This window comes from Cyprinus carpio, chromosome A14 (assembly GCF_018340385.1).
Source record: "Cyprinus carpio isolate SPL01 chromosome A14, ASM1834038v1, whole genome shotgun sequence".
NCBI classification, from domain to species: Eukaryota; Metazoa; Chordata; class Actinopteri; order Cypriniformes; family Cyprinidae; genus Cyprinus; species Cyprinus carpio.
Window position 1 is genome coordinate 9,888,025 of NC_056585.1, and position 144,179 is coordinate 10,032,203.

The 144,179-nt window shown below is 38.6% G+C and overlaps 15 protein-coding genes and 7 pseudogenes across 16 annotated transcripts in view; all 22 read left to right on the plus strand.

Moving 5' to 3' along the window:
* The first annotated feature begins 1,531 nt into the window (after positions 1–1,531).
* On the plus strand, positions 1,532–9,033 carry LOC109111519 (protocadherin beta-15-like). Of its 2 annotated transcripts, XM_042770579.1 has the most exons (5): positions 1,532–4,214; positions 4,308–4,421; positions 6,139–6,197; positions 6,610–6,728; positions 7,892–9,033. In XM_042770579.1, the coding sequence occupies exons 1-5, from the start codon at positions 1,902–1,904 to the stop codon at positions 8,221–8,223; spliced, it is 2,937 nt and encodes a 978-aa protein (XP_042626513.1). In that variant the 5' UTR covers positions 1,532–1,901; the 3' UTR covers positions 8,224–9,033. The 2 variants fall into 2 exon arrangements, with proteins under 2 accessions (XP_042626513.1, XP_018980019.1); XM_019124474.2 differs by having other exon boundaries at positions 1,533–4,421.
* Positions 9,034–13,710: 4,677 nt separating this feature from the next.
* Positions 13,711–35,905, plus strand: LOC109053603 (annotated as a pseudogene).
* LOC109053602 (protocadherin alpha-C2-like) lies at positions 16,506–24,071 on the plus strand. The gene is made up of 2 exons (XM_042770590.1): positions 16,506–19,435; positions 22,422–24,071. The coding sequence occupies exons 1-2, from the start codon at positions 17,027–17,029 to the stop codon at positions 22,437–22,439; spliced, it is 2,427 nt and encodes an 808-aa protein (XP_042626524.1). The 5' UTR covers positions 16,506–17,026; the 3' UTR covers positions 22,440–24,071.
* Positions 35,906–40,319: 4,414 nt separating the features above from the next.
* pcdh2aa1 (protocadherin 2 alpha a 1) lies at positions 40,320–43,329 on the plus strand. The gene has a single exon (XM_042770589.1). The coding sequence runs from the start codon at positions 40,440–40,442 to the stop codon at positions 42,924–42,926; it is 2,487 nt and encodes an 828-aa protein (XP_042626523.1). The 5' UTR covers positions 40,320–40,439; the 3' UTR covers positions 42,927–43,329.
* Positions 43,330–44,949: 1,620 nt separating this feature from the next.
* LOC109101851 (protocadherin gamma-C3-like) lies at positions 44,950–47,614 on the plus strand. Its single transcript, XM_042770595.1, has one exon. It carries the CDS (start codon positions 45,144–45,146, stop codon positions 47,571–47,573), a length of 2,430 nt encoding a protein of 809 aa, XP_042626529.1. The 5' UTR covers positions 44,950–45,143; the 3' UTR covers positions 47,574–47,614.
* A 490-nt stretch (positions 47,615–48,104) lies between these two features.
* LOC109044895 (protocadherin alpha-8-like) lies at positions 48,105–51,309 on the plus strand. The gene has a single exon (XM_042770604.1). The coding sequence runs from the start codon at positions 48,723–48,725 to the stop codon at positions 51,087–51,089; it is 2,367 nt and encodes a 788-aa protein (XP_042626538.1). The 5' UTR covers positions 48,105–48,722; the 3' UTR covers positions 51,090–51,309.
* A 215-nt stretch (positions 51,310–51,524) lies between these two features.
* On the plus strand, positions 51,525–54,276 carry LOC109113510 (protocadherin alpha-2-like). The gene has a single exon (XM_019126317.2). The coding sequence runs from the start codon at positions 51,886–51,888 to the stop codon at positions 54,259–54,261; it is 2,376 nt and encodes a 791-aa protein (XP_018981862.2). The 5' UTR covers positions 51,525–51,885; the 3' UTR covers positions 54,262–54,276.
* A 165-nt stretch (positions 54,277–54,441) lies between these two features.
* LOC109044893 lies at positions 54,442–57,767 on the plus strand (annotated as a pseudogene).
* Positions 57,768–57,940: 173 nt separating this feature from the next.
* LOC109101870 (protocadherin gamma-A5-like) lies at positions 57,941–60,524 on the plus strand. The gene has a single exon (XM_042770598.1). The coding sequence runs from the start codon at positions 58,051–58,053 to the stop codon at positions 60,436–60,438; it is 2,388 nt and encodes a 795-aa protein (XP_042626532.1). The 5' UTR covers positions 57,941–58,050; the 3' UTR covers positions 60,439–60,524.
* Positions 60,525–61,122: 598 nt separating this feature from the next.
* On the plus strand, positions 61,123–63,706 carry LOC109113508 (protocadherin gamma-A11-like). The gene has a single exon (XM_042770601.1). The coding sequence runs from the start codon at positions 61,316–61,318 to the stop codon at positions 63,689–63,691; it is 2,376 nt and encodes a 791-aa protein (XP_042626535.1). The 5' UTR covers positions 61,123–61,315; the 3' UTR covers positions 63,692–63,706.
* Positions 63,707–64,189: 483 nt separating this feature from the next.
* On the plus strand, positions 64,190–66,952 carry LOC122147566 (annotated as a pseudogene).
* Positions 66,953–81,033: 14,081 nt separating this feature from the next.
* On the plus strand, positions 81,034–83,872 carry LOC109044892 (protocadherin alpha-8-like). Its single transcript, XM_042770600.1, has one exon. The coding sequence runs from the start codon at positions 81,208–81,210 to the stop codon at positions 83,587–83,589; it is 2,382 nt and encodes a 793-aa protein (XP_042626534.1). The 5' UTR covers positions 81,034–81,207; the 3' UTR covers positions 83,590–83,872.
* A 116-nt stretch (positions 83,873–83,988) lies between these two features.
* On the plus strand, positions 83,989–86,715 carry LOC109101867 (annotated as a pseudogene).
* A 328-nt stretch (positions 86,716–87,043) lies between these two features.
* On the plus strand, positions 87,044–90,525 carry LOC109101523 (protocadherin alpha-3-like). Its single transcript, XM_019114885.2, has one exon. The coding sequence runs from the start codon at positions 87,206–87,208 to the stop codon at positions 89,579–89,581; it is 2,376 nt and encodes a 791-aa protein (XP_018970430.2). The 5' UTR covers positions 87,044–87,205; the 3' UTR covers positions 89,582–90,525.
* A 76-nt stretch (positions 90,526–90,601) lies between these two features.
* Positions 90,602–94,209, plus strand: LOC109113507 (protocadherin beta-15-like). The gene has a single exon (XM_042770586.1). The coding sequence runs from the start codon at positions 91,304–91,306 to the stop codon at positions 93,866–93,868; it is 2,565 nt and encodes an 854-aa protein (XP_042626520.1). The 5' UTR covers positions 90,602–91,303; the 3' UTR covers positions 93,869–94,209.
* Positions 94,210–101,669: 7,460 nt separating this feature from the next.
* Positions 101,670–114,442, plus strand: LOC109101849 (protocadherin gamma-A11-like). The gene is made up of 2 exons (XM_042770603.1): positions 101,670–104,090; positions 113,838–114,442. Exons 1-2 carry the CDS (start codon positions 101,748–101,750, stop codon positions 113,859–113,861), a joined length of 2,367 nt encoding a protein of 788 aa, XP_042626537.1. The 5' UTR covers positions 101,670–101,747; the 3' UTR covers positions 113,862–114,442.
* A 10,430-nt stretch (positions 114,443–124,872) lies between these two features.
* On the plus strand, positions 124,873–127,672 carry LOC109101884 (annotated as a pseudogene).
* Positions 127,673–129,227: 1,555 nt separating this feature from the next.
* LOC109101900 lies at positions 129,228–132,178 on the plus strand (annotated as a pseudogene).
* A 46-nt stretch (positions 132,179–132,224) lies between these two features.
* On the plus strand, positions 132,225–138,973 carry LOC109101899 (protocadherin alpha-3-like). The gene is made up of 2 exons (XM_042770599.1): positions 132,225–135,080; positions 138,828–138,973. The coding sequence occupies exons 1-2, from the start codon at positions 132,711–132,713 to the stop codon at positions 138,837–138,839; spliced, it is 2,382 nt and encodes a 793-aa protein (XP_042626533.1). The 5' UTR covers positions 132,225–132,710; the 3' UTR covers positions 138,840–138,973.
* On the plus strand, positions 135,398–138,973 carry LOC122147564 (annotated as a pseudogene).
* Positions 138,974–139,829: 856 nt separating this feature from the next.
* On the plus strand, positions 139,830–142,487 carry LOC109101878 (protocadherin alpha-3-like). Its single transcript, XM_042770606.1, has one exon. It carries the CDS (start codon positions 139,850–139,852, stop codon positions 142,229–142,231), a length of 2,382 nt encoding a protein of 793 aa, XP_042626540.1. The 5' UTR covers positions 139,830–139,849; the 3' UTR covers positions 142,232–142,487.
* A 119-nt stretch (positions 142,488–142,606) lies between these two features.
* The window catches only part of LOC109101897 (protocadherin alpha-8-like), a 6,276-nt gene continuing 4,703 nt past the window's right edge, over positions 142,607–144,179 (plus strand). The window contains exon 1 of the mRNA XM_042770592.1: positions 142,607–144,179. This exon is cut by the window's right edge and continues 1,166 nt beyond it. Within this exon, the coding sequence (XP_042626526.1) occupies positions 142,937–144,179 (1,243 nt within the window). The 5' untranslated portion in view covers positions 142,607–142,936.

Sequence of the window (144,179 nt, forward strand, 5' to 3'; positions counted from 1 at the left end):
TTAAAATATCTAACTGGCAGCCTATTATACGCTTCATTTATCAGTAATTTATTTATAGACTAAATACTAGACTAGTAGACTGAATGGGTGAAATCTCACAACAGTGTTTATGAGTCTGTTAGCATCCTTTTCAGTCCCCGTGTTTTTATTCTCTGTAGGCCTATGTAAGGCCATCTCTTACTCTCTCGTCACTTGTTTTCCTCTCTCTCTCTTTTCTTACTGAAGTATTCAATATAGACAGTCAGGGGCTTTGCAAGGTTACCGCGACTGAGTTTAAATGGAGCTTGTGGTGAAAGTAATGGCACTCTTGCGCCCCGTGGACAATAAGCCGGCGGCTGAAAAGGGGCTTCAGGGCTCGTGTAATGCATGTTAATATAACGGGCACCGTGAAATGCGCCGGGGATTATTTATCCAAAAACATTTGTATTCTTCTGTTGAAAAAACGGCTGATCCCGGATAGCCGAGCACTAATCCGTCTCTCCGTTAATTAAAAAGAAGTCGAGAGCGGAGGAACTCCTGTTCTTTTTTCAAATGTAATCATTTCTGCTAGAGCTTTACCATCTGCTGGAGGTTAAGTCTGACAGCAGATTGTATTCTGCGGTTATTTGAACCAGGGTGGAGGATTTCACCTCCCTGTAGAGATAAGATGGGTCAGAGGAGACCGAAATGTCACAAAACTTAAGGGTGGTTGCTGAAAAAAAAAAAAAGATTTAAGTGGTTTGGTCTCAGCTAGTTTATTATGGCCTGGTCAAGGTGGTGTTCACCTAGTCTAGTCTAGTCTGACAAACCTGATGGTCACGTAAGACCAGCAATCACCTTACGCTAAGGTGATTTTATTTGTCTCTCTATTTCTCTTCTTCCCTCATCCCTCAAAGATGTGCCTATAGTAAACTGCGGAATTCAAGAATGTCTGTGTTAAGGTGTAGGCCTGGTATGAGGGGGAGATAGGCTTACATCAGACAGACACAGAGAAACAAAAACACATACAAAGAAACAGAAATGAACCTTCTTAAGTAGAACCTTCCTCTAAGGATGCTCGTGGGGAGCGCGACTGATAAGGATTATCCATGAACATTAAGATTAGATTTGGGCGAACACGTGTCACTCTTTTTGAAGACACGATTCGGATTTGTCCCATTAAAACAATAACTTCCACAATCCATAATCTTATAAGTCACTGGATCTGTTTTGTTGCAATACCATATCGAAAATATGTATGTATAGCTGCTGCTTAAAAGAACTTACAAGACTATCTGGTCAAGTATCCTAACCGTGTTTTTTAAGAAATCATAAAAAGGTCGGGAATGTAAAGTTGCATTGCCATATCAGAAATGACGTATTAATTCGTTGATTAATTGTCTCACTTATTTCAGGGTGATTACGCGCACCCGGTAGATCTCGAGTTAAACGTGCTAGTACAGTGATTATGCTCCGTGCTCTGAAGTCGCCGTGCGCCAATACGTTCCTCCCCGCCACACACACACACACACACACACACACACACACACAAACACACACACACACACACACACACACACACACACACACACACACACACGCACGCACACACGCACGCACGCACATCACCTCCCTCTTTCGTCTCACACACTTCTCAAAGCATCTGACACACTGGAATATCAAAGCGCTCGCCGCTCCTGCTCACACACTGCCTGCGCTTCGCGCAAAGCGCACAACCCAATAGAGTCTCCAAGTTTGCAGCGAATTTCCACTCTGTTGTAAATCGACACATGCACTTTTTAAATTATTTTTATTTCACTTTGGATAACAATGCGAGCGTGTATTGTGTACTTAAATAGTTTTCCAAAAACGGTTTGAATCTTTCACAACTGAACATGAGTGTCCTCTGTGAAAGCAGCTGAAAATATCAGATTTTTAGGAAGATGGACCGGAGGCTTCCGAGGAGGCGATGGACGTTGGCAGGGCAGGTTGTGTGTCTGCTCCTGTGTGCGTGCGCACTGGACCGGGTTTTGGCGCAGATTCGCTATTCAGTTCCCGAGGAGTTGGAGCACGGGGCTTTCGTTGGAAATATAGCAGAGGACTTGGGCTTGGACGTGGCCAAACTGTCTTCACGGAGATTCCGGATTGTATCCGGGGCTAAAAAACAATATTTAGAAGTGAATTTGGAGAACGGAATTCTGTTTGTGAACGAGAAGATCGACCGCGAGGAGCTGTGTGAACAAAGTCCCGGTTGTTTCTTGCACTTGCAGGTGGTCATTGAGAACCCTTTGGAACTGTACCGGGTAGAAGTGGAGATCTTGGACGTGAATGATAACGCTCCCAGTTTCCCGTGGAGCGAGTTTAATCTGGAGATTACAGAGTCTGCTGCGCCGGGCTCCCGGTTTCCGCTGGAGAGCGCGCAGGATCTGGATGTGGGCTCCAACTCTCTCCGCTCGTACTTACTGAGCGCCAATCAACATTTCGTGCTGGATATTCAGACGCGAAACGACGGCAGCAAGTTTGCAGAACTCGTTCTGCAATCGCCGTTGGACCGAGAGCAGCAGAAGACACATGAGATGGTGCTCACGGCCGTGGACGGTGGCTCCCCATTGCGCTCGGGCACGGCACAGATCAAGGTAACTGTACTGGACGCGAATGACAACGTGCCGGTGTTCGACCGCTCCGTATACCGGGTCAGCTTGGTGGAGAACGCGCCTAGAGGCACGCTTGTGCTCAAACTGAACGCCACGGACCTGGATGAAGGCGCAAACGGCGAGATCACCTATTCGTTCAGCGGGCATGCACCTCTGAAGGTACGCGAGCTGTTCAGCGTCGATTCTCACTCGGGTGAGATCCGGGTGAAGGGAATTGTGGACTACGAGAAGGCCAGCGTGTACGAGCTCTACGTGCAGGCGAAAGACAAGGGTCCCTCAGCCGTGGCCGTGCATTGTAAAGTGCTGGTCGATATTCTGGACGTGAACGACAATGCGCCCGAGGTCATATTAACCTCTGTGTCAACACCTGTTCAGGAGGACGCGCCTCCGGGCACGGTGATAGCTGTGGTCAGTGTAATGGACCGTGACTCCGGAGAGAACGGAGCTGTGGATTGCCAGATCCCCGGAAATGTGCCGTTCCAGTTGCACTCCTCTTTTAAAAACTATTACACACTCGTGACCAGCGAGTTTCTCGACAGAGAGTCTGTCTCGGAGTACAACATAACCCTCACGGCGCGAGATCTTGGCTCGCCTCCGCTTTCCACCAGGAAGACGATTCTGGTTCAAGTGTCTGACATTAACGACAACCCGCCGCGCTTCATTCAGCCCTCATACACTGTATATGTGACCGAGAATAACGCCCCGGGGGCTTCCATTTGCTCGGTGACCGCATTTGATCCGGACTCTAATCAGAACGCGTATTTGTCCTACTCCATCCTGGAGGGTCAGATCCAGGGCATGCCGGTGTCCACTTATGTCTCAATCAATTCTGATAACGGCAACATCTACGCGCTGCGCTCTTTCGATTACGAGCAGCTCCGGAACTTTCAGATCCGCATCCAGGCGCAGGACGCCGGTTTCCCGCCACTCAGCAGCAATGTGACCGTCAGTGTGTTCGTTTTGGATCAGAATGACAACGCGCCGGTCATCCTGTCACCACTGTCCAGAAACGGCACTGTTGCTACTGAAATGGTGCCCAGGTCGGTTGACGCTGGGTACCTTGTGGCTAAAATCACGGCGCTTGACGCGGACGCGGGGCAAAACTCTCGCCTGTCATATCAGATGCTGCAGGCGACGGATCCCGGGCTGTTCAGCGTGGCTTTATACACCGGGGAGATCAGGACGATCCGCCGCTTTGTAGACAAAGATGCCATCAGACAAAGACTCGTCATACTTGTCAAGGACAACGGGCAGCCGCCGCTCTCGGCCACCGTGTCTATCATTCTGTCAGTGGTGGACAGCGTGCCGGAGTCGCTGTCCAAATTCGGTGACCTCTCGCTCAGCCCCCAGCCCCCGTCTAACCTCGCGCTCTATTTAATCGTGTCACTGAGCACCGTCTCGCTCATCTTCCTCGTGGCCATCATCGTCTTGGCGGCCGTGAAATGCTACAAAGACCGTGACTCCCTCGGCGGTTACGCGCTCTCCTCGCTCGGTACCGCTTGCTGCAGCTTTGAACCGGAGCCGCCCGCCGATGTATTCAAAAAGTCTAATCTAAACCTGAAGATCTCCACCGGCGCCAAAGTGCCCACGAACTGCGTGGAGGTAAACAGCAATCCTGCAAATCTCTCTCAAGCGTATTGCTACAAAGTGTGTTTGACGCCCGAATCTTCAAAGAGCGACTTCATGTTTCTCAAGCCTTGCAGTCCCGGCACACCGAGAAATAACACGGCGAAAGGAGCTGATAACCTGGTGCTGAGCTCACAGAGCCGCTGCTCGTCCGTGAACAATGGTGCGACTACACCGAACGAGGTAAAACAGCATTCATCTTCAGTCTTAAACATTAACTTGCTCGTTGAGTTTGTCAGGTGATCTTTATTTTTGAGTCACTTTCGTGAAGTGTGAAATATGTTGGTGAATGAGATGAATTGGCTATCAATTATAAATGCACAAAAGAAAAACTGGAGGGCGCTAATTATTTGACAACAAATATTTAATACCTCTGAAGTCAATCAATGACCTTGATTGAGAGTGAACGACCGTCTCATGACGGCGGTATTTTCCAGAGCAACCGAGGACAATGTACTTCTTTTAGCACTCTATCCAGGTCTTCCGTTGTTTTATGTGCTATCTCTCTCTCTCTGTCTTTCTATCTATTAATCTCTCTAAAATGTTGCAAAACCTTAAAGAACATTAAACGTTTTTTTATGCTTCTTTGTTGTTAATGCGGTCAGCTTAAAATATTAACGTGGTCTGTCTCTAACCTTCAACAGGAGAAGCTTTTTAGTGCTCTTCTATTGCATTTAGGCACAGACATTCTTTGTCAAAGGGCACGCGCGCACACACACACAAGCTAATTATCCAGTACACAATGGCACACGGGCGCGGGCTGGTTTCTTCCATAATGGGGCTGGGGAAACGAAAGCATTATAGGGAGCGAGCTGGAGCCAATGGAGACGTGTCGTGCCTGTAGATTCTGCCACTTTGCCCTCATAGAACAAGAACTGGAGAGCGAGGGAGAAACTGTGTGTATGTGTGTGTGTGTGTGTGTGTGTGTGTGTGTGTGTCCTGTTAATATCCACTAGGTGGAAACGTCAGGCTGTAAAATGTAAACGTGCTCGCTTCCGTTATTATTAATTTGTCAGGGTGACCTGTTAGAGAGCCAGGTGTGACCTTGCCTTGGGTAAGTGAACTTCTTATAGCTTGTGAAGAATAAATTCGTCCACTGAGGGAACTGAAACCTGCAATGTCCATAGAATATGTGGCCTTTAGGTCTCATATAGAATATTCATGAAAAATGATGCCCTTAAGGGCATAAAAAAAAAAAAAAAACTCAAACAGGTGTAGAACTCCTGCGTGCAGTCAGAGCTACTTACAGGATTTCTTCTGGGAATATATTAAAGATGGAAAATTCTGTATAAATTCACCAGAGCTGCAGCTGAGAATGCAAACGCACGGGAGTTTCTAAAATAAAGCGAGACATTAAATTAAAGTCGTTGGTCAGTTAAATGCGTATTCGAAATTAGTTTCCTGCCCGCTGCAGTTTTCTTTTGAAGATTAAAATCGTATGTCGGTGTTCTCATTTTCTACGGATGGTATTTTGAAGAAAGGTTTTAATAATAAGCTTACATGGCGCTCTCCTTATGAAAGTCTCTAAGCGAATTAATAGAGCGTGGAATTCATGCTTTCACTCGTTCTTTGACATGGAATAAATAACACCCCCATTCTCCTCCTCCTCCACCCCCGCCGCATCTCTGAGGATGAAAGAGAAGACCGTGACACCAGTCATTGCTCAAGGCACCACAGCTCGGAAAGAAATGACGTGCGTTTCACACTTTTGGCCACAAGGAGGCATACAAGATTCCTTTAATGCCTGAGTAATATATTTCAGAGTGTCTGTGGACATCTGTAGCAATTCTATACACTGAAGAGTTTCGGAAAAGATATATAAACATTTATCTTACATATGTGTTATAATCAGTTATTTATTTTAAGATCTCATTTGTTTTTATTGTTCTGTGTATTGCAGTTAAAACAAGCAAACACTGACTGGGCCCTCACCAAAAATCAAACCTCCTCTCTGAAAAGGTAAAACACAGGTTTACTTGTCTCTGAATGGGCATACACTATAAACTTTGTGTATTTAGTTAATAGTAACACAATATATGACAAACTGTTGTACGACTGAGAAAATCTAAGTATTTCTGTAGCTCAAACAATTGCACATGGTGCTAACAGTGCCCTGGTCATGTGTTAAATTTCATATGCATAAATGTAAACACTAGAAGTCAAACTCTTAAAAAAATAACTTTTACATTTTAGGGGGGAAAAAGTATTAAAAACATATGAATTGTATTTTTGAAGACAACGTCAGATGTTCCCAAAGTGAAGTTTTGTCATTTAGAGCTGGCAGGCAATGATCTCTCATGCATGACATCTGGAGTATCAAGATATCTACTTACATCTCAGATTGGCCTAATTTTCCATCATCTGTTTGCAGTTGTAACTCTATCAACATGGATGGCACTCTGATGCAAAAGGCCATGCAGGCAGAACCAGAGAATTATATGGGTCAAATAGCTGCTGGACAGTACTGGACCTGGGGAACCCGCTCGAGAGGTACAGCTATACTTGTAATTATCTGACATATTTCATATTTTAAGTGAAATATGATATTCAACAAGGAAAAAGTGTTGGAGTTGTTAAAGGCATTGCTGCCATGAAGGCCTAAAAAAGTAAAAACCAGCACATGGCCATATCTCCTTGCCTTATCATGCTGGAAATGTGGTTGTTTTTTGGTTGTCATGTTGAATTCATTTTTACAGCCCAAACGCGTAAAATTTCAGAAATTAAAAAACACAGGTGATATTAATCCCTACTACAGAAAATTTACAATTTTCAATATAGAATTTATGTTCAGATTCAAGGTTCAAACTTTGAATGTATTTAATTTCTGTGCAATAGTGAGGAAAATATTACTCTGTCCTCTGTGGGTAAATGAGACATTACTTGAAGAGACTTTCATGATTTGTTTGGCAACATAAATTATTCACATTAGTACTTCCAGTGTGATCCAGTGTAGAGTCAAAAGTCTGAAATTAAGATTTTATAATAATGTTTTTCAAAGTAGACTTTTATGCTCACTAAACTGCATATATTTGATCAAAAATACAGTAAAAACAGTAATATTGTGAAATATTATTAACATTTAAAATAACTATTTTCTATTTAAATATATTTGAAAATGTAATTTATTTCTGTGATCAAAGCTGAATTTTCAGCATCATTACACCAGTCTTTAATGTCACATAATCCATCAGAAATCATTCCAATATGCTAATTTGTTGCTCAAGAAACATTTCTGATCATCATTAATGTTGAAAACAGTTGTTCTGGTTCACATTTTATGTGGAAACCATGATACATACCATTCAAAAGTTGGGGTAAGCATAAATATATATATATATATATATATATATATATATATATATATATATATATATATATATATATATATATATATATATATATATTAAATATTAGAATAATTTTTGATGGATCACGTAACACTGATTACTGGAATAATGATGCTGAAAATTCAGTTTTGCAACACATTAATAAACAACATTTTAAAATGTATTGCAATACAAATTAGTTATCATAAATTGTAATATCATTTCACAATATTACTGTTTTTACTGTATTATGATCAAATAAATGCAGCATCGGTGAGCAGAAAATACTTTTTTTCCTTAAAAACATACTTTTTGTAACACTTTCAGAGTACCGGATGCATTCTCCAGCAGGTAGCATTTCTCAGAGGGCCTGGACTCCTCATTACACACCCCAACACAACCCCACACCCCACCTGCAGCAGCAGCAGCCCACGGCACAGGTCCGCCCGGACCCTCCGCCGGACTACCAGCACAACGTCTACATCCCCGGCACACCATCCGGCTTCTGCACCCTGCGCCCCAGCTACCGCAGTGAGCTAAACGTTCACAACTCATTCTCCACCTTCGGCAAGAAACGTAGGTTCATCTCTCCCAGCAGCTACGACCCGCGTGACGACACGGGGACAGAGGTCATCAACAATGACTTATATAACGAATAAAATAAGACAAAAGGACCTAGCTGTGATGATGAACAAAAAGAGTGACTTATTACCAAAGCATTATAATGTAGTCTCAGCCTCAGATGGACGGACACAATCCATTCATTGCCCATCTGATGCATATTGCACATGCAATGCAACTTCCGTTGATTTAGGGAAGAAAATTGTTTTAAAATAATATAAGGTTGACATGCTTCAAATCTTTGAAAGTTATACAGGAGCGGAACTATATATCCCACTTTGTTTTCTGTCTGTGAATTTGTTTAGCAGGACAGAAATTCCTCTCACAAAGTCTAAAAATAAACCTCCCCTGTTTTCCTGCAACCATTTTGCAGAGATTTTAAGAGTGCAACAGTGCCTAACCATTTTCTCAGTGGACTTGTTTCCAGAAGTGTTTTTCCCATTCACTTTTTCCCATAAGGATTAAAGTCTTCATTAAAAAGTTTTAAGCCATAAACAGTTATGAATTTTATCACAACCTTACAGACTTGATTTGAAGCCAAAAAGTATTGAAGATTACTAGATTGAACTTAATAACTTTAATGAAAAATTATAAAACAAAAATCCCATAAAGTGTTTAGAATAAAAATCAAGTTAAAAATGATAGAGAAGCTATTGATTTAAAGATGTTCAATTTATAATTAAATTTCTCTGCATAATTATGGGTTTTTCATAGTGCTTTCATATCAATTAATTGCGATTAAGTGCATCCAAAATAAGTTTGTTTACATAATGTAGTTGTGTGCACTGTGTATATTTATATGTATACTGTATATAAATACACACACATACATGTATATATTTAATAAATATTTACACACACACACACACACACACACACACACACATATATATATATATATATAACACATATTTCTTACATGTATGTGTATTTATATATACATATCAATATACACAGTACACACATGTATTATGTAAACAATATATGTTTACATACAATAACCTTTTAATTGATTTGACACCACTAGTTTAACATTAAAGTTAAACACAAATACTTCAAGTAAAAGTTGAAATAATGAAAACTGACAGCTTCAAGAAAAGCATATACCATCAGTTAACAAGCTTGTAACACTAACTGATAAACCTTTAAAAACAGACCTATTGTGAGTTATAAGTCACTTCCCCTGTGGAGATAATAAATGGAGCTTTTACTTCCAGAACCCGACTGTTGCACTCTATTTCAGATAAACCCTCACCTAAATGGCATGTAAAAAGTGTTTTGTTGCTTTACATGTCAGTCAGGCAGAATGAGCAGCAAACCAGTTTTATGCTGCAAGTCTGAGATCACTTGTCACCAAAACCTTAATGATGTCACAGTGCCATTATGCTATGATGGTTCTGTCTGTCACCGCTCTGTGCTCACACTCACTCGAACATGCACTTTTCACTCACATTGTGTGTGTGTCTGTGGTACATCATTCAGACCTGCTCGTAGGACACACTGTCTGTCCTGTCATTGGAGTCTATTGTACTTAACTACGGAGCCTCTTTTCCTCGGGATAGGAGAGTCTGACTGTTTTAAAAGAACTTGGATAAGTTAAAGGGAGAGTCGAGATCTTATGATCCCAATGAAACTTGCTTGTCCTGTTATTTGAGGGACTGAATAACTCTTAATCTGTATTATTATTATTATTATTATTATTATTATTATTATTTGTAATTGCATCTGCTTGGTTAGTTTGACCACGCCAGGCCTAAAGGTCAAAGGTCATTACCAATAGAGCAGCAGTGAGGAGCCTGAGATTTAATACAATACTGAATATCATTATTATTTTTATATTATTTTCCTATACTGTTGTTACTTTGACAATCATTTCAGCCAAAATGTGATTATTACCCATCTTTTGCACACAGTGTGAGCATATAAATCAATACAGTGGTCATGATGTGAAATAATTATGGGCCAGGAGAAGGTGGATGCTCACCAAATGAATCTAATTAATTCATTATGATAACTCATGTAGAAATGACTGGATCCACATGCATTTAGACACGCATTACTGCCTCATACAAGAGAACAGGATGTGAAAATCCATTAATTCCAAATGTGTACATAAAAAATATGAGAATTAAATATTTTTTTCTGCAATAAAACTGTGGTGTTGTGATTAATATTTTTATAGGGGATAACTTGAGGGCATGAATCCTACAAGACCTACAAGATTGCTTACTGAATACTGTGCAATATACACTGTACACTGCTTACTACTTACTACTAAAAATAGTAAGACAGTATGCAATTTAAATCAATAAATGTTTCAAATGGTAAGTATTGATTTTCTGCATTGTTATCACATGAAGTCTCATGGGAGTGGCATCCAGATATTCTGGAAATATATTGTTTTGCTGTTTAATTCAGTTTTGCAGCCTGAGAAAAATTATAGATGTTAAAAATCACAGGTTACTAAAATAAGCTATTTTCAATATGTCATCTGTGTTCAGTTTCACGATCCAAACTTTGAATCAGTTTTATTTCTGTGCAGTAGTAGGAATATATTACTTTTGTGTTCAACCTTTTCAGTTTGTGGGTAAAAGTAGGTCTGTGGTTTACATTACTTGAAGAGACTTTACTGTTTTATTTTTTAAAGCATACAACATAAATTATGCACAGTCAAATCTCAGGTGTGAACTCAGGAAATTCCCCATGGTTCAAAAATGCCAAATCTCTTCAGGTTTTAGGACTAAAAATGGAACAATTAATTCTCAGTTCTTTACATAGTTGCATGAAAAGACATTTCTAAGCACAAAGAAAAGAAAATCACCCAGGCCACTCACACAGGAGTAAACATATGCTAACATATGCTAATGAGCTTCCTTTTTCCTCCCACAGAGAATAGACTTGGTTCATTAACTAAACAAACACAAAACTCCATCATCTAAATATCATTTTAGTTATAGACGGGGAAACAGACGGACCCGTGGGGGGAATCAGGCTCCCCCTGAAAATGCCACACCTGGACACACCTGGACTCTCCCGCGCTCTCTCCATTTTATTTTCCCAGAGAAATTAGTTCAGAATGTCAATAGATGAGTATCGCCCAGTTGAGAGGGGTAATTAGGTTTGCCGTGTGTCCTTTCAGATTACAAACGTTAATGAAGAAACGGTCTCCATGGCGCTAACACACTTCTCTAAATCGAAGTTCATCTCTCTGAGGGCCCGTGGACCGGAGGTGAGGAGATGAGCAATTTAGACATGTCCCTCTCTAGACTACAGATCAGAAATTAGAGGAGCTCCGCTTTTGCAGCACAGAGTCACATTCAAACAATGACATCCTTTTGAGAAGTAGGAACAATCTGCGCAAAGAAAACTTCAAAACTTCACTCATGAATATTAATTAGGTGACTAGACAGTAGTCCTAGCTGATTGGTTAAACGATAGACTGTGCTAAGCATATGGTATATTTGCCCATATATTGTAAATGTTTATTACTATTTTTTTTTATTAACAATTATAATTAATTTGTTATGTGTAGTTTAACTTGAAGGTGAATTTTGCAATTTTCTTGAATGCTAAATAACTGTATGTTGAAGCTGGAGCAAGACATGATTAAATCTAGAATGTTTAGGAGTCTAATGCTTATATTGGTCAACACAAATTTTATTGGTTATTACTATTGGCCTTGCCTTAAAGGTTAAAAAACAACTTAACTATAAAGATGAAGTGGAAATATTTAATATCTGTATTTGTGTTTTACCCTGTTTAGGCCTTCACCTTTGACTTCTATCAAGTAAGCGCTTCTACACGTTGACCTTCACCTTGTCTTAGACAGAATGTTCTGGCTCTAGCTGTTTCATATGACAATACCAGTCTGAACTCCCTCTCTTTGTTCATCCTGTGTGGTTCCAAACCAGTAGCAGAGGTGCTCTGTCTGATATTATGCATCATAGTCTGCCATTACACATGCTGTTGTGTTGGAGTTTTAGTGTTGCATTAAGAAGTTTATTGGACAGTGATATGTTTTTACCCCCTTAAATATATGCATTGTAGATTAGTATTTACTCTGACTTGTCATAAAAACTCTGATATTTCACTCTTCTACATCTTTGTCTCTGAAAATATTTGTCTTTTTGCAAATGAAAATGAATTTATAATGATAATATGAATTGTTATTAAATAACAAATGTGCATATAAATCGTGTGTGTATGTATATATACACATACTGCACACACAATATACAAATACATTTAGGTAAATATAAATACAAACAGAGTGGGGTCAGAACAGGTGCATTTTCGCAAGTGGTCTCCAACTTTTTAGAAAATAACTTCAGAAAAGAAAGTTTCAGTATTAGCCATAAATCTGTTCTTTAATTTTATTTGTTGTTACTTCGAACATTCCATTTTCAAGAAACGTTATCCAAGAAAATGCAAAGCTGCAGTTTGGGAAATCAGTCTCAGAAAACACCACTAGAGGTCGCCTGCATCACATGTCAACAGGCACAAGGAGCAAAATTACAGTTGCTGGCACATTTCATTAACATGTGAAACAAGATACAAACAAACAAATAAATAAATAAATCCACCACCCATGTTAATTTAAATTTGTGGTCATATTTCTGTGCAGTGACATTTTATTTTAAAGAGACACAATGGCATTTTTTAACAATGCAGATTTTATTATTATTATTATTATTATTATTATTATTATTATTTGCAGAGGGAAACGGAAGTGCCAGAGAGAGAGAGAGAAAAAAACAAAACAAAAAAAAAACAATCATATTATTACAATATTTTAATTCCTAATGCAGATCTCTGTTCCATGTGTAAAATCTTCAAGGAATCATGAATTCATCTGACTGCCATCCATTCCTGGAAGAGAAAGAAAAGAGAATGGGTTAAAGTAGCCAAAGTTCACAGAAAGAGAGGTAAGTCCGAAAATTCTGTAAAGATTACAACATGGGATACTGTGGACATGGGCAGACAGCTGTTATATTCTCTCAGCCTTTGTACTTAGCAGAAGTTAATTTAGCAAATGCTAAAGGCACTTAGGATTCTGCAACATAATTATGTTGCTTTCTTTTGGCAAAAAAGTATTTTGTGTATTTCAGTTTAAATTAATTGTTTACTGCAAGTATGACTGTCTTAGTCACTGTCTGAAGCCAGGCCTTCCAATCAGCTATCAAATCCGTTACATTTACATTGACATGCACTAATGATCAGAAATAAAATAAAATAGTATCTCTGTAAAATGATCTGGTAGTCTGTGCAGTACCTTTGTTGCATGAAATCTGATGTCATTGTAATGATGTAGCATCCCTGTCAAAAAAAAAAATATATATATATAAACATTAAATAAAATAATAATAAAAAAGTAACAAATGCCAAGTATGCAAAGCTTTTCATAAGATGTTATGCAGTGACACGATAATGGAAAATAAAGTGTTGCACACATCGCCTTCAGATATGCACGCACACACAGAGGGAGAGACAGAGAAATTCATTGATCTACGTTTAATACAGACAAAAAGGCTGAGATAATTTTCGCTCATGAAAGACATAAAACTATAAAACAAGACAATATCTTCAGTTCATTTCTTTAATCCGGTAAATATACAGTTTTTGTTTCTGTCTCAGCGCGTCGCTGTTGTCCAGTAAATGACACACAGGCTTCATTTAAAAGGACGTTGTCATATACCAGAGGCTTGGTGGTCCTGAGAACAACATCCTTTTCAGGAGGAACGTTTTTAAATCATTACAGGGATATTTTACAAGGGAGATTTGAACACAAGGGATATTTCAAGAAGCAACAGGACTTGTAGGCTAACTCCATCTGACTGATCTTTTCTTAGTGATTTTGTGTCTTCTGCTGGAATTGATGATGAAGCCAGTTGAACGGTGGGTTGCGTTTTTCTTTGTATTTTGGGTAACGTGGGAAACAGCTTTGTCTGTGACGCGTTATTCCATACCGGAGGAGATGGAGCGCGGATCCGTTGTTGCAAATCTAGCCGCTGATTTAGGGCTGGATGTTACAGGACTAGCACAGAGAGAGGTAAAACTTGATATTTTCCATAACAACAAATATCTTGATATTAATAAAATCACTGGTGAGCTATTTATTGTTGAGAAAATGGATAGGGACAAACCACGACAATCTGTTTTCTAAAATTAGACTTAATAATTGAAAGCCCATTGCGCATTTTCAATATTGAATTGGGCATCACAGACATTAACGATAATGCTCCTCATTTCCGGCGAGATAAAATTGAATTGGATGTCTCAGAGTCCGCAACACCGGGAGAAAGATTTTCTTTGCCCAATGCTTTTGACCCAGACGTTGGTGCCAATACAGTCAAGACCTATAAATTAAGTGAAAGTGAACATTTCACTGTTGATATACATTCTGGTAGTGATGGTACAAAATATGTCGATTTGGTTCTCATGAAGGCTTTAGACAGGGAGGAGAAGGCTGTTCATAATCTGATACTCACTGCAATTGATGGCGGCGTCCCTGCGCGCTCTGGCACGGCTAATATTATTGTGCGCGTCCAAGATACAAATGACAACGCCCCTCAGTTTGATCAAGCAGTTTATTCTCTGAATATGAGCGAAAATTCTCCAGCTGGCACTGTTGTTATTAAATTAGAGGCTACGGATGCTGATGAAGGCCCAAACGCAGATCTTACATACTCATTTACACTTTACACTTCTGAGAAAACGCAGGAGATGTTTTCGATTGATTCAAAAACTGGCGAAATTGCAGTTAAGGGCACCATTGATTATGAAGATATGAAAATATTTGAGATGTTCGTTGAAGCTAAAGACAATGGTCCGGTTCCACTCTCCGGTCAATGCAGAGTGACTGTGTATGTTAAGGATATGAACGATAACTATCCCGAGATAACCATAAAATCTCTTAAGAACACAGTGGATGAAAACGTCCCAGTCGGCTCTGTTATAGCTCTAGTGGGTGTTAGTGACAGAGACACGGGGAATAACGGTAAGGTAAATCTGACAATGAACAAGTCCTTGCCGTTTCTTTTAAACAAAACCTCTGACTACCTCTATGAGTTATTGGTGTCAGAACCGTTAGATCGTGAAATTGTCCCAGAATATGAGATCACGTTGGTTGTGACGGATGAAGGAAGTCCTACCTTATCTGATAACGAGACTATAAGTGTCCAATTGCTAGATGTCAACGATAACTCACCTCAGTTCCCACAGACTTTCTACACGATACCTGTTATGGAGAATAACGCGCCTGGAGCTTTACTGAGCTCTTTAACTGCTATAGATCCAGATCTCCATGAAAATCAGTATCTAGTTTATTTTATTATAGAGAAGGAAATAGTGAATACCTCCATGTCCATGCTGTTCTCTATTAACCCAGAGAACGGGAATCTTTACGCGCTAAAGACGTTTGACTATGAGATAGAGAAGGAGTTTCTTTTCCACATCGAGGCCAGAGACTCTGGTGTTCCTCCGCTCAGCAGTAACGTGACCGTTCACATTATTATCATGGATCAGAACGACAACACGCCTCTTATAGTGTCTCCATGGCGCGCGCACGGCTCGGTGGTGGAGGAAAAGATCCCGAGATCCACCGATAAAGGAACTCTGATAGCCAAAGTCATCGCCATAGACTCTGATTCAGTGCACAACTCTCGAATCACGTACCAGTTTCTCCACAACACTGATGCCACATTATTCAGCTTAGATCAATATAACGGAGAGATCCGGACCATGAGAATGTTCAGTTACAGAGACTCGCGCCATCAGCAGCTGGTTGTGATCGCCAAGGACAACGGAGATCCCGCGCTCTCTGCTACAGTCACCATCAAGCTGTCCACGGTGGAGACCGCCCTTAAAACCTATGCTGACATGACTGAGGTGCCTTTGGGATATGATATCTTCTCCGATTTAAACCTGTATCTGGTGATCGGACTGGGCTCTGTTTCATTTCTTTTACTCATCACTATTTTGGTCACCATCGTGCTGAAGTGTCAGAAAACGAAGCCAAGCAAAGCGGCTCCTCCGAGCAGGAACAGTGTGATCAGCGAGAGGAACTCGACCATCGCGGATTCCACTCTGGTCTCCAACGATGCCTACTGGTACAGTTTATTTCTAGCAGAGACGAGGAAAGGAAAGCTGGTGGTCAGACAGCCTGTGCCAAAGGGAGCGAGATACATCGTGTCCAGTATACCGAGGAGCACAGGACTGACCGAGACCAGCGAATCAGCTGCATCTACTCTACAGGTAAGAAACGCATCCTTATGAACCCTAATGCAAATTATGTATCATTCTTTATGTTTATGGTCTATTTTTTTTTATTATTTTTTTTTTTTTTTGCATCTACACTACAGGTAAGATCACATTTTATAGTCTAAATTTTTGTTATATTGTGCACATGTATTTTGACTTATGAAGCACCCAATTTGAGGTAAGAATATTTCAATAATGGTACTATTATTTTTTAGGCTATGTAAAAATAATAATAATAAAAAAGTTTAATAATAAATTGAGTGTTCGTGCATATTGTAACATAACGTGCGCAAGTTTTACGGCACCTCAATGTGTGTGCGCCAAGTGGCGCTGTAGTCTCACAAATTGTACATCAATTCGAGCTTAATTTCAACGTCATTATCACAGATGGCCATTTTGCAATGAACCCTTATTTTCTGCGTCTCTGGCTTTAGACAAAAGATTGCGGTTTACGTCGAGGAAACTTTTCATCTTTTATCCCTTCACTAACAGTTTTTTCTGCATCTCATTTTGGAATAATATCCAATGCTTTGTTGCTCCACGAACTGCTTTGTCCTTGCATCATAAGCATTTGATCAGACAATGGATTCTGATTTGAAAACCCGGTCATGGAGAAGGTATGTCGCGCTGATTTTACTTGTATCAGTATTTTATCAATCGGCTCTGGCTGTTACTCACTATTCTATTCCAGAGGAGATGGAAGTTGGATCTGTCGTGGCAAATTTGGCCAATGATTTGGGACTTGATGTACAGACTTTGATTAAACGAAACGTCCGATTAGATGTTATTGCTAACAAGAAATACCTCGCCATAAACAAAGACAGGGGGGAGCTGTACATTCAAGAGAAGATTGATCGTGAACATCTTTGTCCTCTTAAAACGACTATGACTTGCTTTCTAAAACTGGAAGTTACTGTTGAGAATCCTGTGCGAATATTTTATATAGAACTGGAAATCACGGACATAAACGATAATAATCCTCATTTTAGACGAGACACAATCAATTTAGATATCACTGAATCTACATCTGCGGGTGAGCGATTTTCTGTCAGTAATGCAGTGGATTCTGATGTCGGTTCCAACTCGGTTAAAACTTATTATCTGAGCCAGAACGAACACTTTGATATTGAAATTCAGTCTGGGAGGGACGGCTCCAAATTTGCTGATTTAATTTTAAAAAAGGCACTAGATCGTGAAACTGAAGCAGTTCATAATCTGATACTGACAGCAGTGGATGGCGGAGTCCCTCCGCGTTCAGGAACGGCCAGCATCGTCGTTCGCGTGTTGGATGCAAATGACAACGCCCCTAAATTTGATCAGGAGAGCTACACCATCAGTTTAACTGAAAACGCACCCATAGGCAGCCTGGTTGTTAAATTAAATGCAACAGATCTAGATGAGGCTTCTAATGCCGACCTTGTGTATTCATTTAGTCTGTATACATCGGAGAAGACACAGAAAGCTTTCAGCTTAAATCCTGATAGTGGTGAAATTAGAGTGAAGGAGATGGTTAATTATGAAGACTTTAAAATTTACAATATGGAGGTTATAGCATCAGATAAAGGAACTCATCCATTATCCGGCCAATGTAAATTATCCATTACAATTACAGACATGAATGACAATCATCCTGAAATTTCAATTAAGTCATTCTCAAGTCCAGTGAAAGAGGATGTACCTGTAAATACTGTAATTGCAGTTGTTAGTGTGAGTGATAAAGACTCAGGAGAAAATGGACAGGTTGATATTCATATTTCTGATGATTTACCTTTTGCTATCAAAGAATCGTCAGATAATTATTATGAATTATTAGTTTCAGAACCGTTAGACCGTGAAAAGGTTCCAGAATATGACATCACTATTACCGTGACTGACAGGGGTAACCCACCGTTATCTGATAATGAAACTATAACTTTAGAGCTATTGGACGTTAACGACAATGTTCCTCAGTTCCCACAGACTTTCTACACGATACCTGTTATGGAGAATAACGCGCCTGGAGCTTTACTGAGCTCTTTAACTGCTATAGATCCAGATCTCCATGAAAATCAGTATCTAGTCTATTTTATAATAGAAAAGGAAATAGTGAACACCTCCATGTCCATGCTGTTCTCTATTAACCCAGAGAACGGGAATCTTTACGCGCTAAAGACGTTTGACTATGAGATAGAGAAGGAGTTCCTTTTCCACATCGAGGCCAGAGACTCTGGTGTTCCTCCGCTCAGCAGTAACGTGACCGTTCACATTATTATCATTGATCAGAACGACAACACGCCTCTTATAGTGTCTCCATGGCGCGCGCACGGCTCGGTGGTGGAGGAAAAGATCCAGAGATCCACCGATAAAGGAACTCTGATAGCCAAAGTCATCGCCATAGACTCTGATTCAGTGCACAACTCTCGAATCATGTACCAGTTTCTCCACAACACTGATGCCACATTATTCAGCTTAGATCAATATAACGGAGAGATCCGGACCATGAGAATGTTCAGTTACAGAGACTCGCGCCACCAGCAGCTGGTTGTGATCGCCAAGGACAACGGAGAGCCCCCGCTCTCTGCTACAGTCACCATCAAACTGTCCACGGTGGAGACCGCCCTTAAAACCTATGCTGACATGACTGAGGTGCCTTTGGGATATGACATCTTCTCCGATTTAAACCTGTATCTGGTGATCGGACTGGGCTCTGTTTCATTTCTTTTACTCATCACTATTTTGGTCACCATCGTGCTGAAGTGTCAGAAAACGAAGCCAAGCAAAGCGGCTCCTCCGAGCAGGAACAGTGTGATCAGCGAGAGGAACTCGACCATCGCGGACTCCACTCTGGTCTCCAACGATGCCTACTGGTACAGTTTATTTCTAGCAGAGACGAGGAAAGGAAAGCTGGTGGTCAGACAGCCTGTGCCAAAGGGAGCGAGATACATCGTGTCCAGTATACCGAGGAGCACAGGACTGACCGAGACCAGCGAATCAGCTGCATCTACACTACAGGTAAGACAATCCAAATCAATTATCAAAGAAAGATTTACATAACGTTTCACGTACAATTTCCTTCCAGATTGTAAGAGAAGATGTGGTGCATGCGCGTACCCAATATAGCATACTCAGTGTTTCTCAGGTTAGGTTGAGAAAATTTTATATTTTTTCATCTCATATTTTAATTACTTTAATTTCTTTTCAATTATCATTTTTCCATATATTTTTTAAACAACTTATGTTTTTTTCTTTCCACTTGTTATTTTGAGGCTCTTAATCTATTAGCACATATTTCCTTTGCATCGAGTAAAAAATAAATAAATAAATAAATAAATAAATAAAAAGTAAAATAGAAGAAAACCTATTCCATGCGAGGCTGTTCTCTTCTTATTGTGTATGTTCAGACTAAACTCACTGAGCGTCGCTGTTCTCTAAGAAAACGCTTTTGGTCATAATCACAAACAACCATGACAGATTTCCTATAGGAGGAAAGCGCACAAAGAGCGCGCCATGACAAGAGCTTCGCTTTGTGCCCTATTCGTTTCTCAACCAATTTCATGATCTCGAGGAATACAAACATCTCAAACGTTGCAGAATGGAAGGATACGTGAAGTCACAGTTCTGGAGGTATGTAACCGTCCTCATGTTTTTCTTCGCTATTTTGGACACAGTGTCCTCTTTTACGCACTATTCTATTCCAGAGGAAATGGAGGAAGGCTCTGTTGTTGCTAATTTGGCGTCAGATTTGGGACTGGATGAGAAAACACTGAGCAGACGAAACATGCGGCTAGATATTATATCTAACAAAAAATATCTGGATGTCAATAAAGAGACAGGAGAGCTCTATATATTAGAAAAGATGGATCGTGAATATCTTTGTTTATCTAAAACGGCGACAACATGTTTTATAAAAATGGAAGTGATACTGGAGAACCCTGTGCGCATATTTAACTTTGAAATTGAAATTGTAGACATAAATGATAATGCTCCCCAGTTTCGGAGAGATACCATCCACCTGGATATATCAGAATCTACAGCAGCCGGGGAGAGGTTCTCACTTAGTAATGCGGTGGATCCTGATATTGGCTCAAATTCGATTAAAACGTATTATTTGAGTGAGAGCGAACATTTTGACATTGAAATACAAACAGGAAGGGACGGTTCAAAATTTGCTGATTTAATTCTTAAAATGCCTTTAGACAGAGAAAAACAAGCTTCACATAATCTGATACTCACTGCTGTGGATGGAGGAGTCCCTGCACGCTCTGGAACTGCAAGCATTATTGTGCGCGTTCTGGACACGAATGACAACGCCCCTCAATTCGATAAGGACAGTTATAATATAAATCTAACAGAAAACGCACCCATTGGAAGCCTTGTAGTGAAATTAAACGCCACAGATAAAGATGAAGGCTCCAATTCAGATATGCTTTATTCTTACAGTTTGTATACCTCAGAGAAAACACAGCAGACATTCAGCCTGAATCCTGACAGCGGAGAAATCAGAGTAAAAGAAATGATTAACTACGAGGATTTCAGGATCTATGATATGGAAATTATAGCAACAGATAAAGGGGTTAATAGTCTCTCAGGAAAATGCAAAGTAAAAATTTTAATCACAGATATAAATGACAATCATCCTGAAATTTCCATAAAATCATTCTCAAGTCCAGTGAAAGAGGATATACCTCTACATACTGTAATTGCAGTTGTTAGTGTGAGTGATAAAGACTCAGGAGAAAATGGACAGGCAGATATTCAAATTTCTGATGATTTACCTTTTGCTCTCAAAGAATCGTCTGATAATTATTATGAATTATTAGTTTCAGAACCGTTAGACCGTGAAAAGGTTCCAGAATACGATATCACTATTACCGTGACTGACAGGGGTAACCCACCGTTATCTGATAATGAAACTATAACTTTAGAGCTACTGGACGTTAACGACAATATTCCTCAGTTCCCACAGACTTTCTACACGATACCTGTTATGGAGAATAACGCGCCTGGAGCTTTACTGAGCTCTTTAACTGCTATAGATCCAGATCTCCATGAAAATCAGTATCTAGTCTATTTTATAATAGAAACGGAAATAGTGAACACCTCCATGTCCATGCTGTTCTCTATTAACCCAGAGAACGGGAATCTTTACGCGCTAAAGACGTTTGACTATGAGATAGAGAAGGAGTTCCTTTTCCACATCGAGGCCAGAGACTCTGGTGTTCCTCCGCTCAGCAGTAACGTGACCGTTCACATTATTATCATGGATCAGAACGACAACACGCCTCTTATAGTGTCTCCATGGCGCGCGCACGGCTCGGTGGTGGAGGAAAAGATCCAGAGATCCACCGATAAAGGAACTCTGATAGCCAAAGTCATCGCCTTAGACTCAGATTCAGTGCACAACTCTCGAATTACGTACCAGTTTCTCCACAACACTGACGCCACATTATTCAGCTTAGATCAATATAACGGAGAGATCCGGACCATGAGAATGTTCAGTTACAGAGACTCGCGCCACCAGCAGCTGGTTGTGATCGCCAAGGACAACGGAGAGCCCGCGCTCTCTGCTACAGTCACCATCAAACTGTCCACGGTGGAGACCGCCCTTAAAACGTATGCTGACATGACTGAGGTGCCTTTGGGATATGACATCTTCTCCGATTTAAACCTGTATCTGGTGATCGGACTGGGCTCTGTTTCATTTCTTTTACTCATCACTATTTTGGTCACCATCGTGCTGAAGTGTCAGAAAACGAAGCCAAGCAAAGCGGCTCCTCCGAGCAGGAACAGTGTGATCAGCGAGAGGAACTCGACCATTGCGGACTCCACTCTGGTCTCCAACGATGCCTACTGGTACAGTTTATTTCTAGCAGAGACGAGGAAAGGAAAGCTGGTGGTCAGACAGCCTGTGCCAAAGGGATCGAGATACATCGTGTCCAGTATACCGAGGAGCACAGGACTGACCGAGACCAGCGAATCAGCTGCATCTACACTACAGGTAAGCACTGCCACATAGTGAATTGAAAAAATAAACAAATAAAAAAATAATGGTCAAACATAAGATATGGATGTTTTTTGTTTTTCCCGGTGATGTAAAATGCCCTTTTAAGTTAACTTTGCACATGCGCATTTGCTTTTATTTTGATAGCACTTGACAATTAATCTGCTGAAAATGTAGATAAGAAGATAAGAAATATTATGCATCACTTTTACACAATGCAGTGTAGCTACTTATTTTCAGAGATAATTTAGCTGCTTTTTAAACTTTAAACGTATCTAAATCAGGAGACTGTTACTTGTTTAATTACCTGTTACGTAATGCGTTTTTATTGGCACAGTTTTGAAAATCACCTGGTGCATTTGTCATTTGCTTTTGTTTGCATATAGTATATGAAAAGCCTCATTATAATTTTTATTATTATTATTATTTTTTTTTTTTTATTAAAACCTTAACCAACGTAAAAAAAAAAATATTTTAAAATACTTTTATTATTTTAGTCTGTAAGCTGCACTCCTCGCTCCTGTGCGCACAGAGTCGCTGTCCACCAAGGAAATACTTTTCTAGTCATTCTGCCATCGTCGCCATTATCGCCTCTTCATCTGCGGGCAACATTGCAGTCTTTCTTTCAGGCAGGACCATTCGTTCTTTCATATATTGGTCCAGTTGTATTTTCTTGCATTGCGCGAATTATTTTCTTGAACCATATCCACGGTTTGGAACTCTTTTGACCTGGTTTCTGTGTGCACTTTCAGGAAAATCGAAACAATGGAACCTAAAGCACAGCTATGGTTAAGGTACGTCTCGATCCTCGTAATCCTTGCTGCTGTGTTTCAGACAGCAGCTGCTGTTACTCACTACACAATTCCTGAGGAAATGGACGAAGGGTCTGTGGTTGCAAATTTGGTGTCTGATTTGGGATTGGATTTCAAAAGTCTTAGTAAACGTAAAATACGGTTGGATGTCGTCGCTAATAAAAAATATCTTGACGTTAACAAAGATACTGGGGAGATGTACATTTTAGAAAAGATTGACAGAGAAAATCTGTGCACGTCAAAGTCAGTTACAACATGCGTTCTTAAAGTGGATGCCACATTAGAGAATCCTATTCGAATGTTTAATATTGAACTTGAAATAATGGACATAAATGATAATGCGCCAAGTTTTCGTCGAAATACAATGCATTTAGACATATCAGAGGCAACAGCATCAGGGGAGAGGTTTTCCCTCACAAATGCTGTAGACCCTGATACAGGTTCAAATTCCGTGAAGACATACTATCTCAGTGAAAGCGACCATTTTAGTATTGAGATTCAGACTGGACGAGACGGATCTAAGTTTGCTGACTTAATACTGAAAACGTCATTAGACAGAGAAAAACAAGCTTCACATAATCTGATACTCACTGCTGTGGATGGCGGAGTCCCTGCGCGCTCTGGAACAGCTAGCATTATTGTGCGCGTTCTGGACACTAATGACAACGCCCCTCAATTCTATAAAGACAGTTACACTATAAATCTAACGGAAAACGCACCTATTGGTAGCCTTGTATTGAAATTAAACGCCACAGATAAAGATGAAGGAACGAATTCCGATATATTTTACTCTTTTAGTCTATATACCTCAGAAAAAACGCAGGAGACATTCAGTCTTAATATAAAATCCCTAAAATTCATAAATCAAAGTAAAAAATATAAATAATAATGAAAAAAACAGGATATATGATATGGAAATCATAGCAACAGATAAAGGGTCTAATAGTCTTTCTGGGAAGTGTAAAGTAAAGATTTTAGTCATAGATATGAATGACAATCATCCTGAAATTTCCATAAAATCATTCTCAAGTCCAGTGAAAGAGGATGTACCTGTAAATACTGTAATTGCAGTTGTTAGTGTGAGTGATAAAGACTCAGGAGAAAATGGACAGGTTGATGTTCATATTTCTGATGATTTACCTTTTGCGCTCAAAGAATCGTCGGATAATTATTATGAATTATTAGTTTCAGAACCGTTAGACCGTGAAAAGGTTTCAGAATACGACATCACTATTACCGTGACTGACAGGGGTAACCCACCGTTATCTGATAATGAAACTATAACTTTAGAGCTACTGGACGTTAACGACAATGTTCCTCAGTTCCCACAGACATTCTACACGATACCTGTTATGGAGAATAACGCGCCTGGAGCTTTACTGAGCTCTTTAACTGCTATAGATCCAGATCTCCATGAAAATCAGTATCTAGTCTATTTTATAATAGAAAAGGAAATAGTGAACACCTCCATGTCCATGCTGTTCTCTATTAACCCAGAGAACGGGAATCTTTACGCACTAAAGACGTTTGACTATGAGATAGAGAAGGAGTTTCTTTTCCACATCGAGGCCAGAGACTCTGGTGTTCCTCCGCTCAGCAGTAACGTGACCGTTCACATTATTATCATGGATCAGAACGACAACACGCCGCTTATTGTGTCTCCATGGCGCGCGCACGGCTCGGTGGTGGAGGAAAAGATCCAGAGATCCACCGATAAAGGAACTCTGATAGCCAAAGTCATTGCCATAGACTCTGATTCAGTGCACAACTCTCGAATCACGTACCAGTTTCTCCACAACACTGACGCCACATTATTCAGCTTAGATCAATACAACGGAGAGATCCGGACCATGAGAATGTTCAGTTACAGAGACTCGCGCCACCAGCAGCTGGTTGTGATCGCCAAGGACAACGGAGAGCCCGCGCTCTCTACTACAGTCACCATCAAACTGTCCACGGTGGAGACCGCCCTTAAAACCTATGCTGACATGACTGAGGTGCCTTTGGAATATGATATCTTCTCCGATTTAAACCTGTATCTGGTGATCGGTCTGGGCTCTGTTTCATTTCTTTTACTCATCACTATTTTGGTCACCATCGTGCTGAAGTGTCAGAAAACGAAGCCCAGCAAAGCGGCTCCTCCGAGCAGGAACAGTGTGATCAGCGAGAGGAACTCGACCATCGCGGATTCCACTCTGGTCTCCAACGATGCCTACTGGTACAGTTTATTTCTAGCAGAGACGAGGAAAGGAAAGCTGGTGGTCAGACAGCCAGTGCCAAAGGGAGCGAGATACATCGTGTCCAGTATACCGAGGAGCACAGGACTGACCGAGACCAGCGACTCAGCTGCATCCACACTACAGGTAAAACAATCCAAATCATTAATCAAGGAGAGATTCACGTGATGGTTCACGCACAATTTCCTTCCAGAGTGTTAAATAAGAGGTGGTTCATGGGCTTGGTATACCTTACTATGTTTCGCAGGCTAAGAAAATACAAGATAGTTTTTCCCTCTCATATTTGAATTTCTTCTCAGTTATCCTTATGTTTATAAAGTATGTTCTTGTATTTTGCATTTGTTATTTTAAGGCTATTTTTCTATCATCACTTTTTGCCTTGGCATCGAGTAGAACAGAAAAAAAGCAACATATAACTCGGGAAATAGAAAAATACTTATTGTAAGCAAGAATGTTCTCTTCTTATTGTGTATGTTCAGACCAAACTCACTGAGCGTCGCTGTTCTCTAAGAAAACGCTTTTTGACTTAATCACAATCACCATGACAGATTTCTTATAGGAGCAAAGCGCACAAAGAGCGCGCCATGACAAGAGCTTTGCTGTGTGTGCCATTAGCTTCTCAACCAATTTCAGGATCGCGAGGAATACAAACATCTCAAACAGAATGAAGGGACTCGTGAAGTCACAGTTCTGGAGGTATGTAACGTTCCTTCTGCTTTTCTCTGCTATTTTGGACAAAGCGTTCGCTGTTACACACTATTCCATCCCAGAAGAAATGGAGGAAGGCTCTGTTGTCGCTAATTTGGCATCCGATTTGGGACTGGATGTGAAAACACTCCGCAGCAGACAAATGCGACTCGATATAAGATCTAACAAAAAATATCTGGATGTCAACAAAGAAACAGGAGAGCTCTATATATTAGAAAAGATAGATAGAGAATTTCTTTGTTCATCTAAAACGGCGACATGTTTTATAAAAATGGAAGTAACACTCGAGAACCCTGTGCGAATGTTTAACATTGAAATTGAAATTGTAGATATCAACGATAATGCTCCCCGGTTTTGGAGGGATACGATCCGTCTGGATATATCAGAATCAACAGCAGCCGGGGAGAGGTTCTCACTTAGTAATGCAGTGGATCCTGATATTGGCTCGAATTCGATAAAAACGTATTACTTGACTCAGAGCGAACATTTTGACATTGAAATACAAACAGGAAGGGACGGTTCAAAATTTGCTGATTTAATTCTGAAAAAGCTTTTAGACAGAGAAAAACAAGCCTCACATAATCTGATACTCACTGCTGTGGATGGCGGAGTCCCCGCGCGCTCTGGAACAGCTAGCATTATTGTGCGAGTTCTGGACACGAATGACAACGCCCCTCAATTCGATAAGGACAGTTACAATATAAATCTAACAGAAAACGCACCTATTGGTAGCCTTGTAGTGAAATTAAACGCCACAGATAAAGATGAAGGAACGAATTCAGATATCCTTTATTCTTACAGTTTGTATACCTCAGAGAAAACACAGCAGACATTCAGTCTGAATCCTGACAATGGAGAAATCAAAGTAAAAGAAATGATTAATTATGAAGATTTCAGGATATATGATATGGAAATCATAGCAACAGATAAAGGGTCTGATAGCCTCTCTGGAAAGTGTAAAGTTAAGATTTTAGTCACAGATATGAATGACAATCATCCTGAAGTTTCCATAAAATCATTCTCAAGTCCAGTTAAAGAGGATGTACATGTAAATACTGTAATTGCAGTTGTTAGTGTGAGTGATAAAGACTCAGGAGAAAATGGACAGGTAGATATTCATATTTCTGATGATTTACCTTTTGCTCTCAAAGAATCGTCTGATAATTATTATGAATTATTAGTTTCAGAACCGTTAGACCGTGAAAAGGTTCCAGAATACGATATCACTATTACCGTGACTGACAGGGGTAACCCACCGTTATCTGATAATGAAACTATAACTTTAGAGCTACTGGACGTTAACGACAATGTTCCTCAGTTCCCACAGTCTTTCTACACGATACCTGTTATGGAGAATAACGCGCCTGGAGCTTTACTGAGCTCTTTAACTGCTATAGATCCAGATCTCCATGAAAATCAGTATCTAGTCTATTTTATAATAGAAAAGGAAATAGTGAACACCTCCATGTCCATGCTGTTCTCTATTAACCCAGAGAACGGGAATCTTTACGCGCTAAAGACTTTTGACTATGAGATAGAGAAGGAGTTTCTTTTCCACATCGAGGCCAGAGACTCTGGTGTTCCTCCGCTCAGCAGTAACGTGACCGTTCACATTATTATCATGGACCAGAACGACAACACGCCGCTTATAGTGTCTCCATGGCGCGCGCACGGCTCGGTGGTGGAGGAAAAGATCCCGAGATCCACCGATAAAGGAACTCTGATAGCCAAAGTCATCGCCTTAGACTCAGATTCAGTGCACAACTCTCGAATCACGTACCAGTTTCTCCACAACACTGACGCCACATTATTCAGCTTAGATCAATACAACGGAGAGATCCGGACCATGAGAATGTTCAGTTACAGAGACTCGCGCCACCAGCAGCTGGTTGTGATCGCCAAGGACAACGGAGATCCCGCGCTCTCTGCTACAGTCACCATCAAACTGTCCACGGTGGAGACGGCCCTTAAAACCTATGCTGACATGACTGAGGTGCCTTTGGAATATGATATCTTCTCCGATTTAAACCTGTATCTGGTGATCGGACTTGGCTCTGTTTCATTTCTTTTACTCATCACTATTTTGGTCACCATCGTGCTGAAGTGTCAGAAAACGAAGCCAAGCAAAGCGGCTCCTCCGAGCAGGAACAGTGTGATCAGCGAGAGGAACTCGACCATCGCGGACTCCACTCTGGTCTCCAACGATGCCTACTGGTACAGTTTATTTCTAGCAGAGACGAGGAAAGGAAAGCTGGTGGTCAGACAGCCTGTGCCAAAGGGAGCGAGATACATCGTGTCCAGTATACCGAGGAGCACAGGACTGACCGAGACCAGCGACTCAGCTGCATCTACACTACAGGTAAGAAACGCATCCTTATGAACCCTAATGCAAATTATGTATCATTCTTTATGTTTATGGTTTATTTATTTATTTATTTTAGTTCAGCGTATTTTGAGCATTCGTAATTTTCTTTAATCTTCGTTTGCAGTCTAATAAAAACAATAATAACAACAAAGCAGTTATCTTAAAATAAGCATTTTTTGCAGCTAAAAACACAATCATACAGGATGTACAAACTTGGCGCCATGTGTCGCTGTTCACCAACAAAAACCCATGTTAAGTGGTACATTTTTCAGCCGCCATGACGTGCATTTCATTTTAGTCTTGAGGGAGGTGATCCTGTTCTAGTTCGTGCTGTGTGCAGAATACGATTCAAGTTTGTGGTCAGTTGAGTCTATTGCCTGAAAATAATCAGCAGTTCACTCTCGTGACGTCTCGTAATTTTATGGAATTGTAGCTGTCTGTTAACACACCCATTCACTATGAAGAGATGCACTGCTGTGATAGCTGATGGTAAGAGGTACGTGTTCATCTTTCTTCTGTTCCCTGCGATCTTTGGCATTACGTCTGCCATCACACATTACTCTATTCCTGAAGAAATGGTAGCTGGATCCGTTGTGGCTAATCTAGCCACAGATTTGGGGTTAGACTTAAAAGCTTTAACCAAACGACGAATACGATTAGATGTCATTAGTAACAGAAAATACTTGGACATTAACAAAGAAACCGGAGATCTTTATGTAGCGGAGAAAATAGATCGAGAATATCTGTGCAACTTCAAGACATCGTCCTGTTTTTTAAAGATGGATGTGACAGTCGATAACCCTGAGAGAATATTTAATATTGAGCTTGAAATACTGGATATCAATGACAATGCACCGCACTTCAGGAGGGACACAATGCACCTTGATATTTCTGAATCTACCCCAGTTGGCGAACGATTCTCTCTGAATAACGCTGTAGATCCAGACTTTGGCTCAAATTCCATCAAAACGTACTATCTAACTGATAGCGAGCATTTTGATATTGACACACAGTCTGGAAGGGACGGGTCGAAATTTACAAATTTAGTCTTAAAAAAGCCATTAGACCGCGAGAAACAAGCAACGCATAACATGATACTCACTGCTGTAGATGGAGGAGTCCCCGCGCGTTCTGGAACTGCGAGTATTATTGTGCGCGTGTTAGATGTGAATGACAACGCCCCAAAATTTGATAAAGACAGTTATACCATTAACCTTACAGAAAACTCTCCGATTGGAAGTCTTGTATTGAAATTAAACGCATCAGACTTAGACGAGGGTTCAAATTCAGATATAGTGTATGCATTTAGCCTGTATACCTCTGAAAAAACACAACAAACATTTAGTTTAAATCCTGAAAATGGTGAAATTAGAATCAAAGAAATTATTAGCTATGAGGATTTTAAGATTTATGATATGGAGGTCATTGCTACTGATAAGGGGGCAAATCCTTTATCTAGACAATGTAAACTGACTATATTGATAAATGATATGAATGACAATCATCCTGAAATTTCTATAAAATCATTCTCAAGTCCAGTGAAAGAGAATGTACCTGTTAATACAGTAATCGCAGTTGTTAGTGTAAGTGATAAAGACTCGGGAGAAAATGGACAGGTAGATATTCATATTTCTGACAATTTACCCTTTGCGCTCAAAGAATCATCTGATAATTATTATGAATTATTAATTTCAGAACCGTTAGACCGTGAAAAGGTTCCAGAATATGACATCACTATTACCGTGACTGACAGGGGTAACCCACCGTTATCTGATAATGAAACTATAACTTTAGAGCTACTGGACGTTAACGACAATGTTCCTCAGTTCCCACAGACTTTCTACACGATACCTGTTATGGAGAATAACGCGCCTGGAGCTTTACTGAGCTCTTTAACTGCTATAGATCCAGATCTACATGAAAATCAGTATTTAGTTTATTTTATAATAGAAAAGGAAATAGTGAACACCTCTATGTCCATGCTGTTCTCTATTAACCCAGAGAACGGGAATCTTTACGCGCTAAAGACTTTTGACTATGAGATAGAGAAGGAGTTTCTTTTCCACATCGAGGCCAGAGACTCTGGTGTTCCTCCGCTCAGCAGTAACGTGACCGTTCACATTATTATCATGGATCAGAACGACAACACGCCGCTTATAGTGTCTCCATGGCGCGCGCACGGCTCGGTGGTGGAGGAAAAGAACCCGAGATCCACCGATAAAGGAACTCTGATAGCCAAAGTAATCGCCATAGACTCTGATTCAGTGCACAACTCTCGAATCACGTACCAGTTTCTCCACAACACTGACGCCACATTATTCAGCTTGGATCAATATAACGGAGAGATCCGGACCATGAGAATGTTCAGTTACAGAGACTCGCGCCACCAGCAGCTGGTTGTGATCGCCAAGGACAACGGAGATCCCGCGCTCTCTGCTACAGTCACCATCAAACTGTCCACGGTGGAGACCGCCCTTAAAACCTATGCTGACATGACTGAGGTGCCTTTGGAATATGATATCTTCTCCGATTTAAACCTGTATCTGGTGATCGGACTGGGCTCTGTTTCATTTCTTTTACTCATCACTATTTTGGTCACCATCGTGCTGAAGTGTCAGAAAACAAAGCCCAGCAAAGCGGCTCCTCCGAGCAGGAACAGTGTGATCAGCGAGAGGAACTCGACCATCGCGGACTCCACTCTGGTCTCCAACGATGCCTACTGGTACAGTTTATTTCTAGCAGAGACGAGGAAAGGAAAGCTGGTGGTCAGACAGCCTGTGCCAAAGGGAGCGAGATACATCGTGTCCAGTATACCGAGGAGCACAGGACCGACCGAAACCAGCGACTCAGCTCCATCTACTCTACAGGTAGGCTTACATACCGTCAACAGGTGAACTAGTTCTTCAAAGAAGCCAGGCAACGGTATACAGTTTGACTTTTCAGCCTTTAGCCAAACACTTTATAATCCCACACTATTCTCTGAGATGCTTATTTTCAGCTCCTGCCTTTCAAGTACACATTCACATCATCCATCTTGTGAAGTTATGCTGAAGTTGAAACTAAGCACATCTTCTATTGTACCACATCTTCTATTATACTTTATATATATTATATTTGTGTATATATAAAAATTCTGCCTTAGAAAAAACCACTACTCGAATCAATCCAGTACTCTTCTTTTTATTTACAAACAGTTAAACTTCATTTTCTTGTCTTAAAATTTCACATACACATATTTGTATATTTATATGAAAATATCTACGCTTATATTCGTTCAGACAAAATTACAGAAGTGAACATTGCCTTCTTGCAAATGTTTGTGTTTTTGCTGTGTTTATTCTGATTCTGCAATCCTACAGCCCCATATATTTTACCTGCTGTACAAATACTCTCAGCTTCCTTCTAACTGAGCTGCTGCCACAGAGAAAGATAAAATATAAATTTGTGCTTGTGTGTGTGTGTGTGTCTCTCAGAGCTTGTGTGTGTGTGTATGAAATATAAATTTGTGCAAGTGTGTTGTGACCTGTTGCTTCTCTCTCAGAGCTTGCTGACATACTTTTTGACCTTCTGTTGCAATTTCAGTTGTAGTTCTGATATTCACAAATGTTGTGATAAATTTGTCCTTAAATCTCTTTATATTATTATATTATATTATATTATATTATATTATATTATATTATATTATATTATATTATATTATATTATATTATATGTTTGTGTCATGTTCCAAGGTGTTTTTTTTTTATTTATTTTTTTACAATTTTTACACACACAGACACACACACACACACACACACACACACACACACACACACACACACACACACACACACAAAAGCAAACTACAGTGGCCCCAATAATATTTGGATAGTTAAATCACACATTGGCCATTGCTACTTCTCTGTAAAATGAATCATGGGTCTTGTAATTTTCATTAAAAAAAATTAAGGTGATAATTAAAAATAGTATGTATATTTTATTAAAGAAACTGTGGTTCAGTGTTGTATATAAATTATTGAGAACTTTTAGCTAATAAAACCAAGAGGTTATGTTTTCCTCATATTTTTTAAGGAAACTGAAGCAGTTTTGAGGCTTGAATTAAGAAACTGATTAAACTTAAAAAAGAAAATTAAGGAAAGAAGGCTACCTATTTATTTTAAGGGAATTAGCTCAATTTTGCAGTTTTATTTTGGCTTTGATTGTTACAGTAGTTCCCAGCATGCTTTGCATTTGGCTGGATATAGAGAGTAAATATTGAAATTAAGTGCTACTTTGTGTGTTTTTGAGTAAAGGGAAACATCGAATAATGTTTAATGTTCAGTTATGTTTGACATTTGAAAGAGATTCTGTTAATTTGAAGTTTCTGTTGTTAGCATTGTGCAGAAGAGTAGAACTTATGGTTATGGATAACTGCATGTACTAACACTGTGAGGCATGATGCTTTGTTCAATCAGCAGTAGCTCTGCTAAGGCTACTGCAATAAAGCTTTTCCCTACTTGAGCTATTAGGCTGTATACAGTATTTTAACTGTACAAAATATCTTGAAGACAAATACAAACAGGCTTTACTCGAAATCACAGACATTTGAGAATCAACTTAAAACAAATAAGCACATTTCTTTAATAATATCAAATTCATTGTGACATATATTAAATAATTTAGGAGATTTTACATTATATACTCAAAAATATTAAATTAAAAAATCAGGTCTTAAAAACTACTCTAAAATATTATGTGTAATATTGTTACAAATAAAGTCTTATTTTTTTATATTTTAAAGTGTGGCTTAAGTATCCAAAAACGTTTGGGTCCACTGTGTTTCTTGGCATTGGCATAAATCAATTGCGGTAACACTTCACAAGCAACATGTATTTTTTCTTTTCTTTTTTTTTTTATATATATTTTCCATAAATGTATTAAATAAGGATAAACAATGTTTTCTTTACTGAACATGATAAATTTGAATTTAAGCACTTGACATTTTTAAATATGCATCAAGTTTTGCTTATTTGTATGATTATGATATATATATATTTCTGTAGCATTTCTTTAACTTGTTCTCTTTTGTTAGAGAGTGTTACCTGAAGGACACGTAAGTTATTTGAATGACAAAATTAGAATGTTTTTAATTTTTCCTATTATTTTTTTTTCATGTAAACGATGCATTTTAATCTGTCTCTGCTCTCATTCTCTCATTCTTAGTGCTTCTTAGTGAATTGCATAATGTAGTTTGTTTTTCTTCATTTGTTATGCTTTAACATTTCTCACATTGTATCTCAGGTTACCTGGAGTCCCCGATAATTCAGACAACAAGGAGAGGACAGCAAAACATTTTCTTGATTTGATTTGTTCATGCACCGTAGATCTTTTACACAATGCTTAGTAAAAATCAATGTGGATTGAGGTTTTGTTGACAGAAAAGTGTTCAGTGAAATTTATCAAAATGATTGTGCTAAAAGCTACATATTGAAATGTATGTTTCTGTTTTTGTTTCCGTTTTAAAGTACTCAAAATGATCGAGGTCCCTTCTCCCACTGGAGGTATGCAGCCCTGACTTCACCATTCTCTCGATTTCTGGAGCTCCTGATCCCAGGGCCCATTGACCTTTGCTGAAATATATGTGACTCTGTGTGTTTCTCTTTGTGGTTGGTGATTTTTGTCATTGGAGTTTGCCTTGTCCTGTTGTAGGAGGAGCCAAGCAAACAAGTGCAACTGAATTCAAATCAGTTTTATTCAGTTTAGATGCAGATAAATGCTTCAACAGGTCAACATCAACACTCATTTTGACATTTCACTTGGTCTTCTGAGCTTTTTAGATGTACAGGCTGCTAGATTGAAACTCTGCAGTATTTATGAACACAATGTGTGCATTTCTTTCCCCACTTGTGGAACTCAAAACTGAAACCCGCAGTTTTTTTTTTTTTTCTTCTTCACTACAAATTATGTTATGCAGCCTCACAAAACCCAACTTTATTAGGCACCTGTGACCAGCAGAAATGCTAATGATAACTCTGATTTTCTGTGGTTTGATTGACAGTGGCTGGGGGTGAAAATGTTGCTCATATGTAAAATGCATTCCTTAATCGGTTAAAGAAAGTTCACCCAGAAGTAAAAATGGATAATTTACTCACCTTCATGTCTTTCCAAATTTGAATGGTTTTCTTTGTTTTTCGTGGAAGAATGTTTATGCTGCTCTTTTTTATACAATGAAAGTGACAAGGAATGGAAGATGTCAAGTTCCAAAAAAAAAAAAATATATATTAAAAACCAACTGATTCTCATCTTTAAATTTTCTTGACACTATCTGTTTTCATTCACTTTCATAATTTGAAAAAAAAAAGCATCCAGGATATTTTTTCTTTTTGTGTTCTACAGACGAAAAAGTCAGGTTTGAAATGACAGACGGGTTAGTAAATGGCAGAATTACATTCCTTTAAACACTGATTAGGAAGAGTGTTTTTAGCAAATATGGCTCTAGTGCATGATGTGGGTTTTAATGATATATGTACTGATTGTTCATCTACTAAACATCATTATGAGATCCTCAGCCTGTTTGTTGGATGGTTTGTCTACTTGTGTGTTTGAATGGATGGTGAATTGACTGGTGAATTCCAATTTCACATACTGGTTCTGTTGATTTTTTCTTCACAAATGAATCAGAATGATGCAAAACGAATTACAACCACCCAGTTTCCAGCTCGCTGCCCTTCCATCACCCCACCACCCTCACCTTATATCTGAGCATGGTTCTCATTGATCAACCCACCCCTCCGTCACCTGTCAATCAAACCAAGGTTCCACCTTCTGTTTTGCCTGAAGCCTTTAAGTGACAGGCCTTGGTTGCATGAGATGTGTTCAGATTCTGGCCTATCACTAAGTGAATAATGTTTGAAGTCTAGGCTCTTATGTCCAGTTTTTCTTTCTCGTTGACAGGCGTCCACCACCACCAGCAGCAGTTCCAACTGAGGATCCTCCCAACTGTATTGCCGGAGCAACATATGAAAAACATTCCATCAACCTGCATGTCTGTCCATCAGTATCCATCATATTCACCTGCACCATCCTACAGAGATGAAACCAACCCTGGGTGATGCCTGCATATTCATGTCAGTGTTCGGAGAGTTTGCCCTCACTTTCCCTAACAAGCTCATTGTTGATCTGACCAGAGGAATAACAAAGATCTTTTGCCTATGATACTAAGAGACACTCTTACACCTGACCGGTCAGGATTGGACTTGGACTGGATCTATGAGCACGCACACACACACACACACACACACACACACACACACACACACACACACACACACACACACACACACACACACACACACACACACACACACACACACACACAAATTCATATCTTCAAACAGCACAGCTCATGTCTTTATCAAAGAAACTTTTCTGCAAATCCAGTATGCTTATGTTTGCATGGTAAAAGCTCCATGTTAGATCTTCGTTATATTTAGTGACTGGTAAAGACATTGGGGTGAGAAATTATTAACAGAATATTCTCACATGAACTGACGTGGACACTGAATTGCAAAAAAAAAAAAAAAATCCAATTCTTAATCAGTGGTTTTGTCTTATTTTCCATTAAAATTATCTAAATATGCTTGCAATAAGATTAATTTACCACATAAGCAAACATTGTGTAAACCTCACTAAAATCTGAAAATCAAGTCACTCAGTCATGCTCTGAAAAGCAGTAATATCTTATGCATTTTGTTACTCATAAATACATCTGGTTTCAAGCATGTTTATATATTTTTACTGGAAAATATAGAGATACTAATGACAAATGGGATTTTTTTGCAATGTGAATGATATTAAACAAGCACCAAGAGGATTAAATGTTTCAGCCATGTTGACAGATGGAGTGCGGAGCTTTTGTTAGACTGAATTTGGACATTGAAAGCTTCTCTTTCCCTGCAACAGATGTATAAAGGTTTTCTCATGTGTTTTCCTGGATCTCATAAAGACTTCTATCAGAATAATGCAAGTGTTATCCAGTGTATTCAGAAGAGGTCACAGAAAATTCGATAGTCTTTGCTCTTCTCTGTAGGTGTTGTATTATGTCTGTGTTACTGTTTATGTCTGCATTTTTGAGTTTCAGTATGTAAAGAATCAAGTTAAATCTACGCACTGATCTGACACAGAAAGAGTGGAGAATTGTTGTAGTTCTGTGGTGACTGGTGACATTCATGAATGCACAAATGCAGACACAGCACAGTGATGTCATAATTTGGACATTTGATAGTCACAGTGGTTTCTAAGTATTTAGGAGATTCATTAAGTAGCCACTTCCTGATGCCCAAGATTTCTGTTTCAGATAAAAACCCACTGACTTCTAAGTGACTTCTAAGACTGTTGAAGAGTGAGTTCCTTCTTTTCGTCCTTTATATAAACACCACACTATTTCAGAGATAAAGACCATCAGACTTCACTTAATCTTTGAAATAAGGCCAAATGTAAAGAGCACTCAAGGTGGTGGGTGACTTTTACTTGCTTTAAAACAAGAAAAGATGAGAACTGCTAATGTTTACGTATCAACTGTATAATTATCTGATATTATGAAATGTGTTTAATATTCATGGAAAAGACAGTTAAGCCAAGTGAAAATACACTGTGTTGTGCATTAAAACGCACTAGCCATTTTTTTTTTCTGGTGTTAAAATTATGTATTAATATTAATGCATTAATATAAACTTTCATATTGCTGCTTTTTTGCTGATATTTTGTATTTGCAGGCTATATCAGTTGTGCAGTATATGGACATCAATATTTTATTTCAGTAAACAATATGGTATTGTTTTTCTAATAGTTTGCAGGCTTTCTGAAATGTCATTTATTCTTAGCTTCCTGAGGGTATGGCAGTTTTCCCAGGCAGGTCAAAAGGTCAGGGTGTCATGGGGTCATTTCAGTGACTGGAATGCACAGCATGTGTGTCTTGTCAAAGCAATGCACTATTACAAAATACATTTGCCCAATTCTCATTAGATTTTCTGTTTTGGAGGAACAAATGCTGGATGTTTACATGTGCTATTTTAAACAGGAAGTAATCATTTCAAGGCTCTAAACTATCCGTCTCAGAGGATTGGCTAATGTTCAGACATGAGCAGTGTTGTAAAATAACATTATTTGAGACAATCAAAAAGAAAAAAGAGATACATTTTAGTAGAATGACAAAACAGTAAGGTGTTTTTCTGTGATTTAATGACTGTCAGTGTGAACAGCTATAAGTAGGTCGCTCGTCTCTCACTGACTACAAATCATTTACCCAAAAGCCTCATTTTGTGGTATAAAAATGGACTACCTATATACAGCACTGCCCTGTCTTATGCCCTGTAGACCCATATATTTCTTCTTCATTTCCCCTTCTGTCTATTAAGTTTAATCTAGTCTTGCAAATGTGTTTTTCTAATTCATTTTCTACCACCATTTGTGCTCTAAAGCAGACAAACTGCCTTCCTAAAGCTGAACATATCCATGATCTGCCTCTGAGAAACTCACCAGACCCTCTTTGATCATGCTTATCTGCTGATATATTTGTACTGCATATTTACAATAGATAAAATCTTCATTTAAAAAAACGTGATTTCTGTCATTGTCCATGTAATCCAGAATTTCATAAAATGTGGGACATTGCATTAGTAATATGTTTTTAGCTTTTAAATGACTTCTCAGTATGTGAGTAGCAATCCGCCTGTAGCCCATTTGAACACATGCACTGGAGTAAAAAACTAAAAACATGTTGTTTGTACAGTATACCAATATGATTATATTATAATCATGGAAAAGAAAGACACCATGTTTATGATCATGACTTATCTGACTTCTGATCATCAGTGATAGAATCAAAGTGACCTATTGTGAAAACTTTGTTTGCATGTTTTTGATCTGTATGGGGAGGTAGGTGAGTGTGCTTTTGTTTGGGTGGGTAAAGATGAGGTCATCACTGCAGATGATGTATTAAAGATAACCAGACAGATCACATTTCATATCAGCATTTTCATTTAGATGTAACCACACTTGGATTATCATCACAAACCCTTTTTTTCTGTTAATTCTGACAAATGGTAAATAGAAATAATAAAGCATTAACCACTGCCCTGACTGGCTTATTGCCTGGTTCTGATTCTGTGATGTGGGTCAGAACAAATAGAATATATGTATGTATATATATATATATATATATATATATATATATATATATATATATATATATATATATATATATATATATATATATATATATATATATATATATATATAATAACCATCCTTTGCTTCTCTTTTCCTCCTGACCCAGATTTCTTTCTGCCTGCCTTACAGCACACACAGAGAGACTGCAGCACCATTAAAAACTGCTGCAACACACACACACACACACACACACACACACACACACACACACAGTTTTCATTTGTCATATGCATTTATCCTCAGCATTTTATCATGAAGGTCCACACACACACAAGGATTTCTATTGCCAGGCCTGAAACCACAATTCAGCTAACTGTGTCACCATAAAAACAACCATGCTTTCTTGAAAAACTGCAGAGAAAAAGGCCTCAGTCTGAGAAATCCAGCTGACTGCTGTTTTCTAGGCAACGGGAGCCTGTCTCTATAGCGACAGAGTAAAAGATAGATAGTGGAACGTGGGTTAAAGAGGAGAGGATCATTTTACAAGGAATGATAAAAAATTTCAGATGTTAAAATAATTAATAATAATAATAAAAAAAAAAAAACTACAGTGTTGTTACTGAGATTTCTTTCGTGAGCGATGAGTTTATTTGGTCTTCCTTATGGTTTTCCCAAATCCATCCCCTTCACTCACGCTTTCCTCAGGAGACCAATATTCAGCACCACGGACAGCGACCCGCCTAGCCAAATGTCCGTTGCCACGGTAACGGACAGCGGGCGGGGAGGGGGTGCATAATGCTGCAGCCTGTGCACAGACGTGAGGCTCAACACTCTAGATCCGGGGATCTCTTATAGCTGTACAGTATTATGTTAAACAAACACACTGTATAACGCAGAAATGTATAATAATCTATGACTGCCTTTTTATGATAGGAGAAATACTGATGAACATGTGTGATTTATATGTATATTTGATCTCCACTACACAGAGTAGGCCCTACGTCCATAAAAAAAGAGCATGTGATGTGAATCAATTCGCTCTGCCCTCTGGTGTCTTTTGTCTGATATGTGGTTTGGATTTCACAAACCAGTGCAGACATGGGAAAGCTCATACGTAAGCAGCTGCAGTGGGAGGGAGCACAGAACAAAAGATACGGGTGGGGCCGAGTTTGTCACGTGATCTGTGTAACTGAACCACAAGGTGTCACTGTTCACCATGCAGTTAGACACTAGAACACTGCATACTTACAAATTTAGGCTCATTTATTCTTTTAAAGATTAACTGATGATTTAAATGCGATTTCAAGAAAGGAAAAATAATAAAAAAGTTTTTTTTTTTAAAGAGTTATTTCGTTCTCTTTTAGTACATTCGGTGTTGTAATGCCTCAATTTATATATTTATAATTTATAATTGTAAACTGTATAATATTATTTGATGATGATGATGATAATAATAATAATAATAATAATAATAATAATTATTATTATTATTATTATTATTGATGTTGTTTTGTTGTTGTTGTTGGTGGTGGTGGTGGTGATTAACATCACTAGAAGATGCACTGTGGAGGAAATTGTGCAGTCTGCAAAATCGCTGTGAGTGGCGCTACAATACCATCATCACTAACAGTCTTGTTGAGCAGGTTCACTTCGTGGGCAGACGTGTCAGACGTCGCTCTGGCTTTGAACAATGAACAACCACGACGATTTTAGATCTGTCTGTTAATTTGGAATTTGGAATAGCATGAATGAGTTGACCATTTGCTTAAAACTATTTTCAGTGGTGTTCAGGGGAAGCATGGCAAGCGAAAATAAAATAATACGGATGAGCAAGATTTTTTATATGATATGTCTGCTGTTCAATTCCGGAAAAAATGCTACCCAGATAAACTATTCCCTTCGAGAAGAATCAAAAACTGGAGTCATTGTGGGGAACATTTCAAAGGATTTAGGGATTGAACCGGCTTTAATGGAAAACAGAAATCTACGTATCGTTGCGGGGACAAAGCAAGAGCTCTTTCGGGTAAATCATGAAGACGGCGCTTTGTCTGTGAACCAGAGGATAGACAGAGAAGAGCTGTGCGCTAAAACCAACCCATGTCTTATTCATCTCAAAGCAGTGATAGAAAATCCACTCGAAATGCACCAGATATCAGTTGACATTATCGATGTCAATGATAATCCACCGAGCTTTTTGGACGAAAACCATAAATTGGAAATACTTGAATCTGCAATGACAGGGGCACGATTTCAGTTAGAAACAGCGCACGACCCGGATATAGGCTCAAACAACTTGCAATCATATAAACTGAGCCAAAATCTTTATTTTCGTTTAGAAACGGAAGACATGGGAGACGAAGGTAAGATTCCTGTTCTCATTTTACAAAAACCTCTTGACAGAGAGAAAATCGCAAGACATAACCTAACATTAACTGCGACGGACGGTGGCAAGCCACAGAAATCAACTACTGTAAATATTACTATTGTTGTGTCCGACATCAATGATAATGCCCCAATTTGTGATAAGCAAAAATACACTGTAACAGTAAAAGAAAATGCCCCTGAAGGTACATTTCTGCTGCGCGTTAATGCTTCAGATTCAGATGAAGGACTAAACGGAGAAATTGAATACTCTTTACGGAACAAGTTCAGGAACGGAGCATCTGAGGTTTTTGATTTAGATAGTTTGACGGGGGAATTAAAGATAAAAGGTGGGCTAAATTTTGAGGAAAGGCAGGTTTATGAGCTAAAGATACTGGCTGCGGATAAGGGGACCGTATCTTTGTCTTCACAGTGTAATGTGCTTGTAAATGTTGAGGATGTCAACGACAACCGGCCTGAGATTGACGTCACTTCAGTGTCAAGCCACATTTCTGAAGATGCGCCTCCTGGGACTGTCGTAGCTTTGATGGGGGTTACAGACCTGGATTCAGGTATGCACGGAAAGATAGTTTGCTCTCTGCCTAAGGATATTCCTTTTGACCTCAAGCCGTCGCCTGATGGAAACTTTTATTCTTTGGTAACTAAAGAATACATTGACAAAGAATCTAAATCGTCTTATACTATCACTATAACAGCCAAAGATTTAGGAACGCCGTCGTTAACATCAACAAGATCAATTCACGTCGATGTCACGGATGTTAACGACAACAGTCCCACATTTGCTCAAAGCCCATATACATTCTACGTGGCTGAAAACAACAAACCAGGAATTGCCGTTTTCTCATTAAGTGCAGTTGATATAGATGAAGGTGAAAACGCGCGTGTATCTTATTCAATTGATCGAATGAATTCAGACCAAAGCATGACATCTTTCCTGAGTATTAATGAGGCGAATGGTACCGTTTACTCACTGAAGAGCTTTGATTTTGAGTCTTTAAAAACATTTCAATTCTTTGTTGTGGCCAAAGACTCTGGAACTCCATCTCTGAGCAGTAACGTGACAGTGAACGTGTTTATTCTGGATCAGAACGACAACGTTCCAGTGATCTTATATCCAGTCAGCGCTAACGGTTCTGCTGAGGGTGTGGAAGAGATTCCCCGTAATGTGAACGCAGGTCATTTGGTGACTAAAGTCAGAGCCTATGACGCAGATATAGGATACAACGGCTGGTTATTATTTTCACTGCAGGAAGTTAGTGACCACAGTCTCTTTAGTTTGGACCGCTATACAGGACAGATAAGGACCCTTCGCTCATTCACAGAAACAGACGAGGCCCAGCAAAAACTGCTCATACTGGTCAAAGACAATGGGAACGTTTCACTGTCAGCAACAGCGACTGTGATTGTCAAAGTTGTGGAACCCAAAGAGGCGTTTGCAGCTTCTGATGTGAAAAACGCAGTAAAAGACGAGGAGGAAAACAACGTGACATTTTATTTGATCATCACTTTGGGCTCGGTTTCAGTGCTTTTTGTCATCAGCATCATCGTGTTGATTGTAATGCAGTGCTCTAAATCGACAGACTATTCGTCCAAGTATTTACAGGACACAAATTACGACGGAACTCTGTGTCACAGCATCCAGTATAGATCTGGAGACAAACGGTACATGTTAGTTGGACCCAGAATGAGTATCGGCTCTACTATAGTCCCGGGCAGTAATGGAAATACTCTAGTGATCCCAGATCGCAGGAGGACAGATTCTGGAGAGGTAAGATGCATCTTCAATAATTCTATTTTTATAAGTTTGCACGTGTTTGTACGCCCTTCGAAGAGCTGTCCTTGGTGCTGAACTTCGAATCTTGGTGCTGAACTTCGAATCTTGGTGCTGAACTTCGAAACTTCGAAGCATTCTCACGAACTGCTTCCCTGGTGATAACGTTTCATTTCACAATATAACTAGTTTTTTTCTTTTCTTTTCCCTCTCAAGAACATAAACTGCTATTTTAGCAGTGATGGAAAACGTACACAATTTTCCTAAGTGAAAGTACGGATACCACACCAATATATTACTGAATGTTATGGAATGTTATAACTTTACGTTATGGTACTGAATTAGTTTTAATCGTTTAACCACTACATCATCCCGTCTCCATTGGCAACACGCACCATTTGTGTTGATTGCAAGTGGGCAAGCTTATATGAGCGTGCATTAAGAAATGCATTAAGAAAGTGATATCAAAAGGACCAAGCCCCGGGCTGCGTTTCCCAAAAGCTTCGTAACCCTAAGAAGTTCGTAAAAACGATCGTACGACTGATCTTAATTTTACGGTCTGTTCCCAAAAGCATCGTAACTAAAGTAGAAAATCATTGCAGATCTACAAGTGCTCTGGAATAATCGTAAAGCCCTAAATGCATCATAAGAAGACCGATTTATGCGGTCAAGGATTTGATTGTACTTTATTGTACATTTTATTACTCGTTTTTGTTGTTGTTTTAAATGAATTTATAAATGAAAAATAATTTTAAAAAGCAGAAAAATAAAAACACACATCTACATTAAATGACTGAAAAAAATAATAATAAAATAAATAATGTAGAAAATATAATTTGTAAATGACCTGTTGACTTGCACGACAACCAGCAACCTATTGGACCCGGAAATAACGTCTCTCTCCCTCTCTCTCTCTCTCTCTCTCTCTCTCTCTCTCTCTCTCTCTATGGTTTAAGTAAAGTATAATATTATACGTATAATGCAATATAATATAATACAAATATTATATTATATTATATTATATTATATATATTATATTATATTATATTATATTATATTATATTATATCCGAGTTGTCTTGAACACAGCATTAGGTTAACATTTGAAACAATAACGAACTATCGCAAAATCGCCGGGTTTCCCGATAACGATTGATTTTAGAGCTTAAGAACGTTTTCTACGAGTACTTTTACGAACGTTCGTTATTGTTTCACGTGCGTTTCCCAAAAATGCACTCAACACAATCGCAAGTAGCTGTGCTTTAAGTGCTACTTAGTAGTCGCTATCCGTTTGTCAAGTGCTGAAATGTCACCTTATAGAATAGCTCATACTGTAATTGTAGTAGCCTACTACACGCTCATTTATTGAAATGTAAACCTAATGCTGCGTTCCAGACATTTCGAATATAATATAATATAATATAATATAATATAATATAATATAATATAATAGTTATAAGTATATCTGTAGAGACTTTATTTCCAGGCCCAAGATGGCTGCACGCCAGTAAGTCATTGACAGTTTATTTAATTATTTTTTCCCTATTATTCCCAGTCTTTGAAGCATATTTCCTACATTACTTATTTTATTCATTTTTTGTTCAGTCATTTAATTTAGATGTGTATTTGTATTTTTTGTTTTAGTTTTCTGCCCTTTTTAATTATTTCATTTATAAATTCAAATTTAACAATAATCACATTAATAAAGCACTTTAAATTGAGTTAAAGGTGTAATCTGCCGATTGTCCTGCAGGTGACCGCATAAATCTGTCTTCTTATGATGCACTTAGGGCTCTACGATTACTCCAGAGCACTCGTAGATCTACGATGATTTTCAGCTGCTACTTAAGTTACGATGCTTTTGGGAAACCGTAATATTAAGATCAGTCGTACGATCGTTTTTACGATCTTCTTAGACTTGCGAAGCTTTTGGGAAACGCAGCCCTGATTAGTTGTATGATGCTTTGCTTTAAAGCTAGTACAAGTCTGATACATGCATTGGCAGGTGGATTCTCATGTTTCCTATAACTGAAACTCTTTATTATCGTCTATGTTCGCAGTTAGACTCAAGGTGTCAGTATTATACAAGGAAACCTTTTGAAATGCAGTCCCTCCTCTTCGAGACGTCACACCGTTGTTCCTTTACACAAAAAGCGCAGATTGTTGTTGTTGAAACATACCTTGTTGTCTGCGTGGAATATGGTGAATTATTAAAACAAACAAAAAAAACTAGACAGGAGATTTCGCTCATGAAGAAATAACAACAACAATTTGTTTTCTGATAAGCGTTTGAATCATGATGGAACACGAAGGACAAAGGAGCAGATGGGATTGCTGGTGGATCGCTTTGTGTTTCTCTTTTCTACTGTACTTCGAAGAGCATGTTTCAGCTCAGATAAGATACTCTATTCCAGAGGAGGTAAAAGACGGAACGGTCGTTGGAAATATTGCGAAGGATTTGGGCCTAGATGTCGGTACTTTAGCGGAGAGGCGGCTCCGTATTGTATCTGGATCCAATGACGATTTTTTTCAGGTAAATCAGAACGGCGTCTTGCACGTTCATAAGAAAATCGACCGAGAGGCGCTGTGTGATAGTCATAGCGCATGCGTCATAAATATTAAGATTGTTGTAGAAAATCCCCTTGAAATACATTATATTGCAGTGGAGGTGACCGATGTAAATGACAATTCGCCCAGTTTTAGTGAACACGAGAAACGATTGGAGATTTCAGAATCGACTGCTCAAGGGACGCGTTTTCAGCTTAAGGCCGCGCGTGACCCGGATGCAGGGGTAAATTCTGTTCGTATATACAAATTAACCCAAAATGAACACTTTGATCTAGAAGTCAGAGATCAGGGAGAAGACAAACTGCCATTTTTAGTTTTACAAAAGTCACTTGACCGCGAGATCAATGACGAATATAATTTAGTTTTAACGGCTGTAGATGGAGGAAATCCACAAAGATCAGGAACTCTAAATGTTACAGTTGTTGTTCTTGATAACAATGACAACAGACCTGTTTTTAGCCAAGATATATATTCAACAAACTTGGAAGAAAATATACAGGTTGGAACGCTAGTCATACAGGTCCAAGCAAGTGATGCAGATCATGGCTCAAACGGAGAGGTTACCTATGCTTTTGGCAGCGATCAGAACCCAAAGGTTTATGAATTATTTAGTTTGGATAAACTGACTGGTGACATTCATGTGAAAGGCGATGTAGATTTTGAGGACAAATCTATTTACAAACTTGATGTTCAAGCGTCTGATAATGGCCAGCCCCCTATGAAGACAGATTGTAGAGTTGTCATCAAAATTTTAGACACAAACGATAACACACCTGAGATCGATGTAACATCACTGTCGAAAATGGTGTCTGAAGATTCCAAGCCTGGTACTGTAATCTCACTCATAAGTGTTACTGACAGAGACACTGGTGTTAATGGAAAAGTCGTGTGCGCTCTCTCAGAAAACGTTCCATTTGAATTAAAATCATCAGTTCAAGAAAACATGTACTCGTTAGTGACTAAAGGGAGCCTGGACCGTGAAATTGTATCCCATTATGATATTACAATAACAGCGAGCGACTTGGGTCAGCCTCCACTGTCCTCATATAAAACTCTGAGCGTGCAGGTGTCAGATGTTAACGACAACCCACCTGAATTTAGTTTAAATCCCATCGAATTATATATGACTGAAAACAACGCTGCAGGCGCGCCCATTCTCACGCTGAGTGCTTTTGACAAAGACCTAAATGAAAACTCTGTGATTTCATATCAGATTATTAAAGGGAATGGGACACAAAGTGACATGACATCTTTTCTAAATATTAATTCTGAGACAGGCGCAATTTATGCACTTAAAAGTTTTGATTTTGAGACTGTCAAAACCTTTCAATTTTACGCGCTCGCTTCAGACTCTGGAACTCCATCTCTCAGCAGTAACGTGACAGTGAAAGTGTTTATTCTGGATCAGAACGACAACGTTCCGGTGATCTTATATCCAATCAGCGCTAACGGTTCTGCTGAAGGGTTGGAAGAGATTCCCCGTAATGTGAACGCAGGTCATTTGGTGACTAAAGTCAGAGCCTATGACGCAGATATAGGATACAACGGCTGGTTATTATTTTCACTGCAGGAAGTTAGTGACCACAGTCTCTTTGGTTTGGACCGCTATACAGGACAGATAAGGACCCTTCGCTCATTCACAGAAACAGACGAGGCCCAGCAAAAACTGCTCATACTGGTCAAAGACAATGGGAACGTTTCATTCTCAGCAACAGCGGCTGTGATTATCAAAGTTGTGGAGCCCAAAGAGGCTTTTGCAACTTCTGATGTGAAAAACACAGTAAAAGATGAGGAGGAAAACAACTTGACATTTTATTTGATCATCACTTTGGGTTCGGTTTCAGTGCTTTTTGTTATCAGCATCATCGTGTTGATTGTAATGCAGTGCTCTAAATCGACAGACTATTCGTCCAAGTATTTACAGGACACAAATTACGACGGAACTCTGTGTCACAGCATCCAGTACAGATCTGGAGACAAACGGTACATGTTAGTTGGACCCAGAATGAGTATCGGCTCTACTATAGTCCCGGGCAGTAATGGAAATACTCTAGTGATACCAGATCGCAGAAGGAGAGATTCTGGAGTGGTAAGAGCTGTTTTGTTATTTTTGCACTTGAGATTAACATGTTTTATTTATTTATTTTTTATTTTTTGACATGCTCCTTCTTCCTTACTCTTGTTGTCATTTCATGCTTTTTTTGGCATTCATTGTTATAAAATATTGGGCTAATGTCAAGGTAGATTTGAGAGTCAAAAGGTCTCATTGTGCCGTTTTGCTTGTGGAGCGCGCTTATTACTCTTTAAATCTGACCTCATATAGATACAAATTAGGGATATTTGTATCTACCCCCCCCCCCCCCCCAGTTCATTTTAATAGATGCATGTATTGTGTGATCAAAATGTCATGATCATTTTTTTCTGATAAATATGTGCTATTAGAAATATCAGACTCAGCTTTTGGTTAAGACATTAAGTTGCAAGAAAAACAGGATCCTGTTTGACTTGTAAACTGAGCGAAACCGATTATTTTGAAGTTGAGATTTGGGATTTTTTAAATTATTAATTTAGCCTTACTGTCGTATTTTTATTTTAACACATTGTTATAATTGTATTATTTGTCTGTTTCCTTCCATATCAGAGATTTGCATATGAGAGGTTCAAACTGTTTTCGAAAAAAAAAAAAAAGAAGAAGAAGACAATACGGGTTTATTTGTTATTCTAACCCGATCTCATGAAAGCGCATTTAAATGGCACGGTTTTCTGTTTCTATTTGGCGTACTTTAATCAGAAATGGACTTTGGCGTGCATATGATACGCAGTGGTTAGAGGTGTGGGGAAGGTGCGTATTATATGTGCCAAAATGCGTATCATATGCCAACAATGTGCGTATCATATGATGTCAAAAACTGCGTATTCTATGCACGTCAAAGTAAGTTTGCGTATAAATAGCACGCAAAACACAAATAAAATTCGTGCTATTGATACGCATTTTCATGAGACCAGGCCCGGTATTTCAGACAGTGCGGTTTTGCTTATCTGTGACATTCTTAACAAACCTCATGGTGTCATTGTTGTACAGGGAAAGCATATGTTCACCCTGCCCCCATATCTAGATTGCATTTGGCTTTTTGTTCAGCGTAAAGGGAAGATGATGTTTGTTTGAAGACGACCAAAGACAGAACTGCTTAACGGTGGATGCTGCAGCTTTTTCGTGCGTCACCTTTGTTTGTTTGTTCAAGATGAATGCATAAGTATAATCTGACCAGGTAGCGGCATTTGCTTCTGGGTTTCGCTGTCGTTCGCAATGGAAGCTGGAGGACAAAGGCGCAAAGGGGAGTGCTGGAGGACGGTTCTCTGTTTACTTCTGTGCTTTGGGCAGCAGATTTCAGCTCAGATAAGATACTCTGTTCCAGAGGAGGTAAAAGAGGGATCTGTTGTAGGAAATATCGCCAAGGATTTGGCACTTGATGTCAGTACTTTGATGGACAGACGGTTCCGTATTGTGTCTGGATCAGATGAAGCGCTTTTCGTGGTAAATCAAAACAATGGCGTTTTATATGTCCAAAGAAAAATTGACAGAGAGGCGCTGTGTGATAGTATTGGAGCGTGCTTGATAAACCTAAAATTAGTGGTGGAAAATCCACTTGAGATCCATTATATTGTCGTTGAGATAATTGATGTAAATGATCATTCCCCTACATTTACAGAAAAAGAAAAGCGATTAGAAATTTCCGAAAACACTCTTCAGGGAACTCGTTTTCAGCTGCAAGCTGCGAGTGACCCTGATAGTGTTGTGAATTCTGTGCGTTTGTACAAATTAAGTCAAAACGAGCATTTTGATTTAGAGATAAGGGACAGGGGAGAAGACAAATTGCCATTTCTGGTTTTACAAAAGCCCCTTGACCGTGAGAAAGATGCTGAGCACAATTTATTTTTAACAGCAATAGATGGTGGCAATCCGCAAAGATCAGGAACATTGAATATAACAATACTTGTTCTCGATGTAAATGACAACCGCCCTGTATTTAGTCAAGATGTTTACTCTACAACACTGCATGAAAACGTGCAAATTGGAACTTTAGTAATGAAAATTCTGGCAAGTGATTCTGATGACGGTCCAAATGGTGAAGTGTCTTACACTTTTGGAGGGGACAACAAGCAGAATATGTTTCAGATTTTTACCCTGGATAGATTAACAGGAGTAATCCATGTAATAGGAGAGGTCGACTTTGAAAAGACCAATGTTTATAAGTTGGATATACAGGCATCTGACAATGGGCAGCCGCCTTTGACTACAGACTGTAGAGTAATTATAAAAATACTAGACATAAATGATAATGAGCCGACCATAGAGGTGACATCTCTATCGAAGATCGTGTCTGAAGACTCCAAGCCTGGTACTGTAATCTCACTCATTAGTGTTACTGACAGAGACACTGGTGTGAACGGGAAAAGTGTGTGCGCTCTGTCAGAAAATGTTCCATTTGAATTAAAACCATCAGTTCAGGAAAACATGTACTCGTTAGTAACTAAAGGGAACCTGGACCGTGAAATTGTATCACATTATGACATTACAATAACAGCGGGCGACTTGGGTCAGCCTCCACTGTCCTCATATAAAACTCTGAGCGTGCAGGTGTCAGATGTTAATGACAACCCACCTGAATTTAGTTTAAATCCCATCGAATTATATATGACTGAAAACAACGCTGCAGGCGCGCCCATTCTCACGCTGAGTGCTTTTGACAAAGACTTAAATGAAAACTCTGTGATTTCATATCAGATTATTAAAGGGAATGGGACACAAAGTGATATGACATCTTTTCTAAATATTAATTCTGAGACAGGTGTAATATATGCACTTAAAACTTTTGATTTTGAGACTGTCAAAACCTTTCAATTTTACGCGCTCGCTACAGACTCTGGAACTCCATCTCTCAGCAGTAACGTGACAGTGAATGTGTTTATTCTGGATCAGAACGACAATGTTCCAGTGATCTTATATCCAGTCAGCGCTAACGGTTCTGCTGAGGTGGAAGAGATTCCCCGTAATGTGAACGCAGGCCATTTGGTGACTAAAGTCAGAGCCTATGACGCAGATATAGGATACAATGGCTGGTTATTATTTTCACTGCAGGAAGTTAGTGACCACAGTCTCTTTAGTTTGGACCGCTATACAGGACAGATAAGGACCCTTCGCTCATTCACAGAAACAGACGAGACCCAGCATAAACTGCTCATACTGGTCAAAGACAATGGGAACGTTTCACTCTCAGCAACAGCGACTGTGATTGTCAAAGTTGTGGAGCCCAAAGAGGCTTTTGCAGCTTCTGATGTAACAACCGCAGTTAAAGACGAGGAGGAAAATGTGACATTTTATTTGATCATCACTTTGGGCTCGGTTTCAGTGCTTTTTGTAATCAGCATCATCGTGTTGATTGTAATGCAGTGCTCTAAATCGACAGACTATTCGTCCAAGTATTTACAAGATACAAATTACGACGGGACTCTGTGTCACAGCATCCAGTACAGATCTGGAGACAAACGGTACATGTTAGTTGGACCCAGAATGAGTATCGGCTCTACTATAGTCCCGGGCAGTAATGGAAATACTCTAGTCATCCCAGATCGCAGGAGGAGAGATTCTGGAGAGGTAAGAATGGTTTATTAAATCCAATTGCAGTGTTTGGTTTGGATTTATAATTTATATTTGAATGTATACTATTTTATTGGCTTGCTGCTTCGTTTTTAGCGTTTGTTGTCTTTTCATGCTCCCATTTGTTTTAGCATGGCTGTTCATTGTTATAATGTCTAGACTTAAAAGATTAGGCTGTTTTTTGTTGCTCACGTCATGGTGGATTTCAGAGTTAAATTGAACCAATACAGAGATCATACATATTATTTTTTACATTTTTACATTTACAAGAAGAAGAACAGTTCTGTAGGACCATATTATATGTGGTCCTACAGAACTCTTCTTCTTCTTCTTCTTTATTGTTGGATTAAAATGTAAAATCTTGAAATAAGATTATTCTCTCAAACTTTCTCTTATGACACCCTGAGTGAAGTACGTATCTATATTTTGTGAAATGAGATGGTTTCGTTTGTAAAACAATCCTTTCTACTTTAACTGCCATGCATTGACCACTGAAAAAAGAATATATTTTCTTGATGTAGCTGTTTTTGTCAAAAACAAATCCACTCCACATGGTGTCAGTGTTACTCTAGGGCACTGTTCTGTTGCAAGCCCTACCCCATCGTGCGTCATCTTTAATGAGAAACAGAACACTGTTTTGTGCAGAGCAGCGGAGCAGTGAAGCCGTGTGTTTGAAGCAGTAGCGACTAATGATTCCATCGTACTACCTTTTTCAATCATGTACCTGATATCAGAAATACCAAAAGGAAAAGGCAGTGTTTCACGAGAAGAAAATCTATAACCTGAAGTTATCTTATTATCTTTATTTGCGATGGATGTCGGAGGACAATGGAGCAGACTGCCATGCCGGTGGATTACTCTTTCTTTGCTGTTGTGCGTCGGGAATCTGGTTAGTGCACAAGTAAAATACAATGTCCCAGAGGAAGTAAAAGTAGGATCTGTTGTTGGAAATATTGCAAAGGATTTAAGCCTTGATGTCAGTAATTTGGCACATCGTCGGTTTCGTATTGTTTCTGGACCTGATGACGCGCTTTTCCGGGTAAATCACAACAATGGGGAACTGTATGTCAATAAGAGAATAGACAGGGAGAAGCTGTGCGATGGAAACGCAGTTTGTTCGATAAGTTTGAAATGCGTTATTGAAGACCCCTTAGAGGTGCATTACATAGAAGTTGAAATTACAGATGTAAACGATAATCCACCAATTTTCCCGAGATCTGAACAGCAATTTGAAATAGCCGAGCATACGCTTTTGGGAACACGTTTCCAAGTACAAACTGCCAGAGATCCTGATCTGGGAATTAATACGGTTCGACACTATAAATTAAGTCAGAATGAGCTGTTTGATATCGACATTCGGGAAAGGCATGACACAAAAATACCATTTTTAGTTTTAAAGAAAGCGCTGGATAGAGAAAGGCAAGGCAAACATGGACTCATTCTGACAGCCATAGATGGTGGAAACCCACCAAAATCAGGGACTCTTAACATCACTGTTATTGTTCTGGATACAAATGACAATCGGCCCGTCTTCAGCCGCGACTCATATACTGCAACAATCCTGGAAAATGCAGCCCCGGGCACTGTCGTAATTAAAATAAACGCAACTGATTTAGATGATGGAATGAACGGTGAAATCGATTTCTCTTTAGGCGAAAATTTAGAAGGAAAAATACACGACCTGTTTACGCTTGACAAGAGCACAGGTGAATTACAAGTTAAAGGGAAAATAGACTTTGAGGAAACGGATGTCTTTAAATTAGATGTGCAGGCATCTGATAAAGGACAGCCTCCTCTGATAGCTGAAGCAGAACTTAGCATTAAAGTCACAGATGTTAATGATAACTCCCCTGAAATTGAGATAACATCTCTTTCTAACATTATATCTGAAAATGTGAATCCTGGAACGGCCATAGCCTTAATCAGCGTATCAGACAAGGACTCGGGTGTCAATGGCAGAGTAATTTGTACATTACCTGAAAATATGCCATTTGAGCTGAAATCATCATTTAAAGAGAATATTTATTCATTAGTGACAAAGGGGCGTTTAGATAGAGAAGTTACGTCAAGGTATGAAATCACTGTAACAGCCACTGACTTAGGAAAGCCACCTTTGTCTTCTTTTAAAATATTATATATACAGGTGTCTGATGTAAATGATAACGCACCAGAGTTTCTCCAGAATTCATATGAGCTTTATTTATCTGAAAACAATGTCGCTGGTGCTTCTATATTCTCTGTTACTGCATTTGACAGAGATTTAAACGAAAATGCTCTAATAGCATATAACCTAAATCAAGGTGATTTGACATCTTTTCTTAACATCAATTCAGAAACGGGGATCATTTATGCGCTGAAAAGTTTTGATTTTGAAACCACCAAAACCTTTCATTTCCAAGTTTTTGCCTCAGACTCTGGAACTCCATCTCTGAGCAGTAACGTGACAGTGAACGTGTTTATTCTGGATCAGAACGACAACGTTCCAGTGATCTTATATCCAGTCAGCGCTAACGGTTCTGCTGAGGGTGTGGAAGAGATTCCCCGTAATGTGAATGCAGGTCATTTGGTGACTAAAGTCAGAGCCTATGACGCAGATATAGGATACAACGGCTGGTTATTATTTTCACTGCAGGAAGTTTGTGACCACAGTCTCTTTAGTTTGGACCGCTATACAGGACAGATAAGGACCCTTCGCTCATTCACAGAAACAGACGAGGCCCAGCATAAACTGCTCATACTGGTCAAAGACAATGGGAACGTTTCACTCTCAGCAACAGCGACTGTGATTGTCAAAGTTGTGGAGCCAAAAGAGGCTTTTGCAGCTTCTGATGTGAAAAACACAGTAAAAGACGAGGAGGAAAACAACCTGACATTTTATTTGATCATCACTTTGGGCTCGGTTTCAGTGCTTTTTGTCATCAGCATCATCGTGTTGATTGTAATGCAGTGCTCTAAATCGACAGACTGTTCGTCCAAGTATTTACAGGATACAAATAACGACGGGACTCTGTGTCACAGCATCCAGTACAGATCTGGAGACAAACGGTATATGTCAGTTGGACCCAGAATGAGTATCGGCTCTACTATAGTCCCGGGCAGTAATGGAAATACTCTAGTGATACCAGATCGCAGGAGGAGAGATTCTGGAGAGGTAAGAATAGTTTTAAACTTTCTTAGGCTTTCGTAGGTATTTTAGAGGATTTTATTTTGTATTTATATTGGCATTCATATCAATGTCATTAATTAGTTAGCCTGTCTGCACACACATCCACAAAAAAAACTTTAATAAATATCTTACTTACTATTAACTTTTAATTTTTTGTATTATTTTTTTTTAATTTTTTTTTTTTTTTTTAACAATTGCATTTTAAACAAGTCCTGGTGTCAAAATCACACTCTGTGTGTTGCATAGTCTATGTGTGCATGTGTTTTTTTGTTTGTTTTTTAATATATTTTATGTTATTTGTCTTTGAGACAAGAGCTGTCTGTTGCAACATGAAACGTGCAAATATATTTTTGCCGAATAATAAAACGTTTCCCCCCCCAATTTGAACCATAAAACATATTTTAATAAAGTTTAAGGTTTCTGGAGATTCACAGATATTGTAAACGGTAACGCTGGAGGTGGCTTGAAAGGTCCAATGGTCCACTCGGTGTCAGTGTTGCTTTAATTTTTGTTTTCCGGTTTTAAGTCCAGCCCAGGATGATGACGCGTAAGCTTGTATTGTCCTCCTTATCCTGGATGGTACGATCAGAAATGGAGTTTAAGTATGCGATCTGTTCTCCGTGTGTTTTCAGTTAAATTGTATTGTATTACGCAGATAGATTGTACATTGTTGTTTGTAATCGCCGAGGAAATATTTCTGGCAGTCTCACAGTAATCGTTCTGTCATGGAAGCCGGAGGACAAAGGCGAAAATGGGCGTATTGGTGGATTGCTTTGTGTTTCTTCTTGCTTCTGTGTTTTGGACAGCAAGTTTCAGCGCAGATAAGATATTCTATTCCAGAAGAATTGAAAGAAGGATCCGTGGTAGGACAGATTGCTAAGGATCTTGGCCTTGATGTCAGCACTTTAATAAACAGGAGATTCCGTATTGTGTCTGGATCAAATGACGCTCTTTTTGAGGTAAATCAAAACAATGGCGTCTTATATGTTCATAAGAAAATTGACCGAGAGGAGCTATGTGATGGAAATGACGCATGCTTGATTAATCTGAAAATGGTGGTCGAAGATCCCTTGGAAATTCACTATGTTGGAGTGGAGGTAACTGATGTTAATGATAATTCACCCACATTTACAGAAGAGGAGCAGCATTTTGAGATTGCGGAACACACACCCACAGGGATGCGTTTCCAAATACAGGCAGCACGAGATGCTGATACGACTGTGAATAATGTCCAGTCGTATAAACTGAGTCATAATGAGCATTTCGAAGTTGAGACTAAGGACAGACATGACGAAAAAATACCGCTTTTAGTTTTAAAGAAAGCACTTGACCGTGAAAACGGCGCAGAACATAGATTAATACTAACCGCAATTGATGGTGGAAATCCACCACGATCAGGAAATCTTAACATAATTGTTACTGTTCTTGACGTTAATGATAACCGTCCTGTGTTCAGTCAAGACTCATATTCTGTAATGGTAAAAGAAAATGCTGCTATCGGTACGGTTTTGGTAAAACTTAATGCAACTGACTTGGACGAAGGTTTAAATGGTGTTGTAGAATACGCCTTTGGAAGAAACCTGAAGCGTAAAGTGCAAAATCTGTTTATACTCGATAGTGCAACAGGAGAAATTCAGATTAAAGGTGTGCTGGACTTTGAGGAAACAGAAGTGTACAAGTTAGACGTACAAGCATCTGATAAAGGCCAACCACCCTTAGCAGCAGAATCCGTCGTTATGATTAAAGTAGCAGATATAAATGATAACGCTCCTGAAATAGACCTCACGTCTCTTTCAAATATAGTTTCAGAGGATTCTAAACCTGGGACTGTAATTTCATTGATTAGCATCAGTGACAAAGACTCCGGTATAAATGGAAAGATAATTCTAAGTGTTTCTGATAATGTTCCTTTTGAGCTGAAACCATCAGTTCAAGAGAATATTTATTCCCTTGTAACTAAAGGAAAATTAGATCGAGAACTTGTGTCCCATTATGACATAACAATAAAAGTCACTGATTTAGGACAACCTCCATTATCTTCTTTTAAATCTCTGAGCGTTCAGGTATCAGATGTTAACGATAACAGTCCTGAATTTTCTCAAGATCCGCTTGAATTGTACTTAGTAGAAAATAACGCACCTGGTGCCTCCGTAATGTCTGTGAGCGCATTCGATAAAGATGTAAATGAAAATGCAATGATTACTTATTATATTATTAGAGGGGGCGCTGCACAAAATGATATGTCCTCTTTCTTGAACATTAACTCTGAAACGGGTGTTGTTTACGCCTTAAAAAGCTTTGATTTTGAAGTAGTAAGAAAGTTTCAGTTCCAAGTTGTTGCAAAGGATTCAGGGACTCCACCTATATCCAGTCAACGCTGAACGTGTTTATTCTGGATCAGAACGATAACGTTCCAGTGATATTATATCCAGTCAACGCTAACGGTTCTGCTGAGGGTGTGGAAGAGATTCCCCGTAATGTGAACGGAGGTCATTTGGGTGACTAAAGTCAGAGCCTATGACGCAGATATAGGATACAACGGCTGGTTATTATTTTCACTGCAGGAAGTTAGTGACCACAGTCTCTTTAGTTTGGACCGCGCTATACAGGGACAGATAAGGACCCTTCGCTCATTCACAGAAACAGACGAGGCCCAGCATAAACTGCTCTCATACTGGTCAAAGACAATGGGAACGTTTTCACTCTCAGCAACAGCGACTGTGATTATCAAAGTTCTGGAGCCCAAAAGAGGCTTTTGCAGCTTCTGATGTGAAAAAACGTAGTAAAAGACGAGGGAGGGATGCCAAAACAACGTGACATTTATTTGATCATAACGTTGGGCTCGGTTTCAGTGCTTTTTGTCATCAGCATCGTCGTTTTTATTGTAATGCAGTGCTCTAAATCGACAAACTATTCGTCCAAGTTTTCACAGGATACAAATTACGACGGGACTCTGTGTCACAGCATCCAGTACAGATCTGGAGACAAACGGTACATGTTAGTTGGACCCAGAATGAGTATCGGCTCTACTATAGTCCCGGGCAGTAATGGAAATACTCTAGTGATACCTGATCGCAGGAGGAGAGATTCTGGAGAGGTAAGATTGGCGATTATTTTTTTCTTTGTATGAAATTACTTACTCGTACAGCTTCACAGACAGCCGACTAAATATGTTTGTCATAAAACTGATGAGCTAACTGCAAGTTAAGAATTTCTGACAATTGTTTTGCTTTGCAAAAAAAGTACAATGTGTATGCTTTACCAGGTTTGCTGTTGTTCCGAGTAGTGACATCGTAGAGGGAGCTGTCCGCTGCGCTGGTGCTGAAATTAGTTGCGATTTTCTCAAGAATGGGCTGGATTTTTAGTGAATTAAACGTGGTTTAATTGTGCTCTCGCACACATCTGCACGAGTTGTTTGGGTTATATCTATGCACTTTATAAAATGATGTAGCACGTAGGTAAGGGGGAGACACTGAATTCTGATCATTCATTTTAATAATTTTACGTGGTTTTATACATTGTATGTGTGCTTCATGAAAAGCTTTTGAGGATTTGTCTTACTGTAGACCACTCGATGTCAGTATTGCTCCAGTATTTGTGTGGCAGATTAAGTCCTGCCCTTGATGATGCGAAAACGGGCTGTATTGTTCCTCACATTCGCGAGCTAATGAACAGTACCAACGGTAACAGGCTATGCTGAATGTATTAACAATGGATCAGTTTTGCTTCGCATTATGTATCTAACATTATATTGTGTCATTTAATCATCCAGAATATACTGATCATTGGAATAACGTTGCGGTGAACACAATGGAAGCCAGAGGACAAAGGCGTGGATGGGAGCGCTGGTGGATTTTTCTGTGTTTCTCTTTGCTTGTGTGCTTTGGACAGCAGGTTTCAGCGCAGATTAGATATTCTGTTCCAGAAGAGGTGAAAGTGGGATCTGTCGTCGGAAATTGTGCTAAGGATTTGGGTCTTGATGTCAGTACATTGGCGGACAGACGGTTTCGTATTGTGTCTGGATCTAATGACGCTCTTTTTCAGGTAAATCAGAACAATGGCATCTTGTATGTGGATAAGCACATTGACAGGGAAGAGGTGTGTGATGGAAATAGCGCCTGCTTGATTAATTTGAAAATAGTTGTCGAAAAACCTCTCGAAGTCCGTTATGTGGAGGTTGAAATCACAGATGTAAATGATCACTCTCCTTCTTTCCACGATAAAGACTTCTATCTAGAGATTTGGGAAAACACTGTAACTGGAACAAGATTTGAACTTCAAACTGCTCGAGATCTGGATGTGGGAGTTAATTCAGTCCGACATTACCAGATGAGTAAGAATGCGCATTTTGATTTGGAAATTAAAGATAGTGTATACGGAGATAAAACACCTTTCTTAATATTACAGAAACCATTAGACAGGGAATTCACTGAAATACACAGGTTGCTTCTAACAGCAGTGGATGGCGGAAATCCACCAAAATCGGGCACTCTTAATATCACTGTCTTTGCTCTGGACGTAAATGATAACCGACCCATATGCAATAGCGATACCTTAACGATAACATTGCGTGAAAATGCAATTGTTGACACTGTAGTGATGATTATAAATGCAAGTGATGCGGATAGTGGTCTAAATGGTGAAGTAGAATATACATACGGTAGAAACATGAAACCAAAAATACATGAAATATTTCAATTAGATCGGACAACTGGTGAAATACGAGTTAGAGGCTTAATTGACTTTGAAGAAAATGAAGTCTACAGTTTGATGATAAGGGCATCAGACAAAGGGATTCCTCCTTCTAACACGGATTGTCATCTCATCATTAAAGTTGAAGATGTAAATGACAATAAACCAGAAATACAAGTAACATCTCTTTTAAATGTTGTTCCGGAGGACGCCAAAATTGGAACTGTTATTTCTCTCATAAGTGTAAGTGATAAAGATTCTGGGATCAATGGAAAAGTTGTGTGTAGCCTATCTGACAATGTGCCATTTGAGTTAAAACCGTCTGTTCAAGATAACATGTATTCTCTTGAAACAAAAGAACGCTTAGACCGAGAGTTAGTGTCCGAATACAATATCAAAATAACAGCAACAGATTTAGGTAACCCTTCTTTGTCAGCATATAAAACTATGTTTGTAAAGGTGTCAGATGTAAATGATAATATCCCAGAATTTTCGTCAAATCCTCTAGAGCTTTATTTAACTGAAAATAACCCTCTAGGCGCTTCTATATTTTATGTCAGCGCATCAGACAGAGATATTAATGAAAATGCTGCCATAACTTATCATATTATTAGAGGTGGTGGGATACAGAACGATATGGCATCTGCAATGAATATAAACTCTGATACTGGTGTTATTCACGCGCTAAAGAGCTTTGACTTTGAAACTGTTAAAACGTTCCAGTTCCATGTTGTCGCTACAGACTCTGGAACTCCATCTCTCAGCAGTAACGTGACAGTAAATGTGTTTATTCTGGATCAGAACGACAACGTTCCAGTGATATTATATCCAGTCAGCGCTAACGGTTCTGCTGAGGGTGTGGAAGAGATTCCCCGTAATGTGAACGGAGGTCATTTGGTGACTAAAGTCAGAGCCTATGACGCAGATATAGGATACAACGGCTGGTTATTATTTTCACTGCAGGAAGTTAGTGACCACAGTCTCTTTAGTTTGGACCGCTATACAGGACAGATAAGGACCCTTCGCTCATTCACAGAGACAGACGAGGCCCAGCATAAACTGCTCATACTGGTCAAAGACAATGGGAACGTTTCACTCTCAGCAACAGCAACTGTTATTGTCAAAGTTGTGGAGCCCACGGAGGCTTTTGCAGCTTCTGATGTGAAAAACGCAGTAAAAGATGAGGAGGAAAACAACGTGACATTTTATTTGATCATCACTTTGGGCTCGGTTTCAGTGCTTTTTGTCATCAGCATCATCATCTTGATTGTAATGCAGTGCTCTAAATCGACAGACTGTTCGTCCAAGTATTTAAAGGACACAAATTACGACGGAACTCTGTGTCACAGCATGCAGTACAGATCTGGAGACAAACGGTACATGTTAGTTGGACCCAGAATGAGTATCGGCTCTACTATAGTCCCGGGCAGTAATGGAAATACTCTAGTCATACCAGATCGCAGGAGGAGAGATTCTGGAGAGGTAAGAATAGCAGGTTCATACTAATTACAGTTACCGTTTTGCTTTGCTATTGTTATACATTATAGTTTTAATTTATGCAATATGTTATGCCTTTAACTAGCCATGATTTCACAGCACACAATCTTGTTTAGTAGCTTACTCTGTTTGACAGATTTTATTGTCGGTTCGTATTGTAAGTAACCGCAGATTGCAGTGAGCTGTCCATTCTTCTGGTGCTGATTTTCTTTTTTTTTTTCTTTCTTTCTTTCTACTTTTTTTTTGATTTTATAAAGTCATAAATAATGACAGTGGTTGCAAATTACTGTAAATATATACGTAATTTTTGCTTTTTTCAGATGTTTATTTCATACTGTTTATTTTATTTTATTTTAAGGGCATTCTTTCAAAATCAGACATTTTTGTCTTCGCTTTATGAGTACTTTAAATGTATTTATGTCCATGATCCCTTTAATTTGCTACATTTTCAGTTATAGTGATATGCAATTTATTAATGGTATTTTCACTTGCAAAAGTGACTTTTGTAATGGGTTCGACAGGGGATGTAACACTTTACACTGCACGATACAGAGTTGTTAAATCCTTCAGAATTATTCATCATATTTAAGAGATTAGTTGTTTGAAATGAACGGTAGACCGCTCGGTGTCAGTATTGCTCTATGTTATGATGAAGAGATTATGCCCTGCCCTAGATCGTGACATGCGCAGTGTTGCATTGTTCTGTACATTTCAGGAGCCACTGTGAGCCGAAAAAAAATATACTGCTTACGGTGGGCTAACGATGCGACCTAAGACATAATTTGAACTATTTCCTGATTTCTGGTACTACACGGTTTATCCTGTTGATAATAACTACGGATAATACATGTCTGGTTCTGGAATACTTTTGTTTTAATTGCTCGCCATGGGTAAGGATGGACAAAGGCGCAGATGGGGATACAGCTGGATTGCTTTGTGCTTGATGATGCATTGTGAAAAGCCTGTTTCAGCACAGATCAGATATTCTATTCCGGAGGAGGTAAAAGAGGGATCACAAGTGGGAAATATTGCTAAAGATCTCGGTCTTGATATCAGTTCGTTAGAGCACAGACGATTTCGTATTGTTTCTGGATCTAAGGACAGCTTTTTCCAGGTAAATCAGAACAATGGCATCTTGTACGTTCATAAGAAAATCGACCGAGAGGAGATTTGTAATGGAAATGGCGCATGTTTGCTAAACTTAAAGATTGCAGTTGAAAATCCACTCGAAGTTCACTATGTTGAGGTTGAAATAACAGATGTTAATGATCACTTCCCTTCCTTCCACGAAAAAGACGTTCACGTAGAAATTGCAGAAAATACTGTAAAAGGCGCTCGCTTCGATCTTCCAACCGCAAGAGATTTAGATGCTGGCGTTAACTCTGTTCGATCTTATCGCCTCGGACAAAATGATCATTTTGAGTTAGAGGTAAGAGACAGCGAAGACGGTGATAAAAGTCCTTTTCTGCTTTTGCAAAAACCCTTAGACAGGGAACGTCAAGAGAAACACGTCTTAAAATTTACTGCCATCGATGGTGGAAATCCGCCAAAATCAGGGTCTTTAAATATAACTGTCTCGGTCCTCGATGTTAACGACAACCGTCCAGTATGCAACAGAGACACATACACTATTTCTTTAAAAGAAAACGAATCTCCCGGTTTTACTGTAACATTTGTTAATGCAACTGACCCAGATGAGGGCGTTAATGGAGAAGTTGAATATACTTACGGTAGAAACGTGCAGCGAAAAGTATATGATATTTTTGATCTGGACAAGGTAACAGGTGAAATACGTGTCAAAGGTAACATTGATTTTGAAGAGAACGAAATTTATAGCTTAAACATTAAAGCATCAGATAAGGGACGCCCTCCAATGAACACTGACTGCAGAGTTGTTATTAAGATTATTGATGTCAATGATAATGAACCTGAGATTGAAGTCACGTCGCTGTCTAATATTGTTTCTGAAGACTCAAATCCAGGGACAGTCATTTCTCTTATTAGCATAACAGACAAAGATTCGGGGATTAATGGTAAAGTTGTTTGCAGCTTGTCAAATAATGTACCGTTTGAGTTGAAACCATATGTTCAGCAGAACATGTATTCTCTAGTAACCAAAGAGAGTTTGGACCGGGAGGTTGCGTCCCATTATGACATCACAGTAACAGCTACTGATTTAGGCAACCCAGCTCTTTCAGCTTCAAAATCTCTGAGCATAGAGGTGTCCGATGTCAATGATAATACACCGCAATTTCCCCACAGCCCTATTGAGGTTTACCTGTTTGAAAATAATCCACCTGGACAGTCCATATTTTCTGTGATCGCCACTGACAAAGACAAAAATGAAAATGCTCATATTACGTATCATATTATAAGAGGAGATCAGGCACAAAGCGATATGACCTCATTCCTTAACATCAATTCTGAAACAGGCGTAATTAGTGCTCTCAAACGTTTTGACTTTGAAACTGTTAAAATGTTCCAGTTTCATGTTGTCGCTACAGACTCTGGAACTCCATCTCTCAGTAGTAACGTGACAGTGAACGTGTTTATTCTGGATCAGAACGACAACGTTCCAGTGATCTTATATCCAGTCAGCGCTAACGGGTCTGCTGAAGGTGTGGAAGAGATTCCTCGTAATGTGAACGCAGGTCATTTGGTGACTAAAGTCAGAGCCTATGACGCAGATATAGGATACAACGGCTGGTTATTATTTTCACTGCAGGAAGTTAGTGACCACAGTCTCTTTGGTTTGGACCGCTATACAGGACAGATAAGGACCCTTCGCTCATTCACAGAAACAGACGAGACCCAGCATAAACTGCTCATACTGGTCAAAGACAATGGGAACGTTTCACTCTCAGCAACAGCGACTGTGATTGTCAAAGTTGTGGAGCCCAAAGAGGCTTTTGCAGCTTCTGATGTGAAAAACGTAGTAAAAGATGAGGAGGAAAACAACGTGACATTTTATTTGATCATCACTTTGGGCTCGGTTTCAGTGCTTTTTGTCATCAGCATCATCGTGTTGACTGTAATGCAGTGCTCTAAATCGACAGACTATTCTTCCAAGTATTTACAAGATACAAATTACGACGGGACTCTGTGTCACAGCATCCAGTACAGATCTGGAGACAAACGGTACATGTTAGTTGGACCCAGAATGAGTATCGGCTCTACTATAGTCCCGGGCAGTAATGGAAATACTCTAGTGATCCCAGATCGCAGGAGGAGAGATTCTGGAGAGGTAAGACTGGCTGACTGATTCTAATAAATCGTGTTGGTTTGTTGTTTTTATATGTTAGAATTACCTGTTTGGTACTTTATTGGACCGCTTTGATCGTCTGAACGTATTGTAAGCAACCACAGATCACATGGAGCTGTTCACTGTTTTGGTGCTGAAATTAGATTCCGGTCATTGAGGTTAGGTTTAATTGTTTATTAAGGCGCGATTTCTGTGAAGCTTAAAATACTAAAATTATTATTTTGGATGTCATAAAACATTTTGAAAACAGTTTTTTTAAAAACAGTGTCAGTCCCCAAGATTAATAAAGGTTGTAAACAAAATCTACTTAATGTAGATTTATATCTGAACATATTGTAGAGTTTATACCTTCAGTATTTTTACGACTTAGTTATGCTTTTAAAAAGTTAAGTATTTTAATCCACTTGGTGTCGGTGTTGCTCCAGCATTTGTCCAGAATATTGAGTCCTGCTCCTGATGATGACGCAAATAGGGCGGGATGTTTTTTTTTTTTTTTTTTTTTTTTTTACACACACTGGAAAGACTCAGGATACATGAACAATACGCTGTACTGCCGGTAGTTAAAAACTGATTTCATATTTGCTCATTTTCTCATGGTGTGCTTGCCATAAACATCCGACTACGACCTCTAATACTCGAGGATATATACATTTGTTCCTAGAGAAACTGTTTGCTAATCGCTCGTGATGGAAGCCGGAGGACAAAGACGCAGATGGGAGTGCTGCTGGATTGCTTTGTGTATTTCTTTTATTCTTGGACTTGGGCAGCAAGTTTCAGCTCAGATAAGATATTCAATTCCAGAAGAAGTGAAAGAAGGAACAGCTTTGGGAAATATTGCTAAGGATTTGGGTCTTGAAGTAAGTAGCTTGGTGGACAGGCAGTTTCGAATCGTTTCTGGATCTAAGGAGGACCTGTTTCAGATAAATCAAGAAAATGGCGTTTTGTACGTCCATAAGAAAATCGACAGAGAGTCTGTGTGTGCTGGCAGCGGTGTTTGCATGGTAAATTTAAAAACCGTTATTGAAAATCCTCTCGAGATACATTATGTGGAGGTAGAAATATCAGATATAAACGATCATTCTCCTAGTTTTCCTGAAAAAGAGCAGCTCCTGAGAATTTATGAAAATACACTGCCTGGCGCTATTTATCAGTTACAGGCGGCTAGTGATCCCGATTCTGGAACGAATTCGGTCCGGTCCTATAAATTAAGTCCTAATGATCATTTTGAAATTCGATTTAGAGAGAGTGATGAGGATAAAGTACCATTTTTAGTCCTGAAGAAGGCTGTTGATAGGGAGATTACAACTACATACAAGCTGCTTTTAACAGCAGTTGACGGAGGGAATCCTCCGAAATCTGGCATTCTTAACATTACTATTACTATTCTAGATATAAATGACAATCACCCTGTATTTAGTCGAGAGACATATTCTGTCACATTACAGGAGAACTGTATTACTGGTACTGTGGTTATCCGTGTAAATGCAACTGATATGGATGAGGGCCCAAACAGTGAAATTGAATACAGTTTTGCAACGTTAAATAGCAAAGTGAATGAGGTTTTTGAGCTCGATCAGGCCACCGGTGAAATACGTGTAAAGGGGGAAGTGGATTTTGAAGATGCAGAGTTTATAAACTCGATATTCAGGCATCAGATAAGGGACATCCACCTATGTCTGGAAACTGTAGAGTTATTATTAAGATTATTGATGTGAATGACAACCGGCCAGAGATTGAGATTACATCACTTTATAAGAACATCCCTGAAGATTCTAAGCCTGGAACGGTCATTTCTCTCATCAGCGTGACTGATAAAGACGCAGGGATCAATGGTAAAGTGATTTGTCAGTTAAACAAAAATATTCCCTTTGAACTTAAGCCTTCTTTCAAAGAAAATATGTATTCCTTAGTGACCAAAGATCGGTTAGATAGAGAAACGAGTTCACAGTACGACATTACAATAACAGCCTCAGATTTAGGACAGCCGTCTTTGACTGCATCAACCACTCTAAGCATTCAGATTTCTGATGTGAATGATAATGCTCCGGAATTTGTAATAAATCCTTTAGACCTCTACTTAATGGAAAATAATGCAGCCGGTTCGTCCATCATTTCTGTAAGCGCCTTTGATAGAGACACTGCTGAAAATGCCGTGATATTGTATCATATAATTAGAGGTGATGGAACACATAATGATTTTTCATCTTTTTTGAATATAAATTCCGAGACAGGTGTTGTTTATTCGTTACAGAGATTTGACTATGAAACTTCTAAAATGTTCCAGTTCCATGTTCTCGCTACAGACTCTGGAACTCCATCTCTGAGCAGTAACGTGACAGTGAACGTGTTTATTCTGGATCAGAACGACAACGTTCCAGTGATCTTATATCCAGTCAGTGCTAACGGTTCTGCTGAGGGTGTGGAAGAGATTCCCCGTAATGTGAACGCAGGTCATTTGGTGACTAAAGTCAGAGCCTATGACGCAGATATAGGATACAACGGCTGGTTATTATTTTCCCTACAGGAAGTTAGTGACCACAGTCTCTTTGGTTTGGACCGCTATACAGGACAGATAAGGACCCTTCGCTCATTCACAGAAACAGACGACGCCCAGCATAAACTGCTCATACTGGTCAAAGACAATGGGAACATTTCACTCTCAGCAACAGCGACTGTGATTGTCAAAGTTGTGGAGCCCAAAGAGGCTTTTGCAGCTTCTGATATGAAGAACGCAGTAAAAGATGAGGAGGAAAACAACGTGACATTTTATTTGATCATCACTTTGGGCTCGGTTTCAGTGCTTTTTGTCATCAGCATCATTGTGCTTATTGTAATGCAGTGGTCTAAATCGACAGACAATTCGTCCAAGTATTTACAAGATGCAAATTACGACGGGACTCTGTGTCACAGCATCCAGTACAGATCTGGAGACAAACGGTACATGTTAGTTGGACCAAGAATGAGTATCGGCTCTACTATAGTCCCGGGCAGTAATGGAAATACTCTAGTGATCCCAGATCGCAGGAGGATAGATTCTGGAGAGGTAAGAATAACAGATTAATTGCAATTACAGCTATCGTTTTGCTTTGACATTTTTATACTTTGTATGCAGTATGTTATGCCTCTACATAGTAACGATCTCACAGCACAAAATCTTGTTCAGTAGCCTACTTTGTTTGACAACTTTTATCGTCTGATCGTACACATCCTAAGCGTGCAGGCAGTTGGTCACTGCGTCGGTGAATTTTTTTTATCTCTTTATTTATTTATTTAATCGCATTTCGTAATTAAGAAATAAAATAAAACTGTCAATGGTCAAAAATGACTGAAACCATGCAATCATAAATCCCATAATTTCTAGATGTCTTTTCTCTCTCTCTCTCAGATGCAATCACGCATTTTTGTCTTTGCTTTATAAATATTTTAAATGTATTTATGTGCATGATTCGATTGAGCGGGATATATATATATATATATATTAATACAGAATTTTTGTTTAGTAATAATATATATATAGATATATATATATATATATATATATATATAATATATATATATATATTTTTTTTTTTTTTTTTTTTTTTTTTTTTTTTTTTTTTTTCATGCTATTGTGCTATTCAATTTTATAATAGGATATTCACATTACGTGACTTTTGTAATGAGTTCGACATGAAATGGTACAGAGTTGCTAAATCCTCCAGAATTATTTATAATATTTAACAGAATAGTTGTTTGAAATTAACAGTAGACCGCTCGGTGTCAGTATTGCTCTATGTTATGATGAAGAGATTATGCCCTGCCCTAGATGGTGACATGCGCAGTGTTGCATTGTTCTGTACATTTCAGGAGCCACTGTGAGCCGAAGAAAATTAAAGTGCTTACGGTGGGCTGACGATGCGACCTAAGACATAATTTGAACTATTTCCTGATTTCTGGTACTACACGGTTCATCCTGTTGATAATAACTACGGATAATACATGTCTGGTTCTGGAATACTTTTGTTTTAATTGCTCGCCATGGGTAAGGATGGACAAAGGCGCAGATGATAAAACAGCATTACTTCTTTCTTCATGATGAATCATTAACAAACAGCCTCATCAAACACAAAACATACAATCCATTACGAAGTAAAAAAAAGAGGGATCACAAGTGGGAAAAATTGCTAAAGATCTCGGTCTTGATATCAGTTCGTTAGAGCACAGACGATTCCGTATTGTTTCTGGATCTAATGACAGCTTTTTCCAGGTAAATCAGAACAATGGCATCTTGTACGTTCATAAGAAAATCGACCGAGAGGAGATTTGTGATGGCAATGGCGCATGTTTGCTAAACTTAAAGATTGCAGTTGAAAATCCACTCGAAGTGCACTATGTTGAGGTTGAAATAACAGATGTTAATGATCACTTCCCATCTTTCCCAGAAAAAGACTTGCAGATTAAAATAGCGGAAAACACTTTAAAGGGAACTCGCTTTGGTCTTCCAACCGCAAGAGATTTAGATGTTGGCGTTAATTCTGTTCGATCTTATCGCCTCGGACAAAATGAACATTTTGAGATAGAGGTAAGAGACAGTGAAGACGGTGATAAAAGTCCTTTTCTGCTCTTGCAAAAACCCTTAGACAGGGAAAGTCAAGAGAAACACGTCTTAACTTTTACTGCCATCGATGGTGGAAATCCACCAAAATCAGGGTCTTTAAATATAACTGTCTCGGTCCTCGATGTTAACGACAACCGTCCAGTATGCAACAGAGACACATACACTATTTCTTTAAAAGAAAACGCCTCTCCCGGTTTTACTGTAACATTTGTTAATGCAACTGACCCAGATGAGGGCGTTAATGGAGAAGTTGAATATACTTACGGTAGAAACGTGCAGCGAAAAGTATATGATATTTTTAATTTGGATAAAGTGACAGGTGAAATACGTGTCAAAGGCAAAATAGATTATGAAGAGAATGAAATTTTTAGACTGAACATTATGGCATCTGATAAGGGACGCCCTCCAATGGATACTGACTGCAGAGTTGTTATTAAGATTATTGATGTCAATGATAATGAACCTGAGATTGAAGTTACGTCGCTGTCTAATATTGTTTCTGAAGACTCAAATCCAGGGACAGTCATTTCTCTTATTAGCATAACAGACAAAGATTCGGGGATTAATGGTAAAGTTGTTTGCAGCTTGTCAAAGAAATGTACCATTTGAGTTGAAACCATATGTTCAGCAGAACATGTATTCTCTAGTAACCAAAGAGAGTTTTGGACCGGGAGCTTGCGTCCCATTATGACATCACAGTAACAGCTACTGATTTAGGCAACCCCAGCTCTTTCAGCTTCAAACTCTGAGCATAGAGGGTGTCCGATGTCAATGATAATACACCGCAATTTCCCCACAGCCCTATTGAGATTTACCTGTTTGAAATTAATCTACCTGGACAGTCCATATTTCTGGTGAGCGCCAACTGACAAGACATATAAGTGAAAATGCTCATAGTGTGACTATCATAGTATTGGGTTCAGTGCATCAGGCAAAAAAGAGGCGACTATGGAACCGTCTCCTTAGATAGAAATTTCTGACACGGGAGTATTAGTGTCTCATTTGACTTTGAATATTAAAAAGTTTCAGTTCCACATACTTTGTTGGATAAAGTGGAAGGGGGATTTGGGGTTGTTTTTCTTTTCACTGGGATTACTTTATTTCAAGCTGTCCAAAAAAACCACGGGGGGGTTGGGGGGGGGGGGGGAAACGGGGTTGAAATTTTTTTTTTCCCCCTTTTTTTTTTTTTTTTGATTTTGGATTTAAATCCCCAAACTTGTTTTTTTTTTTGTCCTTTCCTTGGGCGGGAGGCGAACTGGGCAAATTTTACGGGGGTTTTTTATGGGTGGGGAGGGTTTATACCCAAGCTTTCGGGAGCCTTGTCTTTGGGTTTTTTTATGGGGAAAACAAAAAGAAATTGGGGGGGTTCGGCGAAAATTTTTTTTTTTTTTTTTTGTTATTGGGGGGAAAAAGGTGGGGGGCTCACCCCCAAGGGGGGGGGGGGAAATGGATTTAAAAAAGGGAAGCTTTTTTTTTTCTGGGGTTGCATCGTTAATTAAAGGGGGGGGGGGGGGGGGGGAGGGGGAATTAACAAAAACCCCAACACAACCCAAAGCGTTTTTGAGGGGGGGCCCTTTTTTTTTTAATTTTTTTTAAAAAAAAATGGGGAAAAATAAAAGTTTTTTTTGTGCCCAAAAGTAAAATTTTTTTTGGTTCTTTTCCTCCAAAACTTGGTTTTTTCAAAACCAAAAAAAAAAAAAAAATTTTCAGGGCAAAAAACTTGGGTTTGGCTTATTTTTTTTTCTCCCCTCTTCCCCTCTCGGGTTGTGATTTTTAAGGTCAGGGTAGTATTTGAAACGGGCGCCAAGTTGGGGGGGGAGGGGGGGGGGGGAACTGGGGGGTTTGGGGGGGGGGGGGGGGGGGAACCGGGGGAAAAAAAACAAAGGCTGGGATGAGCGGGGGATTGGGGGCCAAACAAACTAAAAAACCACACGGCCCAATTCATAAATGGCAAGTGTGGGGGGGCCCAAAAAAACAAAACCAATAACCCTCACCCCCACAACTAAAGGGGGGGGGGGGGGGAAAAAAAAGTCCGGGGGGGGGAACATTTTAAAAAAAAAAAGGGGCGGAGTTTTTTTTTTGGTTTCAAAAAAAAAAACTTTTTGGGGCCAAAATTTGGAAAAATTGGGGTTTTTATAAGCCGGTCAAATTTTTAGGATTTAAAAAGGGGGGGGGGGGGGTAAAAAAAAAACATTTGGGCCCAAAAAGGTTTCGGCCAGTTCAACCCCCCCAAAATGTCAAATTAATTCCATGAATTTTATAGCTCTACACTGCGTTAAAAAAAAAAAAAAAAACTTTTTTAAAAAAAAAAAAAAAAAAAAAAAAAAACTTTTTTAAAAAAAAAAAAAAAAAAAAAAAAAAGGGCAAAAATTTAAACCTAAAGGGGGACTTTGGGCTTTTGGTTTTTTCCTCCTCAAAAATGTTTTGAAAAAACAAAAACTGATTTTTTGGGGGGGTGGGGGTTTTAACCCAAGGAAGGGGGAAGAGGGGGGGTTAGGGGGGTGGGGCCCAGCCCCTTGGGGGGGGGCCCACCCCCAGTTAAGGTCATTCTCTTTCCAAAAAAAAAAAATTTGCATTTTTTATTCCCCCCACGGTTTGGGGGAGAGGGGGGAAAAAAAAAAAAAATTAAAGTGGAGGCCACAAAAAAAACCATTAAAGGGAAAAAAAAAAAAAAAAAAAAAAACAAACTTTTTTTTTTTTTTGGGCAAAAAAAAAACCGGCCCAAAAAAAAAAAAAAAAAGGGGTTTTTCGGGGGGGGGGGGGGGGTTGTTACCCAGTGGCCTTTTTTTTTTTTTTAAGGAAAAAAAAAAACCAAAAACCTCACCCACCCCACGGGGGGGGTTGGTTTTTTGTAATTTTTTGCCTTTTAAACGGGGCCAAAAAACCCGGGCAAAAAGGCCAAACAAATTATTTTTTTAAAAATTGGAGGGGTTTTCCTTTAGGGGGGGGAAAAAAAAAGGGGGGGGGGGGTTTTTGTTTGGTTTGTGGGGGGGTTTAAAAAAAAAAAACATGCAAAACAAAAAACAAATTTTTACCCCGGGCCAAGGAAAAAACAATGCGGGGGAAAAAAGGCCCCAAATTCAATTTTGGGGACTGTTTGGGATGGCCTTAAAAAAATGGGGGGGGGGGGGGGGGGAGTGAGGGGAAAAAAATTTTTTAACAAAACCAAACGGGCCAAAATATTGTTTTTCGGCCCTAAAAAGTTTTCTTTGGTTGGGTTTTTTCCCAATTGGGGAAAAAAAAACTAACAAACTTTTTCATTTTCAATGCTTTTTTTTTCCTCTGAGGGCTTTATGGGGGGGAAGTTCCAAAAACCCCATGGTTTTACTGGGGATTTTTTTGTGGCCAAAAAAAGGGGGGACAAACAATAAGGGGCAAAGCAAATTTTAATTTTAAAATCAATTTATTTTTTAAATTGGGGGGGGAAAAAAAAAAAATTTTTGGTTTTGAAAAACCCAAAAAATATGTTTTTTTTTTATTTTTGTTTTTTTTGGTTTCCCCACATAAAAATCAAAAAAAATGGTTCAAAACTGGGAAGGTTTCTTTTAAAAAACAACCAAAAAAAAAAAAAAACAAAAATTTGGCGGTTTTGGAAGGTTTTAAGGGGGGCTAAGGGGGTTAAAACCCCGGGACATTGGGCAAAAGTTACACAAAAATTTCAAATTCAATGCGGTTTTTGCAAAAAAAAACAAAAAAAAGGTTGCAAAAGTTTCAAGGTTTTGTTTGTTTTTTTAAAAAAAAAAAATTATTTCTGGGCTTTTGTTCTTTTTTTTCAAAAAACCACGGGGGACAAAGAAAAAAAGTCGGGCTGGATTTAAAAACAAAAAAAAAAACACAAAGGTTTGTTTTGATTAACAAAAATTGTTTTGGGCCAAGGGGGACTTTGAAAAAAAAAACTTTTAAAAAACAAAAAAAAATTCCCCCAGGGTTGAAAAGATTCAATTGTTTAAAAAAAATGTTCGTTGGGGGGCCCAAAAAAAAAAAAAAAAAAGCGCCCCCCAGTTTGGGGTTTTTTAGGGCGTTTTTTTGGGGTTTTTTTCTTATCATGTTAACCAAAAAAAAACAAAAAAAAATTGCACGGGGGAAAAAAAAAAAAAAAAAAAAAGGGGGGTAAATCCATTTGGGGGGCCATTTTTAGGGGAAAAAGGTGGTAACCAAATCAGGTTAGGGGGGAGGGGCTTGGAAAACTTTTAAAAGGGGGCATTTTTTTAACATTTGGGTCCCCCAACTTTTAAATGAAGGGGATTCTTTTTCAAAAATCTATTTTTTTTTTTCCCCCCAAAAATTTTCCCAAAAAAAAAAACCCGTAGGAACTGGTTTGCTAATTGTTTCTGTTCCAAAAAAAAAAACAAAAGGGGGGCCAAAATTTTTGGGGGGGAAAAAACAAAAAACAAAAGGGGCAAAAACGTTGTACCAAAAAAAGGGGGGTTTTTCAAAAAAAAAAAAAAAAAATTTTTTATTTGGGGGGGGGGGGAAAATTTTTTACCCCAAGGTTAATTTTTTCCAAAACTTTTTTAAAATTATTTTAAAGGGATTTTTATATAAAAAACTATTTTTTTAATTTGCGGGCTTTTTTTTTTTCTTTTTTCCACAATTTTTGGGTTTGGGGGTTTGATTTCCCCCCTTTTTTGACCCACCCCCTTGGGGGGTTTTTTTAAAAAGGCAATTGGAACTTTTTTACAATTTTTTAAAAAGTTTGAACGGCCCCCACCAAAAAAAAAAAAAAACCAAAAAAACAATTTTTTTTTTGGGCCCAAAATTTTTTTTTTTTTTTTTTAAAAAACAAAAAAAAAAAAAAAAAAAAACCAACAAAAAAAAAAAATATTGTTTTAAAAAATTTGTTTTGGGGGGGGGGAGGTTTAAAAAACCCCTGGGGTTAACATGGCCCAACCCAAAAAAAAAACAACGTTTGGGTATTTTTTTAAAAGTTTTTATTTTTGCAACCCTGAAAAAGGCTTAAATTCCTTTCTTTAACTTTTTGTTTCCCCCAAACCAAAAAAACATTTCCATTTTTTTTCTTTTTTAAAAAAAAAAAAAAAAAAACTTTTAGTTTTTTTTCCACTTTTGGGGGGGGGGAACAAAAAAAAAAAACAAAAAAAAAAAAAAAAATTTTTAACTTTTACTTTTTTACCCTTTTAAGGGTTCCAATTTGTTTTTTCTTAAAAAAAAAAAAAAACTGGTTTTTTTAATGGGACCAAAAAAAGAAAAATTTTTCCCCACCCACCTGTATCCCAATTGGTAAAAATTTTTTTTTTTTCAAAAAATTTTAAAAAACACCAAACAATTTATGGCAAAAAAGGTTTTTATTTTAAATTAAAAAAAACCCTTTAAAAAAAAAAAAAAACAAAAAAAAAAAAAAAAAACTTTTTGGGTTTTCCATAAAATTTTTAATAAAGGGGTAGGGTTTTCCAAAAGGGATGGTTTCAAAAAAAAAAATTTTTTTTCAAAATTATTTTAAAAAACATTTAAAAAAAAAAAAAAGAGGGGGGGGGAACCCTTCAAAAATAAACGCCAAAAAAAAAACTTTTAAATAAAAAAGAAAAAAAAAAAAAAAAAAAAAAAAAAAAAAGGATTGGGGGGGGTCCAAAAAAAAAAGGGGAAAAAAAAAAAAGTAAAAAAATTATTTTTTAGATTTTTTGAAAAAATTGGGTTAACCATTTCCCCGGAAAAAGGGGGGGGGAAAAAAAAATTTTAAAAATATTTGGCAAAAAAACAAAAAAAAAAAAAAAAAAAAGGCACACAACCCCATTTTAGGGGACAGCTGAGGGGATTTTTCCCTTGGGTCCCCAATTTTTTTTTAAACATTTTCTTGGGCTTTGGGTTTTTTTTTAAAAAATGGGGGGGGGGCAAAAAAACCAAACAAAAAAAAAGGGGAACAGTTTTTCCCCTTTATTGGGGAAAAACAAAATTTAAAAAAAAAAAAAAACCCCAAAAAAAACAAAAATTGGGGGGGGGGGACCACCCCCCCAAAAAAAAAAAAAAAGGGGGAAAAAAACAAAAAAAAAAAAAAAAAAACATTTGAATTTGGGACACAAACAAATTTAATGGCACAAAACCCCCATTTTTACGTCACTGGGGGGGGGGGGGGGGCCAAAAAAAAAAAATGTTGGGGTTCTCCAGGGAACTTCAAACAATTTTTTTTTGGTGCAATTGGGGGATTTTAAAAAACATAATCCTGTTTTTTTCTTGGAAAAGGAAATTTGTAAAACCCCATTTTTAAGGGCATCTTAGAAGGGGGGGGGGGGGGGGGGGACAAAACCAGGGGGGGGGGGTTTTTTTTTTAGTTTTGGCTTTTTTGGGTGGGGGTTTTGTTTTTTTTGGGGGAAGGGAACCAAAAAATTCCTTTGGGGGGTTATATTATTTTGTTTTGGGTGGTTTTACGGACATAAAAAGGGGATTTTTTAAACCCAATTTTTTTAATTTTGGCCAAAAAAAAAATTTTAACAGGGGGGGGGGGAAATTTTTACCCGTCCCGGGGGGGGGGGGGGCAAAAAAAAAAAAAAGGGGGGGGGTTTTAACCACTTTTTTTTTCCCAAAAAAAATAAAAGATCTGTTTTTTTTTTTTTTGGGGTCAAAAATTGTTTAAAGTTGTTTCCTTTGGGGGGGGGGGGGCTCTTTTGTTTTCCATAAAAGGGTTGTTTTAGACTTTCGGGTTCATTTGGGGGGAAAAAAGGGGTTACAAACAAAAAATTAAAAAAAAAAAAAAAATTTTTTTTTTTTTTTTTTCAAAAACACCAAAAAAACAAAAAATAAATTTTGGGGTTTTGGGGGGGCTGCCTTTAAAACCAATGGTAATGTTTACCCAAATTTGTAACAGGGGTGTTGGGGGGTTTTCTTTCCACACCAAAAAAAATTTTTTTTTTTCTTTAAAAACTTTTTTGGGGGGGGTTTGCAAGCAAACTTTTTTTCCCCACCAATATGGGTTAGCCACCCCATTTTAAAACCCAAAAAACATGTTTTTTGGTTTTGGCCCCCAGGAACCCCAACCCCACATGGGGGGGGATTTTTTATTTTCACTTTGGAAAAAAACAAACACAAAAATTTTTAAAAAAAAACGGCTTGAAAAAAGGGGGTGGGGGGAAACAGGGGGTGGTTTGGGGGGGTCAAAACATTGGGAAACACCCCAAAGGGGGGGGTCAATTTTTTTTAACACATCCTAAAACCCAAAAAAAAAAAAAAAAAAAAGGGGGGGGGGGCGGGCAAAAAACACGGCCAATTTTTGGGGGGACAACATTTTCCTTTTTTTTTTTTTTCCGGAGGGAGTTTACTTTCCAAAATTGAGTTCAGGGGAAACAAAAAAAAAAGGGGGGACACCTGGGGCCCCGGGGGGGGGGGCGGGAAAACCCAAAAGGTAAGCTTGGGGGGGGGCCAAAAAAAGGGGGGGAAACCAAACATTTAAAAACCAGACAACAAAATTTTTTCGCTTAAAATTTTTTTTTGGCCACCAAAACCAAACCCCCCAAAAACCGAGTCCCCAACCCCCCCCAACATCCACCCCCCCCCCGCCAAAAAAAAAAAAATAGGGAAGTTTTAACAATTTTTTTGGTGTTTTGGCAATTTTTGGGGTTGGGGGGGGGGGGGGGGGGGGGGAAATTGGGTTTTTTCGGGGACCTTTTTTTTTTTTTTGGTTTGTTTTACCCCCACACAAAAAAAAAAAAAAAACGTTTTTTTTTTTTGCGGAAAAAAAAAAACCCCCCCCCCCCCCCCCCCAAAAGGGTTTTTTTTTAAAAAAAAGGGGGGGGGGAAAAAGGATTTCTTTTTAAACCCAATTTTAAAAATTTTTATTGGGGGGGCCGTGGAAAGTTCTCATTTTTGGAAACAGGGGGGGGTATTTTTTTTTTTTTTTTCAAGTAAAAAAACCAGGCTTGAACGGTTCCCCCAGGTACAGGGTTACAAAGCGGTGGGGGGGGGACAGTTCCCCCAGGGGGACAAAAAAACGTAATTTTTCACAAAAAACCCTTGTTGGGACGGGGGGGGGGGGGGGGGGGTAATTTTTATTTTAAAAATCAAGGGGGCCAGGCGGGGGGGGGGGGGGGGGGCGGGACAAAACCTAACTTTTTTTGGGGATCCTTGGTTTCAAAAAAGGGGGGGAAAACCCCCGGTTTTTTCCCACACATGAAAGGGGGGGGGAAAGGGGTTTTTTTTACAAAATGGGGGGCAAAAAAATTTTTTTTTTGCGCAAGAAATCCCTTTTGAGTTTTCTTTTAGGGGGGGGGGGGGGGGGGGGGGGGGGGGGATTTTTTTTAGGTTCCCACTGGGGGGGTTTTCCAATAAAAACTTTTATAAAAGCTTTTCAAACAGGGGGGTTCCCAAGGGGGGGGGGGCAAACATTTTTTTTTTTTTTTTTTTTTAAAGGCACACCTGCAACCCAAGGGGGTGATCGGGCCAGGGAAACGCCAACCAACACCGGTATTTGCCCCACGGAAGGGCTTTTGTCCACCTTTTTTGGTGGACAAAACAAAAACACCTCAACCCAAAAAAACCACGGGGGGGGGGCCCAAAAAAAAATGTTTTGTTGGTTCTGATCGGAAGGGGCCCCTTTTTTTCCCCACAAACAAAGGGTTAAAGGCAACTTTTGATTTGGGGGGGGCCCCAAACACGGGGCTTTTTTTTAATCTTGGGGGGGGGGGGTTTTCCCCATGTTTTTCCACCCGGGGGGGGGGTTTTTTTTTTTGGCAACCCCCAAAAAAACCCCTCCAAACCACCACGGGGGGGGGGGGGCCCTGTTTGGGGGAAAAACTTAAACAAAAAAAAAAAAAAAACCCCTGTTTTTCGGGTTTCCATTTTTTTCAGGGGGGCGGGGGGGGGGGGGGGGGGGGGGGGGGGGGGGAAAAAACCCCCCCAGGGGGGGACTTTTCTGAAAAAAAAAAAACCAGGTTAGGGGGGGGGGGCATGGATTTTTGGGTGTTCTACACGGGGGTTAACTGGCCTTGGGGGGATGGGGGACAAACATTTTTTTTCCCAGGGGGGCTCAAAATTGTTTGGGGGAATTTTGCAAACGGTTTTGGGGGGGGGGGAAAAATTCCTCCAGAACCCATGGGGGATATTTTTTCCCTGTTAAGACCAAGGGAACCCCCGGGCCCCCGGGGGGGATGGGTTTGGGGGGGGCCCCCCCCACGAGGTTTTTTTTTTTTGTTTATTTCAAAATTTTGGCTCGCCGGGGGTGTTGCACTCCTAAAAAAATTCAATGTTTTGCCATTTTCTTTGTTAAAATTTTGGGGCGCCACACTTTGTTTTTTTTTTCCCTCAAACCCCCAGCGTTGGCTTAATCCTTTTTCAAACCCCACCTTTAAAAAAAAAAAAAAGAGGGGGGTCAAATGGTTTGGAAGGTTTTTTTGGGGAAAAACTTTTCTTTCCCAAGCCACTCACCTTTTTTTGGGGGTTTTTTTAACAGGGGGGGGGGGGTTGGTGGGGGGGGGGCAAAAAAACTGGACCTTTTTTTTTTGATGGTTTTGTTGTTTTTGTTTTTTTTAAGGGGTTTGGGAAATTTTTTTTTTTCACAAATGGGGGGGGGGGCCACAAAGGGGGGGGGCCGTTTGCACCCCGGGGCCCCCCTTTTCAAGGTGGAAAAAATTTTTTTTTATTTTTTTTTGGCGTCCCTCCTTTTAACTTTAAAAAAGGGGGGGCGTGGACATTTTTCCAGAAAAGGGGGGGGGGGGGGGCTGGGGGGCATGGTCACGGTTCCAAAAAAAAATTGCGAAAACCAAGTGGGGGGGGCGGGGAAACAACTTTTTTTTTCCCACCCAAAACATAATGGGCTGCCCACGACCCAGTTGGGTTCAGTTTCAAAAAACCCCAAAACTCCCAAAACCCAATCACCCGCTTTTGGGGGGGGGTCTTAGGGGGGTTTTTTTAGGGGGTGCCCCGGGTTTTCATAAAAAAATTTTTTTTTTTTGGAAGGGGGGTTAAAAATTGTTTGGGGTACTTAGATTGCCCCCCCGGCACTTGTAACAAAAACAAAAATTCAAAAAAGGTTTGGGGGGGGGGGGGGGGGGCCCCAGGGGGGGGGGGGAAAAAAAAAAAAAGGTGTTTTGGAGGGGGGGGTTTTTCGTTGTTTTATTTGAAACTTTTGTGGTTTTTTGGGTTGTTTCCACAACGGGTCTGTGCCAAAAACTCCCTTTGGAAAAAAAGGGAAATTTTGGGGGGGGGGGGGGGGTTCCAAAAAGGGGTGGATTGGGGTTTTGCCCACAACAAAAATGTTTGACCCAAATGGGGGTTTGTTCATATTATTATTAAAAAGAATCTTCTTTTTGATAACATTTTAACCCCGGCCAGCAACGATGTGTTTTAAAGGGGGGGGTTTAACATTTTTTTTTTTGGGGTTACTTATTTATCTTTTTTTTTTTTTTTTTTGGACCAATTTCCGGGCGGAATAAATATTGGGCATTTTTTCGGTTTTTGGTAACCCCACATTTTTGTTTTAACAGGCTTGGGGAAAGGGTCCCTTTGGCCGGGGGGGAGGGCAAACACATTAAAAAATGGTGTCTGGCACAGAATCTTTTTTTTATTGGGGTAATTCTTTATTGATTCCAAGGGGGGGGGGGGACCAAAGGAGGGAGACTATGAAAAAAAAAAAACATTTTTTGGGGGGGGAATTTTTTTGGCTTTTTTCCCCTTATTCCATTGGAAGGGGGGGGTTTACTTTCTGGGTCTTAGTAAGGGTTTTCAGGTTTATTTTTCCTTTTCAATTACCCAAAAATTTGAGGCCAAAAAAAAAACAACCCCATTTTTTTTTTTTTTGTTTATGGGGTAATTTTTTTTGGGTGGTATTTGGGGGGGGGGGGGGGGGGGGGTCCCAAACGGGGACCCAGGGCAAGGTTTTTTTCTTGGGGAGGCGGGACGGGGGGGGGGAAAAGCAAAAAAAAAAACCAATGATTTGAAGGGGGGGGGGGAATTCCCCCATTTTTTTTAGGTTTTGGGGGGGGCTGAGACAAAGGGGGGGGTTTCCTGTGGGGGGTTTCTTGGAAGGTTTCCCCGGGGGACGCCCTTTAAGGGGGGGCCCCAGGGAAGGGGGACCCCCTTTGTGGAATGGGGGGGGGGGGGGTGAACCTCTTTAAAAAAAAGGGGGCACCCATTGAATACGCCCTGTAAAGCCCAGCGTGAAGATACAGTCACTTGTTGAATACTTACCTGTCTGTACGAGCTAAAAGCTATTGTCCTTGAATACGCCCTGTAAAGCCCAGCGTGAAGATACAGTCAATTGTTGAAGAGCTACTGTCTGTACGAGCTAAAAGCTATTGTCCTAACTTGAATACGCCCTGTAAAGCCCAGCGTGAAGATACAGTCACTTGTTGAATACTTACCTTGCGACATCCTTACCGTTGTTACTTACCTGTTACTTACCTGGCCTCAGGGATTTGTGTGTCGCCTTATACTTACCTAGGAGGTCAATGGGAGTGGAGGAGACTGTCCAGACGCTGTTGAAGTGCAACCCAAAGAGCAAAAAGAAGCTAGGAACAAGGCATTCTTCTCCGTTTTTATCTATTACTCATTGTGTGTTCTGTTGCCTTCAGGAGAAGGAGAAGGGCGCCACGGGAAATCAAGCCGCTAAGGAAGGACTTAGGATTAGTCAGGAGACTGGTAGAAGTTCTGGAAAGGACGAAAGAGCCCTTTGCCCCCCCCTCCCCTTGTGATTACTTACCAAAGACCTCCAGAGTTCTCAGGCTCAGTTCCCTCCTGCCAAGAGACGAAGATCAAAAATTTAGATTCCCCTTTTCTCCTTTCCTAGATTACCTTTTTAAATAATTTTAAATAAAGTTGTTTTAAATTACCCTTAACTTATCTTGTGCGTCTGGTCCTTGGGGTGATCTTGGGACCCTCCTCGAGGTGGAAGTCGGGAAGGGGCGTGACTCGCAACACCTGTGGTCCGCTCCGACCTGTGACATTTCACTCTCAGCAACAGCGACTGTGATTGTCAAAGTTGTGGAGCCCAAAGAGGCTTTTGCAGCTTCTGATGTGAAAAACGTAGTAAAAGATGAGGAGGAAAACAATGGGACATTTTATTTGATCATCACTTTGGGCTCGGGTTTCAGTGCTTTTTGTCATCAGCATCATCGTGTTGATTGTAATGCAGTGCTCTAAATCGACAGACTATTGTCCAAGTATTTACATGATACAAATTACGACGGGACTCTGTGTCACAGCATCCAGTACAGATCTGGAGACAAACGGTACATGTTAGTTAGACCCAGAATGAGTATCGGCTCTACTATAGTCCCGGGCAGTAATGGAAATACTCTAGTGATCCCAGATCGCAGGAGGAGAGATTCTGGAGAGGTAAGGATGCCCGATTAATTCTAATTACAATCAGCGTGTTGTTTTGAAATTGTTTTACATTATAAGTGCAAAATAGTATTCTTCAACATTTTGATTCTTGCAGGTAGCTGTTCGTTGGGTTGGTGCTGAAACTATATGCAAATCCTTCAGAATATGCTTCATTGTGCGTTTTTTTTTTTTTTTTTTTGTCCTGAAAATATTTTAAAACAACAATTTTAGTTGTTAAAAATGCTGAATGGATGTAAACTTATATATTCTACATTTATGTTTAAGTTTACATTTTATATTTATTTATTAGTGTTTTTAATGAGTGATGCTGGTGTATTTTAACAGGTTTTTAACTGTTTTAAGCCACTTGGTGTCGGTGTTGCTCCAGCATTTGTCCAGAATATTGAGTCCTGCCCCTGATGATGACGTAAATAGGGCGGTTTTTTTTTTTTGTTTTTTTTTTTTTTTGTTTTTTTTTCACACACACTGGAAAGGCTCGGCATGCACGGACAATACGCTGCGCTGACGGTACCTAAAAAGACCGATTTCATATTTAGTTATTTTCTCATGTATTTGCTAAAACTAATCTTCTGTGGCCTTTAATATTCGAGGATATACATTTGTTTCTAGATAAACTGTTTGCTAATCGCTCGTGATGGAAGCCGGAGGACAAAGACGCAGATGGGAGTGCTGCTGGATTGCTTTGTGTATTTCTTTTATTCTTGGACTTGGACAGCGAGTTTCAGCTCAGATAAGATATTCAATTCCAGAAGAAGTGAAAGAAGGAACAGCTTTGGGAAATATTGCTAAGGATTTGGGTCTTGAAGTAAGTAGCTTGGTGGACAGGCAGTTTCGAATCGTTTCCGGATCTAAGGAGGACCTGTTTCAGATAAATCAAGAAAATGGCGTTTTGTACGTCCATAAGAAAATCGACAGAGAGTCTGTGTGTGCTGGCAGCGGTGTTTGCATGGTAAATTTAAAAACCGTTATTGAAAATCCTCTCGAGATACATTATGCGGAGGTAGAAATATCAGATATAAACGATCATTCTCCTAGGTTTCCTGTTAAAGAGCAGCGCCTGAGAATTTCTGAAAATACACTGCCTGGGGCCGATTATCAGTTACAGGCGGCTAGTGATCCCGATTCTGGAACGAATTCGGTCCGGTCCTATAAGTTAAATCCTAATGATCATTTTGAAATTCGAGTTAGAGAGAGTGATGAGGATAAAATGCCGTTTTTAGTCCTGAAGAAGGCTGTTGATAGGGAGATTACAACTACATACAAGCTGCTTTTAACAGCAGTTGACGGAGGGAATCCTCCGAAATCTGGCATTCTTAACATTACTATTACTATTCTTGATACTAATGATAATCGCCCTGTATTTAGTCGAGAGACATATTCTGTAACATTACAAGAGAACTCTGCTATTGGCACGGTGGTTATTCGAGTAAATGCAACTGATATGGATGAGGGCCCAAACAGTGAAATTGAATACAGTTTTGCAACGTTAAATAACAAAGTGCATGAGGTTTTTGAGCTCGATCAGGTCACAGGTGAAATACGTGTAAAGGGGAAAGTTGATTTTGAAGATACAGAAGTTTATAAACTCGATATTCAGGCATCAGATAAGGGCCATCCATCAATGTCTGCAAACTGTAGAGTTGTTATTAAGATTATCGATGTAAATGACAACTGGCCAGAGATTGAGATTACATCACTTTCAAAGAACGTCCCTGAAGATTCTAAGCCTGGAACTGTCATTTCTCTCATCAGCGTGACTGATGAAGACGCAGGGATCAATGGTAAAGTGATCTGTCAGTTAAACAAAAATATTCCCTTTGAGCTAAAGCCTTCTTTCAAAGACAATATGTACTCTTTAGTGACAAAAGATCGGTTAGATAGAGAAACGAGTTCACAGTACGAAATTACAGTAATAGCCTCCGATTTAGGACAGCCGTCTTTGACTGCATCGACCACTCTAAGCATTCAGATTTCTGATGTAAATGATAATTCGCCGGAATTTGTAATAAATCCTTTAGACCTCTACATAATGGAAAATAATGCAGCCGGTTCGTCCATCATTTCTGTAAGCGCCTTTGATAGAGACACTGCTGAAAATGCCGTGGTATCGTATCACATAATTAGAGGTGATGGGACACAGAATGATTTGTCATCTTTTTTGAATATAAATTCCGCGACAGGTGTCGTTTATTCGCTGAAAAGCTTTGACTTTGAAACACTAAAGACTTCCCACTTCCACGTTCTCGCTACAGACTCTGGAACTCCATCTCTCAGCAGTAACGTGACAGTGAACGTGTTTATTCTGGATCAGAACGACAACGTTCCAGTGATCTTATATCCAGTCAGCGCTAACGGTTCTGCTGAGGGTGCGGAAGAGATTCCCCGTAATGTGAACGCAGGTCATTTGGTGACTAAAGTCAGAGCCTATGACGCAGATATAGGATACAACGGCTGGTTATTATTTTCACTGCAGGAAGTTTGTGACCACAGTCTCTTTAGTTTGGACCGCTATACAGGACAGATAAGGACCCTTCGCTCATTCACAGAAAAAGACGAGGCCCAGCATAAAATGCTCATACTGGTCAAAGACAATGGGAACGTTTCACTCTCAGCAACAGCGACTGTGATTGTCAAAGTTGTGGAGCCCAAAGAGGCTTTTGCAGCTTCTGATGTGAAAAACGCAGTAAAAGACGAGAAGGAAAACAACGTGACATTTTATTTGATCATCACTTTGGGCTCGGTTTCAGTGCTTTTTGTCATCAGCATCATCGTGTTGATTGCAATGCAGTGCTCTAAATCGACAGACTATTCGTCCAAGTATTTACAGGATACAAATTACGACGGGACTCTGTGTCACAGCATTCAGTACAGATCTGGAGACAAACGGTACATGTTAGTTGGACCCAGAATGAGTATCGGCTCTACTATAGTCCCGGGCAGTAATGGAAATACTCTAGTGATACCAGATCGCAGGAGGAGAGATTCTGGAGAGGTAGGACTATGTGAATTATATTAAACAAGACTTTCTCAGGCTTAGTGTCATCAATAATATTTTATGTTTTGATATTTTATGTTTTGTCTAATAACAGCAGTGTTTATTTATTTTTGCTTGGGAATTAAGCTTTGAACGCTGAAATGAATATTCGTTGTCCATGGTGCTGAAATGTTTCACCTTTGTAGGGTAACAATACTTTCGTTTCATAGTTTGTTTGAAAATACTTTTTTTTTTTTTCTATGTCTAAACCGGGTGACTGCAGTATTGTTCACATGTTATGAATTGTCTTGAGTATTTCAAAATTGCTGTTTTTAATTTCTTTTTTTTACGTCAGAGTTTAGATTTTCTACTCCTTTTGTACCATGCGGTGTCAGTGTTACATTAGGATATGAAGTAGAGCTTTGGCCCTGCCTATCTACATGTGGTGCGCATGGCTGTTCCGTCAGTTAAACTGTGATAGCAGCTGACGAGTATATCGCGAGAAGCAGAAATATAATTGTTCTAGAGTTTTATCGGCGTTATTTCATCAAGATTGTTGCATCTGGGAACAGACCATTTCAACTGAACACCACCGTTATTTGTTTTAAGCTATTTTAAAGGAATTCTTAACGATGGGCGAACAGAGGCGCGGATTGGCGAACTGGTGGATGGCTTTGTGTTTCTCTTTTCTTCTCTGCTTCGGACCGCATGTTTCAGCTCAGATAAGTACACTGTTCCAGAGGAAATGAAAGAGGGATCTGTCGTGGGAAATATTGCTAAGGATCTGGGACTTGACGTGAGTACTTTGGTGGACAGACGATTCCGTATCGTCTCTGGTTCTAAAGACGCGTTTTTTCAAGTAAATCAGAACAATGGCGAATTGTATATTCATAAAAGCATAGACAGAGAGGAGCTTTGTGACGGAAACGGTGCATGCGTATTAAATCTAAAAACTGCGGTCGAAAATCCTTTAGAAATTCACTATGTTGCAGTTGAAGTAACTGACATAAATGACAACCATCCTAGTTTTTCTGAACAGCATCAATATTTCGAGATTGCAGAGCACACACCTATAGGAACGAGTTTTCAGCTGCACGCAGCACGAGACCAGGATGTCTCACCATATTCTGTTCGTTTGTATAAATTGAGTCAGGATGAACATTTCGAGATTGACATCAGAAACAGCGATGAGGAAAAAATCCCCTTTTTAGTGCTGAAAAAACCACTCGATCGCGAACAAAAGTCAGAACACTTGCTAATTTTGAAAGCCCTCGATGGTGGAAACCCTCCAAAATCAGGTACCCTTAACATCACCGTTACTGTATTGGATAGTAATGATAATCGTCCCGTGTTCAGTCAAAACACGTATTCTATCAGTTTACAGGAAAATCCCCCAACTGGAACGACTGTGATTACAATAAAGGCATCTGATAGCGACGAGGGCACAAACAGTGAAATTGAGTATTCGCTTGGTAAAACTTTAAAGCGCAAAGTTTATGACATATTTCAGTTGGATCGCATTACAGGCGAAATCAAGGTTAAAGGCGAGATAGACTTTGAGGACACAGACGTTTATAAACTGGATGTTCAGGCAACAGATAAAGGTCAGCCTCCTTTGTCTGCCCAAGGTCGAGTTATTATAAAAATACAAGATATAAATGATAATCAGCCTGAAATTGAGCTGACTTCATTATCGAATATTGTTCCTGAAGACTGTAAACCTGGAACAGTAATTGCGTTGATTAGTGTCTCAGATAAAGACTCTGGTGTTAATGGTAACGTTGTATGTAGTCTCTCAGAGAATGTTACTTTCGAGTTGAAAGCATCTTTTCAAGATAATATGTACTCGCTGGTGACAAAGGGTCGTTTGGATCGTGAACTTGTGCCCCATTATGACATCACAATTACAGCAACAGATTTAGGTCAGCCGCCCTTATCATCCATCAAAACTTTAAGCATTCAAGTAGCAGATGTAAATGACAACCAGCCTGAATTTTCTAGTAGTATCCTTGAGCTTTACATATTTGAAAATAATGCTCCTGGAGCCTCAATATTCTCCGTGAGAGCATTTGATAAAGACGTAAATGAAAATGCGTTGATTTCATATCAGATAAACAGAAGTGGAGGGACACAGAACGACATAACGCCATTCTTGAATATAAATTCAGAAACGGGAGTTATTCACTCGCTTAAAAGTTTTGATTTTGAAGAAGTTAAAACGTTTCAGTTCCAAGTTGTTGCTACAGACTCTGGAACTCCATCTCTCAGCAGTAACGTGACAGTGAACGTGTTCATTCTAGATCAGAACGACAACGTTCCAGTGATCTTACATCCAGTCAGCGCTAACGGTTCTGCTGAGGGTGTGGAAGAGATTCCCCGTAATGTGAACGCAGGTCATTTGGTGACTAAAGTCAGAGCCTATGACGCAGATATAGGATACAACGGCTGGTTATTATTTTCACTGCAGGAAGTTAGTGACCACAGTCTCTTTAGTTTGGACCGCTATACAGGACAGATAAGGACTCTTCGCTCATTCACAGAGACAGACGAGGCCCAGCATAAACTGCTCATACTGGTCAAAGACAATGGGAACGTTTCACTCTCAGCAACAGCGACTGTGATTATCAAAGTTGTGGAGCCCAAAGAGGCTTTTGCAGCTTCTGATGTGAAAAACGCAGTAAAAGATGAGGATGAAAACAACGTGACATTTTATTTGATCATCACTTTGGGCTCGGTTTCAGTGCTTTTTGTCATCAGCATCATCGTGTTGATTGTAATGCAGTGCTCTAAATCGACAGACTATTCGTCCAAGTATTTACAGGACACAAATTACGACGGGACACTGTGTCACAGCATCCAGTACAGATCTGGAGACAAACGGTACATGTTAGTTGGACCCAGAATGAGTATCGGCTCTACTATAGTCCCGGGCAGTAATGGAAATACTCTAGTGATCCCAGATCGCAGAAGGAGAGATTCTGGAGAGGTAAGCGAATTTTAGGAACATAACCGAAATGATTGTATTTTTTGTTTTATAGGCCTGGCTTTCTGTAGCTGATACATTTAGTGTTCAGATTTAATTTGGATTGTGTAAAATTAGGATTCAAACTGACACCTTTTCCCAATTCTTCTTTTATTTTTATTTTTCGCGGGAGTTTGTAAGATAATGAGATCACAGGGCGTATAACTGTACTAAAACAGTCACTAAACTATGTTTCTGAACATAGGAAAGGTATGGATCATTGCCTATGGCGTTTATTTTTTATTATTATTATTTTGTTTGCATTATATTGTTTTCTATATTGCTGCTGTATTAATATGTGGGCCTGTCTATGTAGACGCGCTGCCTGTATAGCTACTGCGCAATAATTCAGTGCACTACAGCTGTGAGATCGCGAGGTGTCAGTGTAATCCTAGAGTACTGCACATGACGTCAAATACTGTTTGACGTCATTCCCCGCCCCCCCCCACCCCCCTTATTCAAATATTGCTTGTCTTTCCTGCTGGTTGGTATATTTAGCGTTTTCTTTAACAATTAAGCGATTTGAGTTTTTTTCTGCAGTACATGTCAACTTTAAGATGTAAAAAAAAATGCTTAATCTAGTCGAGCGAGTGATATAGAGGAAGTGTTGTCGAACCTGCTTGTATTCTCTGCAAAATGGAACAAAGAAGATACGCGCAATGGCTGATGGAGCTCACGAAATATACTCTCTTGACCGCACTACTTGTGTTTGATGCTATGGCACGAGCGCAAATTCAGTACGCCATATCAGAGGATCAGAAGGACGGATCTGCTGTGGGAAATATCGCGAAGGATTTGGGCATAGATCATAGAAGTTTAAAAGAGCGAGGTTTTCGCATCGTCTCGAACTCAGGCGAGTCCATGTTCAGTGTGAATCAGAATGACGGTGTCTTGTATGTGAACGGTGAAATAGATAGAGAAGAGGTGTGCGAGAGGAGCACCCCGTGTTTAATTAATCTAAAAATCGCTCTAGAAAACCCACTTGAAATTCATTATATAATTGTTGAGATTTTGGATGTAAACGATCACGCTCCGAGTTTTCCTGAAAGCCAGATGAATTTAGAGATCGGAGAATCTGCCCTTCCCGGTGCAAGATTTCAACTTCAGGCAGCGCGTGATTCTGATAGTGGCAGTAATTCTGTGCATCAGTACAAACTCGGTCATAACGATAATTTCCGCCTTGAAGTCAAAGATCGTGGAGAAGACGGTAAAATTCCTATCCTGATTTTACAAAAGCCTATAGACCGAGAGTTAACCCGAACCATTAACTTGCACATAACAGCTCTTGATGGAGGAAAGCCTGCCAAATCAGGGACAATGGATATAACTATTAACGTGATTGATATAAATGATAACGTTCCCGTTTTTACCAAAGATATTTATTCGGTCATGCTGAATGAAAATGCACCTATAGGTACAACTGTGATACAGGTTAACGCTACAGATTTTGACGAAGGCTCAAATGGTGAGGTTGTTTATTCATTTGGTAAAAATGTTAACAGTAAAGTACGAAAGCTTTTTGATATCAACACCATCACTGGTGAAATAACAGTAGAAGGGCCCTTGGATTATGAGGACAAAGACAGCTATGAGATTGACATACAAGCATCTGACAGAGGAACTGTTCCCCACAGAACAGATAAGAGTATAATGATACAAATTATCGATATAAATGACAATGAACCAGAAATAGAGGTCACATCATTTTCAAGTGCAATTCCAGAGGATTCTAGACCTGGTACTACAGTGGCTTTGTTGAGTGTCACAGATTTAGACTCTGGGCTGAATGGCAAAGTCTCTTGTTTTTTAGAAGATAACATGCCTTTCAAATTAATACCTTCTTCACAACATAGCACATATTCATTAGTTACCACGTCACCTTTAGACAGGGAAACAAAATGTCAGTATGACATCACATTCGTTGCAAAAGATATGGGACAGCCCTCATTGTCTTCTGTTAAAACTGTAACTGTTCTGATATCAGATGTAAATGACAATAGGCCAGAATTCTCATTTTCTCTGTATGCGTTTTATGTGATGGAAAACAATGTCCCTGGCAAAGTTTTATTTTCTGTGTCTGCTACTGACAAAGACTCTAATGAAAATGCTATAGTAAGCTATCAAATATGGAGAGAAATTACTGAGGAAAACAAATATACATCCTTCATTAATATTAATTCTGAAAATGGGGAGATTTATGCACTTAAGAGTTTTGACTTTGAAACTGTTAAAACCTTCCAGTTCCACGTTGTTGCTACAGACTTTGGAACTCCATCTCTGAGCAGTAACGTGACAGTGAACGTGTTTATTCTGGATCAGAACGACAACGTTCCAGTGATCTTACATCCAGTCAGCACTAATGGTTCTGCTGAGGGTGTGGAAGAGATTCCCCGTAATGTGAATGCAGGTCATTTGGTGACTAAAGTCAGAGCCTATGACGCAGATATAGGATACAATGGCTGGTTATTATTTTCACTGCAGGAAGTTAGTGACCACAGTCTCTTTGGTTTGGACCGCTATACAGGACAGATAAGGACCCTTCGCTCATTTACAGAAACAGACGAGGCCCAGCATAAACTGCTCATACTGGTCAAAGACAATGGGAACATTTCTCTCTCAGCAACAGCGGCTGTGATTGTCAAAGTTGTGGAGCCCAAAGAGGCTTTTGCAGTTTCTGATGTTAAAAACACAGTAAAAGATGAGGAGGAAAACAATGTGACGTTTTATTTGATCATCACTTTGGGCTCGGTTTCAGTGCTTTTTGTCATCAGCATCGTCGTGTTGATTGCAATGCAGTGCTCTAAATCGACAGACTATTCGTCCAAGTATTTACAGGATACAAATTACGATGGGACTCTGTGTCACAGCATCCAGTACAGATCTGGAGACAAACGGTACATGTTAGTTGGACCCAGAATGAGTATCGGCTCTACTATAGTCCCGGGCAGTAATGGAAATACTCTAGTGATCCCAGATCGCAGGAGGACAGATTCTGGAGAGGTAAGCAAATGACTTATGCATCTGTGTATTCATTGCAGGAAACAATCTTAAGGCAGAAATTGCCTGCTCTCTGTGGTACTGAACCTGTTCAGGCTGTTTTTCCAATGGAACAATATTAGTGTCTGTCTTTCTTAGATTCAGATTTTATTTATTATTTAGAATTAGGATTTACATTACCAAAGCACTGGAATATTACTGAACATATAGCCAATGAAGGAGGAAAGGAAAAAAAAAGGAAGTACTAATAAAATAAGTAGGAATTGAGCAGTTTGTTATTATGTTTTCCTTTTATGCATTTTGCACAATGGTTGTATTGTTCTTTTGTCATAACAGGCCTTTCATATCTTGCAGCCAGGTTTGAGCATCTCTGACTAGCAATGAAAATGGGATCTTTTCCTGGGTCTGATTAAAGTTATTGTGGTGGGCTGTGAAGTAATGGGGAAAAAAAAAAGTTTTCCTAATATGTATAATTGAGTCATATTAATAAAGTGCAATTATGTTTCAATTTCATTTAGTGTGCAGTGCAGTTTTTCATTTGCCAGGTCTGTCTGTGCCTGTTCATCTCTATGGCGAGAATGTACAGTATTCACTTGGTCTGTATATGACCGGGACTTGTTTAAGTTTAGGGTTGGTCTTGTGGTCAGGTACTCCACCAATTTTATATTCTCTGTTTAGGGACAGAAATAATTTCAGTTTACTTTAAGCTGCTTCTGTCCAGTACAGATTGAAATATATACAGGTATATGTATGTAATTTGTTTTTGTTTTAAATTTTTGATTTTGTTGGTTTGGTCATGTTTTTGATTGTGAATTCAACTGTAAAACAAAAGGACTTAAGTGTGGGATCAGCTGTTGGTAACTCTGGGCTTTGTGATGGAGGCTCTGTGTATCATTACTATCTGGGTGGACTGGAATTTCGAGGCTTAATAATTTAATTATTAGTTGGTATCCTACTACAATTTTCATTTTTTTGTTTTATTTTATTTGATCTTTTAATACAATTTTTTTTTTTTTTTTTTTTTGGCTGAATTTGATGCTTGCAGTGTTTGTCCTATTTAGTTAACTGTTGGTTTGTGAACGGACCCCAAATCGCACATTAATAGAGTGTAATGATTTTTGTAATTGATTTAATTATTTTTAGCCAGATTTTGCTTGACATGTAAACTAATATTATTTTTAATTACAAAAACTTTGTTTACGCCTTGTATAAGTTTGTTGCTGATGTTTATTCCATGGTATGTATATTTATGAGCTTGTTCTAAAATCATATTTTTAAATTCCCTCTCTCTTTCACTTTCACTTTTACTCACTTACTCACTCACTCACTTGTTTTAATAAAACATTACGTTCAGTCTAATGGGAGAATGTCGAGTATTTAAACATCTTAAAAAACAATTTATGTGGATAGTTTTTAAGTCCACTGATAAAATTACATGCATTTGACAGCAGTAAAATATTTTTAGACGTTGCAATGCAACTAACGATTTAGATCGCGAGATGTCAGTGTAAACCTAGAGAAAGACTCGTGACGTCAAACGATTGCTCTTGGGTTTTTTTTTTTGTTCCGCCTTCTCAGTTTATTCGTGTGTTTTCTCATTTTCCGCACCGATGCTGTAAGATTTGTCAGGATTGAGTACAGCGTATTTCTATTGTCTGACTGGTTTTCAGCGTAAACGTGAGCAACGATGGAACTATACAACATATATTTATAGATTGATCTTGAAATTGTGTTGGAATGGATTTTTGTAATATTGGAAAAATGGAACAAAGAAGACGCTCTCATCAGCTGGAGCTGAATGCAAAACTCGCTTTCATTGCTGTATCGCTGTTGTTTGGGAGAGCAGTTTGGGCACAAATACGGTACTCGATCTCGGAGGAGCAGAAGGACGGAGCTGCTGTGGGAAACATCGCGAAGGATTTAGGTATTGATCCCAGAACACTAAAGGAGAGGGGATTTCGCATCGTCTCGACTTCAGGCGAGTCAATGTTCAGTTTAAACCAGAATGACGGCGTCTTGTATGTGAACGGTAAAATAGATAGAGAAGAGGTGTGTGAGAGGAGCACCCCGTGTTTAATCAATCTGAAAATCGCTCTAGAAAACCCACTAGAAATCCACTATGTAATTGTAGAGATATTAGATGTAAACGATCACAGTCCACTGTTTCCCGAGAATGAAAAGCGGCTGGAGATTTGGGAATCTGCTCTGCCAGGCGCGCGATATCCTCTACAGGCAGCGCGCGATCCAGACAGTGGAAGCAATTCGGTTCAGACCTACAAACTCAGCCACAACGACCATTTCCGTCTTGAAATTAAAGATCGAGAAGATGGTAAAATTCCTATTCTGATTTTACACAAGCCACTTGACAGAGAAGTGACGAAAAACATAAAATTAGTATTAGCTGTTTTTGATGGGGGGAGACCTCCTAAGTCTGGCTCAATAAATATATTGATTGATGTGCTGGATATAAACGATAATGTGCCTGTTTTTACGAAAGAGTCTTACACTGTTGTATTGAATGAAAACGCTCCTGTAGGCACAACAATTGCACAGGTTAATGCCACTGATTTGGACGAGGGTCAAAACGGACAAGTAGTTTATGCATTAGGAAATAACGTTAATGATAACTTGCGTGAACTTTTCCAAGTTAATCCAGTCACTGGAGAAATTATTGTGACTGGTGTTTTAGATTTTGAGGTCAAAGATATATATGAAATTGACATTCAGGCATCTGACAAAGGAATTGTGCCTCTTGCGACGGATAAAAGCGTAATCATAAAAATCGTAGATGTAAATGATAATGCACCGGAAATAGAGGTCACATCATTTTCAAGCGCCATTCCAGAGGATTCCAGACCTGGTACTACAGTGGCTTTGATAAGCGTCACCGATTTAGACTCTGGGCTTAATGGAAAAATCTCTTGTTCAATATCCGATGATATACCTTTTAAACTAATGCCGTCATCACACGATAATATTTATTCTTTAGTTACATCTGGAGTACTTGACCGAGAATCGAAATTTCAATATGACATAACATTAGTTGCAAAAGATGCTGGACAACCATCGTTGTCTACTATTAAAACTATAACAGCTCTGATATCAGATGTAAATGACAATATACCGGAATTCTCATTTTCTCCGTATGCGTTTTATGTGATGGAAAACAATGTTCCAGGCAAATGTTTATTTTCTGTGTCTGCTACTGACAAAGACTCAAACGATAACGCTATAATCAGCTATCAAATATGGAGAGAAAGTAGTGAGGAAAATAAATATACGTCTTTCATTAATATTAATTCTGAGAATGGGGAGATTTATGCACTTAAGAGCTTTGATTTTGAAACTGTTAAAACCTTCCAGTTCCACGTTCTCGCTACAGACTCTGGAACTCCATCTCTGAGTAGTAACGTGACAGTGAACGTGTTCATTCTGGATCAGAACGACAACGTTCCAGTGATCTTATATCCAGTCAGCGCTAACGGTTCTGCTGAAGGTGTGGAAGAGATTCCTCGTAATGTGAACGCAGGTCATTTGGTGACTAAAGTCAGAGCCTATGACGCAGATATAGGATACAACGGCTGGTTATTATTTTCACTGCAGGAAGTTACTGACCACAGTCTCTTTAGTTTGGACCGCTATACAGGACAGATAAGGAGCCTTCGCTCATTCACAGAAACAGACGAGGCCCAGCATAAACTGCTCATACTGGTCAAAGACAATGGGAACGTTTCACTCTCAGCAACAGCGACTGTGATTGTCAAAGTTGTGGAGCCCAAAGAGGCTTTTGCAGCTTCTGATGTGAAAAACACAGTAAAAGATGAGGAGGAAAACAATGTCACACTTTATTTGATCATCACTTTGGGCTCGGTTTCAGTGCTTTTTGTCATCAGCATCATCGTGTTGATTGTAACGCAGTGCTCTAAATCGACAGACTATTCGTCCAAGTATTTACAGGACACAAATTACGACGGGACACTGTGTCACAGCATCCAGTACAGATCTGGAGACAAACGGTACATGTTAGTTGGACCCAGAATGAGTATCGGCTCTACTATAGTCCCAGGCAGTAATGGAAATACTCTAGTCATACCTGATCGCAGGAGGAGAGATTCTGGAGAGGTAAGCAAATGGCTTATGCATCTGTGTATTACAGTAGCTGTAAGATGCTGGCTGCTGTCCGTGGTACTGAACATGCTCAGGCTGTTTTTAAAAGGAACATTCTTAGTGTCAACCTCTTTCTCAGGTCCAGATTTATTAGACTTAGGATTCACATTACTAAAGCACATCAATATTAAATAAAGAAACATACAGCCAATGGAGAAAGATGCTTACTATATGTAAGATTGGGGCCTGTTGATACAGAGCAATTCTGTTATTTAGAGTGCAGTGCAGTCTTTTGCCAGGTCTGTCTGTGCCTGTCCATCTCTGTGGCGAGGTTGTTCACTTGGTCTGTAAATGGTCAGGACTTGATTTAGTTTAGGATTGATCCTGTGGTCAAGTATTCCAGCATTTGTATGTTCTCTGTTTAGTGACATAAATCATTTCAATTTGCTTTGAGCTGATGCTTCTGTCCAATGTTTTTCTTTTTTTTTTTTTTTTTTTTTTTTTTTTGGATTTGGATTTGGATTTGGTCATCTGGGATTTCTTCTGTGGTTCAGCTGGACATGTTTTTCATTGTAAAGTCAATTGTAAAACAAAATGACTTCTCTATAGGATCAGCTATTGGTAGTTCTGCACTCTCAAAAATAAAGGTACAAAAGCTGTCACTGGGGCGGTACCTTTTCAAAAGGTACATATTGGTACTTAAAGTGTACATATTAGAACCCTAAAGGTACATATTGGTACTTAAAGTGTACATATTAGAACCCAATAGGTACAAAAAGTGTATCTTTTGAAAAGGTACTGCCCCAGTGGCAGCTTTTGTAACTTTATTTCTGAGAGTGTGGGTTTTGTGATGGAGGCTCTGTGTATGGGTGGACTGCAATTTCAAGGCATTTTTATTTAAGTGTTTGTTGGTATCTTCCTAATTCTGCTGGGCAGTAGTTATCTAGAGTTTTGCATTGTAATGGTAATATATTTATTTGCTGAATTTGATGCCTGCAGCCTCTGAGTGTTTTCCTATTTAGTTAACTGTTGGTTTGTGAACGGACCCCAAATCGCACGTGCATAGATGTTTTTTTTTTTTTTTTTGTAATCGACTGAATTATTTTCAGCCAGTTTCTGTTTGACATGTAAACTAATATTATTTTAAACGATATAAAAGCTTGTCATTTAAACATCTTAAATTACAATTTTTGTGGATAGTTTTTAAATCCACTGATAAAACTACATGCATTTGACAGCAGTAAAATATTTTTAGACGTTGCAATGCAACTAACGATTTAGATCGCGAGATGTCAGTGTAAACCCAGAGAAAGACTCGTGACGTCAAACGATTGCTCATGGGTTTTTTGTTCCGCCTTCTCAGTTTATTCGTGTGTTTTCTCATTTTCAGCACCGATGCTGTAAGATTTGTCAGGATTGAGTACAGCGTATTTCTATTGTCTGACTGGTTTTCAGCGTAAACGTGAGCAACGATGGAACTATACAACAAATATTTATAGATTGATCTTGAAATTGCGTTGGAATGGATTTTTGTAATATTGGAAAAATGGAACAAAGAAGACGCTCTCATCAGCTGGAGCTGAATGCAAAACTCGCTTTCATTGCTGTATCGCTGTTGTTTGGGAGAGCAGTTTGGGCACAAATACGGTACTCGATCTCGGAGGAGCAGAAGGACGGAGCTGCTGTGGGAAACATCGCGAAGGATTTAGGTATTGATCCCAGAACACTAAAGGAGAGGGGATTTCGCATCGTCTCGACTTCAGGCGAGTCAATGTTCAGTTTAAACCAGAATGACGGCGTCTTGTATGTGAACGGTAAAATAGATAGAGAGGAGGTGTGTGAGAGGAGCACCCCGTGTTTAATCAATCTGAAAATCGCTCTAGAAAACCCATTAGAAATCCACTATGTAATTGTAGAGATATTAGATGTAAACGATCACAGTCCACTGTTTCCCGAGAATGAAAAGCGGCTGGAAATTGGAGAATCTGCTCTGCCAGGCGCGCGATATCCTCTACAGGCAGCGCGCGATCCAGACAGTGGAAGCAATTCGGTTCAGACCTACAAACTCAGCCACAACGACCATTTCCGTCTTGAAATTAAAGATCGAGAAGAAGATGGTAAAATTCCTATTCTGATTTTACACAAGCCACTTGACAGAGAAGTGAGTAAAAACATAAAATTAGAATTGATTGCTTTAGATGGGGGGAGACCCCCTAAGTCTGGCTCAATAGAGATATTTGTTGATGTACAGGATATAAACGATAATATACCTGTTTTTACGAAAGAGGCTTACACGATTACATTAAATGAAAACGCACCTGTGGGCACAACAATTGTACAGGTCAATGCCACTGATTTGGACGAGGGTAAAAATGGAGAGGTAGTTTACGCATTGGGAAATAATGTCAACAATAATTTACGCAGACTTTTTGAAGTTAATTCAATCACAGGGGAAATAATTTTGACCGATCATTTGGATTTTGAGATGAAGGATAAATACGAGATTGACATACAAGCATCTGACAAAGGACCTGTTCCTCATGAGACGGTTAAAAGTGTAATCATAAAAATCGTCGATGTAAATGATAATGCACCGGAAATAGAGGTCACATCATTTTCAAGCGCCATTCCAGAGGATTCCAGACCTGGTACTACAGTGGCTTTGATAAGCGTCACCGATTTAGACTCTGGGCTCAATGGAAAAATCTCTTGTTCAATATCCGATGATATACCTTTTAAACTAATGCCGTCTTCACACGATAATATTTATTCTTTAGTTACCTCTGGATTACTTGACCGAGAATCGAAATTTCAATATGACATAACATTAGTTGCAAAAGATGCGGGACAACCATCGTTGTCTACTATTAAAACTATAACAGCTCTGATATCAGATGTAAATGACAATATTCCGGAATTCTCATTTTCTCCGTATGCGTTTTATGTGATGGAAAACAATGTCCCAGGCAAATTTTTATTTTCTGTGTCTGCTACTGACAAAGACTCTAATGAAAATGCTATAGTTAGCTATCAAATATGGAGAGAAAGTAGAGAGGAAAATAAATATACGTCTTTTATTAATATCAATTCTGAAAATGGGGACATTTATGCGCTTAAGAGCTTTGACTTTGAAACTGTTAAAATGTTTCAGTTCCAAGTTGTTGCTACAGACTCTGGAACTCCATCTCTGAGCAGTAACGTGACAGTGAACGTGTTCATTCTGGATCAGAACGACAATGTTCCAGTGATCTTATATCCAGTCAGCGCTAACGGTTCTGCTGAGGGTGTGGAAGAGATTCCCCGTAATGTGAACGCAGGTCATTTGGTGACTAAAGTCAGAGCCTATGACGCAGATATAGGATACAACGGCTGGTTATTATTTTCACTGCAGGAAGTTAGTGACCACAGTCTCTTTAGTTTGGACCGCTATACAGGACAGATAAGGACCCTTCACTCATTCACAGAGACAGACGAGGCCCAGCATAAACTGCTCATACTGGTCAAAGACAATGGGAACGTTTCACTCTCAGCAACAGCAACTGTGATTGTCAAAGTTGTGGAGCCCAAAGAGGCTTTTGCAGCTTCTGATGTGAAGAACTCTGTAAAAGATGAGGAGGAAAACAACGTGACATTTTATTTGATCATAACTTTGGGCTCGGTTTCAGTGCTTTTTGTCATCAGCATCATCGTGTTGATTGTAATGCAGTGCTCTAAATCGACAGACTATTCGTCCAAGTATTTACAGGATACAAATTACGACGGGACTCTGTGTCACAGCATCCAGTACAGATCTGGAGACAAACGGTACATGTTAGTTGGACCCAGAATGAGTATCGGCTCTACTATAGTCCCGGGCAGTAATGGAAATACTCTAGTGATCCCAGATCGCAGGAGGACAGATTCTGGAGAGGTAAGAAAAGGACTAGATATTGCCAGCTTTGTACTTTTATTATTATTATGTGTGTGTATATATATATATATATATATATATATATATATATATATATATATATATATATATATATATATATATATATATATGCTAATACTTTTATTTTATTTTTTTAGCTACACACACATGTGAATCCTGTATTATGCTTGGACTGTTTTGTTGTGCCCTAATGGCTGAACAAATTGTAAATAAAACCGCGCGAGATTGTCGCTGTCCTTGGTGCTGAATATAGGATGCAGCTTTTTGCCCTGCAAAATTTTCTCTTTTTTTTTCATTTCTGTGTATATTTTAGATCTATTACACGATCTTTCTTGTTTAGACGAGCTTTCTAGTCTTTTTTTTCGAGTGTAGTTGATGATTAGTTAATTTCCTTTGAATTCGCAGCAATGTAACGGAAGAGCGCGAGGTGTCAGTGTAAACCTATAAAGTGAGATTCAAAACGTCAGAGTACCTCCCTGTTTTTTTCGTCGTCATTTAGATTTGTATATGATCTTTTTTCATCAGCGGCGTGGTTTGCTCTGTGCTTTTGTCCTTTGTTTTTCTTAGTAAAATCTTTCGAGGATTAGGGAATCTGTCATGTGGTCACTGCACTAATTTTGGATAATTGTTGTGAAACTGCTGTGGAACCAATACGTTGCAAAAATGGGACACATACGTAATCAGTGGCTTGAACGGAATGTGAAAATCATCTTCATTGTTGTATCGCTTATTTTTGGTAGAACGGTTTGGGCACAAATACGCTACTCGATTTCTGAAGAGCAAAATGACGGAGCTGCTGTGGGAAATGTTGCAAAGGATTTGGGTATTGATCACAGAACACTAAAGGAGCGAGGATTTCGTATCGTCTCAACTGCAGGCGAGTCAATGTTCAGTGTAAATCAGAATGACGGTGTCTTGTATGTGAACGGTAAATTAGATAGAGAGGAGGTGTGCGAAAGAAGCACCTCGTGTTTAATAAATCTAAAAATCGCATTAGAAAATCCTCTCGAGATTCATTACGTGACTGTTGATGTAATAGACGTGAATGACCACGGTCCGAGATTCCCAGAGCAGGAAAAGCATTTAGAAATAGGTGAAACGGTGCTTCCCGGTGCACGATTCCAGCTTCAGGCTGCGCGCGATCCAGACAGTGGCAGTAATTCAGTTCAGACTTATAAACTGAGCCACACCGATTATTTTCGTATTGAAATTATAGATCGTGATGAAGACGGCAAAGCTCCCGTGTTGATCTTACAAAAGTCGCTAGACCGAGAGATTACAAAAAGTATGAAATTGCAGTTGACTGCTTTAGATGGAGGCAGACCACCAAAGTCTGGAACTATGGATATTGTGATATATGTGTTAGATATAAACGATAATGCACCTGTTTTCACTAAAGACACTTACACTGTTATGCTGAATGAAAACACACCTGTAGGCACAGTAGTTTTAAGGGTGAATGCAACTGATTTGGATGAAGGTCAGAACGGGGAAGTAGTTTATTCATTAGGACACAATGTTAATTATAAGTTGCGTAAACTTTTTGATGTCAATCCAATCACTGGAGAAATTATTGTGACAGGTCTTTTGGATTTTGAGATAAAAGATAAATATCAGATTGACATTCAAGCATCAGACAAAGGAACTGTTCCTCTAACAACAGATAAAATTATAACTATAAAAATTGCTGATATAAATGATAATCCCCCTCAGATAGAAGTGACATCATTCTCAAGTGCCATTCCTGAAGACTCCAAACCAGGCACAACGGTGGCTTTAATAAGCATCTCTGATTTAGATTCTGAAATAAATGGGAGAGTCACCTGTTCATTACCTGAGGACATACCTTTCAAACTAATGCCTTCATCACAAGAAAATACATACTCATTAGTGACAACTTCATCACTTGACAGAGAGACAATTTCTTGCTATGACATCATATTAGAAGCCAAAGACTCTGGTCAACCACCATTGTCTTCTGTTAAATCTATAACTGTCAAGGTATCAGATGTTAATGACAATAGTCCAGAGTTCTCTTTTTCACCTTATGCATTTTATGTGATGGAGAATAATGCTCCAGGAAAATCTTTATTTTCTGTGTCTGCCTCTGACAAAGACGCAGGTGAAAACAGTGTAGTCAGTTATCAAATATGGAGAAATGGTGTAGAAAACAAATATACATCTTTCATTAATATTAACTCTGAAAATGGTGAGATTTATGCACTTAAGAGCTTTGATTTTGAAATTGTTAAAACTTTCCAGTTCCAAGTTGTTGCTACAGACTCTGGAACGCCATCTCTGAGCAGTAACGTGACAGTGAACGTGTTCATTCTGGATCAGAACGACAATGTTCCAGTGATCTTATATCCAGTCAGCGCTAACAATTCTGCTGAGGGTGTGGAAGAGATTCCCCGTAATGTGAACGCAGGCCATTTGGTGACTAAAGTCAGAGCATATGACGCAGATATAGGATACAACGGCTGGTTATTATTTTCACTGCAGGAAGTTAGTGACCACAGTCTCTTTAGTTTGGACCGCTATACAGGACAGATAAGGACCCTTCGCTCATTCACAGAAACAGACGAGGCCCAGCATAAACTGCTCATACTGGTCAAAGACAATGGGAACGTTTCACTCTCAGCAACAGCAACTGTGATTGTCAAAGTTGTGGAGCCCAAAGAGGCTTTTGCAGCTTCTGATGTGAAAAACACTGTAAAAGATGAGGAGGAAAACAACGTGACATTTTATTTGATCATCACTTTGGGCTCAGTTTCAGTGCTTTTTGTCATCAGCATCATCATCTTGATTGTAATGCAATGCTCTAAATCGGTAGACTATTCATCCAAGTATTTACAGGACACAAATTACGACGGGACTCTGTGTCACAGCATCCAGTACAGATCTGGAGACAAACGGTACATGTTAGTTGGACCCAGAATGAGTATCGGCTCTACTATAGTCCCGGGCAGTAATGGAAATACTCTAGTCATCCCAGATCGCAGGAGAAGAGATTCTGGGGAGGTAAGAAATGTTAAGGTTTGATATATTTAAATTTTTATATGTTTTTTTATGACCATTACCATTTAGATATAGATTGTGGTGAAAGAGTTTCATCAAACACTTAGACATGCGTTACTGGAGCTGGACAGTGGATTTCTGGGTCCCAACATACTTTGCATGAGATTGGATTGGAAGAGTATATGTTTAAATGTTACTAAGTGAAGGACATACTTACTAGTGTTTAATGTTTAGATTTAGAAGAGTTTCTCTTGTTGGCATTTTTGTGGTTACTATTGTGCTGAACAGTAGCTCTCGTACTTAGATCAAATTAGTTATTTAAAAAAAAAAAGTCATAATTTTTTATACAATCTTAGTACTATAACTTTTAGTAAAGGAAGTTCGTCAAACAGTAGTCCTTGCTCTGAGAATTATTGGTTTTAAACATTATGTTTCGACAACTCCATGTCATACTTCCATGTCTTTAGAATGTGAATTAGAATTAGAATGTTTGATAATAAACTTAAAGTTCACATTGAGTGACAAATGGTCCAGCTACTACCTGTTTATTTGTTATAAAGTGAACTACTTTATAATGCCACTGATTACTTGTTTTAAAAGTAATGTTAACGTTTATGATTGTAGGTAGGCTAAAGTGGACTGTTTTGTTTGGCATGAAATATAAAACTACAATACTACTGCAGTGGCTTGTAAACATTTCTAATAACTTCTGTGAGACATTTGGACATAAATCTCTTGTCTTAATTATGACTTAAATATATTTGTTATTCCGGTTTTTTTTTTTTTTTTTTTTTTTTTTTAACTTAGCCTAACTGTCTGTTATTTTAATTTGACATTTATGATCGTATGCAGTTAAAAATAAATTCGCGTGGTGTCAGTGCACACCAAAAATACGGACCTGACGTGGCATCGTCTGTTGGCAGTTTCATTCACTCTCTCTATTAGTACGTAATGAACGCTGTGGACATTGCCTTCACTTAAACATCTAAACCAAGATCAACATGCTCAGCACCTAAAAGATTTTCTAACATAAATCACAAATTTTAAGTTCAAAACATAACATTTTTTTATGTTTTAAAATTTTAGAGTGGAACATCTCTAAACGCCGTTTTAATTTTCTGCAAAATGCAACAAAGGGCGCGTTCGTCATGGCGCCTCATACTTACATTCATGGCATTGGAAATGCTGCTTTGGAGAGAGGTTCGCGCACAAATACGATATTCTCTTTCTGAGGAGCAGAAAGAAGGATCAGTGGTCGGAAACCTTGCGAAGGATTTAGGTCTCGATACCAGAACGTTAAAGGAGAGAGGATTTCGGATAGTTTCAACTTCAGGCGACTCGCTGTTCACGGTAAATGACGGGATTTTAAGTGTTAATGGAAAGCTAGATCGAGAGGAGGTGTGCGAGAGAAGCAGCTCGTGTGTCATCAGTCTAAAAATCGCGCTGGAAAACCCTTTGGAAATTCACTACGTGTCGATTGAAATCTTGGACGTCAATGATCATGCTCCGACATTCTCAGAAAAAGAAAAGCGGTTGGAAATATGGGAATCTGCCCTACCTGGAGCACGATATCAGTTACAGGCGGCGCGGGATCCCGATGGCGGCATGAACTCTGTTCAACAATATAAACTCAGTCATAATGACAATTTCCGCATAGAGGTTAAAGATCGCGGAGAAGATCGCAAAATGCCCTTTTTGATTCTTCAAAAGCCTTTGGATAGAGAAACAAGCAGTAGACACAAGCTAGTCCTCACTGCGCTTGATGGAGGGCGACCCCCAAAGTCTGGAACAATGGATATAGTAGTTGACGTTTTAGATGTTAATGACAATATGCCAGTTTTCACACAAGAACTTTACTCTGTGACGCTTCAAGAAAATGTCCCTGTAGGCACAACTGTTATACAGGTTAATGCTACTGACATGGATGATGGTCCAAATGGAGAGATTTTTTATTCGTTTGGAAAGGATATAGAGGATAGTCTAAAACAACTTTTTGATTTAAACTCCAGTACTGGAGAAATGACTGTGATTGGCCCAATAGATTTTGAAGAGATGAATAACTTTGAAATAGATATCCAAGCATCAGACAAAGGACCTGTTCCTCTCACATCAGATAAGAGTATAACCATAAAAATCGTTGATGTAAATGACAATGTGCCTGAGATTGAAGTGACATCGTTTTCAAGTGTAGTGCCTGAAGACTCTAAAATTGGAACCACAGTGGCTTTAATCAGTGTTAGTGATTTGGACTCTGGTGTAAACGGGAAAGTGTTATGCTACATAACTGAAGAAATACCTTTCAGACTAACGGCATCATCCCAAGATAACATTTACGCACTGGTTACCGCCTCATCTCTTGATAGAGAAACTGTGCCTCACTATGACATCACGTTAGTAGCCAAAGATGCTGGGCAGCCACCTCTGTCTTCAGTTAAAACTATAACTGTGCAGGTATTAGATGTAAATGACAATAGTCCAGAATTTTCTCTTTCACCCTATGCTTTTTATGTGATGGAAAACAATATTCCAGGCAAATCTTTGTTTTCTGTATCTGCTTCTGATCATGATTTAGATGAAAATGCTATTGTACACTATAACATTTGGAGAGACACTGGAGATGAAAACAAATATGTGTCTTTCATTAATATTAACTCAGAAAATGGGGAGATTTATGCGCTTAAGAGCTTTGACTTTGAAACTGTTAAAATGTTTCAGTTCCATGTTGTTGCTACAGACTCTGGAACTCCATCTCTCAGTAGTAACGTGACAGTGAATGTGTTTATTCTGGATCAGAACGACAACGTTCCAGTGATCTTATATCCAGTCAGCGCTAACGGTTCTGCTGAGGGTGTGGAAGAGATTCCTCGTAATGTGAATGCAGGTCATTTGGTGACTAAAGTCAGAGCCTATGACGCAGATATAGGATACAACGGCTGGTTATTATTTTCACTGCAGGAAGTTAGTGACCACATTCTCTTTAGTTTGGACCGTTATACAGGACAGATAAGGACCCTTCGCTCATTCACAGAAACAGACGAGGCCCAGCATAAACTGCTCATACTGGTCAAAGACAATGGGAACGTTTCACTCTCAGCAACAGCGACTGTGATTGTCAAAGTTGTGGAGCCCAAAGAGGCTTTTGCTGCTTCTGATGTGAAAAACACAGTAAAAGATGAGGAGGAAAACAACCTGACATTTTATTTGATCATCACTTTGGGCTCGGTTTCAGTGCTTTTTGTCATCAGCATCATCGTGTTGATTGTAATGCAGTGCTCTAAATCGACAGACTCCAAGTATTTACAGGATACAAATTACGACGGGACTCTGTGTCACAGCATCCAGTACAGATCTGGAGACAAACGGTACATGTTAGTTGGACCCAGAATGAGTATCGGCTCTACTATAGTCCCGGGCAGTAATGGAAATACTCTAGTCATACCTGATCGCAGGAGGACAGATTCTGGAGAGGTAAAATTGTGATCTCTGATGGCTTTTGTGTTTTTTTTTCTTTGGCCGTACTGTCCTCTCATCACCCTCTTAAATACATTCAAAATAAACAAATGCAGTAGTTTTTTTCATGTTAGGACATGAAAAAGACAAGCTGATCACCAATGTAAAAGTGTTCAACAGGCTGAAGGACCCTGAATCTGAATGATGAGATTATGAGAGTTTTAAAACCCAAGGAATGAACATATGTATCTGTTTATGTATCACTGCATATGCTTGCAGATGTTATGAAATCGTGTCATCATTAACGTTCCATCACACTGCACATTCTGATTCCCATTCATTCGCTGTCTGGTATCCATAGCAACACACCCTTCACCCTGAGAAAAGGAAACATGAACAGGAAATGGAGACAAACAGAGAGAGATTAACTGCATACATTGGTTGGTCAGCTTGCTTGGTTTTAAACAAATGGGTTTATTACATGAAATGGATTTAGATGGAGAAGTTTATACTGTAATCTAGTCAGCAGATGGTGTCAACAGATTCAGCCCCCTGTGAAGAGGACACACAGAGTCATGTGTTTGATTGTGGGAGGTAGTTTCAGTTGCGTGTTCTCTCGGTGTGTGTGAAGTGGGATGTGCTGTCATGCTTGTCTTTGGTTTTTCAGATTGTTTCTGTGTAAATAAACATCATATTAATGATGTTGCTTGTTTTAATGTAGTGCTCAGATGACAGCAGTTTTTTTTTTTTTTTTTGTATCTGTTTGAGAGTGTTTATTTATGTGCTGAACACCTCAGGCTGTTACTTGAGTATATTTTAGTCCATCAAGCAGACAGCATTGGCCTTAATCCATGTTGCTGAACACACACAGCGCTCCCCCAGCCACAGTGATTTCATCTCTCTTCACTTTCAGTTTTTTCTTCCCTCGCTCTTCTCATCTCTTTCGTTTCCCTTGTAATTTTCTTTTGCAGTATCTATCTATCTATCTATCTATCTAAATATCTATCTATCTATCTATCTATCTATCTATCTATCTATCTATCTATCTATCTATTAATATAGAAAAATTGTTATATACTATTACAGTATATAACAATTTGTCTAAATTAAAAATATATTTTAAATAGAATGTTGGGATGAGTTAGGTTTTTAATTGTTCTGTGTGTGGATGATAAAATCCACTGTCCTGCTGTGCAGAGAGTTCAGAGTCTAATTAGGTACTGCAGAGATCAGCAGAATATTGAGTCTGGTCCAGCAAACACACACACACACACACACACACACACACACACACACACACACACACACACACTGATCATATACCAGTTCAGCCACGGTGCTACTCAGCATCACGTTAAGTTGCTGCTGCATCTGCTATTTGAAGTCTTTGTTCGGTGTCTGAATAAAAACTTTGGATTTTATAATGTTGGAAATCTATTCAGTTGGACTCTGTTTCAATTGCTCATCTTAGGTTCAGATTTCAAGATAAATTACATTGACTGTTTAATTATTTAGCAGTGCAGTTGATTTATCAGTACTATGGAATTCAAGCTGTACAAAATAACTGCAAAATTAATTTCACAATATTGAATTGTATGAATATTTTTAATTTTATAAAAATAATGAGTGGCAGACATTTAGATCTTATTTTTTTTATTTTATTTTTTTTTTTTTTGCCCACCCAGTTGCTATGGTAACAGCAGAGCTAGAGCACTTTCTTTGTTTACTGATTCCAGTTGCTTAGGTAACAGAAGGCATTTTTCAGGTATTTGAGAGGGATATATTTAAAAAAATTGTACACTTACAATTAAAGCGAACAATTAAGTCTTTTTTTTTTTTGTCTTTTTTTTTGTCTGTTAGCTGGTCAGTCTGCTGAGTGTGGTTTTGTTGTTTTGATTTGGATCGAAGTGCTGCTCTGTTGCCTGTGTTTTTATTTTACTAGTCATATTCTTGATGCAAAGGAAAAACAGTTTTATTTTAATGTTTTGTTACCTTTTTAAATATGTATGCTAATTGAAAAAGACTGTGTTGGACTAGTTATTCAGGATACAATTTCTTTACTAATGCACCAGCATTCCACATTCACAGTTAGATAGCTGTACATTTTTGAGTTTTTAATCTGGAATGATCTTTATTTCAGAACCACATTACTTTTGAAAGATCATCCGAGATCCAAATCAGCTGACATCTTACTCTCAGTGCAGAACAGAATCGCCTGAGCCTTTGGCACACAGGAGATCATTTTAATGTCTGTTTAGCAGGGCAGGTCCATGCACTGACGTTTGTTGTTATTGCTCTGGCAGGTGAATGCAGAACTGTGTAGATGCAAATGTACAAAAGGCCTGAGCAAGAAAACCCAAACTGTGACAACAATGGCATAACATTATGTGCAGGCCAGACAGTTCTGTGAATATATGTGCATGAGAGCAGGTCAGGTCCATTCTGCAGTGGTTCAGTACTTTAGTAGGTCACATCAGTTCTGCTTTTGGTTCATGTGGTTATAAGTAGCTCTGTCCTCTATATCTCTGCAGCTGGTCTCAAGTGGTCTCATCTCTCTCTCTCTCTCCTTTATATAATCTTTGACTTTAAGTCTTCATTTATCTTCTGAACTTTCTCTTTCCTAATGGTCAGAGAAATAGTCATGACGGCTTTGGAATTGTATTTAATATAAATTATGAATATTATTATTGGATGCATTGGTCTTTAATGAAATGTATCATGCTTTTATTGTCTGTCTTTGTTCATTTACTATATAATTAGCATACTTTATATAGTATATACTTCAGCATACTCTTGTTTCTTTCTGCAAGTGTGTGTCAGATGCTTTACATTACAAATAGTAGTATGTTATGTTGTCACACTACCTCATCACATTAAATGTCTAAGTCTGCCAGTGTTACTGTTACTATCTAGTAAAGCTGGTTTGCATTTGAATACAGCTGTGTATAAAAATGTCTTATGTTAGGGTCTTTAGAGTGTGATCAAATAGACAGTTGATATCACTTCAGGTTAAATGCGTTGAACTCATAGCATAGGCATTGAAAAATGCTGTAGGTCATCCAAGTATTGGATACATATATAAACAAAATGACATCCTGTGTACAGTATACACTCTCAGAAATTAAGTTACAAAAGCTGCCACTGGGGTGGTACCTTTTTAAAAGGTACTTGTTTGTACCTCTTAGGTTCTAATATGCACACTTTAAGTACTAATATGTACCTTTATGGTACCAAAATAAACCCCTTAGGTACAAACATGTACCTTTTGAAAAGGTACCGCCTCAGTGACAGCTTTTGTACCTTTATTTCTGAGAGTGTACATACTATATACTTCAGAAAGAGTAGTATGTTAGCATGCTATTCCAAACACATAACTTGATGATTGTAACATAGATGATTGACACCTTTTCAAAGCTACAGTTTGTGATTGCCAGAGCACTATAAAGCCCACAAGAGAGCTCTTAGGCTGAAAGCATAGCTGTGTGCTGGATGTGGGTGGAGTCAGAGATATGAGTTCTATTTTTAGAAGGTCTGTGCCTGTTTTATATGTGAGATTTTTATTTGCAAGTTTTAAGACGTGTAAATCCCAAATTAAATTGGGTTAAATCCATGCTGCGGGGAACAAGTGTCTCTGTTATAGTATCCATGTTTCTAGCCATATTTATAGATGGTTTCTGGAGTCCTGAGCTGTTAGGTCATATGTCCCCTGTGGTCTCTGTACTGCGTGGCATTCTGGGTAATATTAAATCATGTGAAAAATTAAATGCTTTGCAAGTCAGCATTTTGCCAGAGTTCTTGCTTCTCCTGAAAACAGTGATCTGTTCTATGTCATTTAAACTTAACAGCAACAAAGAAGTATGGAGTAATGTGAAAGTACAGAGCAGAATGTGCAGATTCCATGAATTAGATGTACATTTCGGACACAGTTTTAAATAGAATAGCTGATCAAGTATTTTACACTAATGACACTTTGAAAATATATAAATATTAGTGCTGTCAATCTATTAAAAAATTAATTAATCAAACTTTTTTTTCTGAAAGTAATCTTGATTAATCCCACCTAGCATTAAAGTTTTTAAATATACTTTTATACTGCAATAATTTCACATTCAATGAAATACTTTTACAGCACTAATAAATATTAATAAGAATATCAAAAGTCATTTATACATTCTGTAAAAAGTTTAGATTGCCCCATTAGTGAATCATTTGTGATATGACAAAGTGTTTCTATTTATTTCCCGTATTACACATTGGCTGATGCATCAGCATCTTGCACAAGCTAGATTTCTAAATCCAAACATGTTTAAATTAAAATGTATGTTGTTTCCTTTTCTTTGGCATCCAGAATATGATGATGAAATAATTACATTTTTAATGTTATCTTTAAAAGCTCAGTGATATATTTAGTTCTATTCAGGATGATAGCAAGAGAGAGACTTGACGTAAAAGCATGGAGGAGGAAGAACAACAGTGACTCATCTCCACTTGTATGTGTGTGTGTGTGTGTGCATGTGTGGTAAGAGCAGGTTCATATATGTGTGTGTTCTGCAGAGACAGCAGCCATTTTGAAAGTACTCGTAGAACAACAAGAAATGCTTATATTAAAGGAGATGGTAATCTCAGCATCTGTATCATGGTCTATTTTTCTGTAGTAAACATATGTCATGTTAAAGATTAGTGAACAGGCAGTCAATTTGTTATATGGCAAGCTGTTTCCACACAAAAGCAGTTTATTCAGCATGCTAAAGCATCTTCTACATTCACTTCCATTCCGTGCTCTTTTTTTTTTTGCTGCCCTGAGGGAGGGGCTTTGGAGCAAATACCACTAGAAAAAGCACTGATTCGCGTTGTGTGAATTGTTTGCTCACACTTGAACATCAATACACACCACATTCGTGTGAACGTATATGTGTAGATTTAAACTTACATCAACAACGTATTTGTGTGGATGTGTGTGTGTCTCATTCATGTTCCATGCACACCTGGGACATTGTGCATCTCATGCGTCTGTGTTCATGTAAGATAATGTAATGTGTAAACATTATGTACAAACTGGGCATATGCGCAATTTTATGCTGTTTTTATAATATGAACTTTGTACAGGCTTGTACGTGTGCTTGTTTAAAAACCATATCTTGCCAGATCTTGTGGGAAGGCATACTTTCAAGGTGAAATCTATGCAAAGGTTTATACACAGTTGTGGTTATTTGTGTTTTCCCTGTGAATGCTTTACAATACAGAGAAATCTGACAGTCTGCTCTGTAGTTTTCCAACCAGTGTTTCTGTTATCACAGTTTTTATTCTCTAGCAGAGCGTCTTCTCCAGTGAGAGTTGTTCTTTTGGGGATCGTCACAGAGTTCACTGAAGCTTTTAATGTCGCTGTGAATTTAAGAGCATGTTTGAGTCTGAACAGCATCCTTGCATCCCTCACACATGAACACACACACACACACACACACACACACACACACACACACACACACACATTTGGAAGATGTAGGCCAGCATGATGTGAATAATTTAGTCTGTTCACTGACTACAGCTTAAATATGGCTGAATTCTATCTCTCTGTTCTTTTTATAAAAAAAGGTTTTGTGTGGATAACCTAGCAAACTGCATCTCTTTATTTAGTAGCATTTCTTTTAGTTTAATTGTTCTGTTTGTTTTGCATTAAAAGGCTTGTTTTTGTTTTTACTGTCTAGAATTAAGAAGTTGGATTCATATATATTATAATGCATTTATGATGCAGCTATTTGTCTTTTTAGTATGTTTATTAACTGATTTAATTTTTGTATTGAATACATTTTATTTTTGTTAATGGTTAAAATACAATTTATTTGCTTGAATCTGCATTTAATATTGAATTTAAATGGCTTTCTTGTACACAGACCCTGACAGAATTTACTGACTTTGTTTTCTGCACTGATTTTAATGGAAAATCTGTGGAATTCTACTGTATGAATTTAAACGTGGTAAAAAAAGTTAAACACAGCTGACAGTACTAAACCCTTACTGGTCCCTGAAACTATCATCAAAATTAGACAGAATGTTTTATTAATGAACATGAATTCCAGTGTGTTGTATCTGCTTAAATCTGCAGAGCTGCGGTTTTATGTCCATTCTGGACTGGTTATAAATAACTTCTCTCTCACTCATTACAGCAATCGTGCTTGCTGGTTATTTCTAGTTTTAGAATGATGGCGGATGGCATGCAGGTGCAGGGAATTAGCATGAATTTTCTGTGTGTCTGCCACTCTTTAGACGTGTGTGTGTGTGTTCATTAGACCTGAGAGTGATTCCAGCCACATCCTTCTGCAGCTGCTCCCTCTGAAAGAAAGCAGTGTGTGTGTGTGTCAGCTGTGAAAGACATTTAGATTAGCTCAGGTTCTGAATTAGTGTCAGATTTGCTTTTGTCCATTATCTTTTCCTTCATCTTTTTTCACTTTACTTCATTCTCCTTTTCATTTTATCACTCTTCTTTTCCTTTTTTTTTTTACTGTGATCAGTTCAAGTTACAGTTAAGTTAAAGATCAGTTAAAATCTCCTTTCTCTTCCTTCTCATTTTTCTCATTGTGTAGATCTAAACTCTCCACTTGTGTGTGTGTATGAGACACACTTCTGTAACTGCATATCTGTTGAATTCTGTATGCACCAATTATTTGTTCATAGAATGTTTGATTGTCATCTTATGTGGTTTAATTGTTTTGTATGATGTCATAATTTTTTAGTGGTGTTGACTCGGTTTGTGCTCCAAACGGAAATTATGCCTCAAACTCATTCTCTCTCACTCTCTCTGTCTTCCCTAATAATTGGAATATGAATACAGATGATATACCTATAATGGTATATTGTTTATACCTCTGTGTGCTATTATTGACTACCTTCAATAAAGGTCACTGAACATCAAACTCACTGGCAATGACAATGCTATAATCTCTATGTGTGATGGTTCTAGCTTTGTCAGTGTCAGTGAGTTTGATGGTCAGTGACCTTACTGAAGGTAATCAGAGTGTCGGCTGTAATGTGGGCTTGTAGCTGAGGTTGACAGTGAGGTTAAGTCACCATTCTGCCTTTAGGCTCAGCAGGACATCATGATTTTTATTTTAATTTTTTGTTCTGTATGATTAGGGGCAAATTCCACACATCCCTGTGCTCTACTCCCTTCGAAGGGCAGAGCCCTTGAAGTGTGTTCTTTGAAGGGTGCAAGGCATCGTCTCGTATAAGTGTCTGGAACTCCCTTGGCGGAGGAAAAGACTGACCAAGTGTTACCTCAACAATGCTGCACATGCGTTCACCATTCAGCACTCCATCAGTTGTTGCAAATAAATATTTCTAATCAAAATCAAATATTATCTAATTGTGTCTTAAACTAAACTTGCTTGAACTTGCTTACACTAGTGTCTTAAATCATAATTCTATCACTGACGGAAAATGTTGTCTTACATTAAAATAGACAAATTTAATTAGCCTATTCTATTTACGTTTGTATTGCTTTGCTTTAAAAAGCATCACAAGATCTCCTAATCAAAGTTCACATGATCACAAATGGAAATCACTTACGTGAAGTGACCATTGCGTGTTCCCTTCACTAACAGACTTCTGGAAGGGCCCATCATGAAGGGATTCAGTTGTTCTCTTTCATTTGGAACGTCCCTACAAATGCCGTCCCCTTCCCAAAGTGCCCTTCAAGGACACAAAAAAAGCCGTTTGGAATTCGCCCAAGTTTTGTGTGCAAAGATTTGAAAGCACTTACCAGGTCTGCAGGCTTTTGTGGATCTGTGAAAATGATTGTGAGGACATTTCCGGTTATTATAAATGAACATTCATTGATGATATTTGGGTCTGTAAAGTCTGTAAACGTCTGGACTAAAACATCTCACACTTATTGTAGTTTTTGTGTTTTCTGTCAAACATGAATAAACTGCATTAAATGCTGTAGCAATGCTATTTTAAGCATCATCAAGAAGACAGAAAAGCATTTCATTCTTTCTGTCAGTTAGTAATGAACACTGCTGTGACAAATTGTGTTTAGCGTGCTTGAACTGTCATTAGGGAATATGCAAGTTAGCAGTGACCTTGTGCTCTTCAGAATCACTCTGTCACACTGTAAGTGTCAATATTTTCAGAATCGCTTTGAAGAGAGTCTGAATCATGCATTGTGTAGCTCAGGTGTATTGAGGTTAATCTGGTCTAACACGCTTGCCGTGGTGTCGGTGGTGTTGATGTGTGCTGTTGGATTAGTCCTGTCAGCATAACCAGGGAGACCAACTACTAATCCAACTACGAGCTTTCTAATGGGATTACAGAGGAAAGTCATCAGCTTTACAGTGGTCTGAAGAGGGAGATAACTTTACCCAGCATGTAAAAGACCTGCCATTCACACGTGCAATATACACATATTTGCAGAGTCCACTGGAAGCCACTAAAACATTAACAGTTAATGCTAGTTCATTTACTGACTGTCTAATTTAGTTCTCACACACTTCTTTTATCTTGTTTCCTTCTCACTCTTTCTCCACCTTTTAATCCCTATTTAATTTCCCTTTATCTTCTTTTAATTCACTCCCCCACTAACCCCATTCTTTCATGCTGCTGTTCCTTTTTTTTCTCCTACTTTTAACTATTCTGCTCACTCTATTTCTCTTCTCCTTTTGCTGTTTTTGCTCCATTTTCATTGTTACTTTTCATCATACTGATAATCATGTATCTCTCTCCCTGGCTTTGGATGTTCTGTTCTTTTTACATGCATAATTTAACTCTGAGAGACCGGCATAATATTGATGATGCTTTTTTTTTTTTTTTCTTCACTGTCAAATAACTTTATTGTTAATGCAGTAAGTTTTTTGGGCTGAAAACTGCACCGAATGGGTTGTCAAGTTTGCAAACTTTTCTAAAAATAACTGCTGAATTATGTATGCAAAAACATTTCTTTGATTTTCGTAAGAAGCCTTTCCAGTAAGCTATGTGGGTGAAATGTTTATCTCAGAGTTTGGCATATTTAGAGCCCTTATATGTTGATGCTTTGATCTTTATAAATGCCTTCCCAATAGTCTAGAAGTTTAAAATGTCTTTATTCTCATCTCAGATACAAGTGCTTTATTTGTATGTTTACACACAAAAGGAATTTGACTTGGTGACATGAGCTTCCAGTGCGGAATAAAGTACAGAAATAGTGCAGACATAGGCTACATTGGAATTAGACAATAACATTGAATATAGCACAATAATATTTTTTTAAAGAAATATAATACAAAAAAATACAGTAATCAAATTCTAGAAATTACACAATAGACAGATTTATGAATGTAAAGATACACTATTTACAGATGTCAAATTTTGAGATTTTATAGATATAATTTATGTAAATTGTATATACCACTAACAATGGTAAGTACATGGTGGCCATGTTGTTTGACTTAGGTGACTTGGAAGATTAAAACTAAATATCTCATATCACACATTTCAGAGTTTAAGCTGGTATTATATGTATTTTAACCCATATTTAATCAACACATGTATTGTTTCATTTCTTTTAAATGTTGTCTTCTTGCAACTGTAGGTCTTCTTCTGGGAAACTCCAAATGTTCATCTGTGTCTCACAGATGCACACAAATGCACAGCTGGGCCTCTGACCAGATCTCACATCTCTTTGAGTTTGAAAATGTGTGCACTGCAAGATATTGCTTTAACAAAAGTATAGTACTAACCTTTGCTCCTTTCTCTTTTTTTATTGTGCTCTCCCTGCATATGCTGTGTCCCCAGAGCACACTCAAGGTAAGACCATAACATTTATTTATTTATTTTTATTTTTTAAGTAGATAGTAAGATAGCTAAAGTGGTTTTAAAAGAATTAGGATATGAAGCTCTTGATAATGCATGAGACCAAGTGAGAGAACGAGAGAGACAGAGGGTTGAATTTAGAATAGAACTTTCGGAACACTGGGTTCTGTGTCTGTCCACTTGAAATGTCCCATAAGCATTCTTGCTGATGTCATTCTGCAGTATCCCAGCACACACGCCTGCGGCACTACTCTATCTATCCATTCTCTCTCGTTAACCTTTGCATTGAAATCTGCATATCCCTGTTTACACATACAATCCATCCATAGATCCATAAAACTTAAACCACTGAGGATATACATAAATTATATTTGAGTAATTAGGTCACAGGCGTAGGGAGCAGGTGCATTATATTTTCTATGTGAGTTTTGCAGGTAAATGGATTATAGAGAGAATAGGGGTCAAATAGGTTTATCACAACAGCAGGTCACTAGATTACTACAATGTGTGTGGGTTTACTTATATGTTTATATAGTTTGGTGACTAAATAAAAATAAAAATAAAATAAAGTCAGTATATAATAGTATATGGTAATAAATTCAGTATATAACTATCACACGTTAATATAAACACTCTCTCTCCCTCTACCTCTCTCTCTCTCTGTATATATACACGTGCGTGTCTGTGACTACAAATGGATTCTGTGAAATCATTCCTAATTTTATTAGAAATTGTATGAATGCAACACACCATAGGCAGCTGATGTGTGTGTGTATCTACTTAACCATATTTTGGGGACAATTTTGTACCCAAACGTGAGCTAAACCTGACAAAATCTCCAAAAACCTCCTTTTGGGGATGTCCTGATTTGTAAAACTGGTTTCAAAATAAAGTAAACAAATTTTTTTTTTTTTTTTTTTTTTTTTAGTAGTAAAAATGCAGGAAGTTTCCTGTGAGGGTAGGTTTAGGTGTAGGGCCATAGAAAATACAATTTGTACAGTATAAAAACCATTATGCCTATGGAATGTCCCCATTTAGATAGCTAAGTAAACGTGTGTGTGTTATCAGATAGCTCTGCCTTTGCTGTGTGGATTCTCTCATGTCTTAACATTATCCCAGCTGCATTTTCATTTCCTGTGACATGGATTGTGAGAGAGAGGTGTGTGTTAGTGTGTGAGAGAGCCTTAGTTTCTTTGTTTCACAACTGACTCATAAATGAAAATCTCCACCTGGTGGCAGATCAGTGTAATGTTTTATTGTGTGTGTTTTGGGTGTATTTAAATGTGTGTGCTTGCACTAGCTTTTGTATACAAAATGTTGCCACCAGTTCACACTTTAACAGTGTTTGTCAATAAGCGATTCATTTTTTGTTTCAATATGTTAGTGTGTCAGAATTGATTTGGTTTAATAGGCCATAACCTATTTGCAGCAGCTTGTGTGTGTGTGTGTGTGTGTGTGCTTCATTGTAATACAATACTCATCAGACCTATGTGAAACACCCTCTCCTCATTGCTGGTTTCTCTGAGGGTGTGGCCCATACAGCTGTGAACAAAACCAGGCCAAATGTAAATCAATACTCAGACCTCATTGGACGATTATTCTCTTGAGAGTCTGATAGACATAAATCTGCTTAAATCACCACACTCACCAGCAGAGCTGTGCATGGCAACACCTCAGCCAATCAAATAGTCAGGAGCATCAAACAGAAGTGTGCTTAACCAATCAGGTAATGAAATAGCTATTGCAGTGTGTGTCAGGAGCCAATCAGAGCTTTTGGTCAGTGTGAGCGGCTGGTGCATCTTTCAGCAGAGGCTGTTTCAACATGAGCTGCTTTAGCCTTATTACCTAAAAAGCCTATTTACAGGATTTAAATGGATTTTATGTTTTTATGCACAAACAAAAACACATTTTATCTCTTTCAATTTTTTTGTATTTGTTCCGAACTCACAAACATTGAAACACGCAGTTGCTGTTCATTCTTTTAAACTGTGTGTAAATACATATATTAAATCACTTTTTATTGTAAAGTTATGTGTATATAGTGATTTAATACACACATATAATTTTATTTATTTATTTATTTATTTATTTATTTATTTATTAAGCAGATATTAGAGTTTGTCAGTTCCATTAATTTATATCCTCTTTATATCCCTTTTTTCCCCATAAGAAATATTTCACTGTTATGTTTTAATAATATGCTTGGTCTACACGTGTATCAGCCCTTAGGTTTTGAGAGTACTTTTCTCTAACTCAGTCTGAAAGGTTTGAATGATTTAATGCTGTTGTTGAGCAGTGCATTCTGACAGATAAAATGGTTTTCTAAAGAGAATGGGTCTTTCATACGTCTTATTTGACTGTCTAACCATTTTCTCCCAGAATCGTTTTGGATTCTGAGGGTAAAGTGAAATAGAAATGACTGGATTTTTGTGCAGCTGTCAAACGTCCCCTGTGATCCAAATTAGAGTTTCAGACTTTGAGCTGAGTTTGGCTGTGGTGTGCAACACATTTCTATGGTCATCATTATTGTTTATAAAATGTATCACTATTTGTTAAAGTGAAGCTTAGGTAGTGTGCATGTACAGTACTGTATGTGTCTGGCCTGGTTACCGTCTCTTTGACTGGTAGACGTGTCCTGCCCTGTCCCATCTCCATCAGAACAACTGTGTAAAGCAATCTGAGAACATATTTTGAAATAAATGATTAAACGCTTGGATTAAAATTCTCTCAGAGTTTCATCTTTCACAAGATGTCATTCGCGCTTGCCTGTGTGTGTGTGTTTGATGGCATCTCCCCATTAATATTAACACATGGTGGAATTAATTTGCTTTTGATTTTATGTAAAAAAACAACAAAAAAATAATAAAATCAAAAATATTATATCTCTCACATCAAAAATAAAATGAAAAAAAAAAACAAAAACACAGAGACAAAAACACAAAAAAGATTATAAAAAAAGCATGTTTGTCTTCTGTGATATGGATGGTTTTTCAGAAAATGGACATAAAACTTAATTTATGGCTTGTAACAGTTCTAAGTGTTAGTCACAATTTCATCCAGCTTGTGTGCTTATTAATCTTACAAACGACAACCAAAACTGAAGAATTTCTATCTCCTCAAAGATTTTTCTATGACATTAAGAGAAAGCAGCTGCTTATTTTCTTTTTCTAAAACACCCTATAGTATACACATATACTCTGCACAACAACAATATATTTATAGACAAAATATAATATCTTCTTAAAGTCACTCTCTTGATCCGGAGAAAAGCATAATTTTGCAGCAGCTCCTCAACAAAGTACATACTGTAAGTGTCTTGTGGGAGTATGTGTGCTCTCTTCTATAGAAACAACTCTGCAAGAACTAATATATACCTTTTTTCTATGTACAACTGGCACATATAACCATCTTCTGTAATGTGACACATTTACATTAAAGCAGAATATTCAACAATAAATAAAATGTAGGATGAGAAAACTAAAGTCTTTTCATAGACAAAAAAAGTTGTTACATTTTGATGAAAGATTACAAAGGAAAATATTTTGTTGCTTAGGAATAATGTGCACCAGTGAATAATTCACATTAGCACCAAAAATGTAGACTGGGTTAACTGTGATTCCATACTGGGGTATTGTAATCTGTTGAATGTTTAATACACAATAGGGTGTGTTAGCAGTGTTTTTGGCTCACAGAAGAAGCGTGTTTGTGGGGGAGGTGACAGAAGTCAGCAGGACCATGTCTCTCTGCTGCAGTAGCTACACATCACTGCTTGAGCTGACCAGTTCTCCAGAATGTACCGTGTGTGTGTGAGAGAGAATTGCAGGGAGACTCATTATCATTTCCTCATCCTGACTGTCATATTAATGATTCCCTTTTAATGTTAATATTTATAAGATGAAACTCTGTGATGTATAGCTAATTTGATTAATTGTTCCTAGTATCACCCCTCTGCCTCACTCTCAATGAAAGTTGGAATGGGGTCTCGGTTAAAGCCCCCTCCTGCTGTAATGCGGTTTCCGTGACAACAGGCTGTACTCTGCAGAGCTGGTTCTCTGCTGCCTGACAACATCACCCCTCCCCCTTTCTCCTCTCTCTCTTTTTCAGGCACAGGCATACATATAATATATGTGCGTATATAAACATAACTGCCTTTTTCTCTTACAGAATCCTGATTACATTATAAATATGCTGGTTTATACACCAACCAACTGTCTTTATCTTTCATCAGATTACACTACCACATTTAAATGTGAAAGACCCTCCCTCACACACACACACACACACACACACACACACACACACAACACACACACACACACACACACACACACACACCCACACACACACAAACACACACACACACACACACACACACACACACACACACACATCTAATGGCAGCCCCACCCTTGATGAAATCACTATCCAACTGCCCCCTCTGGTGTTCACATTGCTTCCAAGCATCCTCACACTGTAAAAAAAAAATTTATTTAATAGCAAGTTCCACAGAAAATTACATTCAATCAATTTCTGTCTTCAAAGTGTTGCCTGAATTGCTATTTTTTAGTTGGCTCAACCTTTACTGAAATAGTGTTATAGTCCATTCAGCTGATATTATTTAATTGGTCAAACATTTAGAAAACTACAGTAAATTGTGTCAATTAAAATGTAACCATTGATAATTAACAAAGGTTTAGATGTTGATATTTATATCATTTGAAATCACTATTGTGGTCGGCAGTGTTTGCTTTAGTTGGGATCTTGGTCGTACTTCTTGTGTTAGCTATCTTTGATTGCTGTAAAAGTGTGCTTGTAAAGCACAGTTGTTGTGGCAAAGAAAGCAGAAATTGAGGGTTAACATTTTTCTGTTAATGATGAAAAATCTTCACAAAATGAGCGTCCAATATTGTGGTTTAACTTTGTGTTTATATTTATGGATAAAAAGCATGTACACAAAACATTTTATGTAATCTTTAGTCACACGCAGACATCAAGATTTTGCATATAAATCATAACAACGGTGACAATCAAAACAAAAAAGCTTGATAATTAAGAATGAGTTTGTACTATGAAGCCACCCATCATGCAACATGAGCTTTTTTGTTTGTTTTGATTGTCACCATTGTTGTGATTCATGTGCACAATATTGATGTCTGTATGTGACTACATGATGCATTTACTCAAAATATTTCATATGCATGCATTTTGTCCATCTTCAGAATAAGTGATCATTTCAATGCTCTTGGTGCCTGTGCTGCAGCTTCACACGATTGGTGGCTATAAATGGCAAATATAAAACAAAACTAAAAACACAACATCAGATGCTTATTTTGTGATAATCTTGTCATCATCAACAAAGGAGCTTATAATACCTGAACATGCTTTATTTTGGCCTCCTTTGCTGCAACAATTGTGTTTCACAAACACACAGTTACAGCAGCAAAAGAAAAGCTAACACAATAAATATAAGTACCAAGATCCCAATTAAAGCAAACACTGTCCACCACAATGGTGATTTCAAATGAAACAAATATCATCATCTACACCCCTGTTAATTCTCAATAAGATCTTCTGTAGACGTCTGACAGAAAGTCAGTCTGGTTATTAATAAGTGAAGCTTGTAATGCTGTTTGTGGAGTTGTTTAATCCTCCTCTGCTGAGATCTTCAGAGATTTAATGTATTTTATCTTCAGCTGAATTCTTCTAAGCCTGTGGCTGCAGTCAGTTGTAGTTCTTGAATTTCTGTTTGGCTCTTTTGTTGTTGTTGTTGTTCTCTTCTTTACTTCAGTGATTTTGCTTGTTAACAAGCTTAGACAAGCTGAGAGGACTCTATAAATAATATATGAAGATTTTGTGGTCACTTCTAAATATCCACTCAAAAACATTGGATATGCTGTACATTTTTGTCGATAAATTTAGTCTAAAAAATATAATTTATTTAGTGCAGCTTACCTGATGCGTGAACTTGACAAGATGGCGCTACTGTTTCTCCCGCAAAGTCACTCAGGCGCGTGCACGTGCAGAATGATCTCAGTGTTGGCTCGATTTGTTTTTATTAGTTCAGTCATACATTGGCATCCTGAATGTTGACTGGATTTGAAAATAACTGTTCATTCAATATTTTCCAAATATATTTGTGTGGACTTAATATAATATGTCCTTTTCAACTAAGCCCAAGCAATAAAATTAGCTCAACTTAAATATTTTTGCCCTTCCAACATTTTGTTGATTTTTTTTTTTTTTACAGTGCAGGGAATTTATTTTTTATTTTTTTTATTTTTTTTATTTTTTTCCATGTATGTACACACAGACACAGAAAGGTCAGATTCAGCCTCTGGTTAATGAATGTACCATAGTATGACCAAACTCTGTATTATGCATTCAATATGCTTTATTTCAATAATGTTTCTACAAATACACATTTAAGTGTCACAGTGAGAATCGATCCAAGGTTCATTTTACTTCAATTTAAAAATGGTTATTGAATCTATTAACTCAGTGCACCTCAGTATATGCTGTGGTGTTTGGTCCATGCTTGAGTAATATATACATTTATTATAAGTAAGCACTCCTTTTTTTTTTTTTTTTTCTGATTTCATTATCAAAATGACTTTTTATTCCGGCCCTCATTCACAGTTCCATGATAAGTACACATCATTTTACATATTAACTGGAAAAGGTACAGGCTGAAGCCTTAGATTATTTTATTTTACCTACCATTTTTTTCCTAATAAGTGTCTTCCACTATATTTAATCTAAGTGAAAGTAAAAAAAAAAAAAACCTTAAGACCAAACTTCTTAACACCTGTATATAGAACTGAAAATTACACATTTCATTAATTAATTTTCAAGTATTTCATATACAATTCGTTCATTTTCAGTTATATGTTTATCATCCTTTTATTGTTTACTTTTTTGCAACTTTCTCTTATTCTTATTAGACCTATTCTAATATGTTTTAAATATTTTTCAGGACTTGACAATTATTTAATAAAAATAAAGAAAAGTGAATTTAGTTCTGGGAAAAGATTCTGCAACAAGACTTACTATTTCTGTGGCCTAGCGTGATGTGCCTTCATATTTTTGTTGCCAGTGCAGGAGATTATGATTATTAATTTTTTTAAATTATTTTTGAGGGAATAGAAATAGGGCATAGGCTGCCAGCAGAACTTAATCCCTGGATTACACAGAAACTGAACGTAAATTCCATCTCTACTTATTTCTCTCTATCTCTCCCTCTGTCTCTCTCACACACATCTTCAGGAATCATGCGGTGAAATAGGATGCCCCACTTTTACATGATTTATTTTTCTGACATACACAATTGTTAATAAATTGACTCATTCATATAGAAAAACAAAGAAATAAGATACGATTATTTGTGTGTGAACTATAGTGACAATTCCACTGGTATGAAATTCTATGTGTATGTGTGTGTTTGCATGGTGGCGGTAAAAAGAACAGAAGCACATACTGTAAGTGAAAACAGTGGTTTGAGTGAGAGGAGTGGATCATCTTCTTTCAGCATTCATTCAAATAAATTAATCCCCAACCAACAATTACTTTGTTTTAATCATAATTTAAAACCAAAACACACACTTTCTTTATGTTAATTTCTTAAAAACATAATTCAATGACAACTAAATTTTATAATATGTATATATTATAGCATTACTGTCCAAATAACCTTTAACTGAAACATACATACACACACACACACACACACACACACCTTTACTGTTTTTGAGAAAAATGTGTTTTGGTACTTTAATACTTTTTTTTTTTTTGGTCTACATACACACCAATTTGACACACTCCACCTCCATGCTGCAGTAGTTGACCCACTCTGATTAAGAGGGACATTAATAACCATTTATAAAAGTTATAACACACTGAATTGCAATCTTCTTTTAAAAATACTTTCTCCTATCTCTCCTATCTGTGTGGTTACTGTTTCTTAAGGACAGAGTTTTCTTCTCTACTGGTAAGCATTTAGACAGTAAGAGTACTATTACACTACCTTATTGTAATATTATAAATATTATGTATGATATAAATTAATACAATTACATCTATCTATCTATCTTTTCTTAGTGTCATAAGACAGTAAGAGCTAACTTTTGTAGTAACAATTAAGCTTCTCTGTAGAGAAGAAAAATTTTATGCTTATTATTTTTTTATCCTTATACTAGAAGACATAGCCTACCTTGTATACTACACAGCAGGTACTGCTGTTAAATTAGGCAGCATCATCTGACCTGATTCCACCGCAATGCATTCGGTGCATTTGGTAATGTTTGGGTTGCAGAAAATACATACATCAGCTTTAAAAGGTAAATTGATTTACCAGGTGAATTGTTGTCGTTGTGTGTCCCTGCCATTAGTTATTCAGCTAATGTTTAACGGAGTATTTTGCAGAATACCAGAAGTTAACAAAATGCAAGAAAAGTGCTTATCTTTAAAATTTCCATTACTTTTGAATTACTTTTGATTCGTACTTTAAGAGTTTAAAGTGACAGCTTTTCACAAGTTACTTACAAAAGTTTGGTCTGTATTAATTACATTTTTTTTTTTTTTGTAAGGCACCAAAAATTCAGATGTTTAACTGAACATCCTGAAACCTGACATGGACATTCAGAATCAACAGTGGCTTTTTTATAGTTTTCCATTTAATATAGACTAATCGTAGACCATGTTCAGAAATGTTATAAGTGTTTTGCTTACAGTGTGTTGTAATTAAATCATCTTTATAAGTTTTTACACTGAAATTTATTTGCCTGATTTGGGTAAAAGTTATGAAATATGGGTGCAATTTGTTGTTAGACCATAATTTGTTGTCTACATGAAATAAATAGAAGTAAATGAAGTAAAGAGTAAAACAAATTATTTGGTCTTGGTAATATAAAATATAAGAACCCTCTAACCCTCTCCTTCGTGTATCTCTTGTATTAAATCTCTAGAATGTCGGGCTCAGATGTGCAAAAACATCTAGAAATGTGTGGAATATTGTTTGTGGTCTTGAACTAGCTTTGAGGATTTTTGACAGATGGGCAATTTCCATGCTTTTGGATTCATTGTCGCTATGATTTTATCCTGAGCATAGAAAGGAAACTTTGGCTGTTTCTTTTTGTCTCTGGTGGCCCGAAACAGATCCTTTATTCAACTGAAATTAAACTCAAATTTTCATCAATTTTGATGGCACTTTTCAGGATCATTAGGGAGAATAAATAAGCAAACATGTTTATATCTACACAGAGGCATTTACTAGCCTGCTTCTCATTTGCTTTGACCTGTCAATTCTTGGAGGCTGTAACCAGACAGATCTCATACAGTGTGTCGGAGGAGGTGAAACAGTGAACCACAGTGAGTAATATAGCTAAAGACATTAACCTTTCAGTAAAAGATCTGCAATCCAGGAGCTTCCGTATTGTGTCAGGCTCTAAAAAGCAGTATTTTAGTGTAAATATAGAGACTGCCACTTTGCAGGTGAGCGAAAGGATCGAGAGGAGCTTTGCACAGGCGCAATCTCGTGCTCCTATGCGTATTACAAATTTTCGCTCTTTTGTGGAGCTGTCCGTGGTTCTGAACTGGTCGTCGTCTTTTGTTGAACATCAGAATCAGAATCAGAAATCAGAATCAGAAAGAGCTTTATTGCCAAGTATGCTTACGCATACAAGGAATTTGTTTTAGTGACATAAGCTTCCAGCACACAGAGACAACAACAGCACACAGGGGAAAAAAAAAACATAAATAAAAAATAAATTAAAAAATGCAAATAAATAACTTGTATGAACAGTTGTGCTATAGATGATAATGGAATAGATTAAAGTAAGATGCAGAGATGTACTTGGATGGAGGGGTAACAAATAAATATAAGCATATTGCACATTTTATTGCATAAGTGGGGAACATTTAACTGTTCATGAGGTAGTTTGCCTGGGGGAAGAAACTGTTCTTGTGCCTGACTGGGGTAACTTTGATGTGAGGGATCCAGAGTGATTTTCTGAGCCCCTTTCCTCACTCTGGATATATATAGTTCTTGAAGGGTGGGCAGGGGGGCACCAATAATTCTTTCAGCAGTCCGAACCATTCTCTGTAGTCTTCTGATGTCTGATTTTGTAGCTGAACCAAAACCAGACAGTTATTGAAGTGCACAGGACAGACTCAAGACGGACTCTGAGTAGAACTGTTTCAGCAGCTCCTGTGGCAGGTTAAACTTCCTCAGCTGGCGAAGGAAGTACAACCTTTGTTGGGCCTTTTTCAATAATGGAGTCAATGTGATTGTCCCACTTCAGGTCCTGAGAGATGGTGGTTCCCAGGAATCTGAATGACTCCACTGCAGCCACAGTGCTGTTCTATGATGGTGAGTGGGGGGGGAGTGCAGGGGGGGTTTCTTCCTGAAGTCCACGATCATCTCCACTATTTTGAGAGTGTTCAGCTCCAGGTTGTTAAGACTGCACCAGACAGCCAGCTGCTCAACCTCTTGTCTGTAAGCAGACTCGTCACTGCCCTGGATGAGACCGATGAACATCGCTGCAACTACTCCTGTTTTTCCTGTTACTAATACGAAATTATTCATTTGTTTGTTTGTTTGAAAATAGCGCATTGTAACCAGAATTTTCAAATTTGCTTAAATGTGAAATGATAGAGATGCTGTACAAATGAATAATTATAATACGCATACCTTTTAATTAATTTATGATAATAATAATAATAATACATGTATAAGTTTAATTATTAAGTTATATAAAGTATTCCTTGTAGTAATAAAAGGGAATTGGATATTATAGAAGATCATGTTGCTCATATAGTGAAATCTAGTTAATTCGTTTAAAAAATCTCTTGATATGAAAGATGAATGCAGAACATGCAAATGCAAAAATAGACTGTTTTAACGACGAAAATACTCCCATATCATCTCATATGTTGGACACACCAAAAATAAAATAAGTTAATAAATAAATATTTTATTTTATTATAAGCAAAAAAATAAATAAAATAAAAAAACTGCAATTTGATATGATCTGTTTGTGGAGTTATAAGGGTTCTTGGTGGATATTTATTCATTAATCCACGTGGTGTCACTGTAGCCCGTTGAATATCGAGCTGTCTCCAGTGTCTGGAAGCCCCTCCCGGTTTTAGTTGGGAGGAGATTTCACACGGCTTTGTTTCAGAGAGACTGGACGTTTAAGAGAGTGTATGAAGACCTCCAGTTTTATCTTCGCTAAAATGGAATATTATTTAATATTTCTTTATTCGCATTGATGAACTTGGAATACGGTCTTTTATTTCGTGGATCACTGCACGGGATTCACTGGATGTAATAATGTTCTCGCCGTACAGAAGGAAATCTATTGTGGTCTGTATCGTGCTCGTTGTTTTAGAGTGTTGTTGGGACGCGGTATCAGGGCAGCTCTCTTATTCTGTATCAGAGGAGGTGAATCCGGGAACATCAGTGGGAAATATCGCTAAGGATCTAAACCTTAATGTTCAGGAACTGGAATCCCGCATGTTTCAGATTGTCACGGGATCAAAGAAAAAATATTTCGAGGTAAATCTAAAAACTGGGTTTCTGTATGTGAGCGAAATAATAGACAGGGAGGAGCTTTGTGCCAAAGCACCAAAATGTACAGTCAATGTAGAAGCGGTTATCAACAATCCACTGAAGCTTTATCAAATAGAAATTAATATTGTGGATGTAAATGACAATGCCCCAACTTTTAGTGACAAAACTCAGTTTTTAGACATCGCAGAGAACACTTCACCAGGCGTAAAATTCCCTCTATCTTATGCGTCTGATGCGGATGTAGGAAAAAATACTGTGAACACATATAAACTAAGCCAAAATGAATATTTTTCTTTAGCTGTGCACAAAGGAGGAGAACAGAGTGTCTCTGCCGAGCTAGTTCTGCAAAAAGCGTTAGACCGAGAGAAACAGCCTGTGATCCAGCTTACATTGACCGCTGCGGATGGAGGAAATCCACCGAGATCAGGCACATCTCAAATAATTATTAAAGTTTTAGATATTAATGATAATGCTCCTGAGTTCAGTCGCCCTTTATATAAAGCTAGTCTTGTTGAAAACTTATCAATTGGTACCACTCTGATCATTTTAAACGCAACAGACAAAGATGAGGGTACCAATGGTGAGATCGTTTACTCGCTTAGAAAGACAGGTCAAGATCACATTTTAGACATTTTTCAAATTGATCCGAATACTGGTGCCATCACAGTTAAAGGCAATATAGATTTCGAGGAGAACAATGCATTTGAGATCCGTGCACAGGCCAGTGATAAAGGGCAGCCTCCGATGTCCACGCACTGCAAAGTCCTGGTGGAGGTGCTGGATATTAACGACAATGAGCCAGAGATAACCGTGACGTCACTCCTCAGTACAGTGAAAGAGGACGCCAGTTTTAGCACTGCTGTAGCTCTTGTGTCAGTGATTGACAGGGACGGCGGCAAAAACGGTGTGGTTAATTGTGTTGCGTCTAACAAAGTGCCTTTTAAACTTGAGACGAATTACAAAAATTATTATTCTTTAGTGGTAGATGGACCTCTAGACAGAGAGCGCGCATCTGAGTATAATGTGACTATCACAGCTACAGATGAAGGGACTCCGCCACTCTCTAGCACCAGTGTCATTACTATACACGTTTCTGATGTGAATGACAACGCGCCGCGCTTTCCAGATCCCATCATTAATGTTTATGTGAAAGAGAACAGTCAGATTGGAGCTGTTATTCATACAGTATCTGCTTTTGATCCTGACGTAGGTGATAATGCCCGGATAACATATTCTTTAGAAAGCTCGAAAAGCGTCCCGGTAACATCCATGATCAACATAAACTCTGATAGTGGAGATATACACAGTTTACAGTCGTTTAACTATGAGGAGATAAAAACCTTTGAGTTCAAAGTTCAGGCCACAGACTCCGGTGTTCCTCCGCTCAGCAGTAACGTGACTGTAAATGTTTTTATCCTGGATGAGAATGACAACAGTCCCGGGATTCTCGCGCCCTATTCCGAGCTCGGTTCCGTTAACACAGAGAACATTCCCTATTCTGCTGATGCAGGTTACTTTGTGGCCAAGATCAGGGCTGTAGATGCAGATTCTGGTTACAATGCGCTGCTGTCTTACCACATCTCTGAACCCAAAGGAAACAATCTGTTCCGAATCGGAACCAGCAGCGGGGAGATCAGGACTAAGAGGAGAATGAGTGACAATGACCTGAAACTCACCCGCTGGTCATTTTGGTGTGTGATAACGGAGAGCCCTCACTGTCAGCGACTGTGTCTATTGATGTTGTGGTTGTTGAAAGCGCAGGTGACGTCAAGACCACATTCAGACATGCGCCGATAAAGGAGGAGAGTTTCTCGGATTTAAATCTGTATTTGCTGATCGCCATTGTGTGCGTGTCCGTTATCTTTTTACTGAGTCTCATCAGTTTGCTAGCTGTAAAATGCCATAGGACAGACAGCAGTTTGGGCAGGTACAGCACCCCGATGATCACCACACACCCTGACGGGAGCTGGTCTTACTCCAAATCTGCTCAGCAGTATGACGTGTGTTTTAGCTCGGACACACTGAAGAGTGACGTAGTGGTTTTCCCAGCGTCATTTCCGCCTGCAGATGCAGAACTGATCAGTATTAATGGAGGAGACACTTTTACCAGAACACAAACACTTCCCAATAAAGAAAAGGTAAGACACTAAAGCATTTCCATTTTTTTTCTTTTCTTTTTTTTTTTTTCTTTTTTAAGTTGGACTTCTGGTGTTTCCTTTCATTGTCCTGTTTTATTGACAGACAATTACATTAGTTTCTGAGACTTAAAATGTTAAAAGTGACTTAATGGTTTATATATATATATATATATATATATATATATATATATATATATATATATATATATATTATTGGTATTATATTTTATTTGATGAATAAACCAAATTTTTGCGCTTTTGTGGAGCTGTCCAAGGTTCTGAATTGGTCCTGGCCTTTTGATGAACATCGCTGCAACTACTTGTTTCGCCTGCTACTATTATGCATGTATTTGTTTATTTATATGTTAGTTTGTTTGAAAATAGGCTGCTTTGTATTTTCAAACTTTCTAAATGTGAAATGATGATAGCTATGATGTACGAATGAGTAATTGTAATATGCATCATTTTAAATTAATTTATGATGATATTAATATATTTATTAGTCTCTTAGTTTAGTTATATAAAGTAATCCTTGCTGTATTCTAAGGGAATATGATACTATACAACTGCATGTTGCTCATAGTAAAATCTAATTAAGTCTTTTACAAATATCGGTGTAACTTTCTATGAAGCACGTATTGATACATTATAAGGGTATTCTTAAGTGATTATAATGAATGCATAATGCATTAATAATAATAATAATAATAAACTTAGAACATTTTGTATCATCTCATACATAATCATAACAACCAATTATACATTTAATACTTACACATATGTGGTTATAACTTTCAATAGTATAATTATTTAGAACACACAATTAATACCATATTAAATCCACTTAATTTATAATGGCTTACCTCATATCGTGACATTGTTTATTTAAGATCTGCAAAGTATGTTGTGAGAGGTTAGGAGTATTTCAATGTTTAAGAATGTTTCCTGTGAGGTTAATCTTAGTTTTGCTGTGAGCTAGTTTTAGATCAGTTGTAATACTTTCAAAGGAATTTATTATTATTATTATTATTATTATTATTATTATTATTATTATTATTATTATTTATAAGTGGTTTTTGTCTGCTTTAAGTACTTTTCTTAAAGCAGACAAGACCACCTATACATAATAAGATCACATTATAAAGCCTTTTGGATGTTTTCATGAAGACTTTGTACTTGTCATTTTACAGTAAAAACACTAATAAGATGTACTAAGTTATTGTGCAGATCTTAAACAAAGGTAAGATATGAAACTTATAGTACATTATAACTATGGAAAATATAATTCATTGTAACTTAAGTGGATGCAACATGTTCACTGTGTGTTATAAATCATCATACTCTTAACAGCTATAACAACAAATAAGTAAGTATTATAATACATTAAAACTGTAAGAATAGCCTTATAAGGTATTTTATTAAATACGGGATTCATAGAAAGTGTTAAGATGATATATATAATGCATTATTCATTCATTATAATACCTTAAGAATAGCCTTATAAGGTATTTTATTAAATACGGGATTCATAGAAAGTGTTACCAACATATCTCTTGATATGAAAGAGGAATATAGAATATGCAAATGCAAACTAGGCCTAGTTTGTGTTTTGATGGCGAAATTGCCCCCATATCCTCTCATATATTGAAAAAAAAATAAATAAATAAATAAAATCTAAATATTTTCTTATAGTATTAGTTTAAAAAAGTTACAAATAACTGCAATTTGATATGATGATCTGTTTGTGGTATTATTAGGGTTTTTAGTGGATGTTTATTCATTAATCCGCGTGGTGTCACTATAGCCCGTATAATTTCGAGCTGTCTCCAGTGTCTGGAAGCCCCTCCCGGTTTTAGCTGGGAGGAGATTTCACACGGCTTTGTTTCAGAGAGACTGGACGTTTATGAGAGTGTATGAAGGCCTCCTGTTTTCTCTTCGCTAAAATGGAATATTATCTAATTTTTCTTTATTCGCATTGATGAACTTGGAATACGGTCTTTTATTTCGTGGATCACTGCACGGGATTCACTGGATGTAATAATGTTCTCGCCGTACAGAAGGAAATCTATTGTGGTCTGTATCGTGCTCGTTGTTTTAGAGTGTTGTTGGGACGCGGTATCAGGGCAGCTCTCTTATTCTGTATCAGAGGAGGTGAATCCGGGAACATCAGTGGGGAATATCGCTAAGGATCTGAACCTTAATGTTCAGGAACTGGAATCGCGCATGTTTCAGATTGTCACGGGATCCAAGAAAAAATATTTCGAGGTAAATCTAAAAACTGGGTTTCTGTATGTGAGCGAAAGAATAGACAGGGAGGAGCTTTGTGCCAAAGCACCAAAATGTACAGTCAATGTAGAAGCGGTTATCAACAATCCACTTAAACTTTATCAAATAGAAATTAATATTGTGGATGTAAATGACAATTCTCCGTCGTTCAGCGAGAAATCACAAACGTTAGAAATTCCTGAGACCACCACTTTGCCTGGTGTTAGATTTCCTCTCCATCACGCTACAGACGCAGATGTTGGGAAAAATTCAATAAATACTTACAAGCTTAGCTCGAACGAATATTTTTCTTTAGCTGTGCACAAAGGAGGGGAACAGAGTGTGTCTGCTGAATTAGTGCTGCAGAAAGCTTTAGATCGAGAGAAACAGCCTGTGATCCAGCTCACACTGACCGCTGTAGACGGAGGGACCCCATCTAAAACAGGCACATCTCTTATAATTATCAAAGTTTTAGATATTAATGATAATGCTCCTGCTTTCAGCAAGCCCTTGTATAAAGCAACCGTTTTTGAAAATGTGGCTATTGGAACGACAATTGTGGTATTAAATGCGACAGACTTTGATGAAGGTACTAATAGTGATATTCTGTATTCTATAATTAAAAGAGATCAGAATAAAATCCTGCAGATTTTTGAAATTGATCCGAATACTGGTGCCATCACAGTTAAAGGCAATATAGATTTCGAGGAGAACAATGCATTTGAGATCCGTGCACAGGCCAGTGATAAAGGGCAGCCTCCGATGTCCACGCACTGCAAAGTCCTGGTGGAGGTGCTGGATATTAACGACAATGAGCCAGAGATAACCGTGACGTCACTCCTCAGTACAGTGAAAGAGGACGCCAGTTTTAGCACTGCTGTAGCTCTTGTGTCAGTGATTGACAGGGACGGGCGGCAAAAAAACGTGTAGTTAATTGTGTTGTGTCTAACAAAGTGCCTTTTAAACTTGAGACGAATTACAAAAATTATTATTCTTTAGTGGTAGATGGACCTCTAGACAGAGAGCGCGCGTATGAGTATAATGTGACTATCACAGCTACAGATGAAGGGACTCCGCCTCTCTCTAGCACCAGTGTCATTACTGTACACGTTTCTGATGTGAATGACAACGCGCCGCGCTTTCCAGATCCCATCATTAATGTTTATGTGAAAGAGAACAGTCAGATTGGAGCTGTTATTCATACAGTATCTGCTTTTGATCCTGATGTAGGTGATAATGCCCGGATAACATATTCTTTACAAGAAAGCTCGAAAAGCGGCCCGGTAACATCCATGATCAACATAAACTCTGAAAGTGGAGATATACACAGTTTACAGTCGTTTAACTATGAGGAGACAAAAACGTTTGAGTTCAAAGTTCAGGCCACAGACTCTGGTGTTCCTCCGCTCAGCAGTAACGTGACTGTAAATGTTTTTATCCTGGATGAGAATGACAACAGTCCCGGGATTCTCGCGCCCTATTCCGAGCTCGGTTCCGTTAACACAGAGAACATTCCCTATTCTGCTGATGCGGGCTACTTTGTGGCCAAGATCAGGGCTGTAGATGCAGATTCTGGTTACAACGCGCTGCTGTCTTACCACATCTCTGAACCCAAAGGAAACAATCTGTTCCGAATCGGAACCAGCAGCGGGGAGATCAGGACTAAGAGGAAAATGAGTGACAATGACCTGAAAACTCACCCGCTGGTCATTTTGGTGTGTGATAACGGAGAGCCCTCACTGTCAGCGACTGTGTCTATTGATGTTGTGATTGTTGAAAGCGCAGGTGACGTCAAGACCACATTCAGACATGCGCCGATAAAGGAGGAGAGTTTCTCGGATTTAAATCTGTATTTGCTGATCGCCATTGTGTGCGTGTCCGTCATCTTTTTACTGAGTCTCATCAGTTTGCTAGCTGTAAAATGCCACAGGACAGACAGCAGTTTGGGCAGGTACAGCACCCCGATGATCACCACACACCCTGACGGGAGCTGGTCTTACTCCAAATCTGCTCAGCAGTATGACGTGTGTTTTAGCTCGGACACACTGAAGAGTGACGTAGTGCCCTTTCCTGCGCCATTTCCGCCTGCAGATGCGGAGCTGATCAGTATTAATGGAGGAGACACTTTTACCAGAACACAAACACTTCCTAACAAAGAGAAGGTAAGGCTCGTTCCTTGAAGCGCAGATATTTGTGTGTAGTTTTTTTTTATATAGAATTTAGCGTATGCTCACGTTTTAGGTTATAGGCTTAATAAAATAAAAGCTCGATTTTAGAACTGGTTTTATTTTTATTTCTAATGTCGACCATATATTATTTTTTAACACGTGTGCAGATTTTCGCCCTTTTTTTTTTTTTTTTTTTTTGTAATAATAATGATAATAATGATGATTATTATTATTATTATTGCATTTTATTCTAAAATGAAACTTTTCATTAGCAATATGTATTGCATTTTTTATGTTTCTATATGGCTATTATTCAGATTTGATGTATTGTAAAGGCCTAACATGTTTTCACAGTATCTTAGATTATCTGATGGCAATCAGTAGCATCTTATCTTTATCAATATCTGGTGAATTGTTTTCTCCGTTACCTTTTTAAAATATGTGTAATTTTGAGATCAGAAAATGTTGGGTATTTTCAAGTACTGAGCTTATTTGTCCACATGGTGTCAGTGGCAACCCATGTAAGTTTTCTTGTGTCTTTGTAAAGCTCCTCCTTTCATTGGGCAGGGATCCTCGCCTCGTCAGAGGTCTTTGTTCGAGAGGACAGGGCCGCCTTGGAGTTGCTATGTCGGTGTATTTGCGAAAGCAGTAAGCCTGTAATGGGATATATGAATGATATACTTTTGTTTAATCGGCAGTTTTACTAACCAGCGGAAATATGGACCTAACAGATGACTGTTGGAGCCTTAAGTGGATTTTTATTGTGATTTTATTTAATAACGCAAACGGGCAGATTGTGTATTCTGTGTCGGAAGAGGTGAACACCGGGACCACGGTAGGAAATTTAGCAAAGGATCTAAACTTGAATGTACAAGACCTCGAGAAGAGAAGATTTCAGGTCGTCACAGGATCTAACAAAAGATATTTTGATCTACATGCAAAAAATGGGATTCTCTTCGTTAGAGAAAGAATAGACCGAGAGGAGCTGTGCGGTCGGAGCTCTAAATGCGCTTTAGAGTTGGAGGCCATTGTTAGTGCGCCGATGAACATATACAGATTTGAGGTAAATATTTTAGACGTTAACGACAATGCACCTACATTTCGCACCTCAAAATTATATCTTAATATTTCTGAACAGACATTTCCAGGGCAGAGATTTACATTACCAAATGCATTCGATCTCGATGTTGGAGTTAATTCGATAAAAAGCTATAAGCTAAGTCCGAATGAGCACTTTTCTTTGGACGTGCAAAGCGGAGGGGATCAGAGTGTATCTGCAGAATTAGTGCTGCAGAAAGCTTTAGATCGAGAGAAACAGCCAGTGATACAGCTCACACTGACCGCTGTCGACGGAGGAAAGCCTCCAAAATCTGGTACGACGCAGATCATAGTTAATGTAGTAGATGTGAATGATAATATCCCTGTGTTCGACAAGCCACTTTATAAAGCGCGGATAACAGAAAATTCACCGCCCGGTGCTTCTGTGATCACAGTGAACGCAAAAGATGCAGACGAGGGGCTTAATGGTGAAGTCATCTACTCCTTTATAAATCATGATAATGATGACTCTGTAAATGCTTTCTCTATCAATCCAATTACTGGTGAGATAACCATAAAGAGCCCTATAGATTATGAAGAAACTGCTGCAATTGAAATTCGTGTTCAGGCCGAGGATAAAGGTCCAAATCCACGAGCATCCCATTGTAAGGTTTTAGTCGAAGTAATTGACGTAAATGATAACGTACCAGAAATAAGCGTAATGTCTTTGGTTAATGAAGTGAGAGAGGATTCGTCTCCAGGTACAATGGTGGGATTAATCACTGTAAAAGATGGCGACGCTGGTAAAAATGGTGTTGTGCAGCTCAAAATAAAGGACGCTGTGCAATTTAGATTAGAGAATACTTACAAAAACAGATATTCGTTAATGGTTAATGGTCCGCTAGACAGAGAGAGCGCGTCTGAGTATAATGTGACTATCACAGCTACAGATGAAGGGACTCCGCCTCTCTCTAGCACCAGTGTCATTACTGTACACGTTTCTGATGTGAATGACAACGCGCCTCGCTTTCCAGATCCCATCATTAATGTTTATGTGAAAGAGAACAGTCAGATTGGAGCTGTTATTCATACAGTATCTGCTTTTGATCCTGACTTAGGTGATAATGCCCGGATAACATATTATTTACTAGAAAGCTCGAAAAGCGGCCAGGTAACATCCATGATCAACATAAACTCTGACAGTGGAGATATACACAGTTTACAGTCGTTTAACTATGAGGAGATAAAAACGTTTGAGTTTAAAGTTCAGGCCACAGACTCTGGTGTTCCTCCGCTCAGCAGTAACGTGACTGTAAATGTTTTTATCCTGGATGAGAATGACAACAGTCCCGGGATTCTCGCGCCCTATTCCGAGCTCGGTTCCGTTAACACAGAGAACATTCCCTATTCTGCTGATGCGGGTTACTTTGTGGCCAAGATCAGGGCTGTAGATGCAGATTCTGGTTACAACGCGCTGCTGTCTTACCACATCTCTGAACCCAAAGGAAACAATCTGTTCCGAATCGGAACCAGCAGCGGGGAGATCAGGACTAAGAGGAAAATGAGTGACAATGACCTGAAAACTCACCCGCTGGTCATTTTGGTTTGTGATAACGGAGAGCCCTCACTGTCAGCGACTGTGTCTATTGATGTTGTGGTTGTTGAAAGCGCAGGTGACATCAAGACCACATTCAGACATGCGCCGATAAAGGAGGAGAGTTTCTCGGATTTAAATCTGTATTTGCTGATCGCCATTGTGTGCGTGTCCGTCATCTTTTTACTGAGTCTCATCAGTTTGATGGCTGTAAAATGCCACAGGACAGACAGCAGTTTTGGCAGGTACAGCACCCCGATGATCACCACACACCCTGACGGGAGCTGGTCTTACTCCAAATCTGCTCAGCAGTATGACGTGTGTTTTAGCTCGGACACACTGAAGAGTGACGTAGTGGTTTTTCCTGCGCCATTTCCGACTGCTGATGCAGAACTGATCAGTATTAATGGAGGAGACACTTTTACCAGAACACAAACACTTCCTAATAAAGAAAAGGTAAGAGAGCAAACACATTATTCTGTTTGCTGTGGTTTAGAACTGCTAGTTTATTTTCTTGCATTCTTCTTGCTGCATTTATATATCTTGCTGCATATATATATATATATATATATATATATATATATATATATATATATGCATATGTGTGTGTGTGTGTGTGTGTGTGGGTCAGACTGAAGGGAACATATACCAAACCATTACATTTTTTTCCCACGCTCAAAAACGCTAGAAAAAAAAAAAAAAAAAAACAGCCTGATCTCAGAACTACCTCACTCTTAACAACCTCAACCATACGACAATACACTTTGTACGACCTCACTCGTACGATTTTGTACGATTTGTCTACACCCCAGTGACGGGTAAGTTTAGGGGCTTGGTTAGGTGTAGGTCATTCGTACAAATTCATACGAATTAGCCACCTCGTAAAATATGTACGAATTGCCGTGAGATCAGGCTGTTTTTTTTCTCCTTTAAATATTTTATTTCTGTTGCTCATAGGTAAAAAAAAAAAAAAAAAAAAAAGAAAAAGTTCGTCTTTTTCACTAACGCATTCTGTCCCTGTTGCTGAAAACTCTAATGTAAAAACACCTTTAAACCTATTGTTGACCATTAGTAGGCTTATTGGCTCTTTGATTCTCACTTACATTCACAATATGAGCTACATCTTGTAATTTTCATTTGGCCTCTGCCTCGTCTCCTCCTCCTAAATAATTTGTGCTGTCCATGGTGCTAATAGCACTGACCATAAATAACATTATGACCATGCATTTAACACCGTTGATCTATTTGACAATTTCAGTTGTTGCTTTTGTTTAGTAATTTAGCTTTGCATGTTTTTAATTGCAGTTTGTAAAGTACATGAGCTGTTTATGGACTTTTTTAAAACTCAGGTCACGCTGATTTAACCATGAATAGATATTACCTTAGTAATGACATATCAATTATTAATTTTAAATTATTTTATTTGAAAATTATTTAATTAATTAATAATGAGGTCATGTGATTTCATTAGTGTTTGTGCAGAGACATTTTCGCTCGTGTTCAGCAAAAGGGAGACCGACTTCGTCCATTTCACTTCAAACATATTTAACCTCTTAATATATAATTGTTTGTTCCATACTACCTCTGTATATCCACAAGGTGTCATCAGCGACCTGAGTTACAATTATCTGTTTTCTTTCTCTCTCTCTCTGCGAGACTCCTCCCCGTTTTGGGGGCAGGGCGTTTGAGCTGCAGAAGGCTTTGTTCTTGAGAAGCCACAATATAGATGATCTGAATCGCAGTGCAGAGAGGGGTTTATTTTACTACAACAGTGTGCTGATGTTTTAATGTTTTTAGTTTTCCTGTGGATGTGATGCTGACGGAACATGGCGAATTCACTAAAGGAACGAAATATATTGTGGATATATATGACTGTATTATATTTTCTTCCGAGGATATCTTCCGGGCAGATTGTGTATTCTGTGCTGGAGGAGGCCAGTCCAGGGACTACAGTAGGCAATATAATAAAAGATTTAAACCTTAATTTGCAAGAACTGGGAAACCGTGGATTTCAGATCGCTTCCGGACCCAACAAGAGGTATTTCGATGTAAATATGAAAACGGGAATGCTTCAAATTAAAGACAAAGTAGACAGAGAGGAGCTATGTGGACGTAGCTTAAAATGTGCCTTAGAATTGGAGGCCATTGTTAATTTGCCATTGAACATGTACCGACTGGAAGTAAATGTACTGGATATAAACGACAATTCTCCAACATTTCACTCTTCATCGTTACAATTAAATGTATCTGAAGCGGCATTTATAGGGGAAAGGTATGCACTGCCAAACGCTTTTGACGCGGATGTGGGCAGTAATTCGGTAAAGAGCTACAGACTCAGTCCAAATGAACACTTTTCTCTGGATGTTCAGAGCGGAGGGGAACAGAGTGTGTCTGCTGAATTAGTGCTGCAGAAAGCTTTAGACCGAGAAAAACAGCCGGTGATCCAGCTCACACTGACCGCTGTAGACGGAGGGAAACCTCCAAGATCAGGAGCAATAAGTATAATTGTTAATATCATAGATGCAAACGACAATATTCCTGTGTTTACAAAGTCTCTTTATAAAACACGAATTCCAGAAAATGCTCCCATTGGAACTTCTGTTATCATAGTACACGCGAGTGATGCGGACGATGGACTAAATGGAGAGATTGTATATTCATTCATTAAACATGTTAATGATAGAAATATCGAGTCATTCGCAATCAATCAAGTTTCTGGTGAAATAACAGTTCATGGAAAATTAGACCACGAATCAAATAATGCTATTGAAATACGTGTGCAAGCGAGAGATAGAGGTCCGCTTCCAAGAGCAGCTCATTGTAAAGTACTGGTCGAAATAATGGACATTAACGACAATATTCCTGAAATATCTGTAACGTCTCTTGTTAATGTTGTGAAGGAGGATTCACAAAAAGGGACAATGGTCGGTCTGATTACAGTAAAAGATGATGATTCTGGCGAAAATGGATCTGTAAAATTGAAAATAGTCGATTCCCTTCCGTTTGTATTACAGAACACGTATAAGAATAAATATTCTATGATTGTTAACGGGCCTTTAGACAGAGAGAACGCGTCTGAGTATAATGTGACTATCACAGCTACAGATGAAGGGACTCCGCCTCTCTCTAGCACCAGTGTCATTACTGTACACGTTTCTGATGTGAATGACAACGCGCCGCGCTTTCCAGATCCCATAATTAATGTTTATGTGAAAGAGAACAGTCAGATTGGAGCTGTTATTCATACAGTATCTGCTTTTGATCCTGATGTAGGTGATAATGCCCGGATAACATATTCTTTGCTAGAAAGCTCGAAAAGCAGCCAGGTAACATCCATGATCAACATAAACTCTGATAGTGGAGATATACACAGTTTACAGTCGTTTAACTATGAGGAGACAAAAGCCTTTGAGTTCAAAGTTCAGGCTAGAGACTCTGGTGTTCCTCCGCTCAGCAGTAACGTGACTGTAAATGTTTTTATCCTGGATGAGAATGACAACAGTCCCGGGATTCTCGCGCCCTATTCCGAGCTCGGTTCCGTTAACACAGAGAACATTCCCTATTCTGCTGACGCGGGCTACTTTGTGGCCAAGATCAGGGCTGTAGATGCAGATTCTGGTTACAACGCGCTGCTGTCTTATCACATCTCTGAACCCAAAGGAAACAATCTGTTCCGAATCGGAACCAGCAGCGGGGAGATCAGGACAAAGAGGAGAATGAGTGACAATGACCTGAAAACTCACCCGCTGGTCATTTTGGTTTGTGATAACGCAGAGCCCTCACTGTCAGCCACTGTGTCTATTGATGTTGTGATTGTTGAAAGAGCAGGTGACGTCAAGACCACATTCAGACATGCGCCGATAAAGGAGGAGAGTTTCTCGGATTTAAATCTGTATTTGCTGATCGCCATTGTGTGCGTGTCCGTCATCTTTTTACTGAGTCTCATCAGTTTGCTAGCTGTAATGCCACAGGACAGACAGCAGTTTGGGCAGGTACAGCACCCCGATGATCACCACACACCCTGACGGGAGCTGGTCTTACTCCAAATCTGCTCAGCAGTATGACGTGTGTTTTAGCTCGGACACACTGAAGAGTGACGTAGTGGTTTTCCCTGCGCCATTTCCGCCTGCTGATCCAGAACTGATCAGTATAAATGGAGTAGACACTTTTACCAGAACACAAACACTTCCTAATAAAGAAAAGGTAAGGATGTAAATATGTAGCTACATACGAGGATTTTTTTTTAAATGATTTGTGTATTATTTTATTTATTTTTGTTTAGCTGCTGCTGTTTTTTGCTGTCCATGGTACTGAAACTCTCTATTGTTATTGATCATATGTGGCTTTGAATCTTTCTGTATGCCATCTAGGGTTTTCAACTGATCTCAGTCTTCTTTTTCATCTTCAACTTCCTGTTCTTCTTTCTAATCTTGTTTTTGCCTTGGTGGATTTTTACAGAGCAGAAACAACAACAAAAAAATAATACTAATAAATAAATACAATAATAATAAAGTTTTCAGAGTTTAATACTTAAGGCATTTTTTAAAACTTGTTTACTGCTAAAAACAAAAGTTTAAGTACATCTGTCAACAACACTGTGGAATATCAAGTTCTTTTTTAACTGTTATTATTATTATTATTATTATTATTATTATTATTATTATTATGAAATACTTGTCGAACAAAGCCATTAGAATCGTAACATTTATATGATGCAATACAGAACAAACAAATAAACAAATGAGAACGATAGAGAAATCAATATTTTTGGCACGTTTGGTACAGTTTTTAATCTAACAAAACTTAAATTTCCCTGATTTTAATTTTATTTAAATTAAGTGTGAATTGACAAAACGTACAAACATAAAACAGTATACAGTTAAGTTTGTGGTGAGTTTTAATTATCCACTAATAACATTGTTCAGTGATATAAGTAAATCGTTTGAAATTATTCTATTGTGATTTTAAAGATATTGGGTCCCTTCTTACTGAATTATCTTCTACGCCTCAATTTGTCCACGCGGTGTCGTTAGAGACCGGGATTTTATCTTACCCCAGCTATTCAAAGCTCCTCCTCAGTTAGGGAGGGCTCAGTTTATCACATGGGGCTTTTGTTCGCGAAAGGCCCCAGTACAGTCTCTGTTTTTGCATGAGCTGGGAGGAATTACAGCGTTGTTTGGTTAATACCGAATGGATAAGACTAATTTCTTGAAGGAATTATAAAAATGTCGAAACACGGATTTAAATGGTCGATGTATTTTATTGCAACGTTTTCAATTTGGAATATTACCGATGGGCAGATTGTGTATTCGGTATCGGAGGAGGCTGATCCGGGAACCACAATAGGAAATATAGCGAAAGATTTGAACCTAAATCTTCAAGAATTAGAGCATCGTGGATTTCAAATCGTTTCAGGTCCCAACAAAAGGTATTTCAATATTAATTTAAAAAGTGGTGTTCTTCTCGTCAAAGAGACAATAGACAGGGAACAGTTATGCGGAAGAAGCAAAAAATGCTCTCTGGAATTAGAAGCTATTGCTAACTCCCCCTTAAACATGTATCGACTGGAGGTGAATGTTTTAGACATAAATGATAATTTTCCTACCTTTAAGTCACCAAAAACGGAACTAAATATTGTAGAGTCAGCCTTCCCGGGGGAGAGATTTACATTACCAAGTGCGTTTGACGCTGATGTGGACAGTAATTCGGTAAAGACCTATAAACTGAGTCCGAATGAGCATTTTTCTCTGGATGTTCAGAGCGGAGGAGAGCAGAGTGTGTCTGCTGAATTGGTGCTGCAGAAAGCTTTAGACAGAGAGAAACAGCCTGTTATCCAGCTCACACTGACCGCTGTAGACGGAGGAAAACCTCCCAAATCGGGAACATCGCAAATTATTATTAATGTTGAGGATGTTAATGATAATATTCCTGTTTTTAGTAAATCTCTTTACAAAACACGAATTACGGAAAATGCGCCCCAGGGCACATCTGTTGTCACGGTCCATGCTAGTGATGCTGATGAGGGTTTAAATGGAGAAATAATGTATTCATTTATAAGCCACGAGGAGGATAGTGTGGTAAACGCTTTTACCATTGATTCTGTCAGTGGTGTAATCTCAGTTAAAGGGATTATTGATTATGAAACTAGCAATGCTGTAGAAATTCGTGTCCAAGCAAAAGATAAAGGCCCAAAACCAAGGGCTGCTCATTGCAAAGTATTAGTTGAAATTGTTGATGTTAATGATAATGTACCTGAAATTTCCGTAACATCTCTTGCTGAAACGGTGAGAGAAGACGCTGCTGCTGGTACAATGGTGGGATTGATCACCGTTAAAGATGAAGACGCTGGAAAAAATGGTGCAGTGGTTCTTAAGTTATGCGATTCTGCACATTTTCGTATACAGAATACTTATAAAAATAAATATTCTCTGGTTGTAGATAGACCTCTAGACAGAGAGAGCGCGTTTGAGTATAACGTGACTATCACTGCTACAGATGAAGGGACTCCGCCTCTCTCTAGCACCAGTGTCATCACTGTACACGTTTCTGATGTGAATGACAACGCACCGCGCTTTCCAGAGCCCGTCATTAATGTTTATGTGAAAGAGAACAGTCAGATTGGAGCTGTTATTCATACAGTATCTGCTTTTGATCCTGATGTAGGTGATAATGCCCTGATAACATATTCTTTACTAGAAAGTTCGAAAAGCGGCCCAGTAACATCCATGATCAACATAAACTCTGATAGTGGAGATATACACAGTTTACAATCATTTAACTATGAGGAGACAAAAACGTTTGAGTTCAAAGTTCAGGCCACAGACTCTGGTGTTCCTCCGCTCAGCAGTAACGTGACTGTAAATGTTTTTATTTTGGATGAGAATGACAACAGTCCCGGGATTCTCGCGCCCTATTCCGAGCTCGGTTCCGTTAACACAGAGAACATTCCCTATTCTGCTGATGCGGGCTACTTTGTGGCCAAGATCAGGGCTGTAGATGCAGATTCAGGTTACAATGCGCTGCTGTCTTACCACATCTCTGAACCCAAAGGAAACAATCTGTTCCGAATCGGAACCAGCAGCGGGGAGATCAGGACTAAGAGGAGAATGAGTGACAATGACCTGAAAACTCACCCGCTGGTCATTTTGGTGTGTGATAACGGAGAGCCCTCACTGTCAGCGACTGTGTCTATTGATGTTGTGGTTGTTGAAAGCGCAGGTGACGTCAAGACCACATTCAGACATGCGCCGATAAAGGAGGAGAGTTTCTCGGATTTAAATCTGTATTTGCTGATCGCCATTGTGTGCGTGTCCGTCATCTTTTTACTGAGTCTCATCAGTTTGATGGCTGTAAAATGCCACAGGACAGACAGCAGTTTGGACAGGTACAGCACCCCGATGATCACCACACACCCTGACGGGAGCTGGTCTTACTCCAAATCTGCTCAGCAGTATGACGTGTGTTTTAGCTCGGACACACTGAAGAGTGACGTAGTGGTTTTCCCTGCGCCATTTCCGCCTGCAGATGCGGAACTAATCAGTATTAGTGGAGGAGACACTTTTACAAGAACACAAACCCTTCCTAATAAAGAAAAGGTAAGAATGTAAATATGTAGCTACATACGAGGATTTTTATTTCATTTTTTATTTATTTATTGATTTATTATTATTATTTATTTATTTATTTGCTGTTGCTGCTTTTTGCTGTCCATGGTACTGAAACTCTTTATTGTTATTGATCATACGCGGCTTTGAGTACCATCTAGGTGTTTCAACTGATTTCAGTCTTCTTTTTCATCTTCCTGTTGTTCTTCCTAATGTTGTTTTTGTCTTGGTGATTTTTTAAAGAACATATAAATAAATAAATAATACATTTAGATAGATAGATTAAAAAAAAAAAAAAAAAAAAAAAAACGTGTTACTACTAAAACACAAACGTTTTAGTACATTTGTCAACAACACTGAAACATCAAGCTTTCTTTTTTGACAGATTATTATTATTATTATTATTATTATTATTATTATTATTATTTGCCTTTTCTGGAAAAGCCTGTCTTAATCATACACCATTTTTACCGTGCACATTCAGCGGTTTGTATTCATGCTTTGAGTTGTCCAATATTTCTGTTCTTCCACTAGAGGTCACCATCAGTCCATGGTTAATCTCTTTGCTTTTGTGTTCGCGTGTCTCCGCCTTGTTTTTCGCAGCGGGTGTAGCGTCAAATGGCTTTGTTCGGACGATGCTACAGCTTTCAGCCTCCTCTCTGCTTTAGTGGATAAAAGAGGAAACTAGAACGAAATGCTGATATCTTGATGAATATTGTCTTTGTTTTTAAACGGAATATGGCAATAGCTTTGGTCCATGATTGTCGTCCAACGATTATTTTATATATGCTGTTTTTCTTTGGGAGTATCACCGACGGGCAGGTTGTGTATTCAGTGTCGGAAGAGGCAAACCCGGGAACAACAGTCGGCAACCTTGCAAAGGATTTAAACCTGAATTTACAGGATTTACATAATCGAGGATTTCAACTAGTATCTGGAGCAAATAAGAGGTATTTCGATTTAAACACAAAAACTGGAATTCTTCATATTAAAGACAGAATCGATAGAGACGAACTGTGCGGACGGAGCTTAAAATGCTGTCTCCCATTGGAAGCTATTATTAATGTGCCATTAAACGTTTACCGTTTTGAAGTAAACATTATAGATATAAATGATAACGCACCTACATTTCGCTCTCCTGTGAAATATTTTAATATATCAGAGTCGGCATTCCCAGGGGAAAGATTTCCATTGCCGAATGCGTTTGACGCCGATGTGGGCAGTAATTCGGTAAAGAGCTACAAACTGAGTGCGAATGAACACTTTTCTCTGGATGTTCAGAGCGGAGGAGAGCAGAGTGTGTCTGCTGAATTGGTGCTGCAGAAAGCTTTAGACCGAGAAAAACAACCAGTGATCCAGTTCACACTGACCGCTGTAGACGGAGGGAAACCTCCAAGGTCAGGGACAATAAATCTAACTGTTAATATTGAGGATGTGAATGATAACATTCCAGTGTTCAGTAAACCTCTATTGAAAGCTCGAGTAGTAGAAAACGCACCGCTTGGCACCTCCGTAATCCAAGTGCACGCCAGTGATCCAGATGAGGGACTAAACGGTGAAATCGCATATTCATTAGTGAGCCAAGATAACGATAATAATGTAGATGCATTTTCGATAGATTCTGAAACCGGTCTTATAACAGTGAAAGGCACTGTAGACTATGAAAAAGGCGCTGCTGTTGAAATTAGAGTACAAGCTAAAGACAAAGGCCTTAAACCACGAGCCGCATACTGCAAAGTGTTGGTGGAGATAATGGACATAAATGACAATACACCAGAAATTTATGTTACATCGTTAGTAAATACTGTTAAGGAGGACGCAGCTAATGGCACAGTGGTTAGTATGATAACTGTACTGGATAATGATGCGGGAAAGAATGGGGAAATGCAACTTAAGGTTCGCGATTCGCTGCCATTTAAAGTTCAGAACTCGTACAAGAATTACTATACTT

Bases quoted from the DNA above. Each gene is read 5' to 3' on its own strand.
- LOC109113510 (XM_019126317.2), top strand. From the start codon at position 51,886: ATGGATGTCGGAGGACAATGGAGCAGACTGCCATGCCGGTGGATTACT.
- LOC109101849 (XM_042770603.1), top strand. From the start codon at position 101,748: ATGCAACAAAGGGCGCGTTCGTCATGGCGCCTCATACTTACATTCATG. The intron at 104,091-113,837 runs GTAAAATTGTGA...CTGTGTCCCCAG, and splicing joins GGAGGACAGATTCTGGAGAG to AGCACACTCAAGGTAAGACC.
- LOC109101523 (XM_019114885.2), top strand. From the start codon at position 87,206: ATGGAACAAAGAAGATACGCGCAATGGCTGATGGAGCTCACGAAATAT.
- LOC109101878 (XM_042770606.1), top strand. From the start codon at position 139,850: ATGTCGAAACACGGATTTAAATGGTCGATGTATTTTATTGCAACGTTT.
- LOC109111519 (XM_019124474.2), top strand. From the start codon at position 1,902: ATGGACCGGAGGCTTCCGAGGAGGCGATGGACGTTGGCAGGGCAGGTT. The intron at 6,198-6,609 runs GTAAAACACAGG...ATCTGTTTGCAG, and splicing joins CAAACCTCCTCTCTGAAAAG to TTGTAACTCTATCAACATGG. The intron at 6,729-7,891 runs GTACAGCTATAC...TAACACTTTCAG, and splicing joins CTGGGGAACCCGCTCGAGAG to AGTACCGGATGCATTCTCCA.
- LOC109053602 (XM_042770590.1), top strand. From the start codon at position 17,027: ATGGATTCTGATTTGAAAACCCGGTCATGGAGAAGGTATGTCGCGCTG.
- LOC109044895 (XM_042770604.1), top strand. From the start codon at position 48,723: ATGGAAGCTGGAGGACAAAGGCGCAAAGGGGAGTGCTGGAGGACGGTT.
- LOC109101870 (XM_042770598.1), top strand. From the start codon at position 58,051: ATGGAAGCCAGAGGACAAAGGCGTGGATGGGAGCGCTGGTGGATTTTT.
- LOC109044892 (XM_042770600.1), top strand. From the start codon at position 81,208: ATGGAAGCCGGAGGACAAAGACGCAGATGGGAGTGCTGCTGGATTGCT.
- LOC109101851 (XM_042770595.1), top strand. From the start codon at position 45,144: ATGATGGAACACGAAGGACAAAGGAGCAGATGGGATTGCTGGTGGATC.
- LOC109101899 (XM_042770599.1), top strand. From the start codon at position 132,711: ATGGACCTAACAGATGACTGTTGGAGCCTTAAGTGGATTTTTATTGTG.
- LOC109113508 (XM_042770601.1), top strand. From the start codon at position 61,316: ATGGGTAAGGATGGACAAAGGCGCAGATGGGGATACAGCTGGATTGCT.
- LOC109113507 (XM_042770586.1), top strand. From the start codon at position 91,304: ATGGATTTTTGTAATATTGGAAAAATGGAACAAAGAAGACGCTCTCAT.
- pcdh2aa1 (XM_042770589.1), top strand. From the start codon at position 40,440: ATGAATGAGTTGACCATTTGCTTAAAACTATTTTCAGTGGTGTTCAGG.